The 141,871-nt window shown below is 47.8% G+C and overlaps 4 protein-coding genes and 1 non-coding gene across 7 annotated transcripts; 3 read left to right on the plus strand and 2 right to left on the minus strand.

Moving 5' to 3' along the window:
* Positions 1 to 11,674: 11,674 nt before the first annotated feature.
* On the minus strand, positions 11,675 to 24,167 carry LOC128332618 (uncharacterized). Its single transcript, XM_053267118.1, has 20 exons — positions 24,138 to 24,167; positions 23,068 to 23,156; positions 20,879 to 20,942; positions 19,736 to 19,821; positions 19,341 to 19,413; positions 18,296 to 18,381; positions 18,002 to 18,080; positions 17,526 to 17,617; positions 16,933 to 17,002; positions 16,463 to 16,632; positions 15,972 to 16,094; positions 15,732 to 15,852; positions 15,504 to 15,641; positions 14,937 to 15,110; positions 14,612 to 14,761; positions 14,268 to 14,387; positions 14,058 to 14,166; positions 13,672 to 13,734; positions 13,221 to 13,404; positions 11,675 to 12,925 (listed from the first exon to the last, which is right to left on the minus strand). The coding sequence occupies exons 7-20, from the start codon at positions 18,044 to 18,046 to the stop codon at positions 12,898 to 12,900; spliced, it is 1,587 nt and encodes a 528-aa protein (XP_053123093.1). The 5' UTR covers positions 18,047 to 18,080; positions 18,296 to 18,381; positions 19,341 to 19,413; positions 19,736 to 19,821; positions 20,879 to 20,942; positions 23,068 to 23,156; positions 24,138 to 24,167; the 3' UTR covers positions 11,675 to 12,897.
* A 16,518-nt stretch (positions 24,168 to 40,685) lies between these two features.
* CNR2 (cannabinoid receptor 2) lies at positions 40,686 to 63,811 on the plus strand. 2 transcript variants are annotated; one of them, XM_053267122.1, is made up of 4 exons: positions 40,686 to 41,183; positions 55,093 to 55,188; positions 58,575 to 58,626; positions 60,972 to 63,811. In XM_053267122.1, exon 4 carries the CDS (start codon positions 61,042 to 61,044, stop codon positions 62,122 to 62,124), a length of 1,083 nt encoding a protein of 360 aa, XP_053123097.1. In that variant the 5' UTR covers positions 40,686 to 41,183; positions 55,093 to 55,188; positions 58,575 to 58,626; positions 60,972 to 61,041; the 3' UTR covers positions 62,125 to 63,811. The 2 variants fall into 2 exon arrangements, with proteins under 2 accessions (XP_053123097.1, XP_053123098.1); XM_053267123.1 differs by lacking the exons at positions 40,686 to 41,183; positions 55,093 to 55,188 and having other exon boundaries at positions 58,356 to 58,643.
* TRNAA-AGC (transfer RNA alanine (anticodon AGC)) lies at positions 43,030 to 43,100 on the minus strand. The gene has a single exon. It is a non-coding gene; the product is annotated as a tRNA-Ala (tRNA).
* Positions 63,812 to 69,301: 5,490 nt separating the features above from the next.
* Positions 69,302 to 85,612, plus strand: FUCA1 (alpha-L-fucosidase 1). The gene is made up of 8 exons (XM_053267119.1): positions 69,302 to 69,782; positions 73,920 to 74,054; positions 75,991 to 76,128; positions 76,910 to 77,015; positions 79,062 to 79,262; positions 80,795 to 80,985; positions 82,832 to 82,931; positions 83,662 to 85,612. Exons 1-8 carry the CDS (start codon positions 69,388 to 69,390, stop codon positions 83,800 to 83,802), a joined length of 1,407 nt encoding a protein of 468 aa, XP_053123094.1. The 5' UTR covers positions 69,302 to 69,387; the 3' UTR covers positions 83,803 to 85,612.
* Positions 85,613 to 87,021: 1,409 nt separating this feature from the next.
* HMGCL (3-hydroxy-3-methylglutaryl-CoA lyase) lies at positions 87,022 to 116,075 on the plus strand. Of its 2 annotated transcripts, none has more exons than XM_053267121.1 (9): positions 87,022 to 87,258; positions 92,626 to 92,709; positions 97,918 to 98,025; positions 99,193 to 99,288; positions 103,160 to 103,308; positions 105,339 to 105,402; positions 106,878 to 107,066; positions 108,857 to 108,982; positions 110,272 to 116,075. In XM_053267121.1, exons 1-9 carry the CDS (start codon positions 87,223 to 87,225, stop codon positions 110,371 to 110,373), a joined length of 954 nt encoding a protein of 317 aa, XP_053123096.1. In that variant the 5' UTR covers positions 87,022 to 87,222; the 3' UTR covers positions 110,374 to 116,075. The 2 variants fall into 2 exon arrangements, with proteins under 2 accessions (XP_053123096.1, XP_053123095.1); XM_053267120.1 differs by lacking the exon at positions 87,022 to 87,258 and adding an exon at positions 91,024 to 91,774.
* The last annotated feature ends 25,796 nt before the right edge of the window (positions 116,076 to 141,871 follow it).

A 141,871-nucleotide genomic window follows, 5' to 3' on the forward strand; every position in this document is an offset into this window, starting at 1 on the left:
CATCTTCATTTTCTTCAACTTTTTCAATTTGATGGTCCCACCAATCTTTGGCTACAGGTAGCTTGTATTTTTTGCAGATGTTCCAGTGTATCATCCCTGCTACCTTGTCATGCCTTTGTTTGTAGTCAGTCTGTGCGATCTTCTTACAACAGCTGATCAGGTGGTCCACTGTTTCATCTGCTTCTTTACAAAGGCGGCACTTGCTGTTTGTTGTGGATTTTTCGACTTTGGCTCTTATTGCATTTGTTCTTAGTGCCTGTTCTTGTGCAGCCAGTATTAAACCCTCTGTTTCTTTCTTCAAGTTGCCATTCTTAAGCCATTGCCAGGTCTTGGTGATGTCTGATTTTCCACTTATATTGTGTAAATATTGACCATGCAGGGGCTTATTTCTCCATTTTTCTGCTCGGTTCTTGACTTGTTCTTTCTTGTAGGCCTGTTTTGTTTCATTGGTGTTGAACAGTTGTGCGTTCTTGACCATTTGAAGTGCATCTTCTTCACTGTCCCTTATATATTCTTCAAGGTCTCTTTTCTCCTCCTCTACTGTTTGATGGACTTGCAGCATTCCTCTTCCACCTGAGCTGCGAGGGAGGTAGAGCCTATCTACATCACTGTGGGGGTGCAGAGCACGATTGATGGTCATGATTTTCCTGGTCTTACGATCTAGCGTCTCCAGCTCTGCCTGGGTCCAGTCTATCATTCCTGCAGTGTATCTAATAACAGGTATAGCCCAGGTGTTTATGGCTTGTATGATGTTCCCGCCATTGAGTTTGGACCTGAGGATTTTTCTGACTCTCCTGATGTATTCACTTCCCATTTTTCTTTTAACTTCAGTGTGTGCGATGTTATCAGCCTGGAGAATGCCCAAGTATTTGTAAGGTTCTTTCTCTTCCAGGTTCTTGATCTTGCTTCTATTGGGCAGTTCTATTCCTTCTGTTTTTCTTATTTTCCCTCTGTTCATTATTAATGCAGCACACTTGTCTAGTCCAAACTCCATTGCTATATCGCTACTGAATATACGGACAGTGTTGAGCAGTGATTTGATTTCTGACTGGGACTTTCCATACAGCTTCAGATCGTCCATGTAAAGCAGATGGTTGATTTGACTGGATGTTTTAGATGTTTGGTATCTGAGGCTTGTTTTGTTTAGTATTTGTGAAAGTGGGGTCATGGCGATTACAAACAATAGAGGGGATAGTGAGTCCCCTTGGAAAATGCCTCTTCTAATGCTAACCTGTCCAAGTGCCTCGCCGTTGATTGTTAACTGTGTACTCCACATGCTCATTGCTTTTTAAATAAATATCTGAATGTTTTTGCTGACACCAGTTGTTTCTAAACATTTTAGTATCCATGTGTGAGGCAATGAATCGAAGGCTCTCTTGTAGTCAATCCATGCAGCACTTAGATTGGTTTTTCTTCTCTTGCAGTTTTCTAAGATCATTTTGTCAATCAGCAGCTGGTCTTTTGTGCCTCTGGTGTTCGGGCAATTTCCTTTCTGTTCAACTGGAAGCTGTTTGTTAGTTAATAAGTGTTGCATGACTTCATCTGCTATTATTCCAGTTAATAATTTGAACATGGTTGGCAGGCAGGTTATCGGTCTATAATTACTTGGAACTGCACCTTTTGCTGGGTCTTTCATGATGAGATGAGTTTTCCCAGTTGTTAGCCATTGTTCAATATCACCTCCTTGCAAAATGTGATTGAACTGTTTTGATAGTTGTTTATGAAGGCTTGTTAGGTGTTTAAGCCTGAAGCCATGCAGTTCATCGTCGCCTGGCGCAGTCCAATTTTTAATTTTCTTTGCTCTTTCACTGATTAATTCTGGTGTTATTATTAGATCTTGCATTTGTTGGTTACATTTTTTGACTTCTTTCATCCAGCCTGCTTTTTTATTATAATCTATTGGATTGTCCCATAATTTCCGCCAGAATTGCACTGTTTCTTCTTTATTTGGCGTTTCTATGTTTCTTGCAGTTTCTCCTTCTATGCTTTGGTAGAAACGTCTCTGATTCGACTGGAATTGGAGATTCTGCCTGTGTTGTGTAATTCTGGCTTCATATCTGCTAATCTTCTTTGATACTGCTGTTATTTGCTGCTTTATTATTTCCAGGACTTCTCTCATTTTCCTTGAATCTAGGTGGTATTTTTGGATCAGATACTGTTTGGTGTTTTCTTTCTTCAGCTTCTTGTCTGGCATATCTTTCAATTTACTAGCATCTGATCTAAGCCTGGAGATTTTATTTTCTAATCAAATCTTCCATTTAGGTGATGTACTGCTTTCTTTTTTTACAGGTCCACTGATCTTATATCCGAGCACTGGTGTTGTTATTGTTACTGCACTGTACAGGAGTTGGTTTGTTTCTTGCAAATCATTGGTTATTATTTCTGCAAGTGCAGCATTGACATCTTTTAATGCCTGAGCAAGTTGTTTTTTGGCAACTGTTTTTAGAGCGGGAAGTCGAACCCTGGTGGTTGTTTGCTTCATGTGCTCAGTTATTTTTTGCTTTAGTTCTTGTTGCTTTTCTGTTAAACGGCATTTGGGTTTTTGAGGTGAAGGCAAAGGGGAGGTTGCCTGGTTTTGATTTTGAAACAGTTCAGCAACGGTGGTATCCTCTATTTCCAACACCTCCTCCATCTGCGCCTGAGCAACTGCTTCAGTTGGTGGTAATTCTTCTTCCATATCTTGAGCCTGTGTTGCTCTTTGCAGTTCTTCCAGCTCAACTCCTGTGAATACTTTATTTCTTATTCTGAATCTTCTCTGGTCTGCTAGCCTTTGTTCTGTTATTTCTGTATCTGGATGCTTCTCTTTCCAAATTTGGTACATTCTTTTTAAATAACCTCTTCACGTTGGACTAGACTTGTAATAGCAGATCATTATTTCCTTCTTGGCATTTTTTGTATATTTTTTTCGGTTAAGCGACGTTTCTTCCAGTAGCTTTGCTGTCTCCAGCCCTGGTTGCTCAACTGAAGATCCTGAGTCCTGTAGCCCACTTGCCACCAGATGTCCAGGGACTATAGCACCTGGCGCGGTCCTTGTTGACCCGGGCGACGACCAATCCGCTATAGATTTATTAAAGTTATGTCTCAGCATATTGTTGATGGGAGAGGCACTCTTTGTCTGGCTCCTCTGGTGAGACCTGTCTTGTAATAATAATAATAATAATAATAATAAATAATTATTATTATTAATGATAATAAAGTTAATAATTTTATTATTATTATTATTATTATTATTATTAATATCCTGCTCTTCCTCCAAGGAGCCCAAAGCACTGTACTACATACTTAAGTTTCTCTTCACAACATCCCTGTGAAGTAGGTTAGGCTGAGAGAGAAGCGACTGGCCCAGAGTCACCCAGCTAGTATCATGGCTGAATGGGGATTTGAACTCGAGTCTCCCTGGTCCTAGTCCAGCACTCTCACCACTACACCACGCTGGCTCTTCTGATAGCCTTTGAAGTACCCTTAGGGGTACCTGTACCCCCTGTTGGGAACCCCAATCTATCTCAATATTGTCTATTCTGTCTGGCAGTGGAACTCCAGAGTTTCAGGTAAGAGTTCTCCCCAGCTCTCCCTGTAGATGCCAGGGATTGAACCTGGGACTTTCAGCATCTTTAAGCAGATACTCTACCACTGAAATACAGCCCCATCCCTAACACAGTCCAAGGGACAATAAAATGCTCCTTTAGGGAATAATGTTTGAAAACTGCATGCAGAAGGTTCCACATTCCCTCCCTGGCAGCATCTCCAAGACAGGACAAGATTATTATTATTATTTTTTTAGGACAAGATTTTAGGGCTGAGAGAAACCCTTGCCTGTAACCTTGGAAAAGCTGCTGCCAGTCTGTGTAGACAATACTGAGCTAGATGGACCAAGGGCCTGACTCAATATAGAGCAGCTTCCGATGTTCCTAAGTTCCTATATTCACAGTGAAGTCCTAAGTGTTTTGAAACGGAGGGGGGAAATGTTTAAAACTGAAAACCTGGACATTTTTGATGAAACTGTGAGTCTGGATTTGCTTAAAATGGCAAGAGGGTGGTGGACAGTAGGAAGGCAGGAAGGCAGTCTAAATAAATATCATATGATTTGTCTTACACATAGTCTTACACAATGCTTGCTTGTGGTAAAACTTGTTTTTGTTTTTTAAAAAGCATGTGGTTTCTGCATAGAATAAATGTGTGGTTTTTTTCCCTGGGGAAGAGCATGAGCAATACCCTGCTAACTAGGCAAAGAGGCACCTTTTAATGTGGTGATTCTCTTTATTTAGCAGGGGGAGAGTAACTGGCCCTCTCCATCCCCAGCACAGTACCTCCAGTGACTTTTGCTGGTGTCTATCTTATGTTTCTTTTTAGATTGTGAGCCCTTCAGGGACAGGGATCCATCTTATTTAGTTATTTATTATTCCTCTGTGTAAACCGCCCTGAGCCATTTTTGGAAGGGTGGTATAAAAATCAAATGAATGAATGAATGAATGAATGAATGAAATCTTACCTGCAATCTGAAGAGGGGGAGCCGACCCACAATTCTGAAAATGATGCTAACGCACCAAACTGGCCACATGGGAAGCTTCAGGGCAGAGAGCGTCCAAGGCAGGCGCGTTCTTAAATTCTTCTTAAATATGTATTCCCAGAAGTTGTTTGAGAAGGAGAGCTGGTCTTGCGGTACTAAGCATTATCTTCATCATCATCATCATCATCATCATCATCATCATCATTTATTCAACTAGCACTTGGCAGAGTTGTAATAAAGGCCTTGGGAAAGATATTTAGATGCCATGACATGTCTATACCTACAGAGATTAGAATAGTTTGGACAATGGTTCTCCCCGTGACACTTTGTGGATGCAAAAGCTGGATTTTTAAGAAGCAAGATAGAAAAAGTATTGACACTTTTGAACTTTGGAGCTGGAGAAGACTTTTGAGGATACCATGGACAGCCAGGAAAACAAACAAATGGATCACAGAACAAACCAATCCAGAATTTTCACTCAAGGCACAAATGACCAGGCTCAAACTACATACTTTGGACACATTATGCGAAAACCCAGCTCCCTTGAGAAGTCCATAATGCTGGGGAAAGCTGAAGGCAAGAGAAGAAAATGGCCAGCAGCAAGGTGGATGGACCTGATCACGACAGCAATGGATGCACCACTGAGAGACCTTAAAGGCCAAGTTGAAGACAGATCATCCTGGAGAGAATCTATCTATGTGGTCGCTAAGAGTCGACACTGACTCGACAGCAGGGGTGTAACTATAGGGGGGGCAGGGGGGGCACGTGCCCCAGGCGCCACTTGGCAGGGGGCGCCAAAAAGTGCCCCCACCTATCCCCTGCTTTCGCCAAAAAAAATTTTTTTTGGTGATTTTTTATTTTTTGCTCAGCAGGGGGGAAAAAAGACCTCTCTTTACGCCCCACAAAGAGCAGTCCCCCTCCACCCCTCCCGGCGCCCCCCCATTGCTCGGCTCCGGTGCTGGGCGCCGCGGCGCGGGCGCCTAAAGGGCTGCTTCAGCGTCGGCAACGGACCTCTTCATCTCTTCTTTCTTTTTCATATCATCACTCCGCTCACTCCCCGCCCCGCCCCCAGTCATGTGGTTTGGAAGACAAAAACAAGCAAGCAAGCAAACAAAAGCGCCAGAAATAAAGTTAACTTTATTCAAATTGCTGGTCGTTCTGTTTTTGTTTCTGTTTGCTGTGTGCAGCTCTTGCCATCCCGGAGAAAAGAAAGGAAAAGAAGCAGATCTGTTTAGATGCTACCTCTTGTTACGAAGGATCAGTCATCCAGCGTCTGAATGGCAAGAAACCTTAAGAGCCTTTGCTTAGGGAGCAGAGAGGCTGTAATCGATTTGCCGAGTCTGCTGAGCTGCTCTGCCAAGCGGCTCTGCTGAGCACAGACAACACGCTTCCCAGATCTCTCTCTCTCTTTCTTCCAGGCTCAGGGTGTCTGGGTCCAACTGCAGTGCACAAACACACAGTCATTAGGCACAGCAAAGAAAGAGAGAAAGGAAAAGGCTCATTAACAAAACCAACCAACAAACAAACGTGGGTGATGGAATGGATTTACTGCATGCACTGCTGAGGTAAATCTTTCTTGGGGTATTTCTTTTGCTTGGTGGTGGAGAGACCAGAACAGCTCTGCTTATCTATGCAAATGTTTCCTAGCGATCTCTGTCTTGTGTGTACTTTGCAAAAAAGTGTGTGCTTTGCAAAAGGGAGGGAGGCGGGGAGGAGGGTCTGCCACAGAGTAACCCGTAATTATGTAGCATCTCCTGTGCCGGGAGGATCCAATGACTTGTTGCTGTTTTAAACCAATAATGCACCATAACTCCTTCTGTCTCTTGGTTCTTGGATGAGAGGAGGAGTTTGAAGCTGCCACCAGAAGCTGGAAATGGTGAACAAACTTTATTTTAATAGCAGGACTTTCCTCCCCCACCCTTTGTATTTCCCTTCCTTTCTCCCCGTGTCATTGGCTGGGATACTATTCTCCCCCCACTTGTCTTTAGGCCACTTTTTTTTCTTGCCGTGTGTGTGTGTGTGTGTGTGTGTGTGTGTGTGTTACCTGCTCAAGGGGAAGAGAAGGTAATTTTGAAACGGCATTTGGGAATTGCTTCTCTTCTCAAACATTTGGATCTCACTTAAAAAATAAATCCATATAAACATCAGTTTGCTGGCAGCTTTGCCTGTTGAAATCTAAGCGTTATCTACTGAGTGTCTTGGAAATGTGATATGCAGTATGCCAGAGAGAGGAATACAGAGAAAAGTATTTAATTTTTTTTAAAAGGAGGGGGATGAGGTGAAGGAGACAAGAAATGAAGCTGTCTGCTTTCCAGTAAGTAATGGAGAAGTCCCAGAAGCTGGGGCTAAATATACTTGGTGATCAATACAGAAACGTCTCATTGTGAATAATTTAACTGCTTGGTGTAGTGAAAGTTTTGAAGCTAAAGGCAAAAGGGAGCTGGGGACTGGAGAAGGGGAAAAAAATGAAATTCAATTAATCAACTAACTTTCTTAAGTAAGTTGACCGCCTTATTGAATATTGATGATATAATTATTTCTAGTGGGTTAGGGTAGTAATTTGTTAATTAAAAGATTAATGTGGTTGACTTGTATTTTTGATCTGATATTATGGTAAAGTTATCTGAAAGATGGGTATCAGATGTTTGGACAGGGGTGCAATTTCGGTGCTTGCCCTAGGCGCTATTTTCCCTAGCCCAAGGCAAGCCGTCCCCCCACCAGCCTTCGGCAGGCAGAGGAATCCCATCTCCTCCTCCGTGTGTGTGTGTGTGTGTGTGTGTGTGTGTGTGTGTGTTTTCGCCTCCACAGTTGCTTTCCCCAGCCGGGGGGGGGGCGGCGGCGGGGGGCGGCGCAATTTCAGTGCTTGCCCCGGGCGCCGTTTTCCCTAGTTACGCCTCTGCTTGACAGCACTTAATCAATCAATCAATCAATCAAGGATAGAGAGGGGGATATGTCTCCATCATCTCTCTAGGAGGAAAGAAAGAAGATTGACTCACCACAGGAGGTACCTGAGGAGTCAAAGCAGGGTTCATAGAGTAGAGGCAAGCAGGGACAGGTGAGGAGACCCTGACTAGCTCCCTCTGATCCCAATGCCCCTAGTTGCCATTAGGTTAGTTGGTGCAAAAGGTCGATGCACTGGAACTCCATCTCCAACACGTATAGACAATAGTGAGCTAAGCAGACCAATGGTCCGGCTTGGTATAACAGCTTCCTATGTTCCTATGTACAACTCCCATGGAATCACAGGATCATAGAATGTCAGAGTTGGAAGGTACCTTAGAGTTCTTCATTCCCCTACTCCATGCAGGAAACTGCTACAGCAGCTCTGACAGATGCCTGTCCAGCCTCTGTTTGAAAACCTCCAGCAAAGGAAAGCCTACCACTGCATGAGGGAGACTGCTTCGCTGTCGAACAGCTCTTACAATTATTTATTTGTTTATTTATTTATTTGATTTGATTTGATTTTTATACCGCCCTTCCGAAATGACTCAGGGCGGTTTACAATTAAAACAGAAAACATTAAAAACAATTAAAACAGAGATACAAATATAATTACCAATTTAAAACAACTTTAAAAACAATTAAACTATCAAAACAATTAAAACCCTGAAAACCAGGTTAACATTAAAACAATTAAAAACTGATTAAAAACCCTGAAAGGCCAGGCCAAACAGATGGGTTTTAAGGGCTCTCTTGAAGGTCAGCAAAGAATCAAGATTACGAATTTCTGCTGGGAGTGCATTCCACAGTCCAGGAGCAGCTACAGAACGAACCGGTGACAACTGTAGACGGACCTCCCCAGATGACCTTAACATGCGGTGGGGATCATGTAAAAGAAGGCGCTCTCTAAGATATCTTGGACCCAAGCCGTTCAGGGCTTTCAAGGTAATAACCAGCACTTTGTGTTTTGCCCGGAAACACATTGGCAGCCAATGTAACTGTTTCAAAACAGGCATCATATGGTCTCTCCGGGTTGCCCCAGAGACCAATCTGGCAGCCGCATTCGGAACTAACTGAAGTTTCCGGACTACATACAAAGGCAGAATGAAGAAATTCTTCCTAATGCCTAGCCTAAATCTGCTTCCTTGCCATTTCAACCCATGGATTCTAGTAGCCCAGCCCTCAGGAGCAACAGAGAACCAGTCTGTTCCTTCTTCTATAAGGCCATGGTGGCCAGGGATGTTGTAGTTCAGTATCATCTGGAGACCCAAATATGAGGACCCCTGACCTTCGAATGATGAGTTAGTGTTCTAGCATACAGTCGAGATGTGCAACGAAACCAGACCACACCCTTGTGCAGCAACTATAATGTGCCAAGGGAAGGCAGGTAGTTTGCGTAAGAGAAAACACACTCAGAATTTATCATTTCTACAGTCCTTTTTAGTGCTTCACAATGGATATCACATTGCTCCTCTTCCGTTTCTGTTGTGAAATGTCATGATGCATCTCTTGAACTCCTCCCTCCTCCTTCCATGATCTTCTGGGTATTTGAAGACCATCCTTCCAGGCCTTCACAACTCTGGTCCTGCCCCCAGTAGAAACATAGGAAGTTGCCTTATACCAAGTCAGACCCTGGGTCCGCCTGGCTCAGAGCTTTCTGGCACAATATTGTCTATTCTGACTGGAAGCAGCTCTCCAAGGTCACAGGCAGCTTTTCTCTGTTGCCCCCGAGGACTGGATTAGAAATTGGATTAGAAATTCCATGGGGTGAAATTGCAAGGAAGCAGATTTAGGAGACGACAGGGATCAAACCTGGGACCTTCTGCGAGCAAAGCAGATGCAATTCCAGCTCCCTGATTTCCAGCTCTCTGCTCTAAACTGATCGGGGTGCGGGTGGGGGCCAGTTCTCTCCTGCGTCTGCTTCCCTCTTCACTGTTCTAGCTATGTTTCTCAGGAAGACGGTTCCCAGAAGCAGTTTAACCCAGGCTGCTCGTCTGCAGCGCAGGCATCCCTATGGCTCACGGTGCTGCTGGCCCGCCTAACCCCACTTTGAAGCCCGGCCTTTAGACAAAGTTTAGGGTGTGAGCGTGCCCTTTACCCCGGCACTGGGATCAGATGGGTGCTCAGGCTGCTTGTTGCCTGAGTGCACACAGAGATGGGTGCCTAGAGCGCCCGTCTCAGAGGAGAGGAGAGCTGGTCTTGTGGTAGCAAGCGTTTCTTCCCCCCTTAGCTGAGCAGTGTCTGCCTTGGTTTCATTTCAATGGGAGATTAGACGTGTGAGCACTATAAGAGATTCCCCATCAGGGGATGGAGCTGCTCTGGGAAGAGCATCTAGGTTCCAGGTTCCCTCCCTGGCAGCATCTCCAAGATAGGACTGAGAGAGATTCCTGCCTGCAACCTTGGAGAAGCTGCTGCCAGTCTGTGTAGGCAATACTGAGCTAGATGGACCAATGGTCTGACTGGCAGCTTCATATGTTCCTATCCCCCAATGCACCACGCTCGACACACTATGCATTGTGGGATATCCAAAGGTTGGGATGTGTCATCCCAGCCTCCAAAGATCCACACTGCTGGGAGCAGTGAGGATCATGTGAGCGCATGGTAGTATACCTGAAGAAAAGCAGAAGAATCATCTGGGGGAAAGATGAGTTGGACTCTGCCTACCCCACTGCCCGCCCTCCGCATCCCAGGACTATCATGTGAATAGCCTCAGGGTCTTACTCCTAATCAGCTCTAATTCCAGCTTTAGCGCCAACTTTAAACTCTTCCTCCAGCTTTCACTAACTTTCTGCTGCAGGCGAGCCTCCTTTTATTCTCTTCCCCCCCTCCAATTTTCCGAAACTAACCGATTTAAAATTGACTGCATGTTATGCTTTAAAAGAAAATTATTACAAAATGATGTATAGATGGTATCTGACACACCACAAATTGGCATTAATGTATAAAAATGTATCAAACAAATTTTGGAAGTGTGGACAGTCTGAAGGCACTTTTTTTCCTATGTGGTGGACCTGTGGGAAGGCTAAAGCATATTGGGAGATGATATATAATGAGTTAAAGAAAATATTTAAAATGACATTTCCTAAGAGGCCAGAATCCTTCCTGCTGGGAATAATAGAAGGTGCAATTTCTACAACTAATTCAACGCTTTTTATGTATGTTTCGACGGCAGCTAGAATAATATATGCACAGAAATGGAAGAGTAATGAAGTGCCTTCAAAAGAAGATTGGCTGATAAAATTTTTGGAATATGCGGATATGGCAAAACTTACAACACTAATAAGAGACCAAAATTTGGAATGCTTCAAAGAAGATTGGAAACCATTCTTGTTGTATCTAAAGAACTATTTTCCTACTATGGGCTTTACAGCAGGGTTCGAAATTTAGTAAAAAAACCTGCAGGTTGGGTAGATTAGCTGTGTTTGTAAGGATTTAAATTTATGTTTTGAACTATTATTATAGCAAGGGTAAACTTTATAGCTGATGATTCACGAAGAGATGTGTGCGGGAAGTCCACTTTTGTCTATTCGTAATCAATGACATATTAATATTGTTAAAAATAATAAAAATTGAATTTGGAAAAAAAAACCAAACCAACCAATCAAAATAAATGCGAGCTCCCCCCATTAAAAAAAAACACCAAACCAATCCAATCCAACCCTCTCCTCCCTCCAAAAACCAAACAGCAGGACTCTTTCCCCAACCAGACCAAACTGTCAAATGGGAGCTGTGAATTCTTGATTCCTGCCAGCTTCTTATTACAGAGCACAGGAAGGAAGCAAATACGCATTCAAAACAGAAATGTGAAGAGCACAAGAGGAGGTCAAGGCCTTGTTCCTGCACAAATGGCATTTCATACTTGGCAGGACTTTTTAATCACTGGAATGGAATCACATTTCATATTTGGCTGTATTGGAGGGAGTCAGTGTTGGTTTGTAAGCTTGCCAGGCCTTGCCAAGGCTGTGCTTTCCGGGCACTCGATTGGAAGGTGCAGCTTGCTCCCAGGATCCTGTGCTCAGCAAACCTCATTGGCAGCAAACCTCAAGTGGGCTCCTCTGGAGTGATCCAAGCCAATTGTCTGAGTGAGTGCTTCCAAGCAAGAGGCATTTGCATGGACCTGTAACAGTGTAGCAGCGTCTCCCTCAGCCAAGAGGTGAGCTTGGGAGTCTGTGGGCACAAACGCTCCAAGGGAGACGAGAAGAAAAGAGGAACTCAGAAACAATGGGATGGTTTTTAACAAAAGGGGCAACTTTATTAATATACTTAATTAGGATACAAGTCATCACTTAACTTTCTAACTAAAGGAAACAAAACAGGACAGAATGGAGTAGGCAAAAAAACTTTCCATCTTGGCCAATCTGTTGGAAAGCCAAAAATTCCTACTCGGCCCCCAACAGGGCGACCAGCAAAGCCCATTCTGCCCCTGGGAGGGAGGGGGAGGGAGGGAGGGTAGGAGGGAAGGGAGGAAGCACAGGGTCACACAGAAGAAGGGAACGGCAGGGCAAACAAAATTGGGGGGAGTCCCAGCCAGCCCCCAACCCCACCCCACCCCCGCTCCTTGCAGGCACGTTCACTTGGTCTCCTCTTCTGGGCGGATCGACTCCTCCAGCCACCCAGCAGCAGCACAAGCCTGCAAGAAGCACAAAGCAGCGTCAGTGGGGTTGCCCTGCTCCTCCTCCCTTTCCACTCCGGCAGCCCAGCAAGTGGGGATTGGGCAGGGGGCTGGGGGTTGAGGGGGGGGCAAGCCAGAGAATTCTGCTTGACCTCGGGCTCCCTACTGTGCAGCCACAGCATGGAGCAGGAGGGAGAGGAGGATTCTCTGGCCTGCCACCGGGCAGCACCCGGGGGCGCTACTGGGGCTGCAGGGGGCCCCCAGAGTCTCCCAGGCTCCTCTGCTGCTGCACCGGTTTGGGAGGAAGGAGGAGGGAGTGGAGGGGGGAGTGAGGCGTGGCTGCGGGAGTGGAGGGGTGGAGGAGCACACCCTCGGCAGGGGAGGGGGCGGATGCCTGGATGGGGCTTCCCCTGCCAGGGGAAGCCAGGCCAGTGGGAAAGGGAAGAAAGGTGGAAGGAGGAGGGGGCGCTCCTTGGCCAGCTGGTGGGAATGGAGGGAGGCGGTGACCTTGCCCTCCTGCTGGGGCCACACAGCCTCCCCGGACCCAAGGGAAGCCCAAGAATGGTTCCAAAGGGCCACTTGGGGGCAGGGTGGTCCTGTAGCCTCCTCCCACAGCCTGACAGCAGAAGCAAGGGGAGGGGCTTCTGCACCCCAGAGGCGGGGCTTCCTTGGGCCAGGGGAGTGGAGCCTGCTTCCCCCTCACTCCTCAGACAGAACTGCACTTCCCTGCTGGATGTCTTCTTGTGGACAGATCTTGTGTCCACGCAGTTGGAGGAGGTCTTCTGGGAGGCCCCTGCGCTGCACGGTCTTTCCTGAACCTCCCTTCAGCTGCTGATCTTCAAGGGGAGAGCACGGGGCTGTTGTTCCTGGAAAGAGAGAAGGACATTGGTTCAGAGATGGGGGGGTCTTCTCACACTCTCCCCCATGACACCACCAAGCACCAGGGACTCCTGGCAGAATATCCGTGTCCTCATTTCCCAGAGGGAAGATAGAGATTTCCTCTTTCCCTTGGGCTACTGGTACAACCAGCCACAAGGGCCGAAGTTGGCATTCCAACACGAGGGAGGGTTGCCCAGATTCCTGCCCACCCTTCCTGCAGCCCCAGCCCCCTCCCTAACCATCGGGGCCCCTTCAAGTGAAGCCCTGCCTTGGTCTGCTCACCAGGTGGAGAGATCACCGTACTCTGGCGGGTGTCTCTTCTTCTTACAGCCCGCCCACAAGCGCCGAACGGCAGCCCGCAGCCCGTGCCGGGAGTGGAGGGAAAAGGCCTTCTTCACGATCTTCTCTGTCTTGCAGGCAACTCTCCCGACCTCGGGGTCATGGTCGCCAAGCAAGCTCTCCAGCGCTGGAGGGATGAAGGAGAAGGTTCAGAAATGGCATGAAGAGATCACCCCACCCTTGGCCAAGCCCCACCATTTCCACACCAAGCGGGCGCAAGTCCTGACTCTTTCTCCCCTGCACTCTGGGAAACCCTACTGCTGAGCATCCCTGAGGATGCAAGCGGGACCTTCCATTTGAGGGGACAGGTGGCCCATTCCAGCTCTGTGGTCCCTAAATCTAGGCCTCTCCCCTCACAGAAACTTCCCCTTCCCACCCAGAAACCGGCACTTACCAGCATGGAAGGTCTCTATGTTCCCTTCAGTGAGGATGCTGCCCTTTTTGTGGACCAGGTGACCTAAAAACAAGGGTGGAAGAAAATGGGACCACAGTTCAGGACCCTGCGCATGGACAGCCCACTTCCGATCATTCAGGAGAGGAAGTCCTCCCCTCTCTGCTCCCTCTGGGACTGACAGATTGAGCCATTCCTCCAGGGACTCTTACGTCACCTTGGAAGGAAATTAAGCCAAGAGACCTCGCTAACGCTCACTGGGCCAGTCCTCCTGGGGAGGGAACAGCTCCTGCCCCTCCACACCCTTCTGGCAGTGCCTTCCAAGAGAATGAACCTTTGCCCACCAAGACGACCCACTAAGGGAGACCCAAAAGTCTTTTTTCGCTTACCGATCAGCAGGGCAGCCGTTTTCCTCACTGAAGGCTGCTCGCTGCGGAAGAAGCCCAGGATCTTGGTGGCCTCCATCTCCATGGCGTCCTCTGTGCCGAGCTGCCGAATCTGGGATCAAGAGCAAAGACAAATCCCGAGTGAGCAAAGCATCGCCCAAAGGTCCTTGAGCCATTTGAGCCGAGGGATGGACAGGGAGGGCCTGCCCTTACCAGACGCTTGGCGATCTTGTGGAGCAGCTCCTGCAGGCTGTAAGAGTCCCGCGCCAGCAGCTTGCCCTCCAGGTGCCATAGGAGGGCTTCCGCCAGGAGGCTCAGATTGTCCTTCGCAGCCTGCCAAAAGAAAGACCGGAATGGGAGTGAAAAATCCTCCCAAGGGATTCCAAGAAACCTCTTAGGGGGCTTCAAGGAGTAGAGCCTGGATGGGCCAAACCACAGCAGGACAGCTCGTGGATTCACCACCCCGTGAGGCTAACTCTGGGGCCTGCCACTGGGTGGCTGGACTTGGGGAAGCCTAAACACCTTCGTAGGGGTGGCAGGAAGAAGTGGGCCCTCACCTGTGCTACCTCCAGGTCTTCATCCTCCACATGCATCAGCACCGCGATGAGGGTCGTGATGTTCTCCTCTGTACCCTTGTGGTGGTGGTGGCGGTGCTGCAGGAGATCCAGGTGGGTCCTCATGGCTGCCCTTCGGATCTTAGCTTCCTCCTACAAAGAAGAACAGGACTTGTTATTAGGGAGGAATTCCTCACCTCCATAATTGATGAAGAGCTTGCATAGGTCTCTAGGGGGTTTCTGGTTTCCCTTCTCCAACCCAGTCGGAACCTGCAGGTTGGCCGGCCCTCACAGAGCCGGGGTGGAGGGCTGGCGTGCAAGTACTCACGTGGTGGAAGAGAGGGCGGCACAGGGCAGCCAGGACAGCATTCACCGTGGCCTGGTGTTCTGATGGACAGTGCCTCAGCCGCTCCATGAAGGCCAGGACCCCCAAAGTGGCTTCCAGACTGGAGGTCCTGAGCCCTCCCAGGATCCCGGCACTAAAATCCTGGGCTTTCTTGGCCTAGGGAGGGAAAAGGTGGATCCTTGAAAACACATGCTAGTCCACCCACTGCTAAACGGACCACAGAGCTGTCCGTGTTTGATGCTGCTTGGCCACCATCCACTGCCTTGGGGAGGAGATGACTCAAGCCATCCCAGAGGCACAAAGAGCGGGGAGAATGCGGCATTGGAGCACGTGGTGAATCAGGCTCCTACTGAGAGATGCATTCCTGTGCCTTCCCTTAAGGATTTCTCCTTCGTCCTGTGGCAAGGGTTCCACAGACTGAATCCACCCAACTGGAGAAATCTCCCCATCACACCTGGGGATGCCTAGGAGCACCAGCCTCAGGAAGGGCTCCCCAAAGAGAGGAGTCTCCATGCCTAGGGATGCTCCATGCCCAGGGATGTCACTCACCGCCTTCAGGGTGCCATAAATTTGGAGAAGTCCCCTTTCGCTCAGGTAGCGGATGTTCTGGCTGGGGTGGACTAGCCACGCTACCAGGAGCGTCCAGGTCTTCTCTAAGGCAGCAAAGTCTTGGTCTTTCAGGAGCAGCTAAAAGAGGGAAAGGAGGAAAACATCCATCAGCCTCTGGGGCCAGACCCTCCTCTCAGGGAAGCCCACCCTGAGGAACACGCTGCTCACCTCCACAAAGAAGGCCACCTCTGCGAGGGAATGCTCTTCTGGATCTTTGTCCAGGCTGAAGAGGGAAGCCAGGTATGCCTTCAGCCTGGCCACTGTGGAGGACCGTGTCTGGAGGAGAGCCCTGCAAAACACCAAAAGACCCTGCTGAGTCCTGAGCGGAAGGTCCAGAAAGAGCAGACCTGACCCAAACCACACCAGCCCCCAGGCCTCCTGAGATATCTCCTATTCACTCCTACTTACCTCACCAAGAGGGCCACACCCTGGAGGCAGCTCTGCGTAGAGCACAGGGATTCCCAGCAGGTCTTCTCCGGGGTCACCTGTGCCACCCTCTCCAGCAGGGTCCGGACAATCTGCGCGGTCTCCCTGCAGAGAAGAGAAGGTTGCTGTCACCAAAGTGTGTGTCTCCTTGCGGGGTGGCGTAGTGTCAAGGGTGGATGGACTGTGTTGGACCATGGGAGGGAGACCACAGGGGTGAAGTGACTTTCCCCACAGCTGGTGTTTTAACACTGCAGACGCATTTTAAGGCTCTCTGCAGAGCCAAGAGGGCTGCAAATTCTGGGGTCTCCCCTGTGGAGCTGAGGGAAGGGACCACCGTGCCAGAGTCACCCCAACAGGCCAGAAATGCTCCTCACCCATCAGAGTGGGACATGGGAGAAATGACCCTAGCCTGTCCTCCCAGAGTGCTGGAAGGAGGACTTGCTGGCCCCGCTTTCCCCACCGCCATGACTTACTCAGGAGGCAGGTCTTGGCTGTCTCGGTTCCCGACTCCCTCGGTGGTGTTCTGCAGGCCGGTGAGGATCTTGTTGACCAGGCCCACCAGGAGTTCGGGGAACCTCTCCTCCACCTCACTGGCATACTCCACACACCGGACGACGTCCCCGATCTTCTTTGTTGCTCTCCCCTGAGGAGAAGAGGAGGGTCAGGCCTCAGCACACAGTCCGAGGGACAGTTATGGGTCAGGAGAATCCCCAGGGCCAGGCCAGTGCCATGGGTGTCTGCACCCACATCTTGGCCTGGAGGGTGCTGCCTCTGGCTCAGGGTGCATGAGGTCAACTGCAAGGGAAAGACATCCACAAGGGGAAAGGGCAAGTCCCCACCTCCCGTGTGAACAGTGACTGCCATCCAAGCCGCCATCCTGTGTAGTGCAGGAAAGGTGGGGCAGAGGGGTGGAGTCAAGTCACCCTTGGTTTGCACCCCTTACCTCTCCCAGATGGACCGAGGAGAACCAATCTGGGGCCAGCTGTCCTCTTCTTTCCTCTTCGCCGATGTTCCTGAGAGAGGAGAGGAGAGAGAAAAGCTTCTCAAAGAACTGTCCTGTTGGAGATGGCAGCCAGCTGAAGAAGAACACGGGCACCCAAAGAGATGCTAAGCAAAGATCTAGCCTCCCTTGGGAGGTGGCTGGCAGGGGAACTTCATCAGGCCAGAGATCTCCCAAGTCCAGCCTTTCGTTCCCCACTGAGAAGCCCTGGGAAGTGTTCAAAGGGGGCTTCGAGACAGGAGCCCTCCCCTGCTCCTTCTCCCCAACACCCGCTCATGCCAACAGCATGGGGGTCTCAGAGCTCCCTCTGCTAACAGCCAGCAATAGACTTGCTGGTGTCTGTCTTGCACCTGCTGTCAATCGGCTTCCTTGGGTTAACTCCCCCTCCAGAGTCCTCAGGGAGCAAGTTGGAGGAAACATCCCTCTATGGGGCTCAGACATGGGGGAGCTGCCCCTGTCCCCTGCAGGCATCTGCTGGCTACGCTAAAATCCCCCCAGCTCCCTACTGGATCCTCAGCTGAGACAAGGGTACCTACCTGGCCGAACTGGGGGTCAGCGGAGAGTCCCACACCTCGTCCTCGATGCTGCTGATGTCATGCATCGTGTCATCCTCGTCCGTCGAGGAGCACTGGGGAGGAGAGAGAAGAGAAACGGGAGCGTTTCAGGGCTTGCGTTGACCTTGCGAGGCTTCTGAGAGGAACCAAGCCCAAGGGACGGTTGGGAAGACATCCTGCTCTAAAATAAGACCTGCCTCTTGGTAGAAAAGGCATTTGGCATCTCAGCCCAGAAGAGCCTTTCACCACATTTTTGCCCCCTTTCCAATGCCTCAGATGCATTTCCTCCCATCCCACCAATCACAATCCCTAACATCCTGCAGCATCTAGAACTAGAAACATTCCATGTTCTGTCTCCTGCTGGGGAACAGGGCACTCTCTCTCTCACACACACACACACACACAACCTAGAGCCCGTTCACATGAAAAAATGGATGATGAAATGGGTCATTTCTGACCTCTGCGGAGGACGAGTCTTCCACCGTGTAGGTGTTCTTCATCATCTTCTTGATGAGCCACTTCTTTGGCTTCTGGACTCTGAGAGGAGAAAGGAGAGACATGGCATAAGAACAGCAATGCATGCCCTGTGGATCAAGTGAAAGACACGTGTAGCCCCGGAGGTTCCTTGGCTGTCATGGGTAATAGTCTTCAACTGGCTTCTCCTCCATGAACATGTCTAATCAACCAAGGCTCCCTGGGAAGGTGATCCGCCTCTATGATCCCTGGAGCGGCCCTTCAGCTGAGAAAGGTACCTGGGGGAACTGGTGGCATAGTCCTCTACCGACCCCTCTTCCTCCACGCTGGCATGTGGAGTCTCGGCCCCCGGGAAGGAAGAACTCTGTGAAGGAGAGAAGGGGGAGAAATGGTTGCTCTGGCCCTCGCATTGAGCTTCCTAGGCTTCAGCAGGGAAAAGGCCAGCCTGGCACCTTCCAGCGGTCATCACCGGGTGAGCTGAATGCAGGAAGTGGGCCGGAAGGGGATCGTCCCGTTCTGGACACAACTCTTCCCGCTTTCCTGATTTTCAACTTTCTTAAAAACCACTTTGGAGCCCAGGCATGCTGGCTGGAGGCTGGCAGGAGAGATGGCAAAAGAGCTCCTCTCTCGTGCCCGCCTTCCTCGCAATAAGGTCGGTCGGGCTGATTTCAGGCCTTCGCGCACTCATGCAAATGGCAGAGGGGAAAGGCATCAACTCCCCCCACTCCAAGACATGCTGCGCTCCCTCACTCAGCTGGGGCCCCGATGGCTCTGGTGACTGGAAAAGACCACTTCCAGTCCACTTCATGCTTTCAGTCGGCTCCTTAGTGAAGACACTAAAGGCACGTGCAAAAACATGCCAAAACTGGGTCTCCTTTCCTCTTTCTTTCCCATTTCTTTCCCCTTTTTCATTTAGTTCATTTCTCATTGGTTTGGTTGAGTTTGCTTATTGTTTTGTATTTTTATTCATTCTTCATTTATTTGTCACTGTTTTTCAATGGTTGCCATTAAAGCAACAGGATGCTCCACCTTTAACTGTGAGATCTCGACCAGAAGTCAAGGCCATGGCCGCCATCTCCTTGCGGCCATCTTCTTTAATCCTATCACCCCCACCGTGCCACCATTGTGATGCAGTGTTGTTAAGGGCATGGCTATCCCTTTACCATAGCTTTAAGCAAACAACTGTCAGAAGATGGCCGCACACCCGGCAGCATCAAAACTGGGGCCATTCCACATGCTCTCTACTCCTGGGCAACACGGGGGACCCACACGCCCAACCCACAGTTCTTCCGAGGGAGGGACTGGATGTTGAGGCTTCCTGACCTCTCCAAGGGATGGCTCTTGGTCAGCAGCGGTGTTTTGCAGCCTCCTCAACACGGTGCTTGGCCTCTGGACACTAAGAAAAGAAAGAAAGAAGACACATGAGATCAGAACACGAGTGCTTAGAAAGAGCTCTGCTTGATGAGATGAATGAGGCATGCAGCCCAACACCCTGTTTCCAGGAGTGGACAGCCAGATGCCTGCAGGAAGCCCACGGGTTGGGCATGGAGACACCTGTCTCCATGGAAACAACCCTCCATGCTGCTCGGAGCTTCTCTCCACCCTTGGCTTCTTGCTAAACTAACCACCTCCCCCCCAAAAAACTTGCATGGGCTCCTAAGGAAGGTCCTCTACTTCCATGAGCCATGGAGCTGCCCCTCCAGGTGAGAAAAGAGTACCTCGGGGAACTGACAAAGCTCTCCACGTCCAGCTCCTGATCCCTAGTGTTGTCTTCTGGGATCTTGGCCTCTTGGATGTCAGGACTCTGCAAATGAGACAAAGGTTTACAATGAGTGTACTCACTCTGATCTTCCTAGGGCCTAGGATTCGTAGCGGGTTTTTCCCCTGACATTTTCTTTGAGTTCATTTTTATTTCTTTAAATTATTTTGATTTTTTTTTAAAGACAAAAAAACCTTATTAAAAAGCAACCATGTGTTCTAATTCTAACTGGTTGGGAGTGCCAGGGCACAGCCACCACATGCTTGTGGCCATTTGGTTTCATCCTATGTCCAACCATGAACCTCCATTGTGATATGATCTACTGTGGTCAGCAAACTGGCCACCATCCTTCAAAAGGGCCATCAGAATCATCTGGCCAAACTCTGGAGCTCTAGACCAAAGACAGCATGACAGGTAGGTCTGTGAAATCTCTTTCTTTCCCTCCCCAAAACCAGCCATTAACAGAAACATCACTGCATGCGAGCTCCAGAATGGAATGCTAACTGCTTGTTGTCATTTCTTGTCATTTCTTCTGCATTCCTTTCATGGGGAATGGAAACCAAGAGGAACGGGACCCACTGGCATCAATAGTTTGGCCCAGAGAGCCTTCTTGATCCCACCCCTTCATGTCCTCTTCTCTCCTCTCCGCAGGAAACAGGGTTAGCTCAGCCTTTCCAAAGGGAGAGACAAGGTGGGCCCCTGAGTCCGGAGTGAGGGCCATCCCTCCTGCTGTGGGCTGTTTCTACCTGAGGGGACCAGGATTGTCTCTACAGAAATGCCTCTTCAGTCAAGAGACCTGGAGGATCTCTGCCAGGAAGACCCTCTCCTCTCCTGACCCGTCTCAGGGTCTTGGGAGCCGTTTGATGCCTCCAATCCAAAGCACACCAACCCAGAAAGGTGGCCATTGGAAGGAGAGGCAGAGGGTGGCAGAATCCTTCCCTAGCCACGACGTTCCCACTGTAATCCTCTGGCCAACATGCAGCAGCTGGATTTCCTCCCCTTTCAGGATCTGACCCCCCTCTGTCTCCTGACGGTGGAGATGCAATCTCCCCTCACCCCTCCACCAGCCCATCCACAAAAGCGACTGGAATCGTTTCCTGACCTCACAAGACCATTCGGTGTCCACGGTCTGGAGAAACCATCCATCCTCCTCAACCGTGAAGACACTGCAGGAAGAAATACAATGGCCTGAGTACCTCGGAAGAGCCTTGCTGGATCCGACCAAAGATGCATCTGTCCCAGCACTCTGCTTCCAATAGGGGACAGCCATCCAGCAGGCCTCCAGGAAGCTATCCTCTGTGCCCTTCAAGCTAGCGGACATCACCACCACATCTTGGAAGAGTGAATGCTTCTATGCAGGGGCGTAACTACCATGAGGCCGGGGGAGGCCATCGCCTCGGGGCCCCACTGCCTTGAGGGGCCCCCCAGAGACACCTCCCATGACTCCCCATTGCCCCCTGCCCAGCCCCAAGACCCTTCAGCCACTTGCCCAGTTTGCCCTCCCTCCTGCTGGTCCTCCTGGTCGGCCATCCAAGCAGCAGGCAAGCTGCTTTTCTCCCGGGCGCCTCTCAGCTGATCGGCGGCTGGGCGGGGCTTCCAGGGAGGCCTCCGTGTAGGCCTCCGTGAAGCCTGAATTCGAGTAGGCTGGCCAGCCCCAGGAAGAAGGCTGGCAGTCAGAGTGGCCACTCCAGGTCTCTGCAGCAGACCCTCTTCTTCCCAGGCCAGACAGCTCAGCCTTGGCCAGGTAGAATGTGGATTCCTTTTGGTGGTCACACCCCGCCCCCCGCCCCCTATATCCAGGTAGGGATCTGCTTGCCATAGGGCTTGGATGGGGGGTGGGGAGACTGAGAAGTCTCTGAATATTTCATGGAAGACTGATTGGAAAATTTGCTGGCTTAAAAAAAACCTCTAAAAAGTCCTATAAGTGGCTTGTTTCATGGCAGGAAATTACAAAAACTTCTGGAACAAATTTATTTATGTCTTCATTCATTCATTCATTCATTCATTCATCAATACACTTCTGTTCAAGTTGTTTTGCAACCCAGGTCTGAGTGAGAACTGAGACATGAGTGAGAACTGTGACGCATGTGTTGTGCTTTTATATTTTCCCCCCTTAGGGTCAATCTGGCCCACATGTGAATGCAGCACCTCCATTCCAGAGGAGATGTGTGTTAAAGGGCTTTCAAAGCCTCTTGTGAAAAACCTCCTGGAATCAAACTGGACTGAATTTGTTCAGAATTCTGAGAAAACAAACATAGGCTCACCCTGCATGGTTGAAAGTCTCCTTTGCTAATCTGCAGCAAGGGGCCCATCTTAATAATTAGTGTTTCTAGTGTGTTCTAGGCATTAAAAGTAGCACAAATATATAGTATTCAATGTATATCACTATATATTGTGAAGTGTGTGTGTATTCAGTGAAATGTATTTCTTGGCAGCATACATATTTTGAAATATCAGACTTAAATCCTTGCAAGACTGGGGTGTGTGGAAGCCCTGGACTTTGGGGGGGGGGCATTTTAAAATCTCTTCTCAGGGCCCACTCCAACCTTGCTACGCCCCTGAGCGCATTTGGCTCCGTTCTTAGAGCTCTACTTCGAAAACGGAGCACAATGCAGAGAGCTTCACGATTGAAAAGGGAGCTGCATCTGCTGTCCACAGAGCCACCACCGGGTATTACTTGCTGGCAGACTGGAAGTCGCTTAGATGAACTTCAAGCTCAAATCCTTGGTTTTGCAAATACACCACATGAAAAGGGAATTTTTGACTAGGAAACAGTTGTGCCTGAAAAGTATCCATTTGAGCCTCCAAAGATGCACTTCCTGACTCCTTTTAAAAAAGGTTTTACTCCCATATAATTCTTCTCTTCTCATTTGCTCAATTTTGTACATCTGTTTTTTTGTATGTTTTGAATGAGGACAGAAATGTGAGAATAAAAGCCCCCTGCTTACGGGGCAAAGAGGCACCTTTTTCTCTTTGTAAACCGCCCTGAGGCATTTTTGGAAGGGCGGTATAGAAATCGAATTATTATTATTATTATTATTATTATTATTATTATTATTATTATTATTATTATTTTATTTTAAAAATTCTCGGCGGGGGGGCCCATTTAAGAATCTTGTCTCAGGGCCCACTCCAACCTAGTTACGCCCCTGCTTCTACACAATGTATGAAGACATCATTTTTGTCTGCCCTGCACCTCTTGCCAGTCAGTGGCACTGGATCCATCCAAGATCCAGGCTGGCAGGGGGACAGAAAACCTTCCCTACACAAAAGTTCAAGAAGAAACTCTACCTCCTGGGGGAACTGATGGCATGTGCATCTTCCAGGATCTCGTTCCCAGTGTTGACGGTCTGAATCCTGGAGCCATCTGAGAATGACTTCTGTGGATGAGAATGGAGAGAGGAATGGGTGCTCTGGTGCCCACTTGACCTTTCCAGGGCATCTGGGGTCCAAACGTCAACCCTCCTTCAAGAGGTCTTTCTTAACAGAGGAGCTTAAAGCAGGAGTTGGCTCCTTAGCACCTCAAAACCGTGTCTACCAACGTGTAACTGGGCTCAGAGAGGAAACCAAACCCAAGAATCTACTGAACCTCAGAAACCAGCTTTCCGCTTATTCCTGGGCAGTCGGGTGAGATCATGGGTATTACACAACATTTGGAGTGGCAGGATCCCGAAGAAGAGTCAGGCCTCCTGCTACATGGGACACTATGGTTTCTTTAATGGTGCCTTTAATTAAGGAAAGCCTAGCTAAGTTCTTCTCTTTGCTGGGCAGAGCTATTGGCCACATGATGCTGCAGACCCGTGTTTTGAGGCCCTTTTCAATGACACCAGAAAGGGCGCCATGTGGAGCCAAGAAGTGGCAGTGGGGGAAGAATGCACCATCTACCCCAAAGAAGACTTTCCCACTCTAGTTCCCCTCCAGACTGCTCCCTTCCTGGACGTGTTTTCTGCTTGGTAGTCCAGAACAAAATCAAAGTCTAGAACCCTGGGGGAGGGAGTGATTTGGGGCAGGAGAACGGAATGAAGAAGCGAGGTTGGAAGATAGGTAGACACACCCCTCTTCCCTCTCAGCACTTCCCATCCCAAAAGTTCCCATGATGCTTCCTCCATAGCGAGGGTCTCCAACCTTTGCCTGAGTCACTTGTAGTTGAGCCCGGATTGTCACTCATCCCACCCACCCAATTCACTGCTACTACCACTGCAAATATCAAGGCATATGGCTTTTCCAGACAAGTTCTCAAAGCATCCCTTCAACTTGCTAAGACTGGATCTCTACCACACGCCCTCTATTTTAGCTCGAAATGGGGTCTCTCTCACCCCCTCCCAGCCCTGCCATGTACAGACTGGGTTTTCATCCCTTACCAGTGACCATTTGCTCGTTTTGGCCACGGAGCACTCTTCATATATCTCCTGTGGCTGGAAGTCACTGCGAGGGAAAAAGGACAAAAGACACAAATGAGTGAGTGAGTGTGTCAAAGGAAACCAGAGTAGCCAGTTTCCAGCAGTGGGCAGGGGTGAAGGCAAGAACCCTCCAAGCTCCTTGCAACATAAAGGTGACTTTCTTTATTTTATTTTATTTTATTTTATTTTATTTTATTATTTATATACCCTCCCCGCTCTCCACAACATAAAGTGCTTTCTTTCTTTCTTTCTTTCTTTCTTTCTTTCTTTCTTTCTTTCTTTCTTTCTTTCTTTCTTCCCTGATTCATTCATTCATTGGATTTATATATATTTATATACTGCCTAATTTAAAAACCTCTAAAACAGCTCAGCTCCCTTGGTTGGGGTTTGGAGAGCGGCTACTGGTCAGAGTAGAGCAATGGTCTGACTCAGCATCACCTGTTCCGAGGGGCTACCATGACCCCCTCCTCTGCCCCCCACAGGGGCTTCCACTGCTCCCCATCCCAGTTGCTCCCTTTGCCCTGCAACCACTCAAGGAGGCACCAGCAGATCCAGCCCTGAAGGAGCAGCCAGCCACACCCTGGCTCCAGTCTCCCTCTCCCGCTCTGGGTGGCTGCAGGGCTCACCTGGAATCCAGGGCCTGAGAAATAGTGGGCCAGGCACACCAGCCCATGGAGCCCCACAGCCCTTCAGTCCTCAGAGAGCAGACTAGGGGACCGATCCCCCCACCCCACCCATCCTCCTTTGAAACCCTAGGGAGTAAAATGTGCACGAGAACCCTCCCTGGCCTCCTGTGCCTGAACCCCTGGATCCTCTCCCAGAACCCAGCTAGCTCAGACGGATCGGCTCTTCTCCTTTGGAACTCCCTTTGCCTGCCCCTGCTCTCATTCCTTTCTGTCTTTCCCACATTCCAATAGTCAGAACTTAGACTGGGTGCCCCTTGCAAACTGGGACCTCTTGCGGGGTTGGGCTTATTAATGTTGGGGGTCATGACTTCTATGGCAGAGTATTCAGGAGCTAATTTACTCCCATTACAGCAGAAGTCAACAGGGTCTCCGGGGCAACCGCTTGTCCATGATAAGCAGGGAGATTCACACAAGGTTAAACTAATCTGCTTTATTCAGAAGAAGATGCTGAGAGGAAAAGACCTCTATCTGACTTCTGGCTACGTGTTGGTCAGAGAGAGACCTGTCGTGGTCATCAGGGTTACTGGTGCCAAAGGCCGATGGCATCTGGAGCTGGATCTCCAACAATGAAACCCTGGCAGGGGCCATGTTTCTTGAGAGGATCCCAAGTGGTCCTGAAATCCAAGGTGCCATAAATCAAGAATGGGCCCAGATAACCCAGGAGGAGCAGGAGGATGTACCTGAGAGGAGCCACAGGATTTGCCTCATCAAGGCTGCCCACGCCGCGTAGTGAGGGGCATCCTTCTCCCATGTCCTGTCAAGGAGAGAGGAGAACAGGAGTGAGGATGGGCTGGGCCAGTTCACACCCACCGGGGTCATTCCTAAGCAGCCAGTGGGGACTCCCACCCTAGATTTCTCATCAAACCGCTTTGAGAACTTTGGTGATCTTTCCCCCACATTGGACCTCTTTGGGGCAGGTTGGTGAACCCTCCCTCTAAACCCCCTGCCGGAGGCCATGTTCAGCGCTCCCACATGGCCCCAAATGGACAAAATTTGGCGTGAGCCGCAGGGGAGACAGGTTGCTCTCCCCCTGCTAAATATCAGAGGATGACCACTTTGAAGGGGTCTCTTGGCTCAGTTAGCTGAACTCCCTGGGCCCCGTGGTTGGCATGGGGCACCACCAACAGGCAGGGTTGCCAACTCTCTCACTAATCCTGCTCCTGTGACTTCAGCAGAAGGCTGGCATGCAGATATCAAGCTGGTGATGCATTTCCCATCTCTTTGGGCTAAGCTGGTCAAGCTTTTGCTCAGAGCAGAGGAGCCAGGCCACATCAAGAGGGGGCAATTCCCATCTTCCATAGAACCTGCGACTCCCCCTTGGCAGAAATGGCCCTTTTGGTCCTCCATCCATCCCCCTCCTCAACATTTCATTTCTTTTACCGAAGAATGACCAGTGTTGTTTTCTTCACTCCCTCATATGGCCATCCTGCCCCTCTGAAGGGGGAAGCTGCAGGGATCTCGGAGAGACCAGGAACCCCTTCCCTTCCTCTGTGCAGGTGGCTCCACTCTGCAGTTCCTCGCTGGATGAGGTCCTGGAGGAGGGAGGGGGCTGATGGTGCTCTGACCCATCGGTGGGGGGCTGCTACTCCATGAAAACCCCGTGAAGATGGTCTGGGCCAGTCCCTTCCTGCCCTACAAGGTCAGCCCAGAGGGGCCAGGACAGTCTCACTTCCTAAATGTCTTCACCTTGACCCAAATCCAACCCCTGGGGGTCTCCCCACCCCCACCCCCTTCAACGAGAGGGGGCAATTCCCATCCTCCACATAAGTGCCACTTGGCAGATTTTGCCATTTCTATCTTTCCTCCATCCTCCTCCACAACATTTCATTTCTTTTATATCCTACTTTTAGTTTAAAAATATCAAAGAGGCTTACAAGCAATAAAACTTGTATTATTTCATTCTAAGCTACTGAGGAAGAAGCCTTTCAAAACAAGGTCATCATCAACATCAATCCAAAGAGGGAGGGAGGGAGAGCGCCTCTCTGCAGGGGTGTTGCTGGAGACTTAAAATGTTCCCGAGCCTGACTCCTTTTATTTATTTATTTATTTATTTCATTTATATACCGCCCTTCCGAAATGGCTCAGGGCGGTTTACAATTAAAACAGAAAACATTAAAAACAATTAAAACAGAGATACAAATATAAATACCAATTTAAAACAATTTAAAAAACAAACTATCAAAACAATTAAAACCCTGAAAACCAGGTATTAAAACAATTAAAACTGATTAAAAACCCTGAAAGGCCAGGCTCTCTTGAAGGACAGTAAAGAATCAAGATTACGAATTTCCGCTGGGAGTGCATTCCACAGTCCAGGAGCAGCTACAGAGAAGACCCGCCTCTGAGTCGTCACCAAACGAACCGGTGACAACTGGAGATGGACCTCCCCAGATGACCTTAATGTGCGGTGGGGATCATATAAAAGAAGGCGCTCTCTAAGATATCTTGGACCCAAGCCGTTCAGAGCTTTAAAGGTAATAACCAGCACTTTGTATTTTGCCCGGAAAAAAATTGGCAGCCAGTGTAACTGTTTTAAAACAGGCTTTTGAGCATCCAATCCAGGCATCTCCAGCTCCCAAGAATGACGAATATTTTTTTAAAGCCACCTAATGGCGATGCAGGGAAGCAACTTGCCTAGAGAGCAGGAGGCTGTTGGTTCGAATGCCTGCTGGTGTGTTTCCCAAACAATGGGAAACTCCTATATCGGGCAGCAGCAATCAAGGAAGGTGCTGAAAGGCCTCATCTCAGACTGCACAGGAGATGGCAATGGTCAACCCCTTCTGTATTCTATCAAAGATAACCACAGGGCTCTGTGGGCACCAGGAGTCGACACTGACCAACAGCACAATCTTTCCTCTCCTTTAATATGGCCATCCTGCCCCACTGAAGGGGGAAGCTGCAGGGATCTCGGAGAGGCCAGGAGCTCCTTCCCTTCCTCTGTGCAGGTGGCTCCACTCTGCACTTCCTCGCTGGATGAGGTCCTGGAGGAGGGAGGGGGCTGACAGAGCTCTGACCCATCGATGGGGGGCTGCTGCTCCATAAAGACCCTGTGAAGATGGGCTGGGCCAGTCCCTTCCTGTCCACCAGGGTCAGCCCAAAGGGGCCAGGACAGTCTTCACCTTGACCCAAATCCAACCCCTGGGGGTCTCCCCCCACCCCCTTCAACAAGAGGGGGCAATTCCCATCCTCCACAGAACCTGCAACTCCCACTTGGCAGAATTCGCCATTTCTATCCTCCTTCCTCTCCCCCCCCCACATTCCATTAAATTGATATCTTCCTTTTAATTTAAAAATAATGAAGTGGCTAACAAACAATAGAACTCATATAATCCCATGCAAAGCTACAGAGGAAGAAGCCTTCCAAAAAATGGAGGTCATCACCATCTATCCAAAGAGGAAGAGAGAGGGGGAGCCTCGCTGCAGGGGTGTTGCTGGATGCTAAAAGTGCTCCCGAGTTTGGGCTCTTTTCACCATCCATTCCAGTCATGCTCAAATACCAAGAATGACCAGTGTTATTTTCTTCAAGTCCCTCATATGGCCATCCTGCCCCTCTGAAGGGGGAAGCTGCAGGGAGCACGGAGAGGCCAGGAACTCTTTCCCCTGTTCTGTGCGGGTGGCTCCACTTTGTGCTTTCTCGTTGGAAGAGGTCCCGGAGGAGGAAGGGGGCAGGCGGAGCTCTGAGCCATCCATGGGGGGGCTGGTGCTCCATGAAGACCTTGTGAAGGTGCGCTGGGCCAGTTCATTCACGCCCACCTTGGTCAGCCCAAAGGGGCCAGGACAGTGTTGCTTCCTAAATGTCTCCACCTGGACCCAAATCCAACCCCTCTGGATCTCACCTGCCCCCACCAAACACTGAACCTATTTGGGGCAGGACGGTGGACACTCACTCTGGACTCCTTGCCCGAGGTCATTTTCTGCACTCCCTCACGGCCAAAATTGGACGGAAATTGGCCGTGAGCAGCAGGAGATGCCAGAAAGTCTTCCTTTCAACGGTCGAGTCCAGAGAGTTTGAAGGCAACATTGGAACCTCCAGCCCCATCAGGATCCGTTGCGACCGGTAAACACACCCAGCCAGGGACTCCCCCCTCCAGCAACCGCCATGTTTGAATGTACACAAGGATGGTGGAACTCCCAGGCCCAGTGGTGGGCACGAGGCACCAGTAGGCTGGGTTGCCAACTCTTTACCTGCTCCTGCTCCTGTGACTTCAGCAGACGCCTGACATGCAGATCTTAAGCTGGTGAAGCAGTTTCCCATTTCTTTGGGCTAGGAATGGCTTCACCTGCTCAATCTGCTCAAGCTTTTGCTCAAAGCAGAGGAGCCAGGCTACATCAAGAGGGGGCAATTCTCATCCTCCACATAAATGCCACTTGGCAGATCCTGCCATTTCTATCTTCCCTCCATCCCCCCCCACCTCAACATTTCATTTCTTTTAGCCAAGAAAGACCAGTGTTGTTTTCTTCACTCCCTAATATGGCCATCCTGCCCCTCTGAAGGGGGGAACTGCAGAGAGCTCAGAGAGGCCAGGAACCCCTTCCCTTCCTCTGTGCAGGTGGCTCCACTCTGCACGTTCCTCGCTGGATGAGGTCCTGGAGGAGGGAGGGGGCTGATGGAGCTCTGAGCCATCCATGGAGGGCTGCTGCTCCATGAGGACCCCGTGAAGCTGCACTGGGCCACTCCCTTCCTGCCCTACAAGGTCAGCCCAGAGGGGCCAGGACAGTGTCGCTTCCTAAATGTCTCCACCTGGACCCAAATCCAACCCCTGGGGGTCTCCCCCGCCCAAAAAACATTGAAACCATTTGGGGCAGGGCGGTGGACACTCACTCTGGACTCCTTGCCTGAGGCCATGTTCTGCGCTCCCTTCACGATCCAAATTGGACGGAAATTTGCTGTTAGCAGCAGGAGAGGCCAGAAAGTCTTCCTGCCAACGGTCGAGTCCAGAGAGACTGAAGGCAGCAGCGGAACCTCCAGCCCCATCAGGATCCGTCGCGACCGGTAAACACTCCTGGCTGGGGAGCCCCCCCCCCCAGCAACCGCCATGTTTGAATGTACACAAGGATGGCGGAACTCCCATGCCCAATGCTGGGCACGAGGCACCAGCAGGCAGGGTTGCCAACTCTCTACCTGCTCCTGCTCTTATGCTTTTACAGGAAACCTGGCATATAGAAATTAAACCGATGAAGATTTCCCCATCTCTTCATTTCCATTGCAGCAAAAGCTTCATCTGCTTAATTTTGGACTGTCAAGCTCTTTTTCAAGGCACAGAAGCCAGGCTAGCAAAAAGGTTGGCAACCCTGCAGGATCCAGACTGTAGTCCATCCCTGATCACACATGGAAGGGGACAACAGTGATGTGAATTCGGTTCGTCCCTGGGTCCGCCTTTTAGCCAATCAAACAGACACAGTGGAAATCTCTTTTGAGGCGTTTATTGCTACTGCAGATTAGCAAGGTATCCAGTGGACTTTGGCTCTGCACTGAATACAAATTGGTTATAGGTGCATCTTACATTTATACAAACAATCTGAATGATGCTGACACCCTAGACATAGTATACGTGGCAATAAAATGGTGGGCTAAGTATCTAGTACGCATGCGAATGATTCATTGTTCATCTGGTGATTACTCCTTATTTGGTTACATCCTGTTTTCTTAATTGTCAGCAAAGAACAGTGAGAATCCTGTGAGAACCAAGTTTCCTTAGATACAATTTAGTGGAGAGAGATAACGACGTTGATCATGAGAGGCCGTGATGGGCCTGAGCTGGGCTGGGGTTACTTTAAGTCAGACTGAGGTTTTCTAAGTAAAATGGAGTTACTTTGGTTTTCTAAAACACACCAATTCCCCCCTGAAACACTGGATCATCCTGAATCTTCAGGATATATGGGCTTGTAAAGGTACAGCTGTATGTATGGGTCTTACATTATGGCAAGGTTGAAAGGTTCTCATAAACATTTGGATTCAAGCTAGAATGCATTATAAGCAGCAACATGTGATTATCAATAAAAGGAAAATACATACTATAATTAGAATTATCTTCTTTGCCCATAAATCAATAGGCTCTCCATTTTAGTTAAATGAAAGTCCTAACTGTTTGGAAATATTAATACTAGCTCTTTCTAACACATCAACTCCTAATCTTGGAAATATAGTTCTGTGTTTTGTGTAGCTAAAGGATTTGGGACATATAGGTGCTGAATGGGCTGTACATATGGCAATAAAACTAGATACATTGCATATTATATCCTAGAGTTACAAACATAATTAGTATAATTCTGATTTGATATAGATAAAAAGTTTTGCACATAGCAGCAAGCTGTACATATAAAGATCATATAACTTATAGCAAGCAACATTGTTTTAACCCATCTTTATCCCAAATAAAGTATCAATAACAGTCTTGCATTGTGGAACCAGGTGCTTCTAGTGATTAATGGATTATCAGCTTGTGGAAAGCGATAGCAATGACAAGTCAGGTACAATCACATTGCTTAAATAGAAGTGTCTATAAAATTAGCAGGTCAAGCTTGGGCTAGCTTAATGTCTTAGAGCACAAATTTGGGGATAGGTGCAGACTTGCAGGTAAGTGCTCTGGGAAATGACCGGAGAGCAAGCATGTGAGGTCCATGTCCTTACAGCACAGGAGATAGCATGGTTTTCAACATAATGATAGCACATAGTCACTACAAGAAAGTAATATAAGAAAGTGGTGTAAATCATCAACTCCCACCCCCCTTAGTGTCCGCTAGAGTCTGTCATGGCCAAAAAGGAAGCCATGGAGAGCTTTAGAATTAAAATTAAAAAAACCCTAAGAGTCCTTGGTAAAAAAAATATTTTAGTCCTTCAGTTGAGAACCAAATGCTCTTGTACAACGTTGCAGGATTTTGGCTATCCTGGATGTTCTCTGATCCGTGTTGTTTTGGCTTGTTTGGATAGTGTCCATAGACAAGCTCGAATGTTCATGTGTTTGGGAGCCTTGACTCCCCCCCCCCCTTGTGGGCAATCTGAAATAGTGTCTTTGGCAGAATTTGAAATAGTGTCTTTGGCAAGGTATCTTACCCAGGTAGGATGGTTCCAGGGCTTTACAGCTTGGGGAGATGCTGTTGCATGTATGACTCCAGAGAAAAGTGGCAGTCTCCAGGCATTTGTTGTCTATCCCTCTCCTATAGCACTTAGGAGCATGAAGATGAACTGTGCATTAGGCCTTCTTCTTCAAACACAGGACAGGGTAGCAGATGGACGTTCTGTCACCATTGGGTTGGATTGGAAATGCAGATAGGGACTGCCCCTGGGTAGCTGCTGCTGGTGATGGTTAGTTTTCCTGGGTCAGTGTTTATGTCCTCTGGAGACTCCCTTGGGATCACGTTCTGGCGCTGGATCCAGGTATTCCTTCAATTCCTTCAATCTATTCAATCAATTCCTTCCAATCCTTCTTGGAAAGACAATTCAAGGCACCGTTGGTTGCATACCTGTTTACTTGAGAGAAAGACAGGCAAGTGAGTTGCCAATTCCCTCCCCCCATGTAGGGACAGCGTCCTGAGACTAAGTCTCTGGGTGCCAACCATCAGCCCAAAAGGAAAAGTCAAGTTTTCAAGGCAAATAATACAAAGGATGGATAAAACCTGAGGCTATTTTCAATTTGGTCTTTTGGCATTTTTTCTTTTGTTCCTATGTTCATGGAGCCGCTCTGGGAAGAGCATCTGAAGGTTCCAAGTTCCCTCCTTGGCTTCCCCAAGATAGGGCTGAGAAAGATTCCTGCCTGCAGCCCTGGAGAAGCCGCTGCCAGCCTGTAAAGACAATACTGAGCTAGATAGATCAGTGGTCTGACTCAGTATATGGCAGCTTCCTAGGTTCCTAGGTTCAAATGATCTGGCTGCTCACAGTTACAGTGGCAATTGTCTGCACAAGGAAACACCGTCCCCATGATGGCCAGCACTTCTGTGATCAGCAGCATGTATGACCCCCTGAATATAAATATTTGTAGTAGTTGTAGTACCAGCAGCAGCAGTATAGTATATAAATGTGCTTAAATAAATAAATAAATAATCTCAAAAACATGTCATGATGTGCAGCGGCCCTCTCCATCCCCAACACAGGACCTCCAGTGACTGTTGCTGGTGTCTATCTTAGGTTTCTTTTTAGATTGTGAGCCCTCTAGGGACAGGGATCCATCTTATTTATTTGTTATTTCTCTGTGTAAAGCTGGACTTGGAACAAGAAAGAGAGAAAAAGTATTGTGGCTGGGGGAGCTGGGAGTTGTAGTTCAGCAACAGCTGGAAGACCGAGTCTGCTTAGCCCAATCCCAGATGGTACCAACCACCCCCGCCAGCTCATGTACTAATAGAGGAGATTGGTGATCATCAGAATTCTCAATGGTTTATTTTTATTTTTAAGCAGCTCTGAGAGCTCCGATTTTGATCAAAGTGGCAGCATTGGGTGTTGTGCATTCTGCTGTCCCGCTATTTTGAACCAGGAGGTGGTGCTCTTAGATCCAGCTTTCTTGTGTAGGGTTAGGCAGTGGCCGTAGCCAGGGTGCTTTCCAGATTAGACCCTGAAATGCGGTCACATTGTATCTCGGAAGTGTGCTTCCACAATTCCTGTGTTGTGACATCTTAGTCCCTACGTGGACAGCAGGGTGCTGTCCACATTTCCAATGCCTTGTTTCAAATTTAATCACTATGATATAGTGCTATGGAGTTGCATATCCAGTGTTAAAAACTTGCTGTTTTTTCGGGTTATTAGTTTCTGTGAGACTGCTCCCCCTGCTGTTTACATTTTGAATGCGACTTGCCTGAATGGAGGCATTTTGCTGCTGTTGAGCAGCTAGCTGGAAAGTGCCCAGGAGTGCCTTTGGGTTGCCAGCTGCAGCCTTTCTTGGAAAAAGAAGATCCGACCACAATTGTTAGATATGATTGAATTGTGTATTGAATCTGTAGATAGGTTTCACTCTAATGGGGTATGTTGAATCTGCCAAACTGTTGTATCTGCTATCTTTACTTGGTATGTTTGTTGCTCCAGGAAAATGCCTTGTTAAAAGCTCTGTGTCTGCCTGGAGTTGTGAATACTACACAATGAGGTCATTCACACAATCAAAAACTGTTCTACCCAGGATTAGGAGTTGTGTGTGCTCCCAATTTTCAGTTGTGTGGCAGCAAGGGAGGAGGAAAACCAGGTTAGAAGTGGTTGTGTGGAAGCATGGGAGGAGGAAAACCTGGGTAGCTATTCCTCCTACTTTGATTCCACACAATCACTTCTATCCAGGTTTTCCCTGCTACTTTGCTTCCACACAACTGAAAATTGGGAGCACACACACAGCTCCCCAAACAGGGAAGAACACAGTTTTTGATTGTGTAAATCACCTCAAGATCTTGAAACCATGAGGCAGTTCTCACAATCAGTGAGACCCAGGGGCGTATCTAGGGTAGGGCAGGCAGGGCATGTGCCCCGGGCGCCACTTGAAGGGGGGCGCCATTTTCTAAAATTAAAAAATGGCTGCTGAAAACAAAATGGCCACCGCACATGCTCAAATAGCCTGGCCAGGCCATGCCAGGACACGCAGAGGCCATTTGAGCATGCACGGTGGCCATTTTGTTTTCAGTGGCCATTTTTAAAAAAAAAATTAAAAATTGGCCACTGCACATGCTCAAATGGTCCCTGTGAGGCCCTAGAGGCCAGCGAGGGGTGGGACCTTTGCAAAAACCCCCCCCATGGCCTTTAGGAAAACCCCTGAAGGGGCTACAGGTTAAAAATTTTTTAATATAATATAAGTCACTGTACACATATTTAGTGTGGCACTATGTACAGAGAATCAGGGTTTGTGAATACTGAGCTGAAACATATGAGCTAGGATTGTATCGAGGACCTAGGATTTGCTCTTACTTTGCTTCTTGTGATAAGTGAGTTAAATGTGATGTCTTAATAATATGGCTAATAATGGTGAGTTTGTCTTTGAATCAGTGTGAAATCCTTAGTATTAAGGCCCACTGGGAGTTTCTTGCTCTCTTTCTCTCATTTTAACTGTCTTTCTGAAAGACTAGAATATATTCCAAGCAGTGAAACAGTTTACTCTGCATATCCTTGAATTATTTTCAGAATATCTGGGAAAAGTCAAATTCTCCTTTTTAAAAAAAAAAAACTTATGTAATAGTGATGCTACAATGCATAGTACAGAATTAGACAGGCACTTCTGTTCAGTTTTCCAAGTACACTTCCACATAGTATTTGAGCATTTCATGAGCCCCAGCATACTGAAATTTGTAGTTTTCCAGCACTTTTTGGTCTGGCTATGTCCTCTGCTAAATAGTTTTTGAAAGATTAAAAGATTAACGAGCTTGACTTGTATTTTTCAGCTGTTATTAAGGTAAAGTTACCTGAAAGATGGGTGTCAGATGTTTTGCCAGGGGGTGCAATTTCAGTGCTTGCCCCAGGTGCTATTTTCCCTAGATACGCCTCTGGTGAGACCCACTTTGTCCAGTGTAGCAGGGAGAGCAGGCTAAGCCCGCTCTCCCCACAGATGAGCAGGGCGGCAGACCTGGGCGGCTGGATCGGCCACCCACATGACTGCCAGCTCTGTGATGGAGCCGGGGGGGGGGACTGGGATGATTGGGGGCCGTGCGGCTGCTGGAAGCTCCAGTATGCCCTGTGCGGGCATGCAGGGCATACTGGAGAGACCCCCAAGCCGGGAGGCTGCTTTTGAGCCTTCCGGTTGGGGGTCTCCTCGTGAGTAGCCATGGTGCGGAGCTGCACCCCGGCTACTCGTGATTTTTAAAACCGGGTTTGCGCAGCGCTGGCTACTTAAGCCGGCTAACCGGCTAACCGCTTGTAAGCCACCAGGCTCGCCTGCGAGCTCGGTGGTTTACACAAGCAGCAAAAATTGGGCTAGGCTCTCCTCGCCCGATTTTTACTGCTCGTGGAAATAGCCCCCATCTTGTTTTATAGTTGCTCCCCTCATAAATACAAAGTAACCGTATGTTTGTTTAACTAAGCCTTTATTCCAGAAACAACTCCATTTTCGCTTCTCCTTCCTTCCCCTTTTCTTTCTCACCTCTTTTCTTTTTCACTCTCTACAGGATCTCCACTGGGACAAACGTCTGATCAACAAAAACACAATGGACTACTAGATAGAATGTAACAAGCTTCTTCTGCCCTGGTCACAATCCTGCTAGACAACTGCAGTGTATTCTACATGAGGTTACCTGCAACGGTTGAAATCAGATTGGTGTCCTGCATTTTTCAATTAAGATGCAAAAATATCCATGGCTGTAATAGCACACAATGAAATGTGCTCATTACAGTTGATATTAGTTCTGATATAAAAGCACTGCATTTTTAAATTAAGATGCCAAAATATCCATGGCTGTATTAGCACACAATGAAATGCGCTCATTACAGTTGATATGAGTTCTGATCAAACTGGTTTTATGCCACATAGGCACGTGAGGGAGTCGGTCAGAAGAGTACTTAAGGAAGTATGCCGTTGTAATTCCTTTAGCCCTATTCACTGGATGTAAGCAAACCTCTTCATACATTAGAATAAATTACTCAAATAAACAGTCTCATTGCAATTGATGGGACAGGTTTACTTGTGGGGCAGGTTTACAGAGAAAGTCTCCTTCCTGCAACCTTGGAGAAGCCACTGCCAGTCTGTGTGGACAGTACTGAGCTAGATGGACCAATGTTCTGATAGGCAGCTTCCTACCTTCCTAATTTCAATGGGAGTATCCAGTGCTAATTTTCTGGAGCCTGTCAGTCAGGCTGAGGGGAGGGATTTTCATTCATTCATTCATTCATCTATCTCTATGTAAACCGCTTTGGAAACTTCAGTTGAAAAGCGGTATATAAATATCCGTTGTATTGTATTGTATTGAATAAGCTGAGCTCCAGCTCATAGCCAGCCAGTCAGGAGCAGAGGAGAAGGGTCTTCACCCTCCTCCTTCCCCTTCTATGTAAACACATCATCGGTGTGTTTATCAGAGAGATGTATATCAAACTCAACAGAATTGTTTGGGTATCTAGAAACAAGAGGAGTAAAATATCTAAAATGTAAATTGTAGTAAAAAAAACAACAGGGGAGAGAAATGCTACACATTTACAATGCTGCCTTGAGGTATGTTTCACGAGCAGTTTCTCAGAAAGCACAGTTTTACTGCCAGTTTTACGGCCAGCGCATAACACAAGTCAGCACTTGCCTGGGAGACTTCAGAGAGAAGCATTGACCAATCAGCAATGCAGGAAATGTAGTTGCTGTTTAATCCAACATGGGACTTTTACACACAGTAGACTTTACCATGAGTTTGTGGGGAGACTTTACTGCAAACTCGAAGTTGTAAAAAAAAACCTGCCGCAAATATTGGGGTTTTTTTAACCCTGGATATAAATCGGGCTACACTCTAATGTGCAGTGAAAAACCTGAATTGTGTGTGAACTGCTCCCCGATTACTCACAGGGACTTTGGGGTAAATCTAGCCGATATATGAATGCACCCCCCTCCATTCCAGAGGAGATGCAAGTTAGAGGGCTTCAAAAGCCCCGTGTGAAAAGCTTCCTGGTGACTCAAAGCCCATTCACAGCCCCTGTCTAGTTTCAGGGGAGGAACATGAATAGAGGCCTTGGATGATTCATAAAAAGGTCATACAGTGAAAATGCTAGAAAGGATCCAGTGAGAATCAGCCAGGGCTGGCTCTATCATGAGACAGAGTAAGTCCATTTGGGGCAGCAGCAGCAGTGGCCTTTCCCAACAAGCCAGGGGGCACCAAAGGAGACAGCTCGGGTCGCTCTTCTCTCTCTCTCTTGCCCAACCCAGGTTCTGTGCTGCTGCAGGCTGGTCAACCACGCATCTCTACCTGATGAATGGCCAGCCTGCAGGCAGCTGCCTCCTTTGGTGCCCCCTCTGGGCGCTTTCCAGATTAGCCCCTGCAACAGGGTCACAACATACCTGCGAAGTGTGCTTCCACACTTCCTGTGTTGCGACACCGCAGTCCCTACGCTGTCAGTAGGGTGCCGCTCACATTTCTGATGCCTTATTCTGGATTTTATCGATTTAATGCAATAACGTTGTATGTCCTTTGCAAAAAAAGTAGCTGTAATTTTTCCATTTTAAGAGGTCACAATTCTGTTTCGGCATTGTAAGTGGTGTGGTGAGGATGGTAACATCTGCGTGGATGGTGATTTATCAATATAAAGCCCCTTGCCATTTTAGAAATTTATTTCTTTTTCCCCCCGATGGGGTTGTGAAGAACTTTACACCTTTTTTTTTCCCCCAAGCGGTCTGCAAAAGAAAGCCAACGTTCTGGCAAGGCTGGAAATGTGCTCCCTACAGCAGCAGAAATGTGGAGACCGCCGGGGGCTGCCCTCCTCCTGCTTGGCCGTCCCATTGTTCCTGAAGGCAGCAGCCACAATAAGAAGGTTTGTGCACAGAAGTCCCCCCCCCACTGTGAGCTTGCAAGCAAGTTCTGTGGCACAGCCTTCCCCGCCCCCCTCCCCGAGTGCATTTGCATCCCTTTTTCTCGCCCGTTTTTGCGCACAGTTCTAATAAAGCTAATAACAATAATAATGCTGGGGGGGGGACCCTCTTGCTTTACATGTGCCGCAGCCAGAGAGAGAGAGAGAGGAAACAAAGACGCATCCTTGGGGGCGAAGTTGAACCATGTGTGTGCTTGAACGTGTGAGTGTGTGCACGTGCGTCTCTCTTTCAGAAAGCAAAAAGGAGATGCACACTCCTCAACAGCGGATTGCAACTCTGCAGTTGCCAGTGCAGTTTCCTTTGGGGTGGGTGGGTTGCAGCACACAGTATGAACGGTTCCGCCGGGGGGGGGGGGCATCGTTCCATGGACTATGCAACAAACGGCTTACACCCTTTCTTTACGTTTCCAGTGCGATCGTGCCAAGCCGAAGCTTTTCACACCGCCCCAACCACTGTAGAGCGTGTAATCTGGAAAGCACCCTGGTTCATTCAGACAAGCCACTACTGGACAGCAGAGAGTGACTGGCCCAGACTCACCCTGTGCCATGGACCAGGACCTATTGCCACACCAGGTTGGGCCGGGGAGGGAGAGCTCTGAGGACAAGGTTCCTGGTTTCCAAGAGATACCTGCAAAACCTGGGCACTTTCCAGGTTCGCCGCTCAACAGGGGCACAATGCTTCCCTTCAGGCAAATCCCATTCAAAACGTAAATAGCAAAGCACCCAGCAGGGGGAGCAGTCTCATGCAAACGAACAACCCCAAAAACCAGCAACTTTTTTACGCTGGATATATAACATCACAGCACTAAATCGCATCGATTCAATTCTAAACAAGGCATTGGAAATGTGAACGGCACCCTGCTGTCAGCGTAGGAACTGCGGTGTCGCAACACAGGAAGTGGGGAAGCACACTTCATAGATACGCCGTTTCCCCATTGCAGGGTATAATCTGGAAAGCACCCTGGCCCCAAAGCTACCCTCGGGGAACCTTCTGTATCCCCAGCCATATCTGGACCTATTGCTGAGAGTTCTGAGGATGAGGAAACTGAAGCGTCACCTTGCTCTGAGGACACATCATTGCCCCTTTACCACAGTTCGGAGGAGGACGTTGACCCTCCTCCAGAGACTGATCCGTAGGAGTCTGCGATTAAGAAATAGGGCTTGGCCCTTTAACTAGCCATTGGGGCTATTCTCACAATCGGGAAGAATCGGGCTAGGAAAGCCTAGCCCAATTTTTCCCGATCATAAGAACCACCGGCCTCGGCTGCGAGCCTGGTGGTTCTCCAGCGGGTAACCCGCTTTGGTGGCCCTCCTCTTAGCCCGGGTTTGCGGAGTGAGTGCTTCGCAAACCTGGGCTATCTGGTCATGAGTAGCCACACGCTGCTCCGCGCTGTGGCTACTCACGAGGAGACCCCCAGAGGGGAGGCGAAAAGTCGCCTCCCGGCTCCGGGGTTCTCACCAGCATGCCCTGCGCGCTCACGCAGGGCATGCTGGAGCTTTCAGGGAGCGATCGGCCCCCGCTCCCCCCAGCCCCCGCCAGCTCCATCACGGAGCCGGCAATTGTGTGGGTGGCCGATCCGGCCACCCAGGGCTGCTGCCCCGATCGTCTGTGGGGAGAGTGGGCTTAGCCCGCTCTCCCCGCAGTATAATCTAAAATGGGTCTCACTGATCATGAGACCCGCCTCATTGTCTCTGGGATTGTGGGTGGAGTCTAGGCTTATACCCAGCAGCAGGGCTATATAAGAGCTCAGTTTGCAGTATGAGTTGCTGAAGCAACCTGGTTGTACTTTGCTTGTCCAGGAGATTTATCAGACTTTACCGTGACTTAACTTTGGGAGGGTGTGGGTGTGCATTCACATGTTGGCCAGATTTGCCCCTAAGTCCATGAAATGTTTCAGAGAACACTTCACACATGATTCGGGTTTTCCCCTCAATATTGGAACCTAGCCTGATTTATGTCTGGGGTTAAAAAAATATTTTCTTTTTGCATTGGAGTATCGGTTATGCCCTGAACTCACAGTAAAGCCTCGTGGTAAAGCCACGGAAAAGCCTGATGTCTGAAAAGCCTCCTGGTTCCTGATCCTCAGCTCCCCTGACTATGCCCTTTGCTTGCTCCTGAGAAGTGCTGTGTATTGACAACAGGCCTTTGACCTCCTGCTCTGTTGACTGTGCTATACGTCTCCTCCTGAACTACAGGACCTCGCCCTGTGCAGAACACGATCCATGTCTGAAGATCAACCTAGACAAGATGATGTACATTTTCCACAACAGGGCAAGTAGCAGCTGTTTCCATTGGGAAGATGGCAGGGAGGGAATCAGTCAAGCTTCTTTCCCAGTGTTGGTGATCTGAATTCCTCTACAGCTGGTTTTTTTAAAATATGTAGAGACACCAGCCCTATTCAGTCATTATAAAAATGGTTAGAGAGTGTAACTGGGGGGCGGAAGTGGGGTGTTCTGGATCCATCTGAGTGAATAGCTTTATTACGATCATAGATCAGACATAAACACAACAAATTATACAACACTCAGATAAGAAATCTGCCATACAATACACCAACAAAGTAAACGTTTTATGGTAAGCTCTAAAGGGTAGAAATTAATTGTTGGCGGATGGTAACAGCGGCTGCACAGAATTTAGCAACCTTTTGTGTGATAGAAGATTTCTTGTCTGCAAGGAGAAGTGTGACGTAAAATTCATCTGTTCGGTAACGAATAACAAGGAAGTAATAAGACTACATCGACTGACATTATAAAAGGAACAATATAGCAGCACGTGGTGGACAGATTTAATCTCCCCCGAACCACAAGGACAGATCTGACTGGCCTGGGGAGTTTTCAGAAATTTCCCATTTAAAACTGCCAATGGTAAGGCATCATCTCTTGCTCTGAAGAACACTCTCTGGTGGCTGGGTAGAGAGAGTAACAACAAATCACTGGCTGGTTCCTGGCTGTGATTGCCAAGACGCCCTCTTGTGGTCTGCAGGATGATACCCAGGTCATTTTGATGCTCAGTGTCCAAGATCCTCTGTTTGAGAATCTTCTTGGCCTGATTATATCCTAATAGTGACAGATATTTCTTTAGAATTCTTTAGAATTTAGATGCCAAGTGATGAGAGTTTTGCTAGCAGTGCTTGTATCCAGGAAGACTGAAACCTGTCGGCCAGTACAAGGGGAATCAGCCCCAAAGGGGAAAGTTGATCTTGAGACTAGTTGAAAATTGAAACGCATGCTTTGGATTCCACCCTTTGAAAACCCATTTCTACCTTAGTGCAGCATTAGAAATACATCTGGGAGCCCAGAATACAGCTCTTATAAACTTAGACTGGACAATCTGCAGTGTTCTGTAGTTGGAATAGTGGCCCAGTTGTTCACCGTACAGACATTGAGCCAGTGGTTTGGCAATGAACAGCTTTAGTGCGGCAGAAATAACTTCTCCTTTGGAGCAGAAAAATATCAGAATGGCTGATGTGCCTGTTGGGCAGTGTAATCCACATGGGCCTTCCATGACCCTGTGGCATGAAAAACCACACCCAAATATTTAAAACTGTTAACCTGTTCAATCCGATGGCCCTTGATTGACCAATTACAATTCTTAGGCTTCTTGGCAAGGACCATCACCTTAGATTTCTGAAAATTAATAACCAGGTGGTTATCCTTACAGTAATTGGCCAGGAGCTTAAGAACCCTCCTAAGATCTACTGGGGTTTGAGAGATAATAGCATCAGCATCCGCTTACAGCAAAATTGGGATTTTTACCCCCGCGATATCTGGCAGATGTAACCCTGGATCTGAGAGATTTTTGGCTAAGGTGTTTATATGCAGGTTAAACAGAGAGGGTGCCAACATGCAGCCTTGTTTGACTCCTTTGCTGGAAGTTATTGGGTGTGAAAGTGAGCCTTGGGGTTACCTCTCACCCTGACGCTGGTGTTCTCATAAAGCTTTTGAATGAGAAGAAGTAATTGCCTATCAATGTTGATATCCCTGAGTTTTCCCCACAACCTTGGCCTCGAAAGTGAATCTAGCGCTGATTTGAAATCTACAAAGACCACATACAAAGAGCACTTGGGCTTACTGCTATACTGGATGGCTTTAAGAGGGGTTTGGATAACTTCATGGAGGGGAGGTCTATCAACGGCTACTAGCTGGAGGGATATACTATAGGCCACCTCCAGCCTCAGAGGCAGGATGCCTCTGAATACCAGTTGCAGGGGAGTAACAGCAGGAAAGAGGGCATGTCCTCAACTCCTGCCTGTAGGCTTCCAGCAGCATCTGATGGGCCACTGTGTGAATCAGGATGCTGGACTAGATGGGCCTTGGGCCTGATCCAGCAGGGCTGTTCTTATGTTCTCAATAAGATGGCGTAGCACTAAGGAATGATCCATAGTTGAGCGCCCCATTCTAAAACCAGCCTCTTCATCCCCCAAGATGTCTTCTTGGTGGCACCACTGTGGCAAACCCGCCTAAGTAGCCACCCTTTAAAACAAGGTTAAGGGAGCAAGTGTTCCCTTAACCCTGTTTTTAAAATCGTCTGGCAGCTGCTGATGCTTCCAGCTGCAGATGCCAGACTGTGGGGAGCCCGGAGAGGCCTCATCCCCTAGGAAGCTGCTGTCTACTGAGACTATTGCCCCCCCCCCACAGCTCAATATTGTCTACACTGCTTGGCAGCATCTCTCCAGGGTTTCATGTTAGGGTCTTTCCCAACCCTGCCTGGAGATGCTGCCAGGGATTGAACCAGGACCTCCTGCATGCTAAGCAGATGCTCTACCACTAAGCTACAGCAGCACCATTTCCAAGGAAGTTGCCTTCTACCAAATCAGGCCATTGGCCCATCTAGCTCAACACTGGCCGGCAGCAGTTCTCCAGGGTTTCAGGCAGAAGTCTTTCCCAGCGTTACCTGAAGATGCCGTGGGTTGAACCTGGGACCTTCTGCATGTAAATCCAATGCTCTACCACTGAGCTACAGCAATTGCCCAACAACCTGCTCCCTGAGATGACTACGTCACCTTGCTTCATGGTAGGACCGCCCCGTCCAAGCCACTAAGCCACACAGACTCTCCAATATTTTCAGCAGCGTGGTGAGTGACCCTTTGGATTTCTATACACTCCTGGCTTGATTCTTTAAAAGGGATTCATGGTCCCAAGTTCCAGTTGCAGGATTCAGGCTGGTTCATCTTGATGTACCCCCATGCTTGCTTACATACATACATACATACTGGCAAGAACTAAGAGGACGCCCAGCAGCAAGGTGGATGGACTCGATTACGCAGGGGCATAGCAAGGTTGGAGTGGGCCCAGAGACAAGATTTTAAAATGCCCCCCACTCACTGAAGCTCAGCTCATGAAGTAAAGAAATCTTAAAAGAAGCTGAACAGTGGTAACAAAAAGCATCTCTCTCTCTCTCTCTCTCCCTCTCCCTCTCTCCTATGTGCCACTATAGAACATCATCCTAAATTATATTTTAAAAGGTTTTGTAAATTGTGGATGATGCAAGTCATTTAATGCATTTCCCAGTCATGTGACTTGCCTCTGGGGGAGGGGGTCCCCAAGGCAGTGGGGCCCCAAACACTGTCTCCCCCTGCCCTATTAAAGTTACACCCCTGCGATTACAACAGCAGTGAATGCACCACTGAGAGACCTAAAAGGCCAAGTTGAAGGCAGATTATCCTGGAAAGAATCTATCTATGTGGTTGCTAAGAGTCGACACCAACTTGACGGCACTTATCAATCAGCAAGAACTAGAAATGTAAGCTTCGGAGGTGCATTTGCATGCATAGTGGTGGGGACATCACTTGCACCCCCCTAAAAAAAAAGAATCAGTGCAGGCTGGCATGCAAAATGAAGTCTGGACAGACATTCTCAATCCGTTGGCTGTTCTTTCTCTCTGCTTTGATCGATATTTTACTACCAGGTCAGTATTAGGTAGGGCCTTCCTTCCATTGTTTAAATTCTATGGCCATCGGGTTATTAGCTGAACAAACAGGTGGGTGACTGAAGCAGTTGCTGCCCAAGGCGGAGAATTATGTTGGCTATATGGCTAAAATTCTCTTCCAAGAGCTGAAATGCCTTAGTGATTAGTCCTGCTGCTAGCCTGAGTCCCAGGCTTTTGCCATTTAACCAAGCCTGGTCATTTGTCCTACTGACAGTAATGGGCTTTATTGGGTTACTATTTGTGAAGTTTGTTTTGATGCCTGCTAGAGGTTACTGCACTCTAGGGGTGTGCACGGAACCGCCAACTGTGGTCTGGCACTGGGGTGGGGGTGTCGCTTTAAGAGCGGCGGGAGGGTTTACTTACCCCTCCCGCCGCTTTCCCGCTTGCCACCGTAAACATACGAGTAATTGGGGTGGCAGGATACCTCCCTGCCGCCCCTTCCCCGACGTTACTTGCAAAACCTCCCAGAAGTGCATTGCGCGCCTGCACGCACGTCACAGTGACGTGAAGCGCGCGCTTGTCTCTGTGACGTGCGCGCGCAATGCACTCCTGGGAGGTTTTGCAAGTAACGTCGGGGAAGGGGCGGCCCAATTACTCGTATGTTTACAGCGGCAAGCGGGAAAGGGGTGGGAGGGGTAAGTAAATCCTCCCGCCGCTCTTAAAGCGACCCCCCCAATCCGAACCACCCAGGTCCGGACTGGTCCAGACCGGTCCGGAGGCCTTTTCAATGGCTTCCGGACCGGTCCGGGTCCATCCCTACTGCACTCCTGTGCACTCTTTCTAGGGAATCATGTTCCATCAAACTCCATGACTCTTACTTCTGATCAAATATTTATTTATTTATGTTTATGTTTATGAGCACCCAGAATGTTGGGGGGCAATATGCTAAATTATTGTAAACCGCTTAGAGAGCTTCCAGCTATAAAGCGGTATATAAATGTAAGTGCTATTGCTATTGCTATTGCTATTATTTATGTTTATTCATCAAACTTATATACCGCCCAAACATTCGTCTCTGGGTGGTTAACATAAAACAATTAAAGCACATATAAAAGTTAAAACAAATCAACAGTTTAAAATCAACCATAAAATTAAAACAGACATTTTTTAAAAAGCTGAGAAAGCTTTTCAATATGCTTAGGATCTGGCTTAGGAATATGCTTAGGATCTGTCAAGCAAAGTGTGTTACAGATATTTTTTATCATACTTTTTATATACACACATACACACACCATTATACAAGAGAGAGAAAAGGAATAGGGACAAACAGCCCAATTCAGACATTATGCTGTATGAGTGTACAGATAGATGTCTGTACACTCGTACATGTGTTTGTGTGAATGGCTATACCTGAGTTCATTTTTAAAGTGAACCTGAATGCAGGCCCTTCAAATGCAGGGTACAGATTGGAAGTATACTGCTGTACCTGCATTCAACATAACATGTGAATGACTTTACCTGTGTACAGATCTGTACCTGTGTACACTGTACACACGTTCTACAGTGTTGAACATAATGTGTGAATGAACCTATTATCACTGCATTTCTTATTCCAATGGACCAAGGGGAGGCAAACTTTGGCCCAGGTGCCAAAGTGCATACAACGTGATTTTGAGTGGCACTCACACTGACATCTGAGAGGAGGCTCCACCGCTGAATTTAGCAGGAGCCATTGTTGCAGGGGATGATGGGAGCTGTAGTCCAACAACATCTGGGGACCCCAGTTTGAGAGACCTCCTGTTCCATTGGGTTTCTTCTCCTAAGTTGGGAGTGCACACAGTTGCAGCCTGTGAAGGCTCTGCAATGTGCTACAGGAAGTCCTCAGACTTGCGACACAATTGCTTCCTGAAAACTATGTCTTCAGTCACAGAACGTCTTAACTCAGAACCCATTTTTCAATAGGAATCAACGTGATAAGGAGGGGAGTTGGTTCCTTAACCACGGTTACATACCTTATTCCCCCCACCCCGCCCCCCTGCTGCTGGCACAAAACAGCTACAATACAGGAGAAGGAGGAGAGCTGGTTTTGTGGTAGCAAGCACAAATTGTTCCCTCTGATAAGCAGGGTCCACCCTGGTTTGCATTTGGAAGGAAGAGTACATGTAGTCTCTCCCAGACTACATGTGATCGGGCTGGGAGAGACTCCTGCCTGCAACCTTGGAGAAGCTGCTGCCAGTCTGTGTAGGCAATACTGAGCTAGAGGGACCAAGGGTCTGACTCGGTAGAAGGCAGCTTCCTCTGTTCCTATCTCCCAGCCTTGTGTTGTCTAGATGAGAGCATTGCAACAGTTTTAACCCCACCACAAAGTCTTAGCAAAGACACACAGCAAAGCCACCACAGGAGAAGAGGCTGGCCTTATTTCTTAGCAGACCTGGTTTATGCACGAGGCAGAGAGAAGCAGATGTACGGGTGACTTCCTTGCCCTGGCTTGCAAAGAGTCTTCAGTTCTTGCAGCCAGAAGGAAACTGCAAGTCGAGAGGACGAGACAGATCCGAGGCTGCCCACAGTAGCAGGGGATGTGGCAAGGAGGGTTTCCAGCAAGCCTGTTCCAGAAATGATGGGACATTTCTGCTGAGGAGTGGCTGAACTTTGGCCAGTCACTATCTTTGGCCAGTCACAGGGTGATGGTAGACTGACTTTGGACTAGACTGGTAGACTGACTTTGGTAGACTGACTTTGGCCAGTCACAGGGTGATGGTAGCCCTAGCAGAGCCAATAAGGATGAGAAACCCGTTCCCCAGTGCCCAGTTCCTCAAGGAGGGCAGAAACCCCTGCAGCGGAAAGGAGAACAGCTAGAAAGCAACCGGAGTCTGGCATTCCATCCAAAAAGGAGGAGAGAGGCTTGATGATTTGCTATTCAAAAGCTTTTCCAGCTTCCCTGGGGGAAAAAGGTATCTTCATCATGAAAGCCCCATATTGATCTACCTTTATTTGCACACATTATTTATGCTGAAATTTTGCCTTGCCAAGTGGAAAGGCATTCATACAGATTCATCATGTTGCTCTTGCCTGCCTCTTTTCTTTCTTCCCTCCTTCCCTCTGCTGTCTTTCTCAGCTAAAAATCGAGATTTCATGCTCCTTGGGACAGGGACCTGTCATTTGGCTCTGTGTAAAGTCCATCAATGGTACTTTATCAGTTGTTTGATTGTTCAGAGAGCGCTTCAGCTGTGTACTTCACACCATTATTGCAAAGTAATTCATGAAGCAGTGTTTAACATGTTGTTGGGAGTGTGTGTGTGTGTGTGTGTGTGTGTGTGAGAGAGAGAGAGAGAGAGAGAGAGAGAGAGAGAGAGAGAGAGAGAGAGAGAGAGAGGTGGTGCAACTGTGGGGAGTCCAGCCAGATTTAACTATTGAACAGAGAGGTGATAAAGCAGGTCAAGCCTTTCTGGAAGTCCTGTTGGAGACGGAACCATAGCTTAGCACAGAGAACATAGCTGCCTTTTGAGGGGAAGGAGGTGTGAGGATCCAGAGGTTTGAGAGAGAGCATCTGCTTTGTATGCAGACGGTCCCAAGTTCCATCCCTGGCAGCATCTCCAGGTAGGGCTGGGAGAGACAGACTCCTGCCTGCAACCTCAAAGAGCCGCCGCCAGTCAGTGTTGACAGTACTGAGCTAGATGGACCAAGGGTCTGACTCGGTATAAAGCAGCTTCCTATGTTCCATGTTCTGCCCCTAGGTGCATGGGGCATTCTGCCCCAAAGCATGCCTTTTATACTACTACTACTACTACTAGTAGTAGTAGTAGTAGTAGTAGTAATAATAATAATGTGCTCCAGGACAGAGCTTTTACAATTAAAACAGTTTCTTGGCTCACATTAAATCCTTTATCCTGTGTAGGACACTCTCTTCTGCATCCCCCATGCCCCTTCCTCTCACAAAACCAAAAACCAGATGCGCACTCGTGCAATGTCCTTCTGCATGGCGCTTTCCAAACTAGCTGCTCATCAGCAGCAAAACGCCTCCGTTCAGGCAAGTTGCTTTCGGAATGTAAACAGCAGGGGGAGCAGTCTCATGGAAACTAACCACCCAAAAAAAGCAGCAACCTTTTGACGACGGATATACAATGTCCTAGCTCTATATCGCAGCAATTAAATTCGCAACAAGGCGCGGGAAATGTGAACGGCGCCCTGCTGTCCACAGAGGGATAGCAAGACTGGCTATCTGGCTGGCTGGCTAGTTGTCTGGCTAGTTGTCTGGCAGCTGGATTTTTAATTTTAAGCCTCCTAGCCGCAGTGGAAGAGAAGGTACTTAGGGGTCCAACAAATACTGCAGAAGAGGGGAATATTAAATGCAATTTGCTTGTATTTCAAGACCGACTGCAACTTCTGGCTTGTGTTGGGTTTGTCTCCTCAAAAGACAGCTCTGCATACAGTGCATCACAATGGTCTCCTCAGTGTAGATAGCAGTGGTCAGGTTTGTTGCTGGCCCTGTTCCTAATCTACACAGTCTAAGCAATCGGGTTGGGTGTTGTTGTTTTGCTCTTCTGCTTTGGTTTTTCCTGCTGTTACATAAGAACACAGGAAGCCGCCTCCTACCAAGTCAGACCTTTGGTCCACCTAGTTAACTATTGTCTACACTGATTGGCAGCAGCTCTCCAAGGTTTCAGGTAGGAGTCTCCCCCAGATCTACCCCGAGAGATGCTGCCAAGGATTAAACCTAGGATCTCCAGCGCGCCAAGTGGATGCCCTGCCACTGAGCTCAATCCCCATCCTCCTAGGATTTCTTACAGCTGACAGTGCTCACATCAGGGGTGTAGCTATGATGGATGGTTCAAAGGACCCAGCCCCCCCCAGCTCCTGAGGGGCCCCCAACTCCACCCCTCCCTATTTTCTTCATTATTTCCCTCATTCCAAGGCACCGTCAGAGAGAGGGCCAAACACGGGCCCACCTCCCTTAGCTACGCCCCAGGCTCACATATCGTCACCCATCCAAATGCAAACCAAGATGGACCCTGCTTAGCAAAGGGGATGACTCACGCCCTGTGATGTGAAATGTGTCCTGGGTTCCAAACAGCTGACCTTCAAACAAACTTTAGGAAGACAATACAGCCTGTCGGTGAGTTAGGGACTTCCTGTAGTTACCGTACTTGTCATAACAGAATAAGCAACGCCGTGAAAGGGAAGGAGAGTCAACATGTAATTCCCCCTTCCGCCAGTTCCCTTTCTCTAGGCCAACTTCTGTCTTCCCACCACCCTGAAAGAAGTTAAGGCTCAACAATAGATCAGTAGCAGCTCATCCGAATTAGTCAGGGGGACACCCAAGGAGGCGGCTCAGGTTTCTCCTCTCTCTCCCACCCTGCCTGAGAGAGCCATGCTGCCTGTAGGCTGGACATCTGTCAGGTAGAGCGCCGTGGTTAGGAAATGCTTGGAAATGCTGGAACACAAGGTGGACACCCGCAGCAGCCGTCGGGAGGGGTGCCGTGCTGGGGTTGGACAGGGCCAGTTGCTCTGTCCAGGAGAGACGCCGGACCCAACCGTTGGGGCCAGCGTCTTTAAGAAACTGCGAGGCGCGCCTGCACAGAGGAGATCATCGCAAGCCCGTGACGTTTAGGCTTGCAACGATCTCTAAACTGCACGGGCGCGTCTGGCAGTTTCTTAAAGATGCTGGCCCCAACAGATGGGTCCAGCATCTCTCTTGGCTGCCGCCGGAGGAGGGGGGAGGGAGGACTGCTCCACTCCCCCCCCCAGCCACAAGTATTTTTTTAAGCGGAGCTTTGGAGGGGCGGCCCCCCCAAAGAAGATTGGGGGGGCCTCATGCAGGGCGGGGGGAGGGGTGTCCCATGGCTGGGTGGTCCAGGCACCTGAATTACTTTGGTGCACCCCTGGGAGGGGCTGCTGAGTTCTTGGAGGCATAAAAAGGAGGGAGGTGCACCAGATGGCCGGCAGACCGGCTCTAGGCGGCCACCAAAGCTGGCCACCAAAGGGGGCTAGGTTTTGGTGCCAGGCCTTCGGGGTGGGACTGAGGTCTAGGAGAAGGTTATATTAGGGTGGGGCTGGAGGTCTGGGCTAGAGTTTGCAGGAGGCTTCACACACAGGGCTTCTACCCCGAATCTCCTTCAGTAGAGAGTGAGGTCATTCACACAATCGAAAACTGTGTTCTACCTGGGTTTGGGAACTATGTGTACTCCCAGTTTTTGATTGTGTGGAAGCAAGGTTAGAGGAAAACCTGGGTAGCTTTTTCTCCTACCTTGCTTCCACACAGTCACTTCTACCCAGGTTTTCCTCTAACCTTGCTTCCACACAATCAAAAACTGGGAGTACACACAGTTCCCAAACCTGGGTAGAACACAGTTTTCGATTGTGTGAATGACCTCAGTGTGTACATTCACTCACTGGAGCAGTTCCAAGGACCCACGGAGCCTAGCCTTGCTCCTCTGCAATGCCAGGTCAGTTCAGAAGAAGACTGAAATCATCCACAACTTGATCATGGATGAGGCAGGGAGCTGACCTGGCTTGTATAAGTCTATGACTGAGACTTGGTTGGGGGAGGGAAGTGGTCCAGTTTGGGCCCAGCTCAGGGGCGTAACTACCATTAGGCAAGGGGAGGCGGCTGCCTGGGGGCCCCCACGCCTCGAGGGCCCCCCGAGGCAAGTCACGTGTGAAGTGAGTGTGTGTGTGTATCAGCGAGGGGCCTGTTTTTAAAAGTTTGTCTCTGGGCCCAATCCAGCCTTGTTACGCCCCTGGCCCAGCTTCTCCAATCAGATTACTCTGATGGGGAGCAGGTATGGGGAAGTGGGTGGGGTGGGGTGGGGTGGGGTGGCTGTGGTCCGTAAGAATACCATCTCCCTTACCAGAGCCTCTGTGAGACAGATGACTTATACCAAGTGTATATTTTTGAGGCTGGGAACTAGGGATAGACTGTTGGTGTACCGTCCACCCCGCTGCCCAACGGACTCCCTAACTGAGTTGATGGAACCAGTCACAGAGTTGGTGTTGGAGTCTCCCAGACTTTTGATGTTAGGCGACTTCAGTATCCACTTTGGGGCTGGCTTGTCTGGTGCAGCTTGGGAGTTCATAGAGGCCATGAAATCTATGGGCCTATCCCAATTAATTTCAGGACCAACTCATGGTGCCGGAAACACACTCGATTTGGTCTTCTGTTGGGCTCCATAGTCAGGAGATGCTGTGATTTCCCCATTGTTATGGACGGACCCAGGGGCGTAGCAAGGTTGGAGTGGGCCCAGAGACAAGATTTTAAAATGCCCCCCCCCCTCACTGAAGCTCAGCTCATGAAGGAAAGAAATCTTACATGAGGCTGAATAGAGGTAACAAAAAGCATAGTAATATATATACCTATGAGTCATAGAACATCATCCTAAATTATTTTTTAAAAGGTTCTGTAAATTGTGGATGATGCAAGTCATTTAATGGTACTAGAGAAAGACATGCTGTTCTGGTAGCTCCAGGTCTTAACACTCACATCAGTTTCGGAGGATGAATACAACTGAAGGAAGCCCAGGCAGGTGCGTGGCTGGGGGAGTCAGTCATGTGACTTGCCTCTGGGGGGGGCAAGGCAGTGGGCCCCCAGATAACTGTCTCCCCTTGCCCTATGATAGTTACACCCCTGGACGGACCACTGCCTGCTTCACAGCCACAACCCACCCCTGCAGGGGTGGTGGACCTATTAGGATGGCCCACCCGAGAAGGCTGCTGGATCCAGTAGGATTCCAAAAAAGCCTTGGAGGGTTTTAATGTTGGTGCTGCCAGTGAGTCTGTCGAGGCCCTGGTGGGAACCTGGAATATGGAACTCACCAGGGCAAGAGACACAATTGCTCCTAAGCGTCCCTTCCAACCTGCTTCAAAAATGGCCCCTTGGTATACAGAGGAGTTGCGGGGGCTGAAGCATCAGAGTAGGTGTGACTGGAACACAAGTGGAGGGAAACCTGGCTCAAATTTGACAGGACACAGCACTGGATCCATTTGAAGGTTTATGTGGCATGCGGCAAAAAACCAATTTTGGTCTGCATGAATTGTGCCTGCAAATTTGCATTCAGCAGAGCTATCCCGGGTTGTGAGGAGTTTAATTTCTGCTCTTTCTGTTTGGAATCAGTCCCCGGAGAATTTGTTCTGCTGTAAAGCTTTTAATGGGTTCTTTGCGGATAAGATCTCCTGTATTCTGGGCTGACTTGGACTCCACTATTTCTGCAAGGGTTATGAAGGGGGTGTTCAGCAATCCCTCTTGCAGTATTATGCTGGATCAGTTTCAATCTGTGATTTCTGAGGATGTGGACAAGCTGCTTAGGGCGGTGCGGCCTACCACCTGTTAGCAATAGCAATAGCACTTACATTTATATACCGCTCTATAGCCGAAGCTCTCTAAGCAGTTAAAATGATTTAGCATATTGCCCCCAACATTCTGGGTACTCATTTTACCGACCTCGGAAGGATGAAAGGCTGAGTCAACCTTGAGCCCCTGGTCAGGATCGAACTTGTAACCTTCTAGTTACAGGGCGGCAGTTTTACCACTGCGCCACCAGGGGCTGTTCTCTGGATCCTTGCCCGACTAACAGGAGGATAGCTAGTCTTGTGGTAGCAAGCATGACTTGTCCCCTTAGCTAAGCAGGGTCCACCCTGGTTGCATATGAATGGGAGACTAGAAGTGTGAGCACTGTAAGATATTCCCCTTAGGAGATGGGGCTGCTCTGGGAAGAGCATCTAGGTTCCAAGTTCCTTCCCTGGCATCTCCAAGATAGGGCTGAGAGATTCCTGACTACAACCTTGGAGATCTGTGTAGACAGTACTGTGTAGACAGTACTGAGCTGGATGGGACAATGGCCTGACTCAGTATATGGCAGCTTCCTGTGTTCCTACAACTTGGCTGCTTCTATCTAGCAAGGAGATTGTTGGAGGTGGCCTCGTTAATATCATTCATGCATCGCTGAGGCGGTACGCCCTGGTTTGAAGGAGGGGCAATAGTTAGACCACTTCTTAAGAAACCTTCCCTGGATCCCTTAGCGATGGCTAGTTACAGGCCAGTCTCCAATCTCCCATGGTTGGGCAAGGTGACTGAGAGAGTGGTGGCCTACCAACTCCAGACAGTTTTGGAGAAAACGGATTATCTAGACCCATTTCAAACTGGCTTTAGAGATGGCTATGGCGTTGAGACGGCTCCATTCTGTCACCAATGCTTTTTAATATCGACATGAAACCGCTGGGTGAGATCATCAGATTTGGTGCAGGGTGTTATCAGGATGCTTGTCATCTATTTCTCCTTGTCATCACCACCACCACCACCATCATCAGGAAATGGCATTCATTCCCTAAATGCCTGCCTACAGGCAGTAATGGGCGGAGGTGCTCATTGTAGGCACTCAGAATCTGAAGGATGAGTTAGATCTTCCTGTCCTGGGTGAGGGTTACACTCCCCCAAAAGGAACAGGTATGCAGCTTGGGAGTACCCTTGGACCCAAGCCTCACCCTGGTATCTCAGGTGGAGGCTATGGCCAGGAGTGCCTTCCAACAGCTTTGGTTGATTCACCAGCTGCGTCCATTCCTTGAAGAGAACAATCTCAAAACAGTGGTGCATCAGCTGGTAACCTCCAGGCTTGACTATTGCAATGCGCTCTACGTGGGGCTGCCTTTGTACGCAGTTTGGAAACTTAAGTTAGTTCAAAAACCAGCAGCCAATCTCTCAAAAACCATTGCTTCTCTCCAACCATCAATTTTCTGCTAAACAAGCCTCAAGCTAAACCTCCCTGCCTCTGGACCTAAGAGGTAGGGAGAGAGAAAGAGCATCCGAAGGCTGCCTGTTTGCTTAAGGAATCAAGTGGCCAGCTGGATCTTCGATTTTGACAGCCGATGACGATGGCGAGAGGGAAGCCTTCTTGGATACAATTGGGACAGATGGGACATTCTCCTTTTGTGCTGACCCCCCCCTCCAACGCCCCCCCGCCACGCTCCCAGCAAACGTGATGGTTGTTGGTCCCTGCATTAAACAGCATTCTGTGCAATGCCCTCTGCATCTGTGAGAGCCCTCTTTGACATTTCTTTCCCTGTCTCCAAGGAAGTAGCTTTGATAGCCTATAGAAGACCAACTAGAAGACACACACATCCCCAACACACACACAGCTCTGGCGCTTGGGGGAGACTATCTGCGTAGATGGATGGGTGGGTGCGTGGGTGGATAGATAGAACTAGGCTCCATGATCAACCAGAAACAAATTTGGAACTTCACCATTAGTTCGACAGTGTTTTCCCTGAGATCATAGTTTTGACAGTGAACTATATAACTATATAAATTTAGTTATATTTGTATATATATAGTTATAGATATAAATATATATATAGTTATAGATATAAATATAACTATATAGTAATAGATATAAATATAACTATATAAATATTCACCATATTCATATTGGGGGTGTGAGTGTGAGTGCACTATATATTGTGAAATGTTTAAATCAATCAACCAACCAACCAACCAACCAACCAACCAACCAACCAATCAATCAGCGAGGGGCCCATTGTAAAACCTCGTCTCTGGGCCCACTCCAACCTTGGTATGCTCCTGCTTTTGCAGTGGCCACTTTGACGGAGCTGCCCCATTCCTTCCCATCCTGCCACCTGCGTTTTCACCAGAGTAGCTGCTTTCATTTCAAGGGTCACTTACTTGGAGAAAACCAGACACCATCAAGAACCAGACACGATGGCACGTCACGAAAACCTCCGGCAGGCCAGCACAAGACGTTGACACGAAAACCTCCAGCCAGCTGGCAGCCTACTGCATCTTCCGCTCCATCCCTCTGCCCCGTCCCCACCATGATTCGTCTTTCTTGCTAGCTTCTGTCTTCTTTGTGGCTGTTGTTTTGTGGTCTTCAGCTCTTCCGACTTCTCGTCTCCCTGCAGGCTACCATCTCACCTTCCAGGGCCGTTAAGCCACATTCAGGCCACGTTTCTGTGGCTCTCTCAGTGGCAGTGAGGAAACTGGAGGACATCGCTCAGGTACGTCCTTGACACAGTTTTGCTTTAGAGATGTAAAATTACATCCTTGAATCTGCCATTGGAAGCAACAGTGTAAAAACGGCATCCAATCTTTCGAAAGTACGTTGTGGGGAGCAAATGTGTTGTCACATCTGGGGACTATACACACATGCCTGGGAAGCTGTAGCCTACAGCAGGCCTTTTCTAAATTAACAGTCTTTATCTATAAGAAATGCACAGTTCTTGCAGAGGAGATTCAGATACCTTTCCTCAAGATAATGGTAGGGATCCCAAGTGATCTCTCATTTTTAAAGGGACTGCAAATCTTACCTTTTATGGATTAGGCCAGGGCGTGCCCAACCTGTGGTACTCCAGATGTGGCTGAACTACAACTCCCATCACCCCCTGCCACAGTTTACTGTGGCTGGGGAATAATAGGAGTTGCGGTTCAGCCCCATCTGAAGTACCACAGGTTGGGACCGCCCCTGGATTAGACAAATGTAGGATTGGAGAGACCTGACTCGGCAGCAGGGAGAGCTGGTCTTGCGGTAGTGAGCATGCATTAATTGTCCCTTTTGCTAAGCAGGCTCTGCCCTGGTTTCCATTTGGATGGGTGACTACATGCGCGCACTGTCGGCTGTAAGATATTCCCCTTAGGGGATGAAGCCATAGCTCAGTGGTAGAGCACCTGCTTGAATGAAGAAGGCCCCAGGTTTAATCCTTGATATCTCCAGGCAGGGCTGGGAGAGACTGCTACCTGAAATCTTGGAGAGCTGCTGCCAGTCAGTGTAGACCAGGGATTCTCAGCGTTGTGTCCCCAGATGTTATTGGACTTCAACTCCCATAATCCCCAGCCAAAGGCCAATATATGGTGAAGTCCAATAACATCTGGAGACTCAGCGTTGAGAATCCCTGGCTGTAGACAATACCAAGCTAGATGGACCAATGGTCTGACTCGGTATATGGCAGCTTCCCATGTTCTTAGAAGACCACAAGTTGACCAGGAGCCAGTAATCTAATGCAGGGATCAAGAGAAGTGATCCTCCCACTCTGTTGTGTGCTGGTCAAACCACACTTCAAATACTACATCAAATTCTGGGCAGTGCATTTGAAAAAGGAGACCGAGGAACTGCAACCGGTTCAGAGACAGGCAATACAGATGGTGGGCAGGGGGCAGGCTGGTCTGGAAAGGCAGTGAGGAACAATGAAAAGAGCTGGGCATATGCAGCCTGAAGAAAAGATGACTATGGGGAGATGTAACAGCCGTTTTCACATTTCTGAAGTGCTGCCACATAGAGCAAAGGACAGACCGGTTCTCTGTTGCTCCTGAGAGGAGGACTAGGACCCAGAGTTCAAATCCAAAGGGAAGTAGGTTCCGACTAGACCAGAGAAGGGCAAACCTGGCTCTCCAGCTGTTGTTGAACTACAACTCCCATAATCCCCAGCCAGTGGCAGGGGAAGATGGGAGTTGTAGTTCAACAACTGCTGGAGGGCCCAGCTTGCCCATCCCTGGACCAGACATTAGGAGGATTTTCCCAAGAGTAGGAGCTCCTCAGCAGTGGAATGGTCTGCTTTGTGCAGTGGTGGGCTCTTCTGTGCGGGAGGTTGTCAAACAGAGGCTAGATGGTCATCTGTGTGGGGTACCGGAGTAGATTCCTACAGGGAGTTGGACTAGATGTCCTCCAGGATACCTTCCACCTATGACTGCAAGGGCAGAACTGCACATCACAAGAAACACAGCACTGCTGCTGAAAACAGCACCCCTCTGTGAGTTTTCTTCAGTAACCATGTGAGCTCCTTGGAGGAAGAGCAGGATATAAAAATTAAAATAAAATAAAATAAAAAGGTAAAGAAGGAAATTCCATGGTGGAATGAATGGGACTTCTCATAGGCAAGGTGGCTCCGAATCCCAGTTGCAGGGGAGCAACAGCAGGAGAGAGGGCATGCCCTCAGCTCTTGCCTGTGGGCTTCTCAGAGGCATCTGGTGGGCCACTGTGGGAAACTGGATGCTGGACTGGACAGGCCTCCTCAGGACTGACCCAGCAGGGCTATCCTTATGCTCTTAACTTTACTGCCCCTGCTACAGGGGCAGGAAAGGGATTAAAAAACCAGCCGCCCCCAAACCTTCAGTTTATGATGGGAATGAAGATGCTTTCAATTTTCAGTTATGCTTTAAAAGATGTGTTAAGGTGCCCATCTTAACTTCTGTGCCATATAAGCTGTAAACACTTCAGGCTGGTTCAAACTCTTCAGTCTAGTTAGGGTGGGGGGATGCATCCACTCCTACCCAAGTTAGGGAGCTGTGCATACTCCCATCTTCCTCTGACCATGAGTAAAAAAGCAAGGTAGGAGGGAGAGGGAATGACTGTCTGCTAAGCAGACAAGAGGGGTCTGTCCTTCCCAGCGGCTGTACCCTACCCAGCACAAGGTAGGGAGAAAAGCCCGCCAACCCAGCTGCATGCAGAAGGTTCCAAGTTCCTTCCCTGGCAGCATCCCCAAGACAGGGAAGAGATAGACTCCTGCCTGCAGCCTTGGAGAAGCTGCTGCCAGTCTGTGAAGACAATACTGAGCCAGATGGACCCATGCTGGTCTGACATAACAAGAAGGCTGCTTCCTATGTTCCTATGCTTAGCAGACAATCACTTCCTCACCCTCCTACCTTGCATTTTACACACAGACGATCGGGAAATGGGGGCTTGCACAGCTCCTGAACTTGGGTAGGGCAGGGCATGCCTCCTACCTTAATTAGAATTGCAAGAACAGCCCTTTTGTGTAGTCTTGTCTATTATGCTGCTTTAGAAACGAGACTCCATGCACCCACACATTTTGCAAGGGAACTGGAGGCAAGAGATGGGGGGAGAAGAGCCCTGAAGATCTGCGGGCCCTAAACCATGGCTTGGTGTAAGACTTCCAGGTGTTCTGACCTGAGCACAAGCAGGCTTATCCGTTGCTAGATTTCACCACAGGGCTTTCAAATATATCGAAGAAGGAGAAGCATGCTTTACAAAAACAGGAAACCCAAAAGAAACTATTTCCTCTTTCGAAAGAGAACACCTTCTTGAGAACTTTCCTTTCTCCTTGTTGTGTCATTGTTTTGCTGTTGCCATGAGCCATTTCATGAGCAGAACACAAAGCAGAAGTATTCAGTGGAAACAAATGCTTTGGCCATTGTGACCGGCTGGGGAAGATGGGAGCTGTAGTCTAACGACATCTGGGGGCCCAAGGTTGGCAACCGCTGAATTAACCAGCAGAAGCTTTAGTAGACTGATTAGTGAGGGCCAATTTTAATGGGCAAGGCTGGAAATGAAGGTCATATTTATCCGGTTCTGAAGGCTATTTTGGTCCTGGTGTGTTACTGTGATTTGTTTTGTTTTGTTTATACATTTCTATTCCACTCTTCCTCCAAGGTGCCCAGAGCGAGGTACATCGTTATGTTTATCTTCACAACAACCATGTGAGGTAGGTTGGACAGAGAGGTAAGTGACTTGCCCAGAGTCACCCAATGAGGTTCATGGCTGAATTGGGATTTGAACCTGGGTCTCCCCAGTCCTAGTCCAACACTCTAACCACTACACCATGCTGGCTCCCATTATACCATGCTGATGGTATGGATAAACAAAATGTTAAAGATGGCTCTTTCCTTCTAACACAGGCTTCTGCTGCTTAAATGGCTTTCTTCAGTCTCTCAAAAAGGCACCTATATTCATCACACAGTAATATCTGTGCTATCTCTGACAGCTTTTAAAAAGTCTTTAAAGACGCATCTGTTCACCCAGGCTTTTAATTTAACATTGTTTTAATGGTTTTAATGCTGTTTTAAAATATTATTTTAAAAGTTTTAAATTGTTGTACTGTGTCAAATTTTTCATTTTTGTCTTAACTAATGTTTTACTTTGTTTTTATTCTGTTGTAAACCACCCAGAGAGTAAGTTTTGGGTGGTATTAAAATGTTTAAATAAATAAATAAATAAAATATGCAAATGTGGAATTATCTCCATCTTTTTTTAATTTTATCAACCAATTATTTTAATTTATTTATTTATTTATTTGATTTATATATCGCCCTTCCAAAAAATGGCTCAGGGTGATTTACATCAAAATAAAAACAATTAAAATCAAAACCAAAACTAAATAAATTAAACAATTAAAATCATTTAAGCATTAAAATAATTAACAGTGAAATCATTTAAAACCAATATTAGAAAATTTAAAACCATTCATCATTGATCAGCTAATTGGTGAAAAGCCTGCGTATTAATTAACCAAAGCTTCTTTCCTAAACGCAGTAAGTCCTAAAAATATTTAATCAGTCGATAACCATCACAGCTGAACCAGAATTTTGTAAACTAGTGTTCCATTCGGTTCCCTGTGAATCTGAGCAGAGAGGCACCTTTTAAACGTGGTGATTCTTCTCTTTATTTCGCCGAGAAGAGCAACTGGCCCTATCCATCCCCAGCACAGCATCCCTCCAGTGGCTGTTGCTGGGGGTCTATCTTGTGTTTCTTTTCAAATGGTGAACCCTTTGGCGGACAGGGAGCCATCTTTATCTATTTATATCTATGTGAACCGCTTTGGGTACTTTTGTTGAAAAGCGGTATATAAATATCCATCGTATTCGTATGAAGCACTGGTATCTCTGGAACGGAAGTGGAACTAGCTGCCTGACCCATCTAGCTCAGTCCTGTCTACACTGACTGGCAAGAGCTCAACGTGCTGAGGCCCTAAGCTATGGCGAGCTTAAAAGGCCCCTTAGCCTTACAAAATGGGTCAGGAGTCCCACCCTGGCATGCCACGGACCCCACTCTGCCACTGCTCACAGTTACGGCAGCGTTGATCTGAAGCTGCCCAGGCTGTCTGTAACCATGATTGTGGGCATTGGTCTAAACTGAGCGCTGGTGGTCTAAGAACATTTCAATAGAATTGACCGTTATTTCTGCACAGACTTCTGAACTCAAGATGATAAATAATTGTGTCGCCATATATGTGCATTTTTGCTTTATCAGAATGATTATGTCCGTTTTAGAGTCTCCCCCCTCTCCTTTATTTTTTCCAACCAATTATATAAAATGTGAAATTTGGTCATTTTTTGGTCTTCAAGGGCCCCCCCGAATGTGAGTCCCTAAGCTGTAGCTTACTTTGCTTGTGCCTAAATCTGGCCCCGAGCTTAGCCTTTTGGTAGCACTACAGATCTGATCAGGAGAACATAAAAGCAGGATACATGTGGTGAGGTGAGCGTGCAGGCAATCACAGTGGTGAGGGAGCGAGGGTTGCCATACCCCCTGGAATTCCGGCTATTACCCGGATTTTAAGCATCTCACCCGGATTGCTTAGCCCACCTGGATTCACCCAGATTTCAGATTTCTTTTTTTAAAAGCTAAGCGTAGTTATGGAGCAAAATTCTGGGTATAGAATCCAGCTCCCTCCTCCCACATGATCACCCTCCTCTTCAACTCCTATCTTGCTCTTTTTAAAGTTTGCATGATTGCCAGTTGGGAGTCTGCACAGCTCTCCTACACTAGCCACAGGGGTGTAGCTATAATTGAGTGGATGGGTTCAAAGAACCTGGGCCCCCGAGCTCCTGAGGGGCCCCCAGCTCCACCCTCTTCCCTATTCTCTTCATTATCTCCCTCACTCCAAGGGGCCGCTGGAGAGAGGAGCGAACACAGGCCTCCTCTCCCCTAGCTATGCCCCTGGCTGGCTGGGCGCTCCTCCGACCCTGCTTAGGGTTGTGAGAACAAGCTTCATGGGTGACAGCGTTCGTATTACGATACATTTGACTTCCTCCACCTTCAACCTTTTTGCAGCCATGCCAAGGAGACTGCCAAAGAAGACAAGCCCCTGCTGAAGAAAGCTTTCCTTCCCAAGTCCCCAGGGATGGAGAGATGCCAGATGAGTGAGGTGGCCAACGCCTCTAAGTGTGGATCTGGTGCAGTGCCCATGGAGTGCTACATGGTCTTCAATGCTACGCACCAGAAGGTCATCATTGCGGTGCTCTGCTCCATCGCTGGGAGCCTTTGCCTCCTGGAGAACTCCTTGGTGCTGTACCTTATATTTTCTTCCCCAAAGATCTGGAGGAAACCTTCCTACCTCTTCATCAGCAGCCTGGCCTTGGCAGATATCCTGGCCAGCGTTATATTTGCCTGTAGCTTCATTAACTTCCATGTTTTCAAGGGGACTGATTCCTCGAAGGAAGTCTTCTTGCTGAAGCTTGGAGGGGTGACCACGTCTTTCACGGCTTCCCTCGGCAGCCTGCTGCTGATGGCCTTTGACCGGTACATTTGCATTCTCAGGCCATCGGAGTACAAGATCCTTGTAACAAGAAGAAGAGCCCTTGCTGCTCTGGTGGTGCTGTGGGCCACCGTGATGCTCGCTGCTGCCTTGCCTCTCCTGGGGTGGAACTGCTGTCGCCTCAACTCCACTTGTTCGGAACTGTTTCCTTTTGTTGACAACAGATATCTCTCCAGCTGGATTGGCTTGGTGGCGATCCTTCTGGTGTCCATCGTGTACGCCTACATGCATATCCTCTGGAAGGCCCACAAGCATGCCGTGTACATGGAGAGGCACCATATCCAGCTCGGCCAGAAGAACGCCAAGATGAGAATGGACGTTGCCCTGGCAAAGACCCTGGTGATTGTCCTGGCGGTCCTCGGCTTCTGCTGGTCACCAGCTCTGGCTCTCATGGCCTACAGCATCTTTGCCAAACTGGACGACTACATCAAGAAGGTCTTTGCCTTCTGCAGCACCCTCTGCCTGGTGAACTCTATGGTCAACCCGGCGGTCTATGCTCTACGCAGCAGGGAGCTGCGTTCCTCTCTGAGGAAACTCTGCTCCTGCTTCAGAAAGACGTCAGCCGTTTCCGACAGCAACCCAGAACCAGAGAGCACTCAGAAGTCCTGCCCGATAGAAACCATTGATGATGTCACTGGCAACACTGAGACGGAGTTGGGGAAGCTCTGAGAGCCAGATGCACACACACAAAATGTGTTTTCTTCTTATTTGAGGAGACACCAAAACCTAATTTCTAAAGCCTCAATTTCACCATTGTGGACATGGCAAAGCAGAACATAAGAGCAGCCCTGCTGGATCAGGCCCAGGGCCTATCTAGTCCAACACCCTGTTTCCCACAGTGGCCCACCAGATTCCTCTGGGAAGCCCCCTAGCAGGAGATGAAGGCATGCCCTCTCTCCTGCCATTGCTCCCCTGGATCTGGAATTTAGAGGGATCCTGCCTCTGAGCCTGGAAGTAGCCCATAGTAAGCAAGACTGGTAGCCACCAATAGACCTTTCCTCCATGAATTTGTCTAAGCCCCTTTTAAAGCCATCCAAACTGGTGGCCAATTAATTTCCCAGTCTGTGAGCTAGAAGCAGTAAAGAAGACAAAGAAGCAATTCAGAGAAACCACCAGCTTGCCAGCAATGGGATTAAAGGACACCACATCAGGCTATGTTTCAGCATTTCCAATACAGGTCTATGGCCTGGCTCACACAATCATTCGAAGCGAGATTTAATTTCGGTTACCAATATTAGAATGATTGTGCAAATCCATGCACAGGCAGGAATCTCAGATTCATCTTGGGCCATGCTTTATGCTGTAAATTCCAGACTTCGGTAGTGGGTGGTATACAAATATATTAAAGAAAGAAAGAAAGAAAGAAAGAAAGAAAGAAAGAAAGAAAGAAAGAAAGAAAGAAAGAAAGAAAGAAAGAAAGCACCTTGGCATGGGTTCGCACAACCACATTAATGTCGTTCACCCACATTAAACCTAGATTTGAACGACTGTGTGAACCACGCCTGTGTGAAGCCCTATAAGTAGGCAAAGAGGTGCCTTTCAAAGTGGTGATTCTCTCCTATTTAGCAGGGGGAGAGCAAATGACCTTCAGCAATAGATCCCTCCAGTGGTTGTTGCTGGTGTCTCTCTTGTGTTTCTTCTTAGACTGTGAGCTCCTTTGGGGACAGGGAACCAAAAGGGGCTCCAAACCACCTTAGATTATTATTATTCTATGCAGGTAAACTACTTTGAGAATTGAAAAGTGGTATATAAACAGCAGTATGTGTGGATGGTAAAAGCAAGGAAGGAGCATCCTTACTCCATCCCAATACAAACATGGTGGACCAGGATTTGACTTGTGATCCTGGCAGCATGTATGCTACCATTCTGCGAGAGCACAGAAGAAGTGCAGAATTCAGTACTTAGGAAGCTAATCTGGGTGAAAAGAAAAACAGAAATAAATACGAAGTGCAAAATGTTGCTTCCTTACCATTTGATCTTTCTTCCTAAGCACATTTCTATCAGCTGCAAAAAATACCCCATGCTTTGCACATGTGAACAATTCTTAGTCAATAATATCTCAAAAGCCAGAGAAGGATGAATCCAATTTCCAATGACTGGAGGAGAGCTTTGGGGCCCAGCATAGTTCCTTGCCCACTACTGCTATGACCATAGGAACAGAGGAAGCTGCCATATACTGAATCAGACCATTGGTCCATCTAGCTCAGTATTTTCTACACAGACTGGCAGCATCTTCTCCAAGGCTGCAGGCAGGAATCTTTCTCAGCCCTATCTTGGAGATGCTGCCAGGGAGGGAACCTGGAACCTAGATGCTCTTCCCAGAGCAGCTCCATCCCCTAAGACAGGGGTGGGGAACCTTGGCCCTCCAGCTGTTTTTGAACTACAGCTCCCACCATCCTTAGCCACAATGCGGTGGGAGTGGTGGGATGGTGGGAGTTGTAGTTCAAAAACAGCTGGAGGGCCAAGGTTCCCCACCCCTACCCTAAGGGATCCCCTAAAAGGGCAGACTCTGCTTAGCTAAGGGGACAAGTCATGCTTGCTACCACAAGACCAGCTTTCCTCTCTGAACTAGGGGAAGAACCCAGTAGGCGTTAGGAGATCAGAGGGCTAGCATTTTTGGTGGGGTTGGGATGGGCATAGGCTAGCCCAGAACAAAATGAAATGAGGGAACTGCTTGACATGTACAGTTAACAAAAAAAAAGTATTATTATTTGCAGGAAGGAAAATAGCCTTACAATTTGCTTTTCTCGCAGCTGGTCCAAAAGCAAGCAAAGAAAAAAGCAGTTTGTTTTTTTTCTGGAAAGTTGGCAATTGATAGACAAGGGCCAGTGTAGAGTCCACTGCATTCTAGTGAACTAAGTGCTTTCTGAAGATCACCCTAAACAAGCTGAAACACAATGAGTGCTGATGGCCCCTTTCCATTGACGTCAGCACACTCACTATAAGTAAATATGCCTTTTCTTCAATAAAATGTTCCTGTGTATGCATTGGTTAAAGTATTTAAAAATACACCATTTTCAGCTCTTGTTTGCCTCCTACCTTTGCCTACCAAATCTATTTAATATCTTATTTAGTAGTTAAAACAGTAAATATCCCCATCTTGATCTTTTAGGAATTTGGAGTTAAACTCTTCAAGGATTTTGGGAAGTTATGTCAACATAAGAACATAGGAAGCTGCTGTATACTGAGTCAGACCATTGGTCCATCTAGCTCAGTATTGTCTACACCAGTGTTTCTCAACCACCGGTCCCTGGACCGCTGCCGGTCCCCGAAGGCTTGAGCGCCGGTCCCTGACTGGGAGTCAACCCCCCCCAAACTGAAATCAAGGCACTCACTTCCTCAATTTTGCACATGGCACGGAAGAGGAAGAGTATCACGGAGGCATGGGACCCTTCTTGTGCCTTGCCTCCATGTGCTGCTGAGATCTTCCTACAGCTATCTTATTCCCTATCTTTACAGCTTCAAACTGTATGCGGTGCAGGGGCATGGAGGAAAAAGTATGGCAGTGGGTGCCACTTGAAGGGCTGCTGGTTCTTGCATGCTCATTATTTGCAGCCAAAGGTTGGTTGATTGAAACCCAGCTGCCTGTTGTGGTCAAGGCGCCTTGAGAGGGAACGCTGTTTCCCTCTTGCATCAGTGGGGCTTGCTTGTATGTTGTTTTCATTGGCCCCATGTAGCTTTTGAATTTTTCTAATGGCCCAACATACCCTCTCCACTGAGTAATCAGAAGCACCTCCACCCCCACCCCGCACATACTGAAGACATACTGGAGACAAATTTGTTCACCCAGGCTTTTAGATTCAGGGGTTCTCAACCTTGGGTACCCAGACATTGGTGGACTTCTACTCCCATAATCCCCAGCCATAATGGCCAAATGCCATTGTTGTTGGGGGTTATGGGAGTTTAACTGAGAGACCCAAGGTTAAGAACCCCTAATATTCCATGTTTGCAAAAGATTCCAAATTTAATTATTTTAATGCTTATATTATTTTCATTCTAAGCTGCCCAGAGATGCATGTTTGGGGCAGTATAGAAGTCTGATAGAGAGATAGATAGACAGACTTGAAACCCCTTTACTAACTGCTGGTCCGGGAAACTGCGCATGAAGAATGTAGCGGTCCTTGAAACTCTGCATGAAGAATTTAGCGGTCCTTGACTCCAAAAAGTTTGAGAAACACTGGTCTACACAGACTGGCAGTGGCTTCTCCAAGGTTGCTGGCAGGAGTCTCTCTCAGCCCTATCTTGGAGATGCTGCCAGGGAGAGAACTTGGAACCTAGATGCTCTTCCAAGAGCAGCTCCATCCCATGAGGGGAATAACTTACAGTGCTCAAACTTCTAGTCTCCCATTCATATGCAACCAGGGCAGACCCTGCTTAGCTAAGGGGACAAGACATGCTTGCTATCACAAGACCAGCTCTCCTCTCCAAAAACACAGTGGTGACACTTATTCTTGGTCTAATGCAGTGGTTCCCAACCAGGGCTTATTGATTAATTGATAAATTTGTATACCGCCTTTCATTAAAACAATCTCAAGGCGGTTTACAAAACATTTAAAACAATATGAAAACATCTGGGCTCCTCCCGATGTTGCTGAACTACAATTCCCAGCATCCCCAGCCACAATAAATTGTAGCTGGGGGTGCTGGGAGTTGTAGTTCAGCAACATCTAGAGGAACCCTGGTTGGGAACCACTGGCTAGTGTATAGGGTACTTCCAGATGGTAATATATTCCATCTTCTTTGCCCTTTCCTACAGGCAACGTTACTGGGCTTCCAGATGAGGCAGAGCCCCGTATGGATTTTTCTACCATGACTGGTCTTCAAAGTTGTGGAAAATCAGTTGTTTTTGACTAGTATTTTTTTTTTTAACATGAATCTGAAAAGCAAAATGTTGCAGGAGGAGGAGAAAAAGGTGTCATACAAGTCGCGCAGAAGTGTTGCTGGCTATCACTGTGGGTGGTGACCAGTGGGGTTGTTGCAAATTCAGAAGTACAAGTGCTCTCCCTGACCGCCCCTGTATTATTGTTGTTGTTAAATTTATATACCGCCTTTCATTAAAACAATCCCAAGGAGGTTTATAGCCGCACCCACCCCAACACCCATTCCCCATAGGCTCTCCCACACCAATGCTCAGATAGATGCAATAATTGGGGGGTGGGGTTGGTCCCTATTACAAGAAGTCAAGGTGATAAAGAATTTGTCAGCCTTCTGCAAGGATAGTTTCTTAATCCTACAGGGCTTGAACTTCATGTGGTTATTCCCTGCGGAAGAGCAGTCTGGATTGTCAACCACAAAGGGTGAAGGATGTTGCTTGCAACTGAAGAACGGTAAAAAGAAAAGAAAAAAATCAATTGCAGTCCAATATTCAGTTGTGTCACTAACTGTGGGAACAGCAAGAGCAGCAGAGTATTACCATTTAGTAAGCAAAGAGCTTTACATCCCTGCTGAGACCCTGGGCGCTTTCCAGGCTAGCTGCTCAAAAGCGGCAAAATGCTCCGTTCAGGCAAATCACTTTCAAAACATAAAACCTGAAGGGGGAGCCATCTCGCGAAAACTAACAACCCGAAAAAACATCTTTTTTACGCCGGATAAACGGCATCATAGCACTAAGTCGCTGCGATTAAATTCGAAACAAGGCATCTGACATATGAACAGCACCCTGGCACTTTCGTTGGGAGTGCGGGGTCACGACCCAGGAAGTGTGGAAGCACACTTCAGAGATGTGTCATGAACCCGTTGCAGGGTCTAGTCTAGAAAGCGCCCTGGAGGGGGGGAAAGGACCAGGGCTCTGTCCTTGCTCTTCCCTGGAGCTCTGCACTATTAGTGGTGGGAGGGCTGGCTCCTGTGGGTCTGCTAACTTCCACACCAGAGCACACTGATGCTCCTTTCAAAATTCTCTTCCTGTCCTAGGCCTGTGTGGTAATTTGCTTTTCTTACAGTGTCCTCCCAACTCCCACCCCGCATGTAATACTTTTTTTAAAATGCCATTTTGGCATTATGCCACTATTTCATTGATTACAAGGTTTCGCCGCTTATTGGAAGTGTTCTTGTCTTATAGTGGTTTGGTCTAGAGACTTGGTCGATGAACTGGGAGATACATCACCGGTGCAACAGCTTTCCTGCACTCTTGCCTTGAAAGCAGAAAAAGAAAACTTCCCCAAATGCAGTGGTAACTTCAGCATTTTCTGTGACTTGGTGGATATCCGGAGGGAAATTATTACTTATGAGCAGCAACATATTGAAAGTCTAGGAAGTCATAGAAAAGGCATCTACAGATTCCTTGCCAGTTCGCCTGTGGTGAAAGGCCCCGGCCCTGTGGCAAGCAGGATACCAGCAGCACCACACAGAGCTCCTCCCCAGAAGTTGGCTTTCCACTGCCATTTTTGAGAATGTAAGAAATAGCAAGGATCCTTTCTGAGCAGTTGGAGAGGGCTTTCGTGTTCCTTACTATCGCTATATCCCCGTGTAAATGACACATGACCCACTTCTCTCCCAAGCCCGCTGCCTAAGTGCCAGGAAAGGATCTGAGGGAAGCGAGGGGACTGGTGGTGACCACAAATAATAGCTGGCTAGTAAGCGAAGCCTAAATTTGTGGATCCCTGTTAAAGAATATTGTGAGGGTTCTCCATAGCGCCAGTGCAGAGGAAGAGTGAATGGGAAACCGTGGGGGACCAGATTTCCAGAAGTCCAATGTTGTGGCAGAAAAGCGCTTTTGTGCAAAACAGCTTTCTAGACAAGCTCACACAACACACCTTAGGGGGCAGTAGCTGAGAGAGAGAACACAACCTGCATTCCTCCATGTGGTGTAGGCCTGAACCAGACTGAAGTCATGTTACCTTTCATATAACCTGTCTGTGTAAGGGGGGGGCTAAGGGATTCCTTATAAGGAGTTGCTTTTCTGTGCCAAGGAGGGCCAGGAGAAACTAGATAAGGTGATGAGGTATTCACCTAAAAGAATACATGCGCAGAAGTTAGCTGGAAATTTACTGAAAGTCCAGACAAAGGAAAGGGGCAGTACCTATGTATCATCTCCTAGGTTATAAATATGTCATGTTTGTAAATGAACGGGGTCTTGGACTTGAGCGTGAGCTAACCAAGACCTTTGCTACTATAGAGCAAAATAAAGCCTTTTACATCCTTCTCGGCTGGTGAAGTGTTTTGGCTACTGACCCAGAAAAGAACCTCCCTTTGTTGGGGTACAACACATGGGCATGGGGCCCTCCCCCCACGATTGAGCTAGTTCCCACTGAATTCAGTGGGGCATAATGGCGGGGGCGGGTGGGTGGTTTAGGATTGCTGGCTTTGCCCCCCACCCCCCGCACAAGAGTCCTACAGATGCCCATACCTCCAGCGACTGTAGCTACAAGGGCACTGGCCCAGCTTGGGGGGTTGGGGTTGGGCAAGTGCTTCCCCAGACAAGTGGCCTGCTCCCCCACCACCCCCCAATCTAATATATGGGACCCAGCTTGCATTGTCTCTTCTATGCACCCCCCTTTTGAAAACCTTTTGTCGAAAAGAGTTCTAAAAATAATGTTATCATTTAAAAAAAGAAAAAACCTATAACAACCCAATATAATTATAATCCATTTGGCTGCTTCCTGGCATACCAAGCACGCCTTCCTCCGCCTCCCTCTCAGGGGGGGACGAGAGCCTGTGTCCCTTTTGCGCATCTCACTACCCCGGCGGCGGCTCCACGCTGCGGCCGGCGGGCGCGCGCCACTCCTCTCTCGCCAAACTCCGCTGTGCCACATGATGGTGATGATGATGGCTATGACGACGACCAACGGCTCCCACTCCCCGCCTAAGCAGCGACTCTATTGGCAGCACGCGCTTAGAGGGCCCCTGGGCGAGGCTGCCATTGGCGGAGGGAGTGGCCAATGAGCGTGGTGGTGAAGCAGAAAGGGGCTGCCAGTCGCCCCCTGAGGAGAAACGATGGAGGAGCCTTCGGCCCGCGGCCTGGCTGGGTGGGCGGCGGCGCTAGCCGTGCTGCTGCTCTGTGGCGGGGCAGCGGCGGCTGGGCAGCAGCAGCCGCCCGAGACCCCGCGCTACACGCCGGACTGGGCCAGCCTGGACTCGCGGCCGCTGCCGGGCTGGTTCGACGCGGCCAAGTTCGGCGTCTTCCTGCACTGGGGGGTCTTCTCGGTGCCCGCCTGGGGCTCCGAGTGGTTCTGGTGGCACTGGCAGGGCGGGCGGCGGCCCGAATACGAGCACTTCGTCCAGACGCGCTTCCCGCCGGGCACCACCTACGCCGACTTCGCCCCGCGCTTCACCGCCTTCGACTTCCAGCCCCAGGACTGGGCGCGCCTCTTCCAGGCAGCCGGCGCAAGGTCAGGCCCGGGCCGGGGACGCGGTGCGGTGGGTGGGTGGAGAAGAGTGCCAGGGCTGCGGGCGGCTGCAGGATCAGCAGCAGGGGGCTGCCCGTCTCCTTGGGCCGCCTATCGAAGGCAAAGCGCCGCGAGCGTCAGGCTAGTTCTCCTCTCGTTAGTCCCTCTGGGAGTCTTCTGCTGCTGCCGAAGGCAACTTGAGTTGTGAAGCTCAGCTGCTGTATACGGAGTCTGGCCCTTGGTCCATCGAGCCCAGGGTTGCCTGCACTGACTGGTAGCAGCTGTCCAGGGTTTCGGACACAGTCTTCCCCCAGCCCTCTTTGGAGCTGCCAGGGGTTGGACTTGGGACCTTCTGCGTGCAGGAGAAACAAATAAGGAAGGGCAGTAGCTTTTTATGTTCTCCTTGTGCGCTTCCACACATAGCTTCATGCCACGGGGTATCTGAAGTTTAATTCTGATGTTAAATTCCGGGGATTAAATGGACAGTTCACATAGGGTTGGCCTCTCTCCTCAGTCCCTGCAGATCTTTTTCCTGTGCATGTTCCCACCCAGGGGCGTAGCAAGGTTGGAGTGGGCCCAGAGACAAGAATTTAAAATGCCCCCCCCCCCACTGAAGCTCAGCTCATGAAGTAAAGACATCTTAAATGAGACTGAATAGTGGTAACAAAAAGCATAGTAAAATGCTTTTAGCATCCCTCTCTCTCCCTCTCCCTCCTACCGGTATGTGCCATAATAGAACACCATCCTAAACTGTAAATTGTGGATGATGCAAGTCACTTAATGGTACTAGAGAAAGACAGGCTGTTCTGGTAGCTCCAGGTCTTAACACTGACATCCGTTTCGGAGGATGAATACAACTGAAGGAAGCCCGGGTGTGTGTGTGCCTGGGGGAGTCAGTCATGTGACTTGCCTCTAGGGGTCCCCCCAAGGGAGTGGGGCCCCAGACAACTGTCTCCTCTTGCCTTATTATAGTTACACCCCTCCCACTGCTTGCTTTGGATTTTTTATCCAGTTAATCCCATCAGGAGGAGGTGGGAGAGCTTTTTTGTTTGTTTGTTTGACAGCTAGTTACCGAAGACCAAGCAGTCGGGGATCAAACAGAACGTTTAACTCAAGATATTTCTCCCTCCCTCTCCCCTTCTGGACTCTCCTGTGGCCCTCTTCCTTCCTCAGCCAGCCATTCTACTTCTTTCCCCCATGGATGATGTGAAATGCTACTCATCTTTAGCAAGCCTTCCTGGCAGCGTTCTGCAGACAGGGATACGTGCACCACAGCTGAGTCCACACCAGAGTGCAGAAATGCTTCTGTGATCCAGCAGAGTTGAGGGTGCCTTCTGTGCTTAAAAGCATCTCCTGTGGGGAACCGTGGCCAGTGTCTCACTTGCTCCTGGTTTGTAAGCACAGCACAGGGGCTGGAGAGGGCTTTCTCCACTGGGAGTTGTTTGTGAGGAATAGCCTCCACCCGAGGGGACATCTGTGTGTGTGTTATGTAGGCTGCCTGGCTCTAATGTAACCTGACAGAAACATGAGCTGACAGGATCCCCTCCACAGAATTGCATCCATCTGCCACAACCCCACCCCCAGTGCTTAAAATTGCAAATCTCCTTTGCTGTCACCTGGGTGTATTTCAAGTGCAAGCTTGGAAAGAGGCCCCTCCACACATCACAGAGAAACTTCGGGGCATAACAGAAGCCTCAGGGTTTTTTTTTTTCTTCAAAAGCTGCTGGAAATAGAGGATTTTTTAAAGTCTGACATGATCTGGCCTAAGCCAGAATGTGTAGCCTTGATGTGGGGTGGGATGGGGGAGGACAGAGTCCTGTCTGTACTGGTCCTTGATAGCCCACAGCTACTCCTGGGTAAATGCAGCTAATATGTCGACTGGCCACATTCTGGAGGAGATTCAAAGTAAAAGCCCTGTGTGTGAAGCCTCCAGGGGAATAATATCTCCTTGGCTGCTGTTGGATTGAGATGCTGGCCTGATCTGGTTGAGCAGGCTGCTCTTGTGTGTGCAGTGTTAACGTGCAATTCTTGCTCTCCTGTTTACCTAATTGACCCTAGGCTGTAAGATTGTATCTTGACCAGGGTCACACCCAGGTCTGTGGCACAAGAGAATTTTAAATTCTGGTCTCTCTGGTCCGTCCAGCCCTTCACTGAGAACATGCAGGCTCTTGGCAAGGCTTCCTGTGAGGCTGAGCTTCCTCCTAAAACTTGTGTTTTAATACCACATTGTAGCTTTCAAAGCGTGTGAAGTAAACAATAAAAAGTGAACGCTTCTGAACATGTGCGGGGTGCACTTCCCTAACCCCTAGTAAATGCAAAGGCTCTGTGCACATGTATGCATTTGGGATGGAGGGTGAGGTTTCAGAGGTGGCTTGAGCCTGCCCTGGGCATCTCTCCTCAAATTAACCCTGATGTTTGTGATCAATAGGAAAAATATATTTAGGCTTTTCTCTTTTTTTCTGCCACTAAAAAAAAGACACAAATATCACAGTAAAAATAGGTGAGATTTCATTAGCTATTTTTTTCTAACCTTGCAACTGAGATGATGATGATAATGTTACTTTATAAAGTGCCCTGAAAACTGGTACTGTCAGGAATTGGCACCGACTCGACGGCACAACTTTACTTTATATTTATGTTAAAAGGGGCAACGTCCTTCTATTAAAAGCCGAAGGCAGCTGGTGAGCTTACTTGGACGGAAGGAGCAGTTGGGGCCATCCAGGGTCAGGTGGTTTACATAGTTGTTTTGGTACTAGTACTGCTCCCTGAAATGTTTTGTATTTTGATATCTGCTTGTTTTTTAAAAATCTGGTCTGTTGGGAGCCAGTGTGGTATAGTGGTTAGAGTGCTGGACTAGGACTGGGGAGACCCGAGTTCAAATCCCCATTCAGCTATGATACTAGCTGGGTGACTCTGGGCCAATCACTTCTCTCTCAGCCTAACCTACTTCACAGGGTTGTTGTGAAAAAGAAACTCAAGTATGTAGTATACCACTCTGGGCTCCTTGGAAGAAGAGTGGGATATAAATGTAAAAATAATAATACTGACTCGAATAGATTGCAGTATTACTGCTATTACTGTTCTCTCAACAAAGCCTGCCTGCCCACCTGCTGGCTTGCAGTATTTAAAAAAAAAAATGCAATGCGCTCCAGACAATAGGGATGGCAAAAGTGAAAAGATGGAGATGTGAAATGGAGAAAGTAACCCAGAGTTAGCCAAAACATTAATACCAGAAAGAAAAGAGATTTTAAAAAATGCAAAGCAGTAACTTAAAACTAGTTCTAATAAGGAAGTAGAAATCAATGAAGGGAGAAACATGCAAAACAGAAGAGGGTGGGTGATATGTAAAGGCAACCCAAAAATGAGAGGGTTCCAATAATCAAGCTGTGGAAAGAGAATAAAATAGACGAGTGTCTTTGTAGCATCAGGTGACAACAATTAATGAATTTTCACAATACTTAAAAATCACAATACTTAAAAATTATACATAGCAGGTTTTGCAGTAGCTTGAATAAAAAGTAAATGAAGAGTAAATGTGAATTTCAAGGGCCTTAAGGATAAGAATGGAAGGGAGTGAGAGAGAAGGAAGAAGGTATAGATTGCAGGACCAAGAGGAGGAGGAGGAGGATGATTTTATTATTACATTTATATCCCGCTCTTCCTCCAAGGAGCCCTGAGCGGTGTACTACATACTTAAGTTTCTCTTTCACAACAACCCTGTGAAGTAGGCTAGGCTGAGAGAGAAGTGACTGGCCAGAGTCACCCAGCTAGTTTCATGGCTGAATGGGGATTGGAACTCGGGTCTCCCCGGTCCTAGTCCAGTACTCTAACCACTACACCACGCTGGCTCTCATGACAACAAAGTTGTTGGTTAGCTTTACATCCACTGATAAAATGTGCAGTAAAAATGAGTCTTACTCTCCTCTCCCAGTGATGTTTTATGAATTGATTGATAATCTTAATCTGCATTGGCCAAGAAGGTATCAGCCATTTCAGATTTATTAATCCAGAGGATTGTAGTAGCATCTCCTAACTTAAAATACAGAAAGGCCCTTGGCCTAGCCTCCTCGGCTCCCTGTTAGTTTGGGAGCTCTTTAGGCAAAGTGCTTCCCTTCTGATCTTGTCTCTTGGCTTCCCCAGGTATGTGGTGCTGACCTCAAAGCATCATGAAGGCTTCACCAACTGGGGGTCGCCTGTGTCCTGGAACTGGAATTCAGTAGATACAGGGCCCCATCGAGACTTGGTGGGTGAATTAGGAGAGGCCCTCAGAGACAGGTATCTCAACTCAAACCTGCCATTTTTTATCAAGGTGCTTGAGAAGATGGTTGTATCCCAGCTCCAGGGGTTTCTGTATGAAACTAATCATCTAGAGTAGGGCTGCTCAACTTTGGCCCTCCTGCAGATGTTGGCCTACAACTCCCATAATCCCTGGCTATTGGCCACTTTGGCTGGGGATTATGGGAGTTGTAGTCCAAAAACAGGTGGGGTGGGGGGCAAAGTTGAGCAGGCCTGATCTAGAGCCATGTTAATCTGGCTTCCATCCTGGGTTTGAGATGTAGCCTCTTCGGTTAATGACTTGGCTGTGGAACGTCTGTTGGACCTGTCTTGCTTTTTGACCATTGGGGTCTTCTGGATCAACTGGCCAGTACAGTGTTGCTGTGGTTTTGGTCCTGCCTGTTGGGTAGGTTCAGAAAATGGTGGTTGAAGAGTTTTTATGCCAGGACTGCACAACTTCAGCCCTCCAGCTGTTGGACTACACCTCCCATCACGCCTGACTATTGGCCACTGTTGCTGGGACTGATGGGAGTTGTAGTCCAACAACAGTACAGCTGGGGGGCCAAAGTTGTGCACCCCTGGCCTATACACACTTTCTGCTGGTGCCCCAGCAAAATCCCTTCCTGGAAACAGATCTGGCCGCTATTGCTCCTGTTTTCTTCGCATTGAGGCTTGAATAATATAATGAGTTCTATGTGGGGCTATCCCTGAAAAATGTTTGGAAACTTCAACTGGTTCAGAACCCAGCAGCTGGACTACTAGCCTAAAGTAGTGACAGGGAGCACATGGCTCCACCTCCACTGGTTCCCCACTCGTTTCTAGGAACACTTCTTGGTCGTCACTTTTTCCAAGCCCTAAATGGCTTAAGGCTCAGGTACCTAAAAGACCACCTTCTCCCATATGGGCTCCTCAGGAGGATTCCTGCTCCCTTAGAGGTACAATTGGTGGCAACCACAGACAGGGAGGCTATTCCCATCATCAGAATCCCTAATGGCTGAGAGAGAGGCAGGAGCCTTCCTGCCTCCCCCCCCATGATCAGACACTTGTTAGAGCTCTGCCATGAGCCTACATGACTGGCGCAGTGGAGCGGAATAGAAGTCCTCCATTACCCCACAATGCATTTCATGGGAAGCCAAAAGGCTTCCCATGGCAATGCTACAGCTCCTAGCTGCCCTTTAAGAGGCACTCTGTGATTCTCAGGGAGTCGGGCTGCCAGGAGCTGCAGAACACAGCCCCAATTGCACACATAATCGGAGCTGCTGATCTGGGGCTTTGGTCCTTTAACCTCAGTTTTAAGAAGGTTTTCCCAACAGGGTAGCCCTGCTCTGGAGCAGTGGGGTGAGTGCAGGTCCAGAGGCTCCACATGTGCCTTGCAACCCATGTTTTCTCACTCCCGCCCCACTGCAGCTGTTTGTGAGAAGGACCTTGGGACCTTTTTAATGGTGGTGTCCAGGCTTCCTCTCCTTGGAAGTCCAGCAGGCTCTGTTTCTGGCCACCTTTTGCTAGCATGTTAAGGCACTACTTTTTAGGCAGGCAAATCAAAATCTTTATTGTTACGGTCATTCGACCAGCAATTTTAGGCAGGCCTGTGGTGCTTGACTGGTCTTTCTTGTGGGACAGTATTAGTCTGCTGCTTCTGGTATTTAAACTCATCTCTGTGCCACTCTTGTGTATCTTAATTGGGCTTGTTACTGTATTTTAACGTATTTTACTCTATTGTCCAGTAAATGGTGTATGCTGCTTTGAGTGCTTTAGTGGAGAAAGTGGCATATTAATGGAATAAATCAAGTGCAGGATTATGTGGGTTCAAATATGTGGGACCAATATGTGTGAATGCTCATGAATCCATATGGGGGGCTGGACTTAATGATGCATTAACCTCGAGACTTTAATTCCATGACCATGCTGTGTTTCATGACTCTGCTTTCCCTTTTAGGAACATACACTATGGTCTATACCATTCACTCTTTGAATGGTTTAATCCACTCTATTTATTGGACAAAAAAAATGGCTTCAAGAGCCAGAATTTTGTCTTTGAGAAAACCCTGCCAGAACTTTATGACCTCGTTTTAAGGTAAGAATGCAAGACTCCTATGCTAGGGCTGCAGTCCCATGAACGTGAAATAGGGAGTAAGTCCTCTGAACAGAATGGGATTCCTAAGTAAGCATACATAGAAATGTTTGATTCCTATGCAGACTGCTGGGAAACTTCTTCCTGCTTTTTTCTACAACACTACATGTTAATGTGCGCGCTCTCTCATGCACTGTGTCCAACATGATACTGCACACTAGTTGCTTTCTCTCAAAAGCAACATTGGCAAGTTGTGAGTCTGAGCCGAGACATAGGGTGTGCGTATGGAGGTGACTGTTGAGCCAGCGGCGAAGCAAGGTTGAAGTGGACCCTGGGACAAGAAGTGAACATAGGCCCCTGGGTTTCCTACCAGCACCTTCCTGTCCCCCACCCTTGCCCGCTATGTCTTTGGTGCAGAAGAACAATATGAATATGGGGGAAAGCAAAATGGTCTTGGCATGCCCTTTCTCTCATTCCTGTGTAAATAATATCACACACTCTGATCAGAAGCCAGTGGCTTGCCAATGAGCCAGGGAGGGGCGTATGAAAGAGTGGACTGCCCCCTCCTTGATCAATTATAGCTATGCTCCTGTGTTAAACTTTCTTCTCTAGCCATTTTTGTGCTCAGAATGGCAAGCCCCAAGGCAGATGCTCAATATGGTGATTTCCTAAGTGTTGTGCTGTTGATAGGAATCCTCCTAGGCTCCTCTTAGCAGAACAATCTACTCTACCAGGAATGAAACTACGCTGCTAAGTCTTCTGGCTTTGTTCATCTGCATTGCAGGTACAAGCCGGATGTCATTTGGTCTGATGGTGAATGGGAGGCTCCAGACACTTACTGGAACTCAACCTCTTTTCTTGCCTGGCTTTACAACGATAGTCCAGTCAAGGTACCTATCTTTCTTTCACATTTACTGGGCAAATAAAAGAGGTTTAAAAATGGGGAGTCCTCTCCCAATGCCTTTAAGAGTACTTTAAAGACACACCTTTTTAACCAGCATTCTGGTGGTAGTTTTGGATGGTTTTTAGCATGGTTTTGGATGGTTTTTAATTGGTTCTGTGTTAATTTCTGTACTTTAACAGGTTTTTAAATTGGATGCAAACCACCTAGAGATCTCCGATTAAGCAGTATATGAAAATAAGTAGTGCTTGTATTTGAGGCAAACCCCTTAGAGTGGTTTTCCAGTTGAGACTATGTGAACATAGAAAATTGCCATTTACTGAGCCAGACCATTAGTCCATCTAGTTCAGTACTGTCTGCTCTGACTGGCAGCAGCTCTCCATGGCTTCAGGCAGGGATTTTTCTCAGCCCTACCTGGAGATGCCAGGGATTGAAATGGGCCTTCTGCATGCTAAGCATACAGTATGCTCTACCAATGAGCTTGGCCCTATTTCCTGTGGAAGCAAGAAATTCTTTGCATGTCTAAAATGACGCTTCTGCCTCTTTCCTCCCCTTCTCCCATGGTCAGATGCATGGGTTGTTCCTGATGTGAACTCACTTTGTGCAGCTGACTGCAGGGAGCGGAGGAGAGGCAAAAGTTTGACTCTCGGTATTGCAGAGTATGGAGAACAGAAGGTGCAAGTCCCTGTATCCACATCTCCAAAGCCCACTTCTGGAATGTCTGAAGCCACTCTTGGACTTCAGTGTGTTAGCACTGAAGGCCACAGAGGTACAGCATGAATGGGAGGCCAGTGGCTAATAGGGATTCAAACACCGGAGGGGGGTGATGGTTTCAAAGTTCGTCCGGGGGTGTGCCACTGTAAGGGTGGGGGAGGGTGCACTTACCCCTCCCGCTGCTCCACCACCACCCCCCGCCGGTTGCTGGTAAAAACCTTTGGGGCGTCAGCATACCTCCCTGCCACCCCTTCCTCCTCCTTGGCCGGAAGTGGCTAGAAGTACTGGGTGTGCGTTCACACATCTGACGTGTACACGACTGGCACACGCGCATCCAGTACTTCTGACCACTTCCGGCCGAGGATGGGGAAGGGGTGGCAGGGAGGTATGTTGCTGCGCCAAAGGTTTTTACCGGCAACGAGCGCTAGTGGGGGAGAAGCAGCGGGAGGGGTAAATGCACCCTCCCCCACCCTTAAAGCGGCACCCCCGCCAGAATCGAACCGCCCCTCCGCGGTTCCATGCACATCCCTAGTGGCTAATACATATTATGCACCCCCCACTTTTCTGAACAATGAGAAGTCCGGGGCCACACTGAAGGGCTCGGTTTCCTTTGCACAATTGACTTGTGATTTATCTGCAACCTGTTTTATCTACAATTATTTGCTCTACTGTGTTCTGCATGTATAAGACTCCTGCATGCAGATAGTTAGTTCCAAGGCAGGATCGGCACCTGTACTAAGTCTGCACCCGAGGTTTAGCTGCAGCTGAGAAGTCCTCCCTGCCTCTTTCTCTCTCTGGCTGGAAGCGGCTGTCTTCCCAAACTCTGGGCTTTTTGACATTTGCATATTTGTTTCTGGTCTTAAATGCCGTGACATTGTGTCTTTACAACTATGGAGCAGGTCCTACATGCACATCTGTCATATTTGCAGCGGGATGTGTGAATATGTGGCAAGATATTGTGCTTCTAGAAATTGTAGTTCTCATGGCTCATTCTCATATGCAAGTTATCACCCAATGCTACAGTCAGCATGTAATTGACATGCATGTGTGAACCAGCTCTGAGAGCCAGAGACTCTCTTCAGAATGAAAACTGGGATTATTTCTGTAGGCCCCTTAGATGTGCCTCCAAACCCTGGAGCATACAGAAAGTACTTCACAATTTATCCCAAAGCTTTAAGCTCTGCTTATCTGGACCATTTCATGGGTCCACTGGTCGAGGCAACCCCAGAACATTTCCCTCTGCCGACCTGCAGTTATTACTGAGGGACTGCAGCCGATGGCAAAGTGGCCTCCACTATTCCTTGCCATTTCCTCCTCCTAGGATACTGTGGTGGTGAATGATCGATGGGGCATCAATTGCTCCTGCCACCACGGAGATTTCTACAACTGCCAAGATAAATACAAGCCTGGCACTCTGCCACACCACAAGTGGGAGATGTGCAGCTCCATTGACAGGATGTCTTGGGGGTATCGAAGTAACATGCAAATCGGTGAGCTCATGGATGAGCCCAGAATCGTTCAGGTAAGCCCTCTGAAATGTAAATAAAGGGATGATGAAGGATTGCCATTTGGCAGGGACATTGCAAAGGGTTGCCAAGGGGGTTGCAGCAGCCAAGGCAGGGGCCTGGATCAAGTCTGATGTCCAGCCAGATTAGGCCAGGTTCTTTAGGAAGCTAGCCTGATGGAGAATGGGCTACTGTGGGTGAAATGCACATTAATGGTCTGATCTGATGAGCTGGATGTATTAAACAGTTGGCTTTTTGGCCATTCCCAAACATTGCCTCTTGCCACCTTGGGCAGATACTTGAATGAGAGGGTGAAGGCAGATCTACATTAAAAAGAGTCTTGCAGGGCTGTGAACACATGTAATGTACATGTGGCTGTGGCATAAGTGTATTGAATGCTGGCCTATACGGCCATCACTGTCTGGCTATGCCATTGCTTCCACCTTCTCTTCCTGCCTCCTGTTGGAGAATGAAGCACCCAGCAACTATTTCCCTGAAGGAGCTGGCAGTGAGGGAGCAGATAAGCAAGCAGGAAAAGATTGCCCCCAAATGCTGTTTCCCTGCTAGCTTTTCTCACAAGATGCTCTCTCCATGCTCACTCTCCTTTCCTGCTGCTGCCGCCACTGTGTCCTGAAAGGAAAAGCAGCACCCTACCGCAGAATGCCTCAGATGGAAGCAATGCAACTTGCTCTTCTCTCGGGCTACCAAGGGTGTTGCATTTCCCCAAAAGGAGGAAGGGACAGTGACCGAGTCCTCTGTGCCATCTGTTACTGGATCAGCTGGGACTGCCCCAGCTAGCTTTCTTGGCCATGCAGGACCAAATGCCCCAGATAAAGAACAGGAGGAGAAATGGTAGACAATCCCACTACCGTGCCTGCTGCTAGAATTGCTAGGACTGGCTCTTATCCCTGCTGGCTTAGGTTGAAAACCAAGAGGTCAGTTTCTCAAATTTTAATGTTTATTGAATTGTTCCTTCAGTTATTTAAAAAAAATGGACTTGTTTAGATCATCATCATACCCATACCCCTAGGCTGGGAGGTAGTTGACATGATATGATAGAGAGCCAGCATGGTGTAGTGGTTAGAGTGTTGGACTAGGGCTGGAGAAACCTGAGTTCAAGTCCCCATTCAGCTATGAAACTCACTTGGTGACTTGGCCAGTCTCTACTTTCTCAGCCTAACCTACCTCACAGGATTGATGTGAGGATAAACATAACCATATACACTGCTCTGGGCTCCTTGGAGGAAGAGCGGGATAGGAATGAGGTGTGTGTGTGTGTATAAATTAAATAAATTTAGGGGGAAAGTATTTACAGAAACATCTAAACAATGGACCAGTTTTCTAGAGGTGGGGGGTGTTCTTGAAGTTCTTCCAGAAGTTTTTCCAGGAAAAGGTTAGCAGAGATCTGTCTGGGATGTTTTAGGATAGCCTTTGTCTGTGTAAGGGAATGGGCCACATACTTCATGTGGACACATCTGGTTCTTTCTGCCTGTGGCTCGTTTGTGCCTGCCTAAAATACATCCATGTTCCACTCCTGCCTCTACCACAGGAACTTGTGCAGACTGTGAGTTATGGAGGGAACTACCTTCTCAACGTGGGGCCGACAAAAGAAGGGGTGATCGCTCCAGTCTTTGAAGAGAGGCTTCTGGGACTTGGGAAATGGCTGAGCATTAATGGGGAGGCCATTTATGAATCGAAGCCGTGGAGAGTGCAGAAGGAGAATGGCACCGACAACACATGGTATGCAGGGAAATGAATCCAGCCTTCTCGGAGAGGGATGATAGGGGGCATCATCCATAAGCATGGGAATGATATTCTTTGTACTGGAGCAAGAGAAGAGAGGAGTGTAGGAAGCTGCCTTAGATCAAGTTTGCCCCTTGGCCCATTTAGCTCAGTATTATCTACACTGACCGGCAGCGACTGTCCAGGGTTTCAAGCAGGAGGCTATACCCAGCCCTACCTGGAGATGCCGCCTGGGATTGAACCTGGAACCATTTCCAAAGATAGCTGAGCAGAGAATTGGAGTGTTACATAAGAGCAGCCCTGCTGGATCAGGCCCAAGGCCCATCTAGTCCAGCATCCTGTTTCACATAGTGGCCCACCAGATGCCGCTGGAAGCCTACAGGCAGGAGCTGAGGGCATGGCCTCTCTCCTGCTGTTACTCCCCTGCAACTGGTACTCGTGCCTCTGAGGCTGGAGGTGGTGTTGTCTTAATAAGATTGGTGTCCTGACTACATTAGAGCAGAAATGGCTATACTTAAATGCACTTCCATTTTCTCCCTATCTGAAATATTTTTTTGCAAAATCGAGAAAGAACATCCTGGAGTTGTTTTACTGTTTTTAAGTAATATATTTTGGATGCTTGTATACTGTTTTATTGTATGTAATTATCAGTCACTATTTGTGTATACTAGTTATATTTGTTCTGATTTTTATCTCTTGGTTGGCCAACAGCTGTAATAAAAACTGATTAAGATTAAGAAAGAACATCCAGTTAGCATCTCAGTAAGCCTTAAATAGATATTATCTTACTAGGATGAAGAGAGACTTGCTATCCAAATTATCTCATCCTTGCTAACATTGGCATGTGTTTCTACGAAGTGTATACTGCCATTTGAAGCCTCCATTGATGAGCCAGAGATACGAAGTGGTGATAGATTAAATACTAGTGATGTGCACGGACTGTTCTGGAGGCCATTCTAAAGGCCTCCAAACGGTCCGGACATGTGGCGGTTTGGCACTGGGTTGGGGGTTCCTTTAAGGGTGGGGGGAGGGTGTACTTACCCCTCCCACCACTTTTCCCCCGCCGGCGCGCGTATTTTAGTAAGCATTTGGGGTGGCAGGGTACCTCTCTGCTGCCCCTTCGCCCGGTCGTCAGCAAAAGGCTTCAGAAAGCCTTTTGTGCATGCGCACATCACATCTCCGTGATGTGCGTGTGTGATGCGGAGATGTGACGCACACACGCACATGCAAAAGGCTTTCTGAAGCCTTTTGCTGACGATCAGGGGGAAGGGCAGCAGGGAGGTACCCTGCCACCCAAAATGCTTACAAAAATACACGTGCCAGCGGGGGGGAAGCGGCAAGAGGGGTAAGTACACCCTCCCCCACCCTTAAAGGAACCCCCACCCCAGTGCCGGATCGCAGCTCTGTGGTTCCGTGCACATCCCTATTAAATACTAAGCAGAGCCAGTGCTGAGAAGATACCGCTTCTGGAATTCCTCGAGGACTAGAAGACGTTTCAAAGAGAATGGCCCCACAGAGGCAACTAATGGAAAGTTTTGTACAGACCCTTGCCAGACCCTCCTCTGTGGTGCTGACGGCAGCAGTTGAAAAACAAGGACAGACTGTGATGGAATGTTTGCTTTTTCAGGGTGTCTGTCAGGATGGACTTTGAGGCTTTCCTCACTGCTGGCTGGCCAGACCCGATGTGAGGGGTTGTGAGAAAAATGCAAAGAGCCCAACAGGCTGGCCTTCAACTGTGGCCAAGAGAAGGGGTTGCACAAGTAGATACTGTGCCCAAAAATATGGATTACTTTGTCTCTGTTCTTCATAACCCGGTGTATTTATTTGCCTTGTATTTTCCCAGGTATACTTCAAAAGGAGCAATAGTCTATGCAATCTTCTTGACCTGGCCTGAACGCAGCATCTTGAAGCTTTCCTCGCCCGTCTCGTCTGCAAGCACACAAGTAAGAGGAGAGAAAAATGAACAGCCTCTAGAAATCTTTGGCTCAGGCTCTGGTGGAATGTGGAAAATCTTGACACTCTGCTTCTATTTAGCAAATAATAAGGCTTGCTTCCCAAAATGCTCCTATTATAGCCAGACTAAGCACCTATACCAAACAGTCTGAGACAGGAAAAAGATTCACATCTTCAAAAAAAATTTCCATAAGAAAGTTATGATTCATATTGCATTTTGTGGCCATTGTGTACCCTATGTGGTACAATACTTTAAAGTGTTTGGGTATCTGCTACAGGATCAGACTGAATGCTGGTTGGAGGCCCTGTTACTCCCAGCAATTTGCTTACATAGGAAGTTGCATTATACTGGGTCAGACCATTAGTCCGTCTTGCTCAGTATTGTCTACACTGACTGGCAGCAGCTCTCCAAGGTTTCAGGCAAGTGTCTCTCCCAGCCTTACCTGGAGATGCTGGGGAGTGAACCAGGGACCTTCTGCATGCAAAGCAGATGTTCTACCACAGAAATATGACCCCATTTCCTATATCTTGGAGTAGACAGTGTTCACATGTAGTCACCCATCCAAATGTAAACCAGAGCAGACCCTGCTTAGCAAAGGGAACAACTCGTGCTCACTGCCACAAGATCTCCTCTCCTAGGATGTTTGAATCAACTTTAGTAGCTTGGAATATGTTTTGCATAAAACAATAGCTGAATAACTTCTTCCTCCTACAATGCAGGTGACTATGTTGGGGTTCTCTGAGCCTTTGAAGTGGCAGGCATCCCCAGGCAAAGGAGTGCTGATCACGCTGCCTTCTGCAACCCCTTCACTTCTTCCTCTGCAGCATGGCTGGACTCTCAAGCTGGTTGGAGTTTTGTGATGGTGCAGTTGGAGGGCAATCAAAGAACACTCCTTACTTTTCTCTTTCCTCAAGCTGCTGTGATTAGTGGCACGACCAGCTTTGGAATGGGTAGAAGAAAGCCTTTGCATAAGCCAAAGTATTGCTCTTTAATCGGAATGGACATAATTGCAGTAGAACTCACCTTGCCTGACACGGGTGTCCAAAACACTCTGATATGTGTTAAAAGATCAGTTGCAGGGAATGAGAAGAGTGTTTTGCAGGGGAATTGCCTTGGGCTGTTACAAGCTTTCCTGAGAAGGGTGAAAATGAGGATAAGGAAAGCTGCCACGCTTAGTTGAGAAGGAGCTGGTCTCCATTGCAATGTTTCAGCAGCCATCTCAAGAACCAATCTGCTCAGAAGTATGAGGCACCAAGGAACTTAAGGGGTTTTTTCAATCCACCTTAGGACCACACAGCTCAGAGCTGGATGGAGAAGCTTTGAAGCTCACAAACAAGGTCAGATTCAGCCACGGGAGCTGGTACCAAGCCATTAATGCATCATAGTTGTGGAGCAATAGAGAACTAAATGCCAAAGTTCTCAGTTCATTGGGTGACTCCGGCGGGGGAGGGGACAACCTGGTTCTTGGAAAGTGGTGAAGTTATGACACTAACTTCATAATTCCAGGATCCAGGAACTGTGCAAGTGTGCTTTGAACAAGGTGAATGGGAGTTCAGATAAAGTAAGGGAGGGAAATCCTTGAAATGAAGATCTAGAATTGGGTTTACGCCCAGCTGATGAGCAGAAAATTACACGTATTGGAAACAAGCCACTACAGGTCACACATAAATAGTGCCCGATTCTGTATACTGTTTTCCCTCTAGTGTTCATACATCCAAACTTGGACGGGCAAATCTGCCTTGAAGGAGCCAGTAGACTAATATTGCTTCAGCTCCCTACTGCCCCCACCCTCAACAAACCAGCCTGTCTTCTGTGCCAGAAGCATGACTGTGCCAATACTTAGAAACTTTCCCTTTGTGTGTCATCTAGTTTTACGTAGTCTCTGCCTTGATGACATCAACCGCCTTGTGAATAAAAAGACATACAAGATTAGGAAGGAAATTGCAGCATTTTTATCTCCAGGAGATACTCTTGTGCTCCGAAAGTGGAAGCTAATCATGCAAATGGGCAGATACTGCTCTTTGCCTTAAGAACAAATGACAGTCGAAAGGCCCAAAACAATGCAAAGTACATCCCCTAAGCCAGACCCACTGTTGTTGGACTATAACTCCATCAAGCCCAGCCACAGTGGCCAAAAATGAGGAATTATGGGAGTTGTAGGCCAAAATCTGCCGGACAAAAGTTGTGCAGCCCTGTCTTAAACCAAGATTGAGTCACAAGCCAATGATCCCACAAAACGCATCTCTGCCACTGTGTGGGCTCTGTTCTTGGGCAAAGGCTGTACTGCAGGATGTAGTGTGTGGTCCTCAAACTGACTGCAAGGGGCACAGACTAGTCAGTTGCTTGGCCGCGGGAGTAGGGGCACTTAGCAATGCTGTTCATGTGACTTGGTCCCAGGATGGCTGAGATTTGTGTTGTAGTAGCTTGAGACTGGCCAGGCGGTGAGAAGTTAAGAGGATGGAATTCAGCTGGATTCTAAAAAGGCTGTTCTGGTTGCCTAGGGGACACACTGCATGGGTCTGTGTATATGAATGCAAATCTGTTGGTGAGGTTGCTTTTTTACGGCTAAATTGAACTAATCGGTGTGGGAATTATCATTTTGATGTGCCATTCTGCAATGTACCTGTTTTTCCATGTCTGATTTCAAAAATAAAAACCAGTGGAATTGAAGTGTAAACACTGCATCAATCTGAATACAAGGGATAGCAGCAAATGAATACAGACTGGCAGTGACGTGAGGAAACGGACAAGGTTTGATACAAGGCAGTGGTTAGCATTCAGCCAGCCCAGTCCTACCTTTGGTGGCTTCTGGAAAACTAGTACCCTACTCCATATGCATGTAACCTTTTGGCGACTCGGTTATAGCTTATGTTCAATAAGAATAGTAATGCAATATGTGTGTAATGTATCTGACAAGCATAATCTCAATATAGCAGGCCTGTGACTTAAGCTGGGAAGCACAGTAGGCCACAGTACTGATGGGTGGATGTGTGGCTTGCCCAAGGCTGTGGCTCCGTGGCAGAGCATCTGTTTTGCAGGCAAAAGGGTCTCCGGTTCAATCCATGGCGGCATCTCCACATCATGCTGGAGAGACTTCTGCCTGTAACCTTGGAGAGCTGCTGCCAGTCAGTGTAGACCAAGGGTTTGGCTCAGTATAAGGCAGCTCCCTCTGTTCCCACTAGTGAACTCATGGCAGTGGAGACATTTGAACTGTGGACTTCAGAGTGCACGGGTTAGGGGCAGATTCTTACAAAGTTCCAGGAGTGCTGCTGCTCTCTGCAGCTTGCATGTTCATCCTGCTGTCATCTCTGGCAGGCAGGTTTCTCTAGCACGTATGGAACACGTTTGCTCAGGATGACTCTGGGGCAAGAGAGATGCGCACACATCACAGTCAGTGCTGCTGCCTCTCACAAGACTGGTGCTTCCACTAAGCAGGTAGGTAGGGTGAGGTGGACTGTCTTGACTAGCAGATACTGGAGCACATAAGGCAATAGAGAATCAATTTCGTTCTGTTTTTACAGGGGAGGACAATGAATGTTCTGCCTCGATCATCACAGCATTGTAGGCCATCTTGGCTTTCTCATGCCCCACTTTGAACGATTGTCTCCAGCTGTTACTCTTAACATTTTCCAGAAATGTCTGTGTTCTCTAAGCCAGAGGTTCCCAATTTATTGTGGCTGGGGATGATGGGAGTTGTAGTTCAGCAAGAGTTGGGGTAACACGGGTTGGGAACCCCTGCTATAAGCCAAAAGGAAACCCCCAAATCCTTTCACTACTTTCCATCTAAATGGAAATGGCTTAACTTTCAAAGGGAAAGGGCAATGCAGTGCAATCTCTCCAAGGCAAGACCCACGTTGGCACTAAATGGCAGCTGGAGGCCTCGGACACAAGTGATGTCACCTGCCTGCCATCCCATGGACATAGTCCATCCTTGGCCTATGTCAACATTTTATAGTACTGGCAAACAACTGTTGGCATGGATCATTCCTTGCAACACACTGGAAGGCTTGTATGCTGGTTGCAGCACTTGGCACCGGGAAGGCAGCTATTGTGAGCTTTGAGGAGGGAGGAGAATAGTGACACACCCCTGTTCCATCCCATAGATTCGAAGTGCAGGGAATATTTTTCATGCAAATAAAACATTTCAGAGCCAAAACAAACACCCGTTCTCTTTCAGACACAGTTGATTTAATGGTATAAATGTCCATCAGACTGTGCTCCAAGTCAACCGTGCAAACCAAGCCCAACCTGTTGGTGTGCAGGAAACGCCAGAGTGCACAATGGGACCTTTACGAAGAGGAAGCTTGATGGGACAGGTATATTTTTGTTCAATGGGAGCAGATTTAGTGTGCAAAGGATTGCTTCAAGTATGAGCTGAAACAAGTCTATTCCTATCAGACTTGAGTTGCAATCAGGGATCCACAAACCTGGGCATAGCTCACTAACTGGCTATTATGTGCACTCGCCACCAATCTCCTCTCCCCTCAGGTCCTTTTCTGGCACATGGGCAGAAGTCTTGGGTTTGGAGATGGTAAGAAGCAGTGGGAGCCCTCTCTGACTGCTCAGAACGGATCCCTGCTGATCCTTACCTTCTCAAACATGGCAGTGGAAATGAGATATCTGGGGAGGAGATCTGCTGGGTTTTCTGCTTGCCAGAGGGCTGGGGGCATTTGTCACTGGTGCATTGGCAAGTGGATTTGTAGATGCCTGGTTGCAACCCTATGTGTGCCTCAGTGGGGTACTTCTGACAAAGCAGGTAGAGGATCTGTTGTTAGTAATGCTTTGGCTTGATACAAGCTCTTAAGGAGGCAACAGACTGTGCCAGGCAAGAAGTGTTCAAAGCAAAATTCCTCTGCTAAATGAGCAAAGGGGCACCTTTTTGTAGTGGTGATTTTCTAATATTTAGCAACTATCCCTATTCAACCCCAGCACAGCATCCTTTCAGTAATTCTTGTCTGCCTTGTGTTTTATATAAACTAAATGAGTGAAGAGGCATTTTTCAAAGTGTTGATTCTCTAATATTTAGCAGCTGGAGAGCAACTAGCCCTATCCAGCCCCAGCACAACATCCCTCCAGTGGCTGCTGTTGGGGGTTCACCTTATGTTTCTTTTTAGACCATGCACCCTTTGGGGGCAGGAAACCATCTTATTTATTTACTACTTCCATGTTTTATTAATTGTTAAATTTATAGACCACCTTTCATTAAAAACAATCCCATGGCGAGATATAAACTGCTTTGAGAACTTCTGTTGGAAAGCAGTATATAAGTAGTAGTATTAGTTATATATCTTTAAGATTGTGAGTTTTTTTGAGACTGGGGAGCACCTTATTTTATGCATTTTTCTATGTAAGCTTTTGCTGAAAGCAGGGTGGATTTGATTTAAATCAAACTGATTTAAATCACTAGCAGGGTGGATAAAAATCATTGATTTTTATCCACCCTGCTAGTGATTTAAATCATGATTTCAATCAGTTTGATTTAAATCAAATCCACCCTGGCTGAAAGGCAGTATTTAAATTTGTGGTCAGTCAAAATGGACCTGAATAGATTGGTTAGATTGCTGAATTTGGCTGCATATAAAGTGAAAAGCGGCAGCTCAGTTTGGCTGACTCGAGGAAAAACCTTTTTTTTTTTTAATTAATGATTTTTTTTATCTCAGCACCATGTTGATATACAGGTGAAACTCAGAAAATTAGAATATCATGCAAAAGTCCATTAATTTCAGTAATGCAAATTAAAAGGTGAAACTGATATATGAGACAGACGCATTACATGCAAAGCGAGATAAGTCAAGCCTTAATTTGTTATAATTGTGATGATCATGGCGTACAGCTCATGAAAACCCCAAATCCACAATCTCAGAAAATTAGAATATTACATGGAACCAAGAAGACAAGGATTGAAGAATAGAACAATATCGGACCTCTGAAAAGTATACAGTGTACTGTGCTTGATTGGCCAGCAAACTCGCCTGACCTGACCCCATAGAGAATCTATGGGGCATTGCCAAGAGAAGGATGAGAGACATGAGACCAAACAATGCAGAATTGCTGAAGGCTGCTAATGAAGCATCCTGGTCTTCGATAATACCTCATCAGTGCCACAGGCTGATAGCATCCATGCCACGCCGCACTGAGGCAGTAATTGCTGCAAAAGGGGCCCAAACCAAGTACTGAATACATATGCATGCTTATAATTTTCAGAGGTCCGATATTGTTCTATTCTTCAATCCTTGTCTTCTTGGTTCCATGTAATATTCTAATTTTCTGAGATTGTGGATTTGGGGTTTTCATGAGCTGTACGCCATGATCATCACAATTATAACAAATTAAGGCTTGACTTATCTCGCTTTGCATGTAATGCGTCTGTCTCATACATCAGTTTCACCTTTTAATTTGCATTACTGAAATTAATGGACTTTTGCACGATATTCTAATTTTCTGAGTTTCACCTGTAGTACTTTACAGCCTGTTATACTGGTCACATCTACCTCTGGCTTCACTTGATAGATGCACAGCTAAGATGATAGAATGGATCCATATTTGTGCCTTAAGCTTCATGGGGTCTAGCAAAGCCTTTAAGGATGGATGATAACTTCCCCACACCATCCTTATACAAGTTTAAGACAATTACAAAAATAGAGTTAGGCTATGTCAGTTTTGTGATGTTTGCTAGTAGTTTGGGAGTTATGGGAGACGGGGGACTTCTTATTTTAAAAGGAGAGACTGGGTCTCAAAACCTTATAGGAACATAGAAAACTGCCTTATACCGAGTCAGACCATGGGTCCATCTAGCTCAGTATTGTCTGCACTGACTAACCTCCAAGGTTACAGGCAGGAGTCTCTCTCAGCCCTAGGGAAGACCCAGCCAAGAGGTTCACGCAGATGAGACAGTAAATCTCTTCTGGAAATGTTTGTATGGTTATGTGCAAAAAGACAAGAGTATCTCTTCTAAACAGCAATGGGACAAATTGTGGAAATGGAAGTTGGACGTAAACCCCCCACCACCACCACCACTTACCTGATGTGCCTTGAAATCCCCCACCCCCAAGTTACAGTACTACCTGCAATATACTTCATAACCTTGTGGGTTTCCAAATCCTTGTGTGTAAATCTTTGTAGACATATCATGTACAAACAACCACTTTGTATATAATTGTGCTTTGGCAACGTACTGTGTGCTTCGGTAGTTTGTTGGTTCAATTAAAAAATCTTGTCCTATCTGGAGATGCTGCCAGGGAGGGAACTTGGAACCCTTTTGCATGCAAGCAGCCGTGCCCCTAGGGGGAATATTTTACAGTGCTCACTTACAGAAGTAAAAGTGATTTTCCTCCAACCTTGCTTGCTTCCACACAACTGAAAACTGGGAGACACACAATTCCCCAACCTGGGTAGGACACCATTTTTGATTGTGTGAATGACCTCCCAGTCTCCCATTCCAATGCAAACCAGGGCAGACCCTGCTAAAAAGGGGGCAATTCACGCTTGCATCACAAGACCAGCTCTCTTTTAGCATTCACTGCCCCAACAGGTATAAATGGGTTGGACAAAGCCATCTATAGTTGACTTGCCTTTTGTGGGGGAGAGCTGGTCCGTTCCTGCAGTAGCAAGAATGGACTGTCCCCTTTGCTAAGCAGCGTTTACCTTTGGAAAGGTGAATACCTGTGAGCGTGGTTAGATAGTCCCCTTAGGGCAGGCAAGCTTGGCTTCTCCCAGCTGTTCCCAAACTACAACTCCCAATTGCAGTTGAGGATGATGGGAGTTGTAGTTCAGCAATAGCCGGGGAGCCAAGGTTGCCTACCCATGCCTTAGGGAATGAGGACGTAGTGCTGTGATAGGGCATCTGCTTGCATTCAAAAGGTCCCAGTTCACTTCCCGGATGGCAGCATATCCCTGGGCAAGACTTGCCTGAAACCCTGGGAAGCTACTGCCAGTCTGCATAGACGAAGAGGAGTCTGACTCTGTATAAGGCAGCTTCCTCCTATGCTGGGATGGGGCCATACATAGCTCATTCTGCACGCAGAAGGTCCCCAGCTTCAGTCACTGGCATCTCCAGGTAGAGCTAGGAAAGAGTCTTGCTTGAAACCTTGGAGAGCTGCTGCCAGTCAGTGCCGACAATACTGAGCTCGGTGGATCAGTAGTCTGACTCGGTATAAGGCAGCTGCCAATGGCTATCGCACAAATGTTTGTATTAAGAAGAGCTGAGAGCAGGCTTATTTTATTTTTTTTTAATACTGACAACTTGGGACCACTGTAGCCCACTGGCAGAGTATCTACTCCGCATGCAGGAGACCCCGGCTTCAACCCCTGGCAGCAACTCCTTCAGGGAAGACGGGGGAAGACTCCTGCCTGAAACCCTGGAGAGCTGCTGCCAGTCAGCGCCGACAATACTGAGCTAGACAGACCAAGGGCCGGACTCACTTGAAGGCAGCTTCCTGTGTAACGAATACTATGAAACCTGGTAGCGCCGCAGGAAGTTCCACTGCTCAGAGGTGGCATGCTTTCCAAGTTATCCGCTGCGGGGGAAGAGGCAACGGCAGGGGCAAGAACAGGGCGAGGGCTGATGGTTCCTCCAGTCCGTGGTTGTGAGTTGACCACCTGCATGCCATGGCGGTGGGTGGGTGGAGCGAAAATGCCAGGGCGGGGCTAAAGAGCACTGGCGGAAGAGCTTCAGCTGCCCGGCCGGGGAGGGCAGGGCGATCACGTGACGGAGCAAAGGGCTCCTCGCCTCACGTGATCCTCCTCCAAGAGGACCCCAGGAAGGAAGGGAAGGCAGCGGCGATGACGGCCGCCAAACGGGTGCTTCCGCGGCTGGTGGCGTCGCTGCGGCCGGTGAGTGGGTGGCCCCGACTCCTGGCGCCGGTCTCCGGATCCGGGCTGGCGCTGTCTCCGCATGTCTCTCGTTACGAGGGTGATCGGGCTCTGGCTGGCCCCTGAGAGTGACCTGCTCTCAACAGGTTGATTCCATTGTCCCCTGTAAGGGGGATTTCCAGAGGCTGTTGACTACAACTCCCATCACCCCCAGCTGCAGTGGCCTTTGGTTGGGGGTGATGGGAGTTGTAATCAACAGCATCTGGGAATCCCCCTTACAGGGGACACTGGCTTTATTCTGAGTAGGTCTCTTGGGATATAGGGTCCCCCTGAGCCACTGGGAGCGGTTGGAGATAGACCACACGGCCGCCCCCCCCCGCCCCCGCACTGAGGCTGATGTGACTGTGTCTTACTGGGGGCATCTGAAGGAGCAGGAGTTCCAAAAGCCCCCCTAAATGTCACAGTGTGGTGGGCAGACTTTAGCGTCCCACAGAACTCCTCTTCATGCTGGACGTTCAACAAAGCAATAGGAAGCATGGGGAGCGGGGGAGAGAAGAGGATGGACATAATGGAGAAGCCCTCAGATCTGCAGTTTATTACAGTCTTAAAACTGAGTGCAGGGGGATTTGATTGATTGATTAAGTGATGTCAAGTAGGTGTCAGCTCTTAGTGACCCTATAGGAATTTAGGCAGACTTAATTTGATAAGCATCCCTTAGGTGCAGGACAGATCTTAGTTGCATTCAAGTCTGCTGGTGCAAAGAAACAAACTAGCTACTTATTTACATATACAGTGCCCAGGCATGTTAAGAAAAATATGAAAGCTACCCATATTTGATCCCTGCTCCCTTTTTATCACTTTTTTCCCCACAGCTCAGTACATCAGCGGCTAGTACGTTTCCCAAGTATGTTAAAATAGTTGAGGTCGGCCCAAGAGATGGACTACAGAATGAAAAGGTAATAACCTCTGCTTAGCTTAGTTTCATTTGTGCCTGAAATTTGCAATGTTTTCATATGCATAATCCTGCCATTTCAACATCTGTGCAGTCCTTATTTTCCTAGAATGTTGTTATAGCTCCAGAATTTCACTTGCACTCCTGTTCTCTAAATCCTTCAGTACCATTCAAATACAGGTGAAACTCGGAAAATTAGAATATCGTGCAAAAGTCCATTAATTTCAGTAATGCAAATTAAAAGGTGAAACTGATATATGAGACAGACGCATTACATGCAAAGCGAGATAAGTCAAGCCTTAATTTGTTATAATTGTGATGATCATGGTGTACAGCTCATGAAAACCCCAAATCCACAATCCCAGAAAATTAGAATATTACATGGAACCAAGAAGACAAGGATTGAAGAATAGAACAATATCGGACTGTACATTGATATCAGAAAGTATAGATATTGGTCTGTGTAGGCCAGTAGATAGCATCAGGCAGAACATGAAGTCTGCAGGGGAGGGGGGATTATAATTCTTAATCTTTAGCTTTTAAAATAACTTCTAATTTGTAACTTATAAAACAGCAACAGTGATTCTGATTGTGGTTTTAGCCTGCATTTTAAACTTAACTTGGTTAATTTTCTTTCTCTTATTTTATATTGTATTTATTTTATTGTTATGATCCATCCCGAGCAGTAGTGTACTGGAGGGGTAGCGTATAAATGTTTTAAATAAATAAAATAAAAATCTTGCTTCCGCTGCGGCTATCTTTGGGCAAGCTACAGCCACTCATTTGATTAATTTATAGTCTGGCTTATCAGTCTGTGAAATGGGTGCAACCTATTTCACTGATGATTGGTTAGGGACTATCTGGAGAGCTGGTGTTGCTGTAGTCAGCATGCTCAGCAGGGTGAGCACTGTCTGCTGTTAAGATCCGCTTAGCAGGGCTTCTCAACATGTGGGTCCCCAGATGATATTGGACTTCAGCTCCCATAATCCCCAGCCCCAGCGGCCTTTGGTTGGGAATTATGGGAGTTGAAGTCTAATTACATCTGGGGACCCACAGGTTGAGAAGCCCTGGCTTAAGGGATGGGGCTCAGAGGTAGAGCTTCTGCTTGCATTCAGAAGGTCCCAGGTTCACTCCCTGGCAGCATCTGCAGGTGGGGCTGGGAAAGACTCCTGCTTGAAACCTTGGAGAGCTGCTGCCAGTCAGTGTAGACAATGCTGAGCTAGATGGACCAATGGCATCCAAAACGTAGTCCGGCTAGAATTGGTAGGGTTGCTCAGCAAGGTAAAGCTGTATAAATGCTGACGTCTTTTCAGTCTCTACCCTTTGGTAATCCTGGAGAGGGCAAAGAGAATGTCCCAACTAGTGAGTTTGTCTAAGATAGATTTTCCCATTGGTAAACAATTGTGTCAGGCACTGGCAACTTGCAAAACAGCTCCCGAAATCTTTGTCCCCTTGGCAGGCTGCCTGCAGTGCAGAACTCCTGGTTATAATCATCAGAGGTTTTTAGTCTGTCCCATCTTCAAGGGCTCAGGTGCAATTTAAAAATTACAGAAATACAAAAAGTTCTTAACATACCTTAAAAATAATAATACTACATTTATATCCCGCTCTTCCTTCAGCAAGCCCAGAGTGGTGTACATGGTTTTATTTCTCTTCACAACAACCTTGTGAGGTAGGTTAGACACAGAGAGAGAGGGAGAGAAGTGACTGGCCCGGAATCGCCCAGAGAGTTTCATGGCTAAACAGGGATTTGAACACAAGTCTCCCCGGTCCTAGTCCAACACTAACCACTACCCCACAGTGGTATAGAGTTCTCACTCATACCTGCTTCCTTGTCTCTGATAGAAGAGCCTCTTTTTGGCATCAGTGTTCCCTCTAACAGGGATTCCCAGGTGTTGTGGACTACAACTCCCAGAATCCTCAGCTGCAATGGCTTTTACTAGTGGGTTATGGGAGTTGTAGTCAACAACATCTGGGAATCCCTGTTAGAGGGAACACTGCTTGGCATATGACTTTTGCCTTCTGTTTCTTCCCCTTTCTCTTGGCATTTATTGATAATTATTTTAATACAGTATGGTCATATCAAAACATGGGCTTATTAACCAGGCCAGGGTTTCTTAACCTTAGGCCCAAGGTTTCTTAACCTAAACTCCCATCATCCCCAGATATGGCCTTTGTGACTGAGGATGATGGGAGTTGTAGTCCAACAACATCTGGGGGCCCAAGGTTAAGAAACCCTGAACCAGTTTATTGCATAGTTGGACTCTCTCCATGCAGGCTAGAGCTGGTCTTGCGGTAGCGAGTATGAATTGTCCCCTTTGCTAAGCAGGGTCCACCCTGGTTGCATTTGGATGGGAGACTACATGTGTGAGCACTGCAAGATATGCCACTTAGGGGAGGGGGCTCATATGAGAAGAGTAGACGGTTCCAAGTTCTCTCCCTGGCATCTTCAGATAGGGCTGAGAGAGACTCCTCCTGCCTGTAACCTTGGAGAAGCCGCTGCCAGTCTGTGAAGACAATACTGAGCTAGATGGACCAATGGTCTGACTCAATAGAAAGCAGTTTCCTATGTTCTCATCAAATTCTTCCCTTATAATCTGAGTAAGTAAGTTTTATTGTGGTCCTTAGACCAGCTTAACATTTAAAATAATACATTTATGATTTACAAAATATTCAAATTTCTAATACAAGCTCTACGCAGTTTGGATGCAACAAAACAGAACTTGGCCACATTTATAGAAGTAACAGATTTAAAATTTGACAGCAAAAAATCCAAGTAAAATTGATCCGTATGGCCAGGATGGTTCTTTAAGAGAGGAGCAATAAACTTAATACGAGCATCCCTGTAAAATTGACAATACAGAATAACATGAACTGACTCTATATCCCCTGAGCCACAGGGGAAACGACACAATGCATATGGAACCCGTTTATATTTCCCTTCTAGGAGTGCAGAGGGAAGGGGTATAATCTGATATATCTGCTGACTTCCAACTGTGCAAAACGGTTTAGAATTTGAACCTGTGACATCCAGATTTGGATCCAGATTTGGTGCAACCATGAGTATCCCAGGGACTTAACTGCGTAGAGGTCCCTTACCTTTGTGTGGTTTTCTTGAACTTGCATTGATGCAAAGAATATGCTGCTGCCTTGCATTAGACTGCTTTAAAAATCTTTCTTGTAGCTCACAATACCTTGTGTCTTTCATCACAAATCAGCAATCATATTCACAGCTGTAAGGAAATGTGCAGCGCACTCTTTGTGTGCGTGGAGGTGGTGTTACTGTTACTGAGCGCCCGCGTGATATAGTGGTTAGTGTGTTGGACTAGGGCTGGGGAGACCCGAGTTCATTCAGCCATGATAGTTGCTGGGTGACTCTGGGCCAGTCACTTCTCTCTCACTCTAACCTACTTCACAGGGTTGTTGTGAGGAGAAACTTAAGTATGTAGTACACCACTCTGGGCTCCTGGGAGGAAGAGCGGGATATAAAAAAATGTTGTTGTTTTAAAAATGAGACCTGCTGGGTGACTCTGAGCTGGTCACTTCTCTCTCAGCCTGATCTACCTCACAGGGTTGTTGTGAAGATAAACATAACAGTGTACACTGCTCTGGGCTCCCTGGAGGAAGAGCTGTATATAAATAAATAGGTTATTGGTATTATTTTTTTAGTTAAAAAACGACTACCACCACACATTCTCATTGCCTAGGCACCCAGTTTCAACTATCATCTCCATGACCTCAAAAATGAGGGGTGGAAATGGGTGTCAGAATCACTCATAGCATTCTCTGTCTCCTGCCTCGCACCATGTCAGCTGCGTCATCCATCAGCCAGACGAAATTCTGCTTGTCAACTCTCCTGTCTCCTCACTAAATCATTCTTGGCTGCGCTAAAAGTTTCATGCCCGCATAAGTACAGCTGTGCCTTCCAGACTGAGGTCTCACACGACCCTTCGGAGCATCGGTCCTAGACACATAGCTCTGAAAAAGTGGTTTGCCTTGTCTACACTGCAGGAAACGTTATTCTCTGCCTGCCCCATTGTGCCTCCTGATGACAGCCCCGATGGTTCTTCCGTTCCTGAGCAGTCTGTGGTTGCCATGCTGGGTCAGCCGTGGACACACCATGGCACACTGCTTTTCAGCTCTGATCAAGAGCTTCAGCATGGCTCACAACAAAACTGAAAATGCAGTATCCTAAAGCAACAATATAACAGACTACAGCCGTCAAAATCCTGACACCATCTGAGAGATTAAAACTTTAAGATAGGCTAAAGTAGGGATAGGCAACCATAGTTTTCCAACGGTTGTTGAACTACAACTCCCATCATCCCTAGCCATTATTCAATGACTGCCGGAGAGCCATGGTTGCCTACCCCTGGGTTAAAGGCTTGGTAGAAGAGAAGTATTCTAACTGTCCTTCAAATTGTCAGCAATGAGAGGATCATAAAGGCATCACCATGAAGGGAGTTCCACAGTCGAGAACACCATGACAGGGAAGGCCTTTTCCTGCATCTCAACCAAAGAGATTTTTGATGGCAGCAGGATGCTGCGTGAGCCTTCCAGTCAGATGTCTACAAATCCACTTGCTAGCACACCAGTAGTGAGTGCCTCCACACTACACAGATCTCTTCCCCAAAGGTCTCATTTCCACTTCCATTTTGGGGCAGCTAAATACCAGATGCAGGGAGCAACAGCAGGAGAGAGGGCATGCCCTCACCTCTTGCCTGTGGGCTTCTCAGAGGCATGTGCTGGGTGACGGTGGGAAACAGGATGCTGAACTGGATAGGCCTTGGGCCTGATCCAGCAGGACTGTTTCTGTTTTCTTCTTGAGGAATATCAGGAATCCTTTCTGAGTAGTTGGAGACGGCTCCTTCTGTTTCTTATCATCTCTGTGTGCCAGTGACAGAAGATCTGCTTCTCTCCTAAGCCCTCTGCCTGGGTGCCAGAAAAGGATCTGAGAGGAGAGAGGGGATTGGTGGCAACCACATATAATGTCTGGCTAGTGAGTGAAGTGTAAATTTGTGCTTTCCCGCTTCCAGTGACAAATGCTTTGGTTCAATAGGGTTTACTCCCTTGTAAGTGTGTTTAGGATTGTTTGATGCAATAGACACGTATTATTGTTCCACTGTTACAGTTTCATCAGATTCCTGGAGAATGGAAATGTTATGAAATTACCACAAGCAGGGAATGCACTTTCTCCTCTTTTTCTTTGTAGAACCTCGTCCCCACCCAGGTGAAAATCGACTTAATTGATATGCTGTCGGAAACGGGTCTCTCGGTCATCGAAGCTACCAGTTTTGTGTCTCCCAAATGGGTCCCTCAGGTCAGTGCTGCTGATCTTATGACGCTTGGAAATGTTGCCAGATGTGAGTTGTGCATGGTGGGTGGGCTGGGTTTGTCCATGTGAGGCTGAAGTTTGAGTCCCTGCTTGTCCATCCACAAGCCAGGCCCTAAAATTTTGGCCATCAGTACCATATCAGATGACAAATGCTCATTGTGATTTTTGGCAACGTCCACCCCCCCAGAGATGCAAAATAGGGGGTAGCATTGTTGCACTGATAGCTCTCTGTGTGTTCTCACCCCTTCTTTATCCCTACCGCCAATTAGAGTAAAATTGCAGTCATTTTTGCACACAGGTAAGGGTACAGTTCGGGTGACAATGAACAAACTGTTCTCCTCTCTCCATGGAGTTATCTTTGGAGGACATTCCTGCCAGTTTTCAATTTCCATTCCTCTGACAACCTCGATACAATTTTTCTATTAGTTTTGGCTTTTTTTTTTTAATTAAAAGCTTTTAAAACACCGTTGCAAATGTTTACTCTATGGAGAGAGTACAACAATTTGTTCATTGCTACCCGTATCCTGCAGGCCTGGTGGACAGGACCATATAAGCATGAGAACAACATAAGGATGAGACTACACTGAAAGGCTTGCAATGCTATCACCTCTCTTCCATCTCTAGGGGTGTAGCCCTTGTCAAAATGACAATGCGCATTGGTCCCCCAATTAGTACCAGCTAACCTTGGAGAAGGCGCTGCCTGTCAGTGTAGACCCGACTACACAACTTCGGCCCTCCTGCAGATGTGGTCTTGTGATAGCAAGCATGACTTGTCTCCTTAGCTAAGCAGGATCTGCCCTGGTTGCATATGAAAGCGAGACTAAAAGTGTGAGCACTGTAAGATCTTCCTCTTGGGGGATGGAGCCGCTCTGGGAAGAGCAGAAGGTTTCAAGTTCCCTCCCTGGCTTCTCCAAGATAGGACTGAGAGAGACTCCTGCCTGCAACCTTGGAGAAGCCGCTTCCAGTCTGTGTAGACAATACTGAGCTAGACTTACACTGGTACAGTTTAAGGCAGTTTCTATGTTACTGTGTTTCCTAAGACCAGATGCTATGCTGGGCTGATTAGGGACACTTCAGTAGGGTCTGGAAGCCCCCTGCTTTTCCTCTGAAGCTCTAACCCCCTGCCTTTCTGTTCTTTGTTATGCTGTTTAGATGGCTGACCATACTGAAGTCATGCAGGGAATTCAGAAGGCTCCTGGTATCAGCTACCCTGTATTGACCCCCAACCTGAAAGGCTTTCAGGCGGCGGTAAGGGATGCTTGCAGTGCAGAAGGTTTGATGCAGAAGTTTTGGGAATCCCTGGGTGGGAAATGCATACTCTTCATCTGCAGTGATGCATCTTGCTCCAATGGTCTGATAGAGCAATTCCAAGGGAATCAGGCACGTTATCACTTTTTTCAATGACTGTGGCCATAAACAAATTTCCAAGTTGATACTACAGGTGAAACTCGAAAAATTAGAATATCGTGCAAAAGTTCATTAATTTCAGTAATGCAAATTAAAAGGTGAAACTGATATATGAGATAGACGCATTACATGCAAAGCGAGATAAGTCAAGCCTTAATTTGTTATAATTGTGATGATCATGGCGTACAGCTCATGAGAACCCCAAATCCACAATCCCAGAAAATTAGAATATTGTGAAAAGGTTCAACAGTCTAGGCTCCAGGTGTCCCACTCCAATCAGCTAATCAATCCATAACACCTGCAAAGGGTTCCTGAGCCTTTAAATGGTCTCTCAGTCTGGTTCATTAGGAATCACAATCATGGGAAAGACTGCTGACTTGACAGTTGTGCAGAAAACCATCATTGACACCCTCCATAAGGAGGGAAAGCCTCAAAAGGTAATTGCAAAAGAAGTTGGATGTTCCCAAAGTGCTGTATCAAAGCACATTAATAGAAAGTTATGTGGAAGGGAAAAGTGTGGAAGAAAAAGGTGCACAAGCAGCAGGGATGACCGCGGCCTGGAGAGGATTGTCAGGAAAAGGCCATTCAAAAGTGTTGGGGACTTTCACAAGGAGTGGACTGAGGCTGGAGTTAGTGCATCAAGAGCCACCACACACAGACGGATCCTGGACATGGGCTTCAAATGTCGTATTCCTCTTGTCAAGCCGCTCCTGAACAACAAACAACGTCAGAAGCGTCTTACCTGGGCTCAAGAAAAAAAAGAACTGGTCTGTTGCTCAGTGGTCCAAAGTCCTCTTTTCTGATGAGAGCAACTTTTGCATCTCATTTGGAAACCAAGGACCCAGAGTCTGGAGGAAGAATGGAGAGGCACACAATGCAAGATGCTTGAAGTCCAGTGTGAAGTTTCCACAGTCTGTGTTGATTTGGGGAGCCATGTCATCTGCTGGTGTTGGTCCACTGTGCTTCATTAAGTCCAGGGTCAACGCAGCCGTCTATCAGGAGATTTTGGAGCACTTCATGCTTCCTTCCGCAGACAAGCTGTATTAGGGATGCTGACTTCATTTCCCAGCAGGACTTGGCACCTGCCCACACTTCCAAAAGTACCAAAACCTGGTTCAATGACCATGGGATTACTGTGCTTGATTGGCCAGCAAACTCGCCTGACCTGAACCCCATAGAGAATCTATGGGGCATTGCCAAGAGAAGGATGACAGACATGAGACCAAACAATGCAGAAGAGCTGAAGGCCGCTAATGAAGCATCCTGGTCTTCCATAACACCTCAGCAGTGCCACAGGCTGATAGCATCCATGCCACGCCGCATTGAGGCAGTAATTGCTGCAAAAGGGGCCCAAACCAAGTACTGAATACATATGCATGCTTATACTTTTCAGAGGTCTGATATTCTATTTACAATCCTTGTTTTATTGGTTTCATGTAATATTCTAATTTTCTGGGATTGTGGATTTGGGGTTCTCATGAGCTGTACACCATGATCATCACAATTATAACAAATTAAGGCTTGACTTATCTCGCTTTGCATGTAATGCGTCTGTCTCATATATCAGTTTCACCTTTTAATTTGCATTACTGAAATTAATGAACTTTTGCACGATATTCTAATTTTTTGAGTTTCATCTGTATATGTGCAAAGCACGTTGGTAACAGAATCAGAATTTTTGGATATCATTTCTGATCCCATTACTAACATGTTTTGCATGTTTCAGATGCGCTCTGTAATATTTTAAGGGCTTTGTAAAACTATGGCCTTCTAGAGGAGAGCTGGTCTTGCGGTAGCAAGCATGATTTGTCCCCATAGCTAAGCAGGGTCCACCATGGTTGCATATGAATGGGAGACTTGATGTGTAAGCACTGTAAGATATTCCCCTTAGGGGATGGAGCCGCTCTGGGAAAAGCAGAAGGTTTCATGTTCCCTCCCTGGCATCTCCAAGATAGGGCTGAGAGAGATTCCTGCCTGCAACCTTGGAGAAGCCGCTGCCAGTCTGTGAAGACAATACTGAGCTAGATAGACCAATGGTCTGACTTGGTATATGGCAGTTTCCTATGTTCCTAGTAGGAGATGTTCTCCTGCCAGTGGGTATATGAGACATCAACCTGAAAAATTGCTCATGGCATTGAAAAAGTGGTCACGTGCCTGATTCCATTACCCTGGGAATTGCTGTAATAGCTGTGAAACTCTATGATTTGAGTGTCATTTCCCCATGTGCAAAGGCTGTTTATTTCAATGGAGGAAGTGGGTTGAAGTGGTGTATCTTGGCAGATGCAGATCCTCCTCCATTGAACTGAATGGAAGAGCCTTTGCACACAAGAGCTTTGAGAGTGTCCAGTAGTGGCTTGCCTTCATCTCTGAGTGCTGTCCAACTGGGATACTGTCTGGGAACCACATTTGTTGCATTTTTGACAGGGAAAGCGGAGAGTACGTGCAAGAAATATGAAATATCCCATTAACATTCACTCTCACATAGGAACATATTTTTATTTTATTTTAATTACATTTATATCCCGCTCTTCCTCTAAGGAGCCCAGAGCCCAGTACATAGTTAAGTTTCTCCTCACAACAACCCTGTGAAGTAGGTTAGGTTGAGAGAGAGAAGTGACTGGCCCAGAGTCACCCAGCAAGTATCATGGCTGAATGAGGATTTGAACTCGGGTCTCCCTGGTCCTAGTGCAGCACTCTAACCACTACACCATGCTGGCTCTCAGGTACATATGAGGTCTTAGATTCACTCTCTAGCATCTCCAGGTAGGGCTGGGAGAGACTCCTTCCTGCAGCCTTGGAGAGCTGCTGCCTGTCAGTGTTGACAATACTGAGCTAGATAGGCCAATGGTCAGACTCGGTATGAGGCAGCTTTCTAGCTTCCTAGTCGCAGGGTGTAATGTTGCTGCCATTAAAATTAACTGGAAGGGGGGCCCACACAGGTTGATTTGCAGCAGGGCTTTCTAAGGACACCCCTGGGCAAGACATTTTAGTAGGCTCAACTAAATACTTTGCAATGTTGCAAAAGAGCAAGCAAGCTTCCAGGTTTCCTAGAAGGCTTCGTCAGCTTAGATTATTCTTTTCCCCTGGAAATATAAAGGCCCTGTGTTAGATCTGTCATAATGGGAGCAGCCATGATTTTCCTTTGTCCTAGAACCTAGAAATTTTCCATCCTGAAAAATTTTGTACCCAGAACAATATTACCTTTGCATACCTCAAAACAATATATAAATATTTGTTGTAGTAGTACCAAATTACATCCACCAAACGCTTCCTAGACTCCATTTTGGGCTGCTACAAATTGCAGACCAGTCTTTTTTCATCACACCTCGCTTTCTGTCTCTTCTCCCCCACCCCACTTTTTTGTTTCCCCTCACTTAACTTCCAGCCTGAAGAAGAGCTCTGTGGCACCCAGAAGCTTGCTCACTGCTCTGACCTTTGTTCCCTTCTGTCCTAATAAAGGACTTGCTCTCTTTATTTTTTGGATTTAAACCAATGTAAAATATCCCACTAAAATCCAGTTTAAACGGCAAAAGCATAACAAAGGCAAACTAATCCCCGACCACCTACCATCTCAACTTTGGTCCTGTAAGCAATCCCAGATGGAAAAGATGTTGCAGCATTTCCTAAAGAGACTCGGGTTTGGATTCTGAAGGATGGGGAAGGCAGCTTTGCTGGTTGTCAGTGTGTAATTTCCTTCCCGTTTGTTGCTTAGCTGGCAGCCGGTGCCAAGGAGGTGTCAATCTTTGGGGCGGCATCAGAGCTTTTCACAAAGAAGAACATCAACTGTTCCATCGAGGAGAGTCTACAGAGATTTGACGATGTGCTGAAAGCTGCAAAAGAAGCCAGCATCCCAGTCCGAGGGTAAGAGCAGAGCCAGTGGCTGAGCGAGTGTGGTGTCTAACAGGCCTCTTTGTATGTTGGTACAACAAGGCGGAGACAGAGAGGAGGGCGAAAGGCTGGCGTGTGATGGAGTAAGGAAGCTGCCTTCTACTGAGTCAGACCCTTGGCCCATCGAGCTTAAGAGTTGCTTACCCAGACTGGCAGCAGCTTCTCCAAGCTTACAGGCAGGAGTCTCTCTCTTCCCGAACTTGGAGATGCCAGGGAAGGAATCGGGAACCTTCTGCATGCAAATATGCAGGTGCTCTTCCCAAAATAGCCCCATTCCCCAAGGGGCATATCTTACAGTGCTTACATGTAGTCTCCCATTCAAATGCAAACCAGGGCAGACCCCTGCTTAGCAAAGGGGACCATTCATGCTTACCACCACTAGACCAGTAGGGGGAAGTGGACAGCTGGTCTTCCAGTAGCAAGCTCATGAATTCCATGAATGCATTCCTTTTTTTCATGAATTCATTCCTAAATTGAACTGCTGCATTCAAGTCATTCCTGAATTTTCATCCCCTTTTTCTTGCATTGCATTGCATTGCATTGCATTGCATTGCAAGAATTGTAGTTGCAAACATAAATTGACCAGGAGAACGGGTCCTGTGTTAACAAGCATGAATTATCACCTTTGCTATGCAGGGTCTGCTCCGGTTTGTATTTTGATGGGTGACTACATGTGAGCATTGTAAGATATCCCCCATAGGGGTTGGAGCTATAGTTCAGAAGTAGAGCATCTCCTTTGCACGCAGAAGGTCCCAGGTTTCCTCCCTGAAATCTCCAGTTAGGGCTGGGAGAGATTCCTGCCTGAAACCTTGGAGAGCCGCTGCCAGTCTGTGCAGACAATACTGAGCTCTGCAGATCAATGGTCTGACTCAGTATAAGGCAGACTTCTATATTTCTCTGAAGCTCATCAGAAAAAAACTCAACTGATGTCTGTAATGATTTTAAAAATAATAATAATAATAATTGGCTACTTTCAAGTAGCGAGGTCTGCATAGAAGGGAAAGGCTGACAATTTCTTATTAAAAATGGAAAAGTTTCCTTCCTGGATCAGACCCAAATCTGTTGAACCTAGCCGGCTATTCCCAACAGGTGCCTCTGGAAAATCTCTGCTGTGAAAATGGTGGCCATCTCCTAAGGCAGGCGTTCCCATACTTGAATCCCCAGAAGTTGGTGGGCTACAGCTCCCATCATCTCTTGCCACAATGGCTGGAGGCCTTCGGCTACCTCCCAGGTTCAGAGGCAGGAGGCCTCTGAATTGCCAGTTGCAGGGGAGCAGTGGCAGGAGAGGGGGCATCATGCATCCATCCCCTGGTTTGTGGTCATCTAGTGAGCCATGGTGGGAAATAGGATGCTGGACTAGATAGGCCTTGGGCCTGATCCAGCAAAGCTCTTCTTCTTATGAAGCCCTGCCCTAATGATTAGCAGTATCATTTTCAGAGATATTCTATCTCTGAATATGGTGGTTTTCTTTAAAATAACAGTTGCCACCACCTCCTCTAAACATTTGTCTAATCCAAGCAAGTGATTAGCAATTTGTCTAATCCAAGCAATTTGTCTAATCCAAGCAATTTGCAATTTGTCTAATCCAAAGCAATTTGTCTAATCCAAGCAAGTCATCTTGTGGCAGGATCAGTTAATTGCATAAAGAAGTTCAGTTGAGGCTGCACCGTGGCATGGAAATCTTGCTGTATGGTCAGGTCTCTTGACTGAAGCCAAGTGGGTCTGCATCCAGAAACACAGGCGTGCCCATTTGCATCAGCCAGCCTCACTCACTTGGGAGGACAACCCAGCGCCATGTGGGGTGCAATACAGGCTGGTTTCCATCAGACGTCCGCTAAGGTTCCTGCCATGTGCACACCTTGTTGATGTCTTGCCCAGTGAATTTTGTGTGTGTCGTTTGCGAGATGGGCAGAAAGCAGCTGTTCCTGGCTTAGGGGAAAGGTACTTGGAATCCCTTCCCCTGCATATCAAATAGAGGAATGCTTTCCCTTTTCTGCTTGCAGATACGTCTCTTGCGTCCTTGGCTGTCCTTACGAAGGAAAGATTGATCCTGCTAAAGTTGCAGAAGTGAGTGCATGCCATACCTGCCAAGGGATTTCGTGCAGTTGGGATGGAGAGCCAGTCTTGCGGAAGCCCGCATGAATTGTCCCCTTTGCCAAGCAGGGTTCTCCTTGGTTTGCATTTGGATGGCTGCCTGCTGTAAGATATTCCCCTCTGTACACTTGCTTGTAGAAGGTTCCAGATTCAACTCCAAGTAGGGCTGGGAAAGACTCCTGCCTGAAACCTTGTAGAATTGCTGCCCGTCAGTGTAGACAGTATTGAGCCAGATGGACCAATGGTCTGACTCGGTCTAAGGCAGCTTCCTGTGCAAGTCTTGTATATGCCAGTGTAAATATCAAGAGTGTTTAGGGACAGACCTCTACAAATCCATGTGCCAGCTCTCTGGTTAGCAGGATACCAGCAGCACCTCGCAGATCTCCCCAGAGGTCTCATTTCCACTGGCATTTTTGAGAAGGTAAGAAACCGCAGGAATCCTTTCTGAGCACTACGAGTGGCTCCCACGGCTTCTTCCCATCTCCCAGTGCAAATTTATTTATTTATTTATCGGTCTCTCTTATCTATTTACCACATTTTCATGCCGCTCAAAACACAAGTTCTCTCGGCGGTTTACAGCAAAACAATAAAAACAACCAATAAAAAGATTTAAAACATTTCAACAATCTGTTTTTAAAAGCCTGTGTGAACAAATGTGTCTTGACTGCCTTTTAAAAAGTTGTCAGAGATGGGGAGACTCTTATTTCAGCAGGAAACACATTCCAAAGCCTCAGGGCAGCAATGGAGAAGGCCCATCCCCAAGTAGCTACCAGACAAGCCGGTGGCAACTGCAGACAAACCTCTCCAGATTATCTCAATGGGTGGTGTGGTTCATAGCAAAGACGGTGTTCTCTTAAATACCCAGGGCCCAAGCTGTTTAGGGTTTTATAGGTTATAACCAAAACCTTGTACTTTGCCCGGAAACTTATCGGCAGCCAGTGTATATCTTTTAAGATGGGAGTGATATGGTCTCTCCGAGATGACCCAGAGACCAACCTGGCTTCCACATTCTGGACTAACTGCAGTTTCTGGACTATGTACAAAGGCAGCCCCACATAGAGCACATTGCAGTAGTCAAGTCTGGAGCTGACCAGAAGATGTACTATTGTTCTGAGGTCGATTATCTCAAGAAACGGACACAGCTGGCATATCAGCCAAAGCTGACAAATGACAGAAGACTCGCTTCTCTCCTAAGCCTGTGTGCCAGGAAAGGGTCTTAGGGAAGAGAGGGGATTGGTGGTGACCACAAATAATGGCTGAGTGGTGAGCTAAGCCTCAATGTGTGGGTCCCTGTTTATGGCAGAAGAGGGGGCTTTCATTCCTGATGTGCTCCATAATATTCAGCCAGTGACTTTGTCCGAATGGGTGTGTGTGTTTGAAATTTCCTTCGGCAGAGGGAATCCTGAAAGGGGAACTGTTCCGTACACGTTCTGTCCTCTCTGTGGCAGGTGTCGAAGAAGATGTATGCGATGGGATGCTACGAGATCTCTCTTGGCGATACCATTGGGGTTGGGACTCCGGGCAGCATGAAGGAGATGCTCTCTGCGGTCATGAAGGAGGTGCCCATTGGGGCTCTTGCCGTTCACTGCCACGATACCTACGGGCAAGCACTTGCCAACACCTTGGTAGCACTTCAGGTGTGTTTCAGAATTTGCGGCTGCACAAAAATGTCCAATCATCTGCAACCTTGGGGAAGCTGCTGCCAGTCTGTGAAGACAATACTGAGCTAGATAGACCAATGGTTTGACTCAGTATATGGCAGTTTCCTATGTACCTATGTCATGTCTTGTAGTTCAACACAATTTATTTTTTAAAAAAAGGTGGCTCAAGCAACTGAGCCAAGCTGCACACCACAGATGAAAGCAAACCAAAACAAACCAGAGTCATTGTCAGTGTGCCTTATAATGGGGATTACCTGATGTTGTTGACTCTAGCTCCCATAATCTCCAGCCAAAGACCATTGCAACTGGGGCTGCTGGGAGTTGTAGTCATCAACATCCGGGAATCCCTTTCACAGGGAACACATTGCTCCGTCTTGCATCGTACTTGCCTCCCACCCCCATGGCAATCAGACCAGAATCCACCCCAAAACGCTTCAAGTAAGAATGTCTTCCTATAGCAGGAGTTTAACCTTTTTTGCACCTGCATCCTAAATCCTCAAGTATTGCCCATGGACCCCCACCCCATTTATATATTAGATTTTTGAAGGGCTCCCATAAAAATTGCATTTGAAAGAGCACTCAGGATAGTTACTTTCAAGAAACCTATTCTGACGCACAAGGAAGAAAACTAAATTCATGGGAAGCAAAGATTTTCCATGGCACTCAGGTTAAGAACTCTTGCCCTATAGCCGGGATTCCTAGCAGGGGATACTAATACTGCTAGGGGTACTTGGAGGGGTCTCAGTGGGTCCTCAGAGCCCTCCTGCTCCCACACTGCACCGTGCTGTTTGTTTCCCATCTGAGGATTGACACCAACACATCCTCAGCAATGTGTCCACTTCAGAAGGGGAGGGAGGAGGGTGAAGACCCTCCTCCTCTGCTCCTGATTGGCTGGCTACAAGCTGAAGCTCAGGGAACCCCTCCCCTCAGTCTGATTGTCAGGCTTCAAAAATTAGCGCTGAGCACTCCCATTTAAATTAATAGGATAAATTTGTCCCATAAATTTCAGTAAGACTGCTTATGAATAACTTAGTATGGATGTGAGCCAGTGACTATAGTAGCCTGTCTCAATAACGTAACACTTAAATTTGTTTTGTGTGTGTGTGTGTATACTCTCTCTCTCTCTCTCTCTCTCTCTCAAATGTTAGTTATGAGACAGTCTTACATCCAGGTGAGAGAGAGAGAGAGAAAATGAATATGTGTGTGTACACAAATGTTTATGTATACATAAATACACAAATTTAAGTGTTACAGTTAGAGAGTACTACAGTTACTGGTTCAACTGGTTCACTTCCACTTTAAGTTACTCATAAGCAGCCTTATTGAAATCAGTGGGTTGGATACACCTCTCTCTCTCTCTCTCTCTCTCTCTCTCTCTCTCTCTCTCTCTCTCTCTCTCTCACACACACACACACACACACACACACACACACACACACACACACAATCTCTCTCTCTCTCTCTCTCTCTCACTAAACATTTCTATGGGGTACTTGAGCTGAAAGGTTGCTATGAAAGGGGTATGCTTGCTTTAAAAAAAGATTGGGACCCCTACCCTACAGGACAAGTCCCAGCTTCCCCAAATCATGCCTCATAGTCATGGCAGTTTCTGATGCCCAGAAAGAAGGTTGGGGGTTCTGAGGGAGAAACGGGAGGGAGAGCCCCCTCCCGGATTCTCAAAAGTCCAGTTGATCAGTCCATTTGCTGTAACTTCTCTTGACGCCCGAATGTTGCAGGCACTTCTTAAGTGGCTTCTGATTCCACAGATGGGCGTGAATGTGGTCGACTCCTCTGTGGCTGGCCTGGGAGGCTGCCCCTATGCCCAAGGCGCCTCTGGGAACGTGGCGACGGAGGACATGGTCTACATGCTTCATGGTCTCGGCATACACACGGTAAGTCTAGTAAAAGGCTGCACTACTCTTGCTTCCTGTGGTTGGTCTGGGGAGGTCGGCACTTTTCACTGGGATTCAACATGGAGGCTGTATAAGGCAGGAGTTTCCCACCAGCTGCTACTGAACTACAACTCCCATCATCCACAGTATGTTGCCATTGTGGTCAGGGATGATGGGATTTGTAGTCCAACCACATCTGGCAACCCAAGGTTGGGAATTGCCAGAATAAGGTGTGTCCATTTTGCCAAGCTTTCAGAAGTGAAAGGTTTCCTGTGTCAGTTGTGTGCTGTCCTTCTAATATGTGATTTCTGTGATCTTTGTAAGCGAATTATTAAAGTCCTAGGTGTCTCTCCCCTCCCCCCCATTTTTACTGAATTTTGGGGTCTAGTAAATGATCAGGGACCACCCACATAACAGCAGTGCTGATAATGAAGTGTAGACCTGGTAAGCAGTTTAGATGGGGGGACATTTGAGTATCCCATGTAGAAGTATAATGATTGTATTTTGCCTAGCTACCGTGAGCACAAGAGGGCAGGATGTAACTGACACATAAATGTACCCATGTGGATCATCACAGGATGGATTCAGATCAGCAGGTTTTTCTAGGTCTGTAGTTTGGAAAAAGAAAGGCAGGAGATAAATCAAATCGGCTAAATTCAAATTTAGGTATGTAATCACTAGCCTTTTAACCAACTAATCAAAATCATAAGGCTTGATCACACAAACCTCACCTCGGTAGCAGGAGCACCTCTCCCAGGTAGGAGAGCTGGGCGCACTCCTAGTTGGTGGTTGTGAGGACTCGAAAATCAAGGTAGTGGGAAGAGAGTGTTGGACTAGGACCAGGAAGACCCAAGTTCAAATCCCTATTCAACCATGAAACTCACTGGGTGACTCTGGGCCAGCCATGTATCTCTCAGACTAACCTACCTCACAGGGTTGTTGTGAGGATAAAAATAACCATGTACACTGCTCCTCGAGGAAGAGCAGGATATAAATGTAAACAATGATAGACAGACAGACAACTTCTTTTTAGGAGGAAAACCCACTTACATAATTTCTTTATTTCCTAAATCAACATTTGCATTTATCTGAAGCATGGGCTTCTTGCTGTTAGGCCCACTGATTAAACTGAGCACTTGGTTAGTGGGCTGCGGCTGCAGTTGATGGATCATTCCAGAGTCCCAGAGTGGAGGAATCAGGTTGCTCAAAGAGGTTCTTCATAGGTATGTTGACTCTGTTTCACATGCAAAATAATCAGTGATGCCTTTTCCTTTTTTTCTCCTCTGAAGGGCGTAGACCTACCGAAAGTCCTGGAAGCAGGTGCGTTTATCTGCAAAGCACTAAACAGGAGGACCAATTCGAAAGTGGCACAGGCCTCCTGCAAACTGTGAGATGGCTCGGTGCCTTTACTGGACTCATGGGAGCAACATGACATGGGGATCTGGAATCTGCCGTGAATGTGCTCTAAGTTTATTTAAGCGCTCTCCAGTAGCCTCAGGACCACATGATGGGAAAACAGGGATTCTCTAATGAAATCAAAATAGTCTAGGATGCTCTGTTTGCATTTAAGTGGCTACCTTGAGCATCTTTGAAAATAATACTGATTCTGCGGGTTGCCGCATAAAGGAGCAAATGTTTTGGCCAGGGAAGCAATATTGGACTCTGCACTTGAGGTGTGTCTATCCTTCTCACCATCAGCTGGCCTTTCATGAACAACGTCACAGGTATGGCAACAGGGCCTGAGACAGCCCTTCTCGCCCAACACAGGAAGATTTCAATGGGGCAACATGAAAAACACCATTTCTTTGTGCCTTCTCTCCACCTTGCCTATCAAAGGGTTCAATAGTCTGCACACCAGCTTGCAAAAAGTGAACCGACTGCATATACTACTACTCTCTCAAATTTAAGAAAGCTGGTAGTGATATATAAAATTGAACAAGGACCTGAAAGGAGAGGTTTAAACAGGCCTCTGTTTAATATGCAGATTATAAAATGCTTGTTAGAATTCTCCCAACATGACTGAATAAAATGTGAATTATGTATTAACGAGTAGACCAGTTTTATATGGGGGCAGGGGCAGCAACTTAATAGACAAGAGAGGCCGTCCACGCTATCAAAAACTGTGTCCTACCCAGGTTTGGGAGCTGTGTGTGCTCCCAATTTTCAGTTGTGTGGAAGCAAGGTAAGAGGCAAACCTGGGTAGAAGTGATTGTGTGGAAGAGGTAGGAGGAAAAGCTACCCAGGTTTGCCTCCCACCTTGCTTCCACACAACCAAAAGTTGGGAGCACACACAGCTCCCAAATCCGGTAGAACACAGTGTGAATGACTTGAGAGTGTAAACCAAAAAGGTCAAAAACAAGAAGAAAAATATGTTACATGAGATTCAGATACTTTGAATACAGTTTCCCTATTCAAGCGGGCAAAACAGAAGGGAAATGTGTGTTCCTTAACATGGCCATGTTAATATCACTATGCCGTATTTATTTTTAACCACCATATGGGGATTTGGGGTGGGTAAAGTTACTTTCTAAAACCCTAGATATCGGATAACATTCCTGCTAAATCTCATGCATGTATCACTGTGTGCACCATTTAGCTTATTTTGGGCACTTGGGTCACCCCACTGTAATGGTGCAATAGGTGGTTGATATGCGGTTGTCAGGTGAGCTACAAAAAGGGGAGTCGAAATATTGGCAGCAATAATTCCCTCCATGAAGGGATATCGGACAAGATAAATTCTCAGCATGTGGCCGGTAGTCCTGAGAAGGCACATATCGCCACACTCCTCCCGTCCCTCCACCTTCTGTTGCCCTGAGGGAAGAAAGCCTCCAGCAGGGCTTCTGCCACTGTGAAGAGCTGAACTCTGCCTGTCCCTTGGGGACACTGCTAGTGAAGGGGGTCTCTTCCAATGTTCCCTCTAAGACATGCACGTGCTCACAGGTTTTTTGGATGTCTGCTCAGTTAATTTTAGATCCCGCTCAGGTTGGCCGACCAAGGCAGTCTCCACCCCGTCGCCCGCCCAAAAGCCAGTTTGAAATAGGTCTAGAAGATAATCAGTTTCCTCCAAGACCGTCTGGAGTTGAGAGGCCACCACCCTCTCAATTACTTTCCCCAGCCATGGGAGGCTGGAGACAGGCCTATAATTGCTCAACTCTGAGGGATCTAGTGCAGGCTTCTTTAGAATAAGTCTAATGATTGCCACCTTAAGACAAAGAGGCATCCTGCCCTCCCTCAAAGAAGCTTTTATGATTTCTATCAGGCCTCTTACAACAGCCTCCCTGCTAGATAGAACAAGCCATGATGGACAAGGGTCAAGAGATCAAGTGGTAGGCCTCATCGCTCCAAGCAGTTTGTCCACATCCTCAGGAGTCACAAACCCCTTAGCTTGACAGCAAGGAACGGAAGAACAGCATGCCGAGTTGCCAAGAAGGCGGATCAAACAGCAGAACGCTTAACCCAAGCCTGCCGAATCTGACCTAAATATTTGCTGGTTTTTATAATGAACTTGCCTTTGTGAGTGAATGCCCACCACTCATGTCCCCCCCCACGTGTGCGCATGCGCACACACACACACACACACACACACACACACAACCATCTAAGAGGCGGGGAAGTTTCAGGCGAATCAGCTCACACAAAAAGGTCCCAGGTTACATCAAGCTGTAGCCTCCATTCTGCATATCTAAAGCCTCTGTTAAGACCCACATTTTGCAGTTTGTGCTTGCATTTAACTCAGGAATTTCTCCCTCCACAGAATTTCACCAATCTGCTAAAAACCCTTCCTCCCCGCTCCCAGTGTTTGTAACTGCAAATACTCAGAGCAGACCATACCAAACACAGCTGCCAAACTCCCCTTCATTGAGTTTTGCAAAACCCTGTGGCCACTCCACACATCAAGGGAGAAGCAGTGGGGCATAACAGAAGCCCCGGGCTTTCCCCCCGCCAAAGCCACTGAAACTAGAGGATTCTTTTAAGCCGGACATGCTTTGGGCTCAGCCAGAATGCACAGCCTCGATTCGGGGAGGGGGGGGGGGACAGAGTCATGTCTGTACTGATCCCTGATAGCCCACAGGGACTTGGGGGTAACTGTAGCTAATATATGGACGGGCAGACTCCATTCCAGAGGAGATTCGAAGTAAAAGCCCTGTGTGTAAAGCCTCCTGGAGGGCGGTTCCTTCTTCCTTGGGCTTCAACAGATGATGAAACTATGCAAGAATCCAGACTAGTCACTCCAGGGTGCCCTCTGAACTGTGTCACAGCTGTCCAGGGAGAGATGTCACTCTGCAGCCCAACAGGAGTGCCACCCATCCTATTCACCAAGACTATAACCTTAGAGGAGTTGATCCCAGAAGGAGCGTCCTCTGAGGGTCTTCTGGAGAGAGGGGCGAACACGGGCCCCCTCTCCTCTAGCTACTTCCATCAGAAGTGAAATTTGCCCTAAGTCTTTGGAGATTGCAGAAGTATCTGAGAATGACTCCATCCATCCTTCTGTGGGATAAATGGATACTAATGGTAGAATCGTAGAGTGGAAGGGACCTTGGAGGTCATCTTCAAATCTTCTCTTCAGTAGAACTCATTACAAAACATTTGCAATTTGTAAAAAGTTTTGTAACAGCGTAAGTCACTACAAGCCATTTGGTAAGGTTTCAGCCTCAGCTGTGCCACCTGCAATCTGAGGATGTCAGGCTGGCCTACCTTGCAGGGTTTTGATCAGGACTACTGACACCAAGTCTGTGAAGGTCTTTGAATATCTGGAATAAATGCTAAGCATGCTGGAGGCCTGGCATAATGGACCTGAAAAGGGCAGCCTATTGCAATTTCAGTGATGTATTCCCCCAGATATTACCCCAAGTAATTCACATTTCTTAGTTTCCATTAGTTGGCTAAATTATTCTCCCAAGTAACACATTTTTCTGAATGTCCATCAGTAGATAAATACCTTGTCTAATTTCTTAGCACCATCTGGGCATTTTCCAAGTCAGAATAAAGGTAGTTTTGGAAAGGCACAGGTTTTTCACAGATTGTCAGCAGATGGCCAGAAGATGGTGCTAAGAAATTAGACAATGTATTTCAGCCAGGGAGGAGAGCTATTCTTGCAGCAGCAGGGGCGTAGCAAGGTTGTAGTGGGCACAGAGACAAGATTTTTAAAATGCCCCCCCTCACTGAAGCTCAGCTCATGAAGTAAAGAAATCTTAAATGAGGCTGAATAGTGGAAACAAAAAGCATAGGGGTGTGTGTGTGTCTGTGTCTGTGTCTGTATACACACACACACCCCTATGTGCCACAATAGAGCATCATCCTAAATGATTTTTTTTTAAGGTTTTGTAAATTGTGGACGATGCAAGTCCGAGATATCTTAGAGAGCACTTTCTTTCACATGATCCCCACCGCACGTTAAGGTCATCTGGGGAGGTCCGTCTCCAGTTACCACCGGTTCGTCTGGTGGCGACTCAGAGGCGGGCCTTCTATGTAGCTGCTCCTGGACTGTGGAATACACTCCCAGCAGAAATTGGTAATCTTGATTCTTTGCTGACCTTCAAGAGAGCCCTTAAAACCCATCTGTTTTGCCTGGCCTTTCAGGGATTTTAATCAGTTTTTAATTGTTTTAATGTTGACCTGGTTTTCAGGGTTTTAATTGTTTTGATAGTTTAATTGTTTTTTAAGATGTTTTTAAATTTGATGTTTATATTTGTATTTCTATTTTAATTGTTTTTAATCATTTCTGTTTTTTAATTGTAAACCACCCTGAGCCAGCTTGAAAAATCAAATAAATAAAATAAAATAAAATAAAAAATTGAATGGTACTAGAGAAAGACATGCTGTTCTGGTAGCTCCAGGTCTTAACACTCACATCAATTTCGGAGGATGAATACAACTGAAGGAAGCCCGGGCGGGTGTGCGGCTGGGGGAGTCAGTCATGTGACTTGCCTTGGAGGGCGGGGCTCCCAAGGCAGTGGGGCCCCAGACAACTGTCTCCCCTTGCCCTATGATAGTTACGCCCCTGTCTGGCAGCAAGCATGAAGGGTCCCCTTTGCTAAGCAGTGTCTGCCCTGGTTGCATTTGAATGGGAGACTACATATGTGAACACTGCAAAATATTCCCCTTAGGGGATGGGGCCACTCTGGGAAGAGCATCTGCCTGCTTGCATGCAGAAGGTTCCAAGTTCCCTCCCTGGCATCTGCAAGATAGGGCTGAGAGAGACTCCTACCTGCAACCTTGGAGAAGCTGCTGCCAGTCTGTGCAGACAATACTGAGCTAGATAGACCAGTGGTCTGACTCAGTATATGGCAGCTTCCTATGTTCCGAACTGTTGTGTAGACACCATGTAAAATCTCCCATCAGAATTTGTGTTCATGTTGAAATAAACTGCTGGCTAAGTAGACCCATAGCTACATGACAGAATAGTCAGTGCTAAAATAATAGCCTCCCGCTCCCAGGGCTCCAGCCTGTTTCTGTCTTCCAGTCTTGCACAGGTTGGGTCATTTTCACCTGCTAAATTAGTCATAGAAGTCTATAGAAATGAGTTTGGGATGAAAACTGCAGCTCTTTTCTATGGCCAGCAGAGGGTGCCTCAGACTGGGCATTGCTTGCTATGTCTAAACGCAAGAACCAAGCAAATGCAAAATACTTGGGGGGAAATCTGGATAAAAAGATATAAAGAGTATCGTGGGCCATTGGAGGAGGCTTCTAAATCTGGAAAAAGGAACAGAGAATCTCCATTTATAATGTACTTTTCCCACAAACTTGGACCCTTTTTGTACAGTATACAAAGTCCAACCATGAAATGAATATTAAACAATATAAATTCTTCTTATTTGAAGATTAGGAGGAGATTTGTGGATAGTCATTGTTAAATTATTCAGGCATGCATCTAATTTGCAACTGGTAAATTATAAATGGTCATTTGAATTTATATATATATATATTTAAATCTTTGTAGTCCAATTCATGTTTTTATTTTTTAACTTGTCTTTTAATTGTGTATTTTTATAGTCTTGTTCTAATTTTTCTGTGTGAACTGCCTTGGGATTGTTTTAATGAAAGGCACTATATAAATTTAATAATAAATAAATAAATAAAATGTTGCATTATATTATTAGCATTTTTATATTCAGTCCTCTTCCTAATGATCCCTAGCATGGAATTAGCCTTTTTCTCAGCTTCTGCTGTGAAAGTTGACACTTTCAACAAGCTTGTGATTTGGTGACCAGAAATGTACTCAGTACTCAAAATATTGCTGCACCATATAAGGGCATTATAATATTAGCCATTTTATTTTCAATCCCCTTCCTAATGATCCCTAGCATGGAATTGGACTTTTTCACAGCTGCCACACATTAAGTCGACACTTTCAACAAGCTGTCCACCACGACCCCAAGATCCTTCTCTTGATCAGTCACTGACAGCTCAGATCTCATCAGCGTATACTTGAAGTTGGGGTTTTTCATCCCAGTATTCATCACTTTACACTTGCTTACATTGAACCTCATTTGCCATTTTGTCACCCACTCCCTCATTTTGAAGAGATCCTTTTGGAGCTCCTCACAATCTGTTTTGGATTTCACTACCCTAAATAGTTTAGTGTCATCTACAAATTTGACCACGTTACTTCTTACCCCAACTTCTACATCATTTATGAATAAGTTAAAGAGCACTGGTCCTTGTACAGAGCCCTGGGGGATCCCACTTTTTACATGCCTCCATTGTGAAAACTGTCCATTTATTCTCAGTCTCTGTTGCCTGCCCTTCAACCAGTTACCGATCCACACATGAACCTGTCCCCTTATCTCATGATTGCTGAGTTTACTCAAAAGCCTTCGGTGGGGAACTTTGTCAAAAGCTTTTTGGAAGTCCAAGTATACTATGTTGACTGGATCAGCTTTATCCACATGCCTGTTGATGCTCTCAAAGAACTCCAAAAGGTTAGTGAGGCAAAACATGCCCTTGTGGAAGCCATGCTGGTTCTCTGTTCTATGTGTTTTTGTCCTTAAGTATGTTTTCCATCAATTTACCCAGCACAGAAGTTAAGCTAACTGGCCTGTAGTTTCCTGGATCTCCCCTGCCCCACCCCATTCCCTTTTGAAAACTGGAGTTATATTAGCTACTTTCCAGTTCTCTAGTACGGAGCCTGACTGTAGGGACAAGTTGCATGTTTTTGTTAGGAGATCAGCAATTTCACAATCAGCAATTTCACATTTGCCTTCCTTCAGAACTCTTGGGTGGATGCCATCTGGCCTGGCTGATTTGTTAATTTTTGGTTTTTGAAGACAGTTTAGAACATCCTCTCTCATCACATCAAATTGGCCCAGTTCTTCAGCCTCCAAGCCTGAGAAGCTCAGTTCTGGAGCGGGAATTTATTTTCTCTCTCTCTTTTCTTTTAAATTCAGTATTTATTTCAACAGTTCTGAAAGTCAGATGTCATGAGTTACTGTGCAGTTAAACTTCCATCTCCCTCTCCCTCTCCCTCTCCCTCTCTCTGTTGTAATTCTGCTTCCCGCATTGAACAAATGGGCTCCACTGTACACTAAACCTTGATCTTATCTGCCTTCCATCCCTTTGCCTTACTACTTCAGAGATTTTTGACATCTGAGCTAGAAACCAAACTTTCCCAATCCATTCCTTATATGATTTTTCCAGGGAAAGATTCTCATCTTTCCATTTGAATTTATATATTAAATTAATGTAGTATAAGTGTTGCTATGTACAATTTCTGTAGTTTTCTCTTTTTCAAAAGTCTCTGAGGCTCAGGCTCAGAAGAACTCTCTTTCTTATGTTCTGGTACACAATGGCGTAGCCACAATTGGACAGGGGAGACAAATGTCCCTGGGCCATCGGGGTTAGGGCACCCCCTTGTCCTCTCCCACACTCAGCTCGTGAACAAAGCGCTCACCAGAAAATAGGGGCTGTCCCTGGTAAACAGAGCCTGGTGGAGCCTATATACTAAGCTCTGTGTGGACCTGGCCTCAGGGTAACATGCTGGACTGACTCTATCTATCTGCCTATCCACACCCCCACACCCCACTTTTCTGTTAAAAACACACAGACAATGGTGGCTCAGGGGGTGCAGATCCCCCTCTATGCATTTGAGGAGTTCCCCTCCTCATTTTCCTACATTTTACTATCCCATTCCAAGCCTAATAGCCTCCTACTGGTGCAGCGGGGAAATGGCTTGCCTAGCAAGCCAGAGGTTGTCGGTTCGAATCCCCACTGGTATGTTTCCCAGACTATGGGAAGCACCTATATCAGGCAGCAGCGATATAGAAAGATGCTGAAAGGCATCATCATCTCATACTGCGTGGGAGATGGCAATGGTCAACCCCTCTTGCATTCTACCAGACAACCAGAGGGCTCTTTGGGCACCAGGAGTCGACACTGACTCGATGGCACATGTTACCTTTACATTATCAGGCCTAATAATTCATGTCTTCAATCCCCCAAACAGCAAGCCAACAGCCTGATGCTAGACACATGCATCCAAAAGAAGAAACACTCATGCAGAGGCTCCGTTTCCACTCTGAGGAGTGGGCACTTCTGTTTCTGAAGTGAGAACGCTGTGTGCATACTCTCTTCAGCTGCACGTGTGTAGAATTAATTAGACGTTGGCCATTTTTCTCTCGGGCTCTAGGGTCAGCCCTTCACCTTGGTGCCCTAGGCAAAGTTTGACTTTGGTGCCCCGCTCTCAACAGACAGGCCGCTTGAACGCAAGTTCGCATGACTAGTCCACACTGGTTTGAGGATCCAGTGAGAGTAGAGTTGCCATATTTTAAGCTTCCCAAACCCAGGTGGCCTAATTTGCATATTATGCAAACTGTGCTGCAACTAATTTGCATTATTTATTTATTTATTTATTTGACAGATTGGTATACTTCCCCCTCCTTCTCTGCCCTCCCATGCAGAGTAAAATCCAGGCAACCTGGGCAGCACATTTGAAATCTGTGTAAATTTGGTGGAATTTAGCAGCTGGGTGGAGGAGCCAAAGTCCGGGGGCTACCCTAAATTCCAGGGGTCATGGCAACCCTAAGTGGGAGAGAGTTCCCAATCAATTCTGCGGCAAAACCCGAACACTTCGGAGATGAAATGATGCGGCTGGAATCTTTTGTCAGTTATGAGTTTTGATAAAACAATTATCTTTTTAAAATGGAAATCCAGTCAGAGACCATTGCTTTTTGGAACTGAATGCTGAGGCAGATGATGCATCTTCAAGAGAGGGAGTGCAGCTGATGAGACTAGCTGTTTCTTGGGGGCTGAGGGGCAAAAGGCAAAGAAGACTGTATTTGGGGGTGCAAAATGTGCCCCTTGTGGAGCAGAGTGCAGGATTAAATCTGACATTCTTACACCACTGTGTGTATTCCAGTGGCCCAAGGGAGAAGGAGGGAAAGAATCACTGGCAGTGCTATATTCGGGCACTGTTAAAGAATTGATGCAATAGGTAGTGACTGTTTAGGTCTGCCTAGTGCACAGGCCGACCAACCCCGAGAGTGCCTTTGTCCCCCCACCCCCCCGCCGAAAAAGACCTACACATCTGAGGAGTAGTTCCTCAAGCTTTCCCTCTGCCTGCCCCCCCCGCCCCCCCGCCGTGGCATGCGGCTTTTCAAGGCAAAAGCCACCTAATGGCACAGCAGGAAAGTGACTTGCCTAGGGAGCAAGAGGTTGTTAGTTCAAATCCACACTGGTATGTTTCCCAGACTTTGGGAAACAACACCTATATCGGGCAGCAGCAATATAGGAAGATGCTGAAAGGCATATTATTGTTATGTTATTTTTATTTATTTATTTTACATTTACATTCCGCTCTCCCTCCAAGGAGCCCAGAGTACATAGTTAAGCTTCTCCTCACAACGACCCTGTGAAGTAGGTTAGGCTGATAGAGAAGTGACTGGCCCAGAGTCACCCAGCAAGTATCAAGGCTGAATGGGGATTTGAACTCGGGTCTCCCTGGACCTAGTCCAGCACTCTATCCACTACACCACGTGAGATGGTAATGATAAACCCCTCCTGTAGTCTACCAAAGAAAACCGCATGGCTCTGTGGTCGCCAGGAGTCGACACTGATTCGATGGCACGATTTTTCCTTTACAACAAATATTTATATACCGCTTTTCAACAAAAGTTTCCAAAGCGGTTTACATGGAGAAATAATAAATAAATAAGATGGCTCCTTATCCCCAAAGGGCTCACAATCTCAAAAGAAACATAAGATAAACACCAGCAACAGTCACTGGAGGTACTGTGCTGGGGGTGGATAGGGTCAGTTGCTCTCCCCCTGCTAAATAAAGAGAATCACCACGTTAAAAAGGTGCCTCTTTGCCCAGTTAGCAGGGCAAACACATGTGACCTTTCCTTGTGCCTCTACTCTATGGACAGCAGACAAGGGCCGCACGTTTCTTTCTCAGCCCTTTCACAAGGCTGGAGCCAACAGTCCCTGTGGAGCAGTCCCATCACCTGATGGCTCAAGACGAAGCCGTGCGTCCTTCAGCCCTCTCTCATGCCTCCTGAGAGTCGCTCTTCCAACGGGGCAAGAGGCCCTTGAGAGCTCGCTCCTGGGAGAAGGAGTTCCCAAGCACCACCACATGTTCAAGTGGCCCCCTGAGAGCACCGTCGTTCTTAAACACTCCAGATCAAATGGCCTTCTCCAGAGAGCTTGTCTTTCTTCTGGGCAGGGGCGGCCCTTCCATGAGGCAGGTGAGGCAGTCACCTCAGGCGTCAGGAGTGTAGCTATAATTGAGCAGACGGGTTCAAAGGATCCAGGCCCCAAAGCTCCACATCTCCCTATTTTCTTCATTATCTTCCTCACTCTGAGCGGCCGCCGGGGAGAGGGGTAAACATGGGCCCTCTCCCCCCTAGCTATGCCCGTCAGACATGGTCAAAGGGGGCAGGGGGAAGCACTGGCCCCCAAGCCACCACGGACACCCTCCTGGGCCTGCCTCATGCCCACTGCCCTTCCTCACCACACTGAAGCATGCATTTTCCTCTCCTCACCCTACTGTAGGCCTCTCCCCTCTTCCCCGCTCCTGACACGAGCCACAAACATCCCTGCCGTCATTGCTGGACTTGGCGGCATCGTCTGAAAGTGCTCGTGTCCCATCGCCATGACTACAGCAGCATGACCTGAGAATGCCAAGCACTTCCCCACAGATGTGGGCAGTGTCATGTTGTCTTTTCCAGCAAAATTGAGGGAGGAGAGCTGGTCTTGTGTTAACAAGCATGAATCGTCCCCTTTGCCAAGCAGGGTCTGCCCTGGTTTGCATTTGAATGGGAGACTATGTGTGAGCACTGTAAGATATTCCCTTTAGGGGATAGGGCCGCTCTGGGAAGAGCATCTTTTTGCTTGCATGCAGAAGGTTCCAAGTTCCCTCCCTGGCATCTCCAGATAGCACCGAGAGAGACTCCTGCCTGCAACCTTGGAGAGGCCACTGCCATTCTGGGTAGACAATATTGAACTAGATGGACCAAGAGTCTGACTCAGTGTTAGGCAGCTTCCTATGTAAACTGTCCAGGGGCAGATCTACCACTGGGCGACCATGTGCAGTGAACGCTGGCCACCCAATGGCACTTGGGCCAGGAGGGCTGCACACTGCCTGCCACCACAGTCGCCCCCCTGCCTCTCTCCTGGCCACCTGCCTGCCTTCTTCCCCATCATCACCAGCAGTGGCAAAGAGTCAGCACGTGGCGAATCATGTCTAGTGGCACATGCCTTTTCTTTGCCATCTCCAGCGATGGGGGAGGAGGCAGGCAGGCGGGCAGCTGTGGAGACAGGCAGGCATGCATGCAGACAGGTGGGGGTTAATGCTGGCAAAGGTGGCAGTGCTGACTACCCAAAACATCTAGTTGTAGGCTGCTGCCCACAATGCTACCCTAGGACTTGGACCACTCACGCTTCTGAGCTCCTTGCTGGGCTACAGTACCCATATTTACCTGAATAGTATTTATTCTATTATTTATTTATTTATTCCATTTATAAACCGCCCCATCCAGAGGCTCTGGGCGGTATACAGCAACTTTTTTGGGGGGGACAGGATTTTATGATGGAAAGCAACAGGTTTAGGCACCAATAAAACAACAGAGCTGCAGACACATGCTTCAGGAAGTATGGGGACTCTGCAAAACTCAAGATGAGCTAGTATATATGAAATGGGAATGTCACCTTCTATATGAACGGTCAGCAACTTGCAGTATCAAGTGAAGTGGTCTTACATGGATGATCTCAGTCACTGCTGTTCCAAGACACTCGGGTCGTGTTATACGAGCCGCAGTCTTTGCACTGCATGCCCAGAATATGGAATTGTACTGTAGATCTAGAAGTGCAGTCGTTAGAAGTGAAGTCGAATAGAAGTTGACTCTGAATTTAAGATGACCTGGAGAGCTGGTCTTGTGGTAGCAAGCATGACTTGTCCCCTTAGCTAAGCAGAGTCCACCCTGGTTGCATATGAATGGGAGACTAGAAGTGTGAGCACTGGAAGACATTCCCCTTCTTATGGGATGGAGCCACTCTGGGAAGAGCATCTAGGTTCCAAGTTCCCTCCCTGGCAGCATCTCCAAGATAGGACTGAGGGAGATTCCTGCCTGCAACCTTGGAGAAGCCGCTGCCAGTCTGTGAAGACAATACTGAGCTAGATAGACCAATGGTCTGACTCAGTATATGGCAGTTTCCTATGTTCCTTTAAAAAAATAGAGGTTAAATACAGGTTATACCGGAAGGACAAAGACTCTGAATTTAAGATGACCCCCTGATTTCTAACATCAAAGAACTTGAGGGAGCCCTAGTCTTGGATTCAGGTAAACACAGTACTTTTGCCCACTCTGCCACTGACCCTCCTGCGTGCCACTCAGCCTGTAGAAGCCAATGCCAGATGCGGGCAACCAGTGGCCCACCTCTACCCCTGCACGTTGGCATTGGCTCCCTCCGTCAGCTGTTTTTGCAAGTGTTTTCAAAAATTAGAGACCTATTAATCTCCTACATATATAGTGAGTAAGATGTATGCCAGGCCCTCATATGAGCGGTTATTGGATTGGATGGACTCAGAAAATATCCTTGCTGAGGAGCAATCTGGATTCCGCACAGGTCGCTCTGTTGTGGATCCTGCTTTAGTACAACATTTATTAGAAAAGTATACCTTCACGCCCAATTCCGCCTTATATGCAGCATTGGTTGACTTTAGATCTGCTTTTGATCTGATCTCCAGAGAGAAACCTTGATGCAAGCTTTTGATGTCAACAGCTGATTGTTGTTTACTTCTTTTGATATTTAAACTGCACAACAATTCTCATTTAAGGGTACGGTGGAGTACACAGGGACATTTCACTAAGGAAATACCAACATTCAGGGGAGTCAGGCAGGGTTGTATCCTGGCTCCATTGTTTAGTGTTTACATCAAGTCTCTCATTTCCCTTGTAGACAACCTTTAGACCATCATCCATCTAAATTAGCTAACAAACAACTTGCCATACTTTTGTAAGCAGTTGACGCTATCATTCTCTTGCAAACGCCGATAAGTTTTTGAAGAGCTTTATGCTCTCTTGCCAGATATTGTGATGAACAATCTTCAGAAATAAATTATACCCAAACCAAGATACTGGTGTTCACGAAGAGACCAAAGATCCAGATCAATTGATTAAGTGCCGTCAAGTCAGTGTTGACTCTTAGCGACCACATAGTTAGATTCTCTCCAGGATGATCTGGCTTCAACTTGGCCTTTAAGGTCTCTCAATGGTGCATTCGTTGCTGTCGTAATCGAGTCCATCCAACGTTGCTGCTGGTCATCCAGCAGCAAGTTTAGTGACTAGAATTGGTCACTAAATGGGAACTAATATTTTAAGTACCTTGGTGTGATTTTTCCGGCCTCAGGTAGAAGGTGCATGCATAGAGCAGGGTTTCTGAATGTTGGGCCTCCAGATGTTGTTGGACTACAACTCCCAGAATCCCCAGCCACAAAGGCCATATCTGGGGATTCTGGGAATTGTAGTCCAACAACAACAAAAAAGATAACTAAATAAGTAAGTTAATTAATTAATTAATTTAAAAAATCTGGCGGCCCAAGGTTAAAAAACCCTGGCATAGAGAATAAGTAACACAGAACACACACAAGACTGCACTAGCAATTCTATCTTTCCACCACTCTAAAGGAAAAGAGCGCTGTCAAATCGATTTCGACTCCTGGCGCCCACAGAGCCCTGTGGTTTTCTTTGGTAGAATACAGGAGGAGGAGGAGAATACCTCCTCCCACACAATATGAACTGATGCCTTTCAGCATCTTCCTATATTGCTGCTGCCCCATATCGTACCAGTGGAGATTCGAACCGGCAACTTTCTACTTGTTAGTCAAGCATTTCCCCACTGTGCCACTAGAGGTGGCCACTCTAGAGGCGCTCAATTTGTCCCCTCTGCAATAAAACATTTTCCTACCAAAGTTCAAGCACAGCTCTTATATGGAGCACAACCAACTAGGGGTGTGCACGGACCCTAGAACCAGTTTGGAACCGGCAAACTGTGGTCCGGCACAGGGGTGGGAGGTTGCTTTAAGAGCAGGGGGAGGGTTTACTTACCCCTCCAGCCGCTTTCCCCGCTCTGGCACCCATAATTTTAGTAGTAATTGGGGCGGCAGGATACCTCCCTGCCGCCCCTTCCCCCTTTCACTATGAAAAGCTCCCAGGAGTCCTCTGCGCGCACACACATTGTGCGCGCGCTTCACGTCTCTGTGACGTGCGCGCACGGAGGACTCCTGGGAGCTTTTCATAGCGAAAAGGGGGAAGGGGCGGCAGGGAGGTATCCTGCTACCCCAATTACTACTAAAATTACAGGCGCCAGAGCAGGAAAGCGGCGGGAGGGGTAAGTAAACCCTCCCCCCGCTCTTAAAGCAACCTCCCCACCTGAACCGAACCGCCCAGGTCCAGACCGGTCCGAAGGCCTTTAGAATGGCCTCCGGACCGGTCCGGGCACATCCCTACAACCAACCTGGCATGCATTCTAACTTTTCTAAGGTGGAATCTGTGCAGTCTAAGTTTCTGAGGAATATTTTCCAAGTACCCCAGTGTGTGCCTAGTGCTGTACTTCATTTGGAAGCAGGATTGCTTAAAGTGGAGGGCAGAGTATGGATTAACATCTTGAAAATCTGCCTAAAGCTGGTTTTCCACCCAGTAGGTTTAGTTCCACCTGTGTTATTAGACACCTACCCCTCAGGCTAGAAAAGAGAGTTAGAGGAGAGGCTGCACTACTATGGTTTCTCTCTGAAATACTATGGTTTCTCTCTGATATCTATGGGGTATGAAAATGCCAGGACAAACCTCAGACAACCAGTATATGATATGGAGTGACAAATTGACCAGGGCTCCATTCCTGCTGGTGTCTATTTGGGTAACTACTCTTCAAGTTTTAAACCTGCTAGATATCTTCACTTGATTACAGTGCCTAAATACCACTGAGCTTTGATGCTGGCACGCTGCAATGTTTTACAAACAGCAGACCTGGAAGGGAGATATTTAAAAATCTCCTATAAAGGACGTTTTTGCCACTGTAATTCGGGAGATATCGAAACTACGGGAGATATCAAAGCTACAGCTCATGTGGTCCTTTATTGTCAATTTTACCAAGATCTAAGACATAATTATTTTATTTTATTTTATTTTATTTTATTTATTGAACTTCTATGCCGCCCAAACTTTCATCTCTGGGCAGTTAACATAAAAATAATTAAAACACATATAACAGTTAAAACAATGCAACAATTTAAAAACAGCCATAAAATTAAAAACAGACAATTTTTAAAAGCTGGGAAAGCTTGGGTGAAAAAAAGATGGATTTTCAGGAATTTTTTTAAAAATTGCGAGAGATGGGGAGGATCGTATCTCAGCAGGGAGCACATTCCACAATCTCGGGGCAGCAACTGAGAAGGCCCATCTCTGTGTAGCCACCAGACGAGTTGGCGGTAACTGGAGACGGACCTCCTCAGATGACCTCAATGGGCAGTGTGGCTCATACTGAAGAAGACACTCTCTTAAATACCTGGGGCCCAAGCCGTTTAGGGATTTATAAGTTACAACTAGCACTTTGTATTTTGCCCGGAAACCTATTGGCACCTAATTGCCCGGAAACCTAATTCCTTTTATAAGTTGTCAATGTCATCCAGATTGTACAGACTCTTATTAGCTTGACTATCTTCTAGCTGGCCAGAATAATTTAATATCTTATAATGTGGCAAAATTTTGTTTGGTAGCCAGCAAGATTCTCCCTGAATTCAATTTAGCTTTTCTGTTTTGAGGTTTAACTTGTCAATATTATATTACAACAGTTGGGCTGCTGTGTGCGTGTATAGATTATTATTGTACTGGTCTGTGACTAGAATAAAGTATTTGATTTGATGGCCACAAGTCAAGTTCTGTGCCACATCCAGCTCTCTGGTCGATTCCGTGCAAGGTCCAAAGCCAACTGATTCTCACCGTTTGTTCCTGGTACCCTGTCCCCTTGACTGCCCGAAAGACAGGAGCAAAAGAGCAGCAACATAACCTTTGGAATGCCAGGTAGCAAAGTTGTGTCTGCAAGATAAAGCATGACAACACAACAGGAGGACACATGATCTGAGAGAGAGAGAGAGAGAGAGAGAGAGAGAGAGAGAGAGAGAGAGAGAGAGAGAGAGAGAGAGAGAGAGATCATTCACAGACCTACCAAAGGCTGGAACTTAAGGACGTCTCTCTGGGATCGTATGAGAGACTTGCCTGTCAGTGTGCCAAGTGTATTCTATTCTGAGACTCTGCCCGAAAGCCTGATAAGCATGAACTGTACCAGCTGAGCTGGACGTGAAGATAATATCCGCACTCACTTACTTGTGGATACATTGGGTTCCATACGCTCCCAAACTTGCTGAGCACCAAACTGGGAGCTTGGAAGGTGGGATCAGATGGCATGGCATGAACTTGGGACACAAGGCTGTGTTCAAGTCCACGACCCTGACGGATATTTATAGACTGCTTGGTGTGGTGTAGTGGCTAGAGTGCTGGACTAGGACCGGGGAGACCCGGGTTCAAATCCCCATTCAGCCATGACACTTGCTGGGTGACTCTGGGCCAGTCACTTCTCTCTCAGCCTAACCTACTTCACAGGGTTGTTGTGTGGAGAAACCTAAGTATGTCGTACACCGCTCTGGGCTCCTTGGAGGAAGAGCGGGATATAAAAGTGTAAAATAGATAAATAAATAAATGTTCCCAAAGCCGTTTAAATAGATATAAAATAAATAAATAAAAAGGCTCCCTGTCCCCAAAGGGCTCACAATCTTTTAAAAAAAAAAGGAACATGAGACAGACACCAGCAACAGCCACTGGAGGGATGCTGTGCTGGGGATGGAGAGGGCCAGTTACTCTCCGTCTGCTAAATAAAGAGAATCACCATTTTTTAAAGGTGCTTCTTTGCTCAGTTAGCAGGGACCTAACGGAAAATGGTCCCTATAAATGTTTTTTAAAATGTTTTTTTGTGGGGGTGGGGTGAGGGGGACTCTCTGCTACTAGAAAAGTTGTACAGCAGGGAGAGAGCTAAGCTAGAAGCTTTATCCCTTGTGAACTAGCCTTCTACTTGCACAGAGTTTTATTTTTATTTTTATTTTATGTGGAGAAATGTCCGGAAATGGTATTCCCCACCTTCTATTAAATCAGGACTGTACAACTGTGGCCTGCCAGCTGTTGCTGGACTACAACTCCCATCACCCCCAGCGGGAGTGACCCATAGTCAGGGGAGATGTGAGTTGCAGTTCAACAACCGTCCTGAGTTAACTGCAGAGGCTGAATACACAGTTGTGTTGTAACTAGGCAACTTTCTAATTTTGTACTGTATTGTAACATTTCAAAGAATGATCGATAAACATTGATTGAACGTTGAATACGCAGTTGTTCACGGGGACTAGGGAGGGCAGGGTAGTCTTCTAAAGGCACAAAGATATTCGACAGCAAACATCGACCCAAGAAATAGGTTGAATTAATTTTGCTAACTGCTATGCAAGATCTTGGAAGATTAGCAGAATAGCTACAGGGCAGGAAGCCAAGTTGTGTCTCCAGTGCAGATCTCAGCTCACCCATGGCAAGGCACTATCTTAGTAGCCTCAATTATAATTGCGAGATTATTGTTGTGCACTGCCTCTTTAAGAAGCAAAACCAGAAGGCCTCAGGATGAGGAGGCCATGTGAGTGAACTGGAAGACACTGTTTCAGGTGGCAGCAATAGGGAAGGGATTACTGTGTTCCAAAAGACTGTTTCCTTCACACCTCTTTCCTTCACATTGATGTACCTTGGGCAGGTGCACATTATGGCAGGAGTTATCAAACTAGAGTCCCCAGATGCTGTTGGACTATAAGACCCATCATCCCCAGCCACAAGGGCCTTCGGGACACCTTTGGCCACTGTGGCTGGGAGTGATGGGAGTTGTAGTCTGTCCACATCTCGGAATCCTTGCATGACAGATTCAATGTTCCTTCTCATTCCTTTCATCTGTGTGCAGAATGTGTTTTGTTCTGGGCGGCAGTATCAAGGCAGTGTGTGCGCATGCACATTCAGAGTGGGGCTTTCCTGATTCAACCTGAGCTGGATCTAAAACAAACAGATCAGACATCAAAAACCTGTGAGCATGCGCACACATGCACACACCTTAGAGGGAACACTGGATAGATTATGTGCTTGTAATCCCCTGCACACTGGGCAAAGAGGCACCTTTTAATGTGGTGATTCTCTTTATTTAGCAGGGGGAGAGTAACTGGCCCTGTCCACCCCCAGCACAGTACTTCCAGTGACTGTTGCTGGCGTGTGTCTTATGTTTCTTTTTAGATTGTGAGCCCTTTGGGGACAGGGAGCCATCTTATTTATTTATTTATTTCTCTGTGTAAACCACCCTGAGCCATTTTTGGAAGGGCGGTATAGAAATCGAATTCATCTTCATCATCAATCATCATCATCATCATCATCATCATCGGGCCCAGGATCATTTAGACTGTCGTAAGCTATAAGTGTGGGTTGGTCTCTAAGGAGGTTGAAGGACCAACATTGGCAAGGGTTTAAAGTCAAACAGTTCCACCTCTTGCATTCAAGCCTGTTTCTCAATTGTTTCGCAACCACCTTTTGAAGTTCCTTCATCCATGGGATGAAGGAATCATTTGCAAACATTTGTCTACAGAGTACCTAGAGGGTGACAGCCACGCTCCCATTTTTCACTGTGCTTCACCTGCAAAAAGGTTGCGTAAACATTCCCTCTGGAGCTCTTTGCAAGCAGCAAGGCAATTGTGACCTGAAATAGGACTCAGCTGCCCCAGCTCACAATGTTCCTTACTCCCTCCAGCTTCTTCAGATCATTTGCCTTTCATTGGCTGCTGGAAGCTCAGGACACCATCCTGGGTCCTGATTGGGCTGCTCTGATGTGGAGATGTCCAGGGCCACCTTGGCAGCAATTAGGCAACAACAGCAGAGTTCGCTCCAAGTTGGCTCTCTGCTGGCATTCAGTGACCTGGCAAGCACAACACTCCCAAGAAAACACCTGGGGAGGGGTGAAAACTGCTTGGAACCCTTTTTCACTCTCATAGTGCCAGGGCGGCTCTTTCATGAGGCGAGGGGAGGCAGTTGCCTCCGGCGGCAAATGATTGGGGCGTCAGCAGGGCATCAGCAAATTGTGGCTGGGGTGATGGGTGGTGTAGTTCAGCCAGGATTGCCTGCTATAATGGCTGCCTTAAACTTTCCACCAATTCACAGCACATTGTTTTGGGATTGTTTGGGCGCCCCAGCTCAGAGGTAGCGCACCTGCTGTGTATGCAGAAGGTCCCAGGTTCAATTTCTGGCATCTCTAGGTAGGGCTGGGAAAGACTCTACTCTGAAACCCCGGAGAGCTGCTGCCAGTCATGGTAGACAATTTTATGCTAGAGGGCCCAATTGTCAGACTCAGCATAAGGCAGCTTCAGAGTTTATCAGAAGCATCCATGTCTCAGACTGGAGCGCCTGCCGCAGAAAGTCCCAGGTTTAAATCCTGGGCATCTCCAGACAGGGCTGGAACCTAGAGTCGTGTACATGGTTACATTTATCCACACAACAACCTTGTGAGGTAGGCTAGGCTTAGAGAAAATGACTGGCCCAGAGTCACACGGTGAGTTCCATGGCTGAATAGGGATTTGAAGTCGGGTCTCCCCACTCTGAGTCCAACATGCAAAACATTACATACAAACAATGATTAATACTAATACTAATACTAATACTAATACTAATAAATATTCTGGCACCTCACTTGGGCATGTTTAGGTGTGAGGAGCACTCATGGAGATGAGCAAATCTGGCACAAAGAATTTGTTTTGCAGACCTGACACCCGGCAGCTTGGAAGCTGAAATTATGAAGCTGCAGTGGCGTTTTTACAGGGAGCCAAATAACCCCAGTGGCCTTTGGAATGCAGTTTGACAACATAGATGAACTTTGAAGCCCAGTTCCATCCATACACCCCTCACCTGGCTGCCACTCTCCAGCCAGCATTCCCGGCTGCCTGCTTCCATCCCTGCCAACATTCTGCAGATGAAAGCAGGCACACTCCGGGGCATTAGTAAACACCCCCACCCCCAACCAGCCAAGGATCAGCAAGGAACAGCTCACCTGCTATAACACACCTATAACACAACGCAGGGGAGGAGGGAGGCCAGCGGTGGCCCGGGTCCAGCCAGCCGACCCATCCCCTGCATCTGACAGCAGACGCAGGGGCATAGCTTTGGTTGCAAATGGGGCCAGACGACCCCATTGGCAGGCAAAATCCCCGGCCAGCACTGTGTTCGCAGCGCGGCCGGAACGGTTCTCCCTGCCTTTTAGGCTTGCCCCATTTGCAAGCAGAGCTACGCCCCCTGCATCCGACTTCAGACGCAGGCGGCGTGGCTTGGGCGCCAAGCGCGGCCCCTGATTGGCGGTGGCCCGCGTTCTTCGAACCTGTTTGCTCAATGGTGGCTCCGCCCGACACCAAGAGGCTTTCTGGACACCCCACTTGCAGCTGCAGGTCCAGCCTGTCCACTAGGCAGACCAAAGCAGCTGCCTAGGGCATCCATTCTTGGGGGTTGTGTGGTGAGTGCCGCCACCCTTGCTGTGAGTAGCTACCTCCAGAATAAGAACATACATAAGGACAGCCCTGCTGGACCAGGCCCAAAAAAGCCTATCTAGTCCAGCATCCAGTTTCCCACAGTGGCCCACCAGATGCCTCTGAGAAGCCCACAGGCAAGAGGTGAGGACATGCCCTCTCTCCTGATGTTGCTCTCCTGCAACTGGTGTTGAGAGACATCTTGCCTCTATAGAAATCAAATGAATGAATGAATGAATGAATGAGGCTGGAGGTGGCCCACAGGCACCAGACTAGTAGCCACCGAAAGACCGGTCCTCCGTGAATTTGTCCAAGCCCCTTTTAAAGCCATCCAGGCTAGTGACTGTCACTGCATCTTGTGGCAGAGAATTCCATAGATTAACTACGCGCTATGTGAAAATGGCGGCTGGGACAAGGGGCAGCAGTGAGAAAGGGGATTATAGGGCAATTCTTGTGATGATTACCAGAGTAGAAGATGTCTCCTACCCTAGTTGGGAGCCGTGTGTTCTCTCAGTTAGCCATCATGAACAGGGGCAGGGAGACAAAGGAGAAAGTGGGGGTGAGCATTCCTAGGTGCCAGCATCTGGGGGGGCTGCCAAGGCACCCCCTCGCTCCTTCCCCAGGGCACTCCCTTGTCCCCTCCCGCACCCAGCTGACAAATGAAGGTGTGTCCCCTTTCCTGTTCAGCCATGGCTTTGTTTCAGAGCTGGCTGGCTGCCTGGCGACCTCTCTACCTGATGAATGATCAGCCTGCAGGCAGCTGCTGCTGGGAAGCAGAGGCAGCTGCATCTCCTTGGGCGCCTCCTGGCTCATTAGGTTGAGCTGCTATCTGCTTTTAAGGGCTGCTTTTCTTCAGCTATGTCAAATTCTATGTACGTTATAAATAAGTCTTAGATTTACATGCAACTTCTTGTTTTAACGGGTTGCACATCTACAGCATCAAAGGCCCAGTGGTGTCTGCCTACATACAGAATACTTTTTCAGATGCCTCCTGTTCATGACTGATGAAGACTGATGTGGTGAGGAGAGGTGGTCTTGTGGTAGCAAGCCTGACTTGTCCCCATAGCTAAGCAGGGTCTGCCCTGGTTGCATATGAATGGGAGACTTGATGTGTGAGCACTTCAAGATATTCCCCTCAGGGTATGAAGCCACTCTGGGAAGAGCAGAAGGTTTCAAGTTCCCTCCCTGGCTTCTCCAAGATAGGGCTGAGAGAGATTCCTGCCTGCAACCTTGGAGAAGCCGCTGCCAGTCTGTGAAGACAATATTGAGCTGGATGGACCAAGGGTCTGACTCAGTATATGGCAGTTTCCTATGTTCCTATGTTCACAACAAAACATGAATCACATGCCCTTCTGTTTTCTTTCTTTCTTTCTTTCTTTCTTTATTTCTTTCTTTCTTTCTTTCTTTCTTTCTTATATTGTCCCTGTGCTCAGCTTGGCACATTTTGTGCATTGATAGTTAGTAATACCTTTAATAAGTGCAGACTAGCACTTGGTACGGTTGCAATGAAGGCCTTGGAAAGGATATTGAGATGCCATGACGTGTCTATACCTACAAAGATTAGAATCGTTAGGACCATGGTTTTCCCCGTGACACTCTGTGGTTCTGAAAGCTGGACTTTGAAGAAGCAAGATAGAAAAAGCATTGACGCTTTTGAACTTGGGTGCTGGAGAAGACTTTGGAGGAGACCATGGACAGCCAGGAAAACGAAAAAATGGATCATAGAACGAATCAATGCAGAATGTTTACTGGAGGCACAAATGACCAGGCTCAAACGATCATACTTCGGACACGTTATGCAAAGACTCAGCTCTCTTGAGAAGTCTATAATGCTGGGGAAAGTTGAAGGAAAGAGAAGAAAACGACCAGCAGCAAGGTGGATGGACTCGATTACGACAGCAATGAATGCACCACCGAGAGACCTTAAAGGCCAAATTGAAGACAGATCGTCTTAGAGAGAATCTATCTATGTGGTCACTAAGAGTCGACACCAACTTGATGGCACTCAATCAATCAGTCAGTCAGTCAGTCAGTCAATCAAGGAGATCTGGTCTTGTGGTAGCAAACATGAATTGTCCCCTTTGCTAAGCAAGATCTGCCTTGGCTCACATTTGAATGGGAAGCTACATGTGTGAGCCCTGTAAGATCTTCCCCTCTGGGGATGGGGCTGCTTTGGGAAGAGCATCTGCCTGCTTGGATGCAGAAGGTCCCAAGTTCCCTCCCTGGCATCTCCAGATAGGGCTGGGAGAGACTCCTGCCTTCAACCTTGGCGAAGCCACTGCCAGTCTGTGTAGACAGTACTGAACTACTACGACGACGACGACAGCGACAAATATGAATACACTGCTCTTCAACCAAAGTTCTCAAAGCAGTTTACATAGAAAAATAAATAATACATAAAGAAGATGGTCCCCTGTCCCCAGAGGGCTCACAATCTAAAGAGAAACACAAGGCAGATACCAGTAACAGCCACTGGACAGATGCTGTGCTGGGACTGGATAGGGCCAGTTGTAGGGATGTGCACGGTCCGGAGAAGTCCGGACTGGCACCGAAGGGGGGCCTTGTTTTTAGGGCGGGGAGGGCTTGCTTAGCCCTCCCGCCTCCTTGCCCCCGCCAGCGCCCGTATTGTACAGTATAGGGGCGCTGGAAACCAGCCGCCCCCCCCCGCCGCCGCCGCCGCCGCCGCGAAATAACCCCTAAAACCAGCCAGCCCTCCCTCCCTCCCAGCTAGCTGTCCGCCCGCCCACCCACTCACCCAGTCGCTCACCCGGTCGCTGGATAAAAAGCGAGAGGAGCTCCGGCACAGAGCTCCTTTCGCTTGGAAGGCCTCCAGCAGAATGGTGGCTTGCGCGCACGCGCATGCGCGCGCCGCAAACCACGCCGTTCTCCGGAGGCCCGGTCTACCCGCCTACCCAGCGATCGGAGGCCCGGTCTACCCGGCCCTTTCCCGGTGGGTAGACCGGGCCTCTGGAGAACGGCGTGGTTTGTGGCGCGCGCATGCGCGCGCGCGCAAGCCACCATTCTGCTGGAGGCCTTCCAAGCGAGAGGAGCTCTGTGCCGGAGCTCCTCTCGCTTTTTATCCAGCGACCGGGTGAGCGACTGGGTGAGTGGGTGGGCGGGCGGGCGGACAGCTAGCTGGGAGGGAGGGAGGGCTGGCTGGTTTTAGGGGTTATTTCGCCGCGGCGGTGGCGGCGGGGGGGGGCGGCTGGTTTCCAGCGCCCCTATACTGTACAATACAGGCGCTGGTGGGGGCAAGGAGGCGGGAGGGCTAAGCAAGCCCTCCCCGCCCTTAAAGACATACCCCCCACCCGGACCCGGACCAGGCAGGGCCGGACCGGTCCGGCAGTTCGGCCATTCTTTGGAATGGCTGCCGGACCGGTTCGGGCACACAACTAGCCAGTTGCTCTCCCGCTGCTAAATATAAGAGAATTCCCATTTTAAAAGGTGTCTCACTGCTCAGTTAACAGGGGACTAGATGGACCAATGGTCTGACTCAGTATAAGGCAGCTGGTGGCCAGCCAGAAAGCGCGGGCGGGCGCGGGGAAGAAGTGGGCTGCTCCTGCCAGTGGCCGCTCGCCCGCCCAGAGCAACAGGTGGTGGTGGGACCGTCTGGCCACCGAGAATTGGCGGGCAGATGGAGGTGGCGGGTCAGCTTTCCAGCTGGCCTGCCAGCCAAAAACCGCAGGCAGGCAGGTGGGGAGGAATGAAGCTGGGTTGGGGTGAGGGAGCAGCAGGCGGGTGGAGAAGCGGGCCGGAGGGGGAAAGCAGGCTGGCCGGGTCGGTGGAGGAGCAGATGCTCTGCACCCAGCTCAGCTAGTGTATGTATGTATTTGTCATATCTGTATTCATTATGTTTGGGTTTGGTTTTGTTGATTCTGTGGGAGCCTGATCCTGCTCTGGAGCCGGGCACTTCAGTCACCTGGAAAAAAAAACCCCCACCTTGCACTTCTCAGCAGCCCAAATCCACACCCTGGTGTGCAATGATTTAATATTATCGCAAGTGACTTGTGACCTGACCGGGCAGGAGCTTGGCAGGTTGGTCAACAGAAGCTGTCCGGCCTGGCACGATTACCAGGAATCCAGATTAGCTTCATGGTCTGATGTGAAAAAACGAGGCCATCCAACATCACCAGCTCTCTGAGAACAATGGACAGATGAGGTCATCTCAAGGCTTTCTTTCAGGCTGATTGCCTGCATGGGCCACCACCCAGTGTCCATAGGATGTTGGGAATTTTCTTAGAAGGACGGGCAATGGAAATTCTCCCCGCCAGAGGCATAACTAGGGAAAACGGTGCCCGGGGCAAGCACTGAAATGGCGCCCCCCCCCCGCCGCCGCCGCCCTCCCAACATATACTTAGGGTTTTCCTCACAAGCTCCTGCCGCCGCCAAGCCAGGCCACTGACTGGCCGCCAGGTGCCAGCAAAGCAATGGGGGGGGCGCGCAGGCGGCGCGGAAGGGACCGCTCGTGGGGAAGGGGGCACCAACGCGCTCCCTTGACTGCTGCAGTGCTGCTGCACTGAGCAGGAAACATTTGTATTAACAAAAAATTTAATTTTTTTTAAAAAAAAATTGGTCATGGCGGCGCCCCCCACGTGACCAGAAAAGATGGCGCCTGGGGCACGTGCCCCCCCTGCCCCCCTATAGTTACGCCTCTGCTCCCCGCCCCCAAAGGGAAATTCCTAACCACAAGTTGGTAGCAGCACCCTATTACTGCCAGTTTCCAGATAGTGGTGTTTTCAGTTCCTTGCATCTTTATAAGCCCCATTCAGACATTACATTCTGCACACACAGTTGTCTGTACACACTGGTACACGCTGTTGTGTGAGTGATCGCATGTGCACACAGGGGGGCCGGAGTCAGCAACTTGCTCCCACCAGAGCCACAGGGAGGAATAAGGTCTTAGATCTCTCTAGACTCTGCCTGGACAGAGGAGGAGAGACTGAAAGGAGCAGCCTCTGGCCTGAAGTTCAGCCCATCTCCTCCGCAACTTCAGGTCCTTCCTTGCCCGTTGCCAGCACTCGGGGGGGGGGCATGCTTGTGGGAGTGCGAGGTATGCAGGGCACAAGCGGCTGATTCATTGGGAGGCTCAGGGTGTGCTGGATGGTGGGGGGTTACTACTACTACTAATATTAATAATTTTAAAAAACAATTTATCTGTATTTGTTAGCCACCCCATAACAAATTGTTCTCTGGGCGGCTTACAACACAACATTAAAACATGAGATAAAAACACACATTAAATCACAACAGACCAAAAGTGGGGAGGGATACAAAATACAATAAAAAACAATTTTTTAAAAAAACATTTTTTAAAACATCAGTTACGATTAGATCAAAAATTATTTTAAAAAATTAAATTTAAAATGTAAAAGGCCTGAGTGAACAAAAAGGTCTTTACCTGGTGTCTGAAGGAACAAAGTGATGAAGCCAGGTGAACCTCGCTGGCGAGGCTGTTCCATAAACGAGGTGCCACCACCGAAAAGGCCCTCTCTCTAGTAGCCACCTGCCTCACCTCCTTTGGCAGGGGCACCCGGAGGTGACCCTCTGTAGATCTTAAATTCCAGGGGGCCAGTGGTGTAGGGAAAGTGTGGGGCGCATTCTCATAAGCAGCCTTCCCACCACTGCAGCACCCTCCCTACCCCAAAGGCCGCCTCTTCCTGGTGACCACGATGGTGATGGAAGCACCGGCAACCTCTCCCCCAGCAATGGCGGAGGCCCGCTCCTGCCGCCCATGCTCCAGCCGGCTCTGACCCTGAGGCAGCTGAGAATGAAGAGGGCGCACACACCCTCGTTCCCAGCCACCTCGGGGTCAGAACCCCAAGCGGCTGGGAAGCAGCAGCAGGATGCCGGAGTGCAGTGGACGTCTGGAGCTGAGAGGCATGGTGGACTGCAGGGAGGTACATGGTGGCCAGCGGGAGGGGTGGCCCCTAAGGCCGGGTGGACTGTATTCTGTGAACACGGCTGCCCTACCAAGTCAGACCCTTGGTCCACCTAGCTCAGTGTTGTCTGTACTGACGGGCAGCGGCTTCTCCAAGGTCTCAGGCAGGAGTCTCTCCCAGCCACACCTGGAGATGCTGCCAAGGAGTGTACCCGGGCCCTTCTGCTGCATGCCAAGCAGATGCTCTCCCACTGAGCCACGGCCCAGTCCCAGGCGATGGCTTTCCATCATCTGGTTTAAGTGTTCATTTTAGTGAGTTTTAATCCAGTTCCAATCTGGCTTCCATGTTTTCTGATTTTAATAGTTTCATTAGGCCTTTTTTTGTCTTATACTTTTTATTCGATTTTCACAACACAAAAGGACAAACACAAATGATACAAACACTCATAAACACACACAATAAAGACTTCCATCTCATCATTGGAACAAGTGTTGTTAACAATAACCGGATCTTGCCTATAAATTAAACATTCTCTCCCCAGCAATTCATATAAAAAACAACTTTAGGATGTTTTTAAGACATTTGTTATTAGCCCTCAAAGGCCTGACAAAAATCCATTTTGTGATGTATTTTTAAATAGACAAGAAGAGGGTCCCATTATTTTTTTAAATTCTTCAGATTTATTTCTTAGTAGTGATGTTAATTTCGCCATTTCTGCCAATTCTAGAACTTTAAGAATCCAATCCTCTTTAGACGGACATTGACTGTCTTTCCATTTGCGTGCAAATGTCAGTCTTGCTGCCACAGTTGATTTTAATGTAAACTGCCCTGAGCCACTTTAGGAAGGGCGGTATATAAGCTGAATAAACGGATAAACGGATATTGCTCAGAGCTGGGGGTGATGACAAGGAGGAGGCCGTGTTGGGTGTCCCGCTCCGGGCCGCATCCTCTCACGGGGCAGCACCGAGGACAAGAGCCAAGCCTCAGGAAGCAGCTGGCATTGTCACGTGACCAAGTCTCCTCCGCGAATAGTCACATGACTTTGAAGAGGCCATTGAATGGCTTGAGAAGTGGGGTAGCGGTGGGGACGTGGCCCTGGGAAGAGGTTTGGGGCAGTCCCCATCACTGCTGCCACCCACCACTAGCCTGATGCTCTGTCTGGCCCCACAAGCTGCTACCCCTTGGAAGGTCAGGCCACATAGGGTTGCCATGTCCCCAAGAATTTAGAGTAGCCCCCGGATTTGGGGGCTCCTCCCCCAGGCTCCTAAATTCCACCCGGCTGCTAAATTCCACCCGGATGTACACAGATTTCAAATGCACTATCTGGATTGCCCGGATTTTACTCTGGATCCGATCACATGGGCAGGCAGAGAAGGAGGGGAAAGTATACAAATCTGTCCAATAAATAGATAAATAGATAAATAAATAATTTTTTTGAAAAATGCAAATTAGTTGCTGCATAATTTGCATAATATGCAAATTAGGTCACCTGGATTTGGGAAGCTTGAATATGGCAACCCTAAGGCCATGTCACGCTCTAATGATGACACCTCACTGGTGCGAGCCGACCACATAACCACGTTGTGACCAGCCAAGGAAGTCAAGCCAGTGGCCGTGGGGGCGGGCAACCATAAGGCCAGTGGATGCTGCGAAGGCCAGTAAGCTACATACCTGGTGGCAGGAGGCAGCAGTGATGAGGTGTAGCAGTGTTGAGCATCCAATGTCTGGGCAACCCAAGAGACAGGGGGCAGGGACATTTGTCCCCCTCCCCCCCACTCCATTAAGATTCATATTAGAACCTTAGAGAGGAAAGCTGGTCTTGTAGTAGCAAGCATGATTTGTCCCCTTAGCTAAGCAGGGTCTGCCCTGGTTGCATATGAATGGGAGACTAGAAGTGTGAGCCCTGTAAGATATTCCCTTCAGGGGATGGAGCCGCTCTGGGAAGAGCAGAAGGTTCCAAGCTCCCTCCCTGGTGGCATCTCCAAGAGAGGGCTGAGAGGGATTCCTGCCTGAAACCTTGGAGAAGCCACTGCCAGTCTGGGTAGACAATACTGACCTAGATAGACTAAACGGTCTGACTCAGTATATGGCAGCTTCCTATGTTCCATATCTGTATTCAAGTCGCTAGTCCCTAGTGACCAGTCAATCAAGCACCTACCACTGGACTTGTGCCTCTGCGTGTCTTCTCTGCATTGTAGCCCTCCTCGCCCCCTTGCTCCTGACTCACTCTCCCTTTCCCATCCATGTGCACACATCCTGCCCTGCCCTAAAGGGCTGCAGGTTCTGTCTGGTTTCACTCACACTCACAGCTGACTGGCTTCTCTTTGCTTTCTGGCTCTGTCAACATACTCAGCCAAGCCCAAGGAAGTAAAAAGAAAAGGGAAGGAAGGTAGAGAAAAGGTTGCCAGATCGAAACTTCAGGTATGCAAAGCATCTCTTCTTGAGCTCCAAGTTCAAAGTTTTGGAGCTGGGCACCCTGCTTTGGGTCCTGAGAAGTTATTGGACCACAGTTGCCATCCTCTCTGTGTCCAACGGCTGAGAATGATGGGCATTGTAGTCTGACAACATCTGGAAACCCCTCCTCTAGAGAGCTGGGATACTGAAGTGCCCCATTCAAGTGCTGATTCCTTATAAAGTAGGAGGTGGGTGGGATTTAAAGAAAAGGTCCTCTGCACTCCCACTATTTTTATTCCTAACTGCTTTTTTGGCAGCGTTTATCCCAGTCTGGGAGCAACTAACATTTGTAGCAGATGCTGGAGATGTGACTCCATAGGCATCGACTCAACACCAATAATTCCTAATGGCCGTGTTCAGGCATACAGGATAACTGCAGTTATAGCTGGCCAAGGTTGTACCTCCAGTCAGGCGTGTAGGCAGGCCAGTGGCGGCCCCAGTTCAACCCGCCAGCAGCCCTCCCCTAGCCGCGCCCCCTGCATCTGATATCAGACGTCAGTGTCTGACGTCAGACACAGGGGGCATGGTTTTGCTCACAAATGGGGCCACACACCCCATTTTTGCAAGCAAAATCTGTGGCCCCGTTTATGAGCAAAACCACACCCTCTGCATGTGACATCATTCACAGGGGGCATGAGGCATGGCCGCTGAGCATGGCGACCCAGGTTCTTTGAACCCGTTTGTGCTATGGTGGCTCTGCTACCAGTATGCCCAAAACCACAGTTATGGGCTGAAAGCGAACTCCGTTTTGCCCCACCAAACTCTAGTTGGGACCTTCAGTTAAGCTTCGCCGTCAGCAACTGGTTTTGCCACCAAAGTGTTACACCCGACTGCAGACTCAGCTTTAACCGCAGATTTGTGCCTACTCCAAACCCCAATCATAGAGGCGGCCTAGAACCGAGGTCGAGCTGTGAGCCTGACTGGCAGGGAGGGGCTCCCCTCTCCTGCAACTCTAGTTTGGCTGGCCACGGTTTGTTGAACGTCTGCAGCGCGAATTAGAGTTAGGAATTTTAACCCCGGCCACGACTAATTGTGGTTATACTGTACGTCTGAACTCAGCCATTGTCTACTAGGGACATAAGGAGTGGAGGCAGAAAGTGTAGGACTGCCCCCTTGTTCCCTCTTTACTCTTGTATCTCGGCTGTAGGTTTCTTCCAATTAGTAGGCGGATATTCTTAGGACACTCCCTTTGCCTTTGTTCGCTCTGCTCTGTTCTTTCTTCTTCCGTCCAACGTGAAGTAGCTAGAACAGGGCGCAGGCTTTCCATCCACATTTGGGACTTCTTCAAATAAACCTTTACTTGTTTTAGACTTTAAGCAATTGTCTCCAGATCTCCTCCATGAGCTCTGTTCTCATCCTGCTGGGTGCCTCTGCTAAATAAGGAGTGGACTCAAATTCTCTTCTACAGCAGCTTATCAAGAGGTCAATTCTCATGAGCGTTGTCAGGGTAGGAGAAGCCCCCCACCTTAATCCAGGAGCTGTGTGCACCCCAATATTTGATCCATTAAAACCAAGGTCAGAGGCACCATCTGTGCTTGTCTGCTAAGCAGCAGCTGGTCAGAGGACTTTTCCTCCGACTTTATTCAGCAGCTGGGTAGGAGGGAGCCCTCCACGTCACCACAAGGTCTAAGATAACATTAGGATTGTGCATCCTGTTGGCCACTGTCTGCACTGTAAATTGTTTTCGGCATGGTTTGGTAGGAAAGGGGAATGCAATTTCTTATAAACAGCTGTTCTTCAATAAAACTGTGGTCTGTAATAAGCGACACCCATTTCAGATCAGGACTGTTCGATTATGAAAAGGGAGAAACTAGACTTGAACGCAACAGAGCCAGCGTGGTGTAGTGGTTAGAGTGCTGGACTAGGACCGGGAAGACCCGAGTTCAAATCCCCATTCAGCCGTGAGACTTGCTGGGTGACTCTGGTCCAGTTACTTCTCTCTCAGCCTAACCTACTTCACAGGGTTGTTGTGAGAAGAAACTTAAGTATGTAGTACACCACTCTGGGCTCCTTGGAGGAAGAGCGGGATATAAATGTAAAATAATAAAAATAATAATAATAATAACAGATCCTTGTGCAGTTCACTTCAGCGGGACTGCTGTAGCAAACCGGCAGTGGTGTTGCCAGCATCACAACAGGTGTTGGATTTTTTTTGCAGAGCACAATGTAGCTCAGTGGTAGAGCATCTGTGCTTGGCACACAGAAGGTCCCGTCCCAGCTTCCATCCCTGGCAGCATCCCCAGGAAGGGCTGGGAAAGACTCCTGCCTGGAACCTCGGAGACCCAACGCCAGTCAACGTAGACCAGGCATCAGCAGTCTGTGGCACAGGTGACAAAAGCAGCATGCAAAGTGATTCTGAGTAGCACTCACACTGCTAAGAAGACCGGCTCCTAGGGTGCTCACTGCCTGCCTCTGGTTGGCATCTCACTGCTTGATGGAGCAGGCAACAGACATCCAGAAAGCTCTATTTGACTAATGGCCAGCCTGGTA

The sequence above is a fragment of the Hemicordylus capensis genome, chromosome 7 (genome assembly GCF_027244095.1).
Source record: "Hemicordylus capensis ecotype Gifberg chromosome 7, rHemCap1.1.pri, whole genome shotgun sequence".
NCBI classification, from domain to species: Eukaryota; Metazoa; Chordata; class Lepidosauria; order Squamata; family Cordylidae; genus Hemicordylus; species Hemicordylus capensis.

Excerpts from the sequence above, each read along its gene's own strand:
- LOC128332618 (XM_053267118.1), bottom strand. The coding sequence starts at position 18,046 with ATGATGAAGAACACCTACACGGTGGAAGACTCGTCCTCCGCAGAG. Across the intron at positions 17,003-17,525 it reads CTGACCCCCAGTTCGGCCAG|GAACATCGGCGAAGAGGAAA; the intron begins GTAGGTACCCTT and ends CTCCTCTCTCAG. Across the intron at positions 15,111-15,503 it reads TTTATGGCACCCTGAAGGCG|GCCAAGAAAGCCCAGGATTT; the intron begins GTGAGTGACATC and ends TTCCCTCCCTAG.
- CNR2 (XM_053267122.1), top strand. The coding sequence starts at position 61,042 with ATGGAGAGATGCCAGATGAGTGAGGTGGCCAACGCCTCTAAGTGTGGA.
- HMGCL (XM_053267120.1), top strand. The coding sequence starts at position 91,550 with ATGGCGGTGGGTGGGTGGAGCGAAAATGCCAGGGCGGGGCTAAAGAGC. Across the intron at positions 98,026-99,192 it reads CTCCCAAATGGGTCCCTCAG|ATGGCTGACCATACTGAAGT; the intron begins GTCAGTGCTGCT and ends TATGCTGTTTAG. Across the intron at positions 103,309-105,338 it reads GCCAGCATCCCAGTCCGAGG|ATACGTCTCTTGCGTCCTTG; the intron begins GTAAGAGCAGAG and ends TTCTGCTTGCAG.
- FUCA1 (XM_053267119.1), top strand. The coding sequence starts at position 69,388 with ATGGAGGAGCCTTCGGCCCGCGGCCTGGCTGGGTGGGCGGCGGCGCTA. Across the intron at positions 74,055-75,990 it reads GGAGAGGCCCTCAGAGACAG|GAACATACACTATGGTCTAT; the intron begins GTATCTCAACTC and ends TTTCCCTTTTAG. Across the intron at positions 80,986-82,831 it reads AATGGCACCGACAACACATG|GTATACTTCAAAAGGAGCAA; the intron begins GTATGCAGGGAA and ends GTATTTTCCCAG.